Source organism: Corvus cornix, chromosome 2 (genome assembly GCF_000738735.6).
Source record: "Corvus cornix cornix isolate S_Up_H32 chromosome 2, ASM73873v5, whole genome shotgun sequence".
Taxonomy (NCBI): domain Eukaryota; kingdom Metazoa; phylum Chordata; class Aves; order Passeriformes; family Corvidae; genus Corvus; species Corvus cornix.
This window is the reverse complement of record NC_046333.1, coordinates 8,288,595-8,432,773: the sequence shown is the minus strand read 5'-3', so window position 1 is coordinate 8,432,773 and position 144,179 is coordinate 8,288,595. Positions and strand designations below refer to the sequence as shown.

The 144,179-nt window shown below is 41.2% G+C and overlaps 3 protein-coding genes across 5 annotated transcripts; 2 read left to right on the top strand and 1 right to left on the bottom strand.

Moving 5' to 3' along the window:
* The first annotated feature begins 20,649 nt into the window (after positions 1–20,649).
* On the top strand, positions 20,650–24,123 carry MNX1 (motor neuron and pancreas homeobox 1). Its single transcript, XM_039549758.1, has 3 exons — positions 20,650–21,253; positions 23,286–23,446; positions 23,540–24,123. Exons 1-3 carry the CDS (start codon positions 20,650–20,652, stop codon positions 23,873–23,875), a joined length of 1,101 nt encoding a protein of 366 aa, XP_039405692.1. The 3' UTR covers positions 23,876–24,123.
* Positions 24,124–35,281: 11,158 nt separating this feature from the next.
* On the bottom strand, positions 35,282–49,737 carry NOM1 (nucleolar protein with MIF4G domain 1). The gene is made up of 11 exons (XM_010395013.4): positions 48,785–49,737; positions 47,854–47,978; positions 46,728–46,923; positions 44,630–44,953; positions 43,994–44,104; positions 43,058–43,225; positions 42,347–42,468; positions 38,518–38,650; positions 38,020–38,151; positions 37,200–37,309; positions 35,282–36,321 (listed from the first exon to the last, which is right to left on the bottom strand). Exons 1-11 carry the CDS (start codon positions 49,724–49,726, stop codon positions 36,144–36,146), a joined length of 2,541 nt encoding a protein of 846 aa, XP_010393315.3. The 5' UTR covers positions 49,727–49,737; the 3' UTR covers positions 35,282–36,143.
* Positions 49,738–70,622: 20,885 nt separating this feature from the next.
* LMBR1 (limb development membrane protein 1) lies at positions 70,623–140,011 on the top strand. 3 transcript variants are annotated; one of them, XM_039571621.1, is made up of 17 exons: positions 70,623–70,920; positions 84,860–84,932; positions 87,163–87,202; positions 89,061–89,200; positions 94,286–94,389; positions 112,883–113,009; positions 113,225–113,293; positions 115,695–115,759; positions 116,846–116,918; positions 122,413–122,493; positions 123,322–123,398; positions 123,629–123,706; positions 124,189–124,262; positions 124,498–124,588; positions 126,060–126,126; positions 130,364–130,525; positions 132,482–140,011. In XM_039571621.1, the coding sequence occupies exons 1-17, from the start codon at positions 70,858–70,860 to the stop codon at positions 132,562–132,564; spliced, it is 1,467 nt and encodes a 488-aa protein (XP_039427555.1). In that variant the 5' UTR covers positions 70,623–70,857; the 3' UTR covers positions 132,565–140,011. The 3 variants fall into 3 exon arrangements, with proteins under 3 accessions (XP_039427555.1, XP_039427559.1, XP_039427561.1); XM_039571625.1 differs by lacking the exon at positions 89,061–89,200 and having other exon boundaries at positions 70,902–70,920; XM_039571627.1 differs by lacking the exons at positions 70,623–70,920; positions 84,860–84,932; positions 87,163–87,202; positions 89,061–89,200; positions 94,286–94,389 and adding an exon at positions 101,782–101,836.
* The last annotated feature ends 4,168 nt before the right edge of the window (positions 140,012–144,179 follow it).

Here is a 144,179-nt window from a genome sequence, read left to right as displayed (position 1 = left end):
CAAGGTACTGGGAAATCACTGCCCTGTGGGCTGGTGGGCTCACTCTGGTTTCTCTGCTCAGAAAATCCTGTCTCAGTAATCAAAACAAAGTGGCTACACAGTACTACTCAACCAGAAGAGTATACACCTGTATATAAGGAATATTTGCATCTCTTTGTGTTTGCAGGAAGGAGAGAGAAAAAGAAGAAAGTCAAAGATCCAAATTCCTTTTGACATGAGTATTCCTACAGACACAGAAATTGTATAAATGCAACATACTGCAGGGTTTTTCTGTTATTTGAATCAAATCTACTGGTAGGAAATGGATGAGCAAAAGAGAACTTTTGCGTTTAAATAACTTGTTAATGTCTAGAAACCAAAACAGTCACAGAACAGCAATAAAGAAGCTCTTCAATTGTTGCTGGAGGATGTCCATAAAGGGGATATAATGAAAAAGACTGCCCAAATGTGCAAGGATAATATAGTTAATGTATTACTTCTTTTATTATTTTATCATCTTTCATTAATTGCTGGCATCTTTCCTGCAGAAACTGGTTCCATGAAAAGGGCTTTTAGTCAAATGTCCTAAATGAAACAACCACTTAGAACCCAAGAATAAGGTTGAAACAAGGTTCACCTGACTTCTCTAAATCACACTGGAAGGGTGAGGGCAAACCTCATGGGTTTCATTTTTTGGCATCCTAATGTCAGGACTGAACCAGACCCCACAGAACGATGTCCCCAGGAGTACAGCTGTGTCTGTATCCTGAAGTAAAGACCAGGTCTGAGAGCATTAAGAGATATTTCTATGCACCTGGGCTTGGCCTTAGTAACTGTCTTTACTGAATTCTGACAGAATCAAGCCTGGGATAGATGCTGGCCAGGTGGGCTGTAACATTTTTGCTCTTCCTAGCCAAATGTCCAGGCCAAAGCTTAGGCACCAAGCAAGCTTGCCCTCTCCCCTGCAGGGAGTCCTGGGCTCTGTTTTTAACAAACAGGAATAAGGCTCGGGCAGTGCAAACATTTCCTCTCGCTGTTAGCTTTTCCAGAAACCCTATGAGAACTTCACCACGACTGGAGAAGCAGCATGGAAGCAGTGTCCCTGTTCACACACAGCTGTAACAGCAGGTGAATGAATGAATCTCCATGTGAAACAACGGGGATCAAAGGCTGGTGCTCACACGGGGAACGTCCATCCACATCACTCCTCCGCCTCTCCCACTTGCGCCCCGAAGCCAGCAGAAGGGTGCTGGGTAGGAGTGCCCATGATGAGCACAGGGCCTGGAGTGAGCCAGAGGGTCAGGTAGCATTTTGAAAGGCCCATTTCAGCTCTGTGCCAAGAAGTTTCCATGTGTGGGCACTTCAGAAACAGAGCCCAAAGAAGGGCACATCCTGCCTGCTCTGAGCTCTGGGCCAAGTCCAGTGAAATCTACAGAAACATCCCCAGTCCAACTCACTGGGCTTTGAATCGAGGCCTTTGTGTGGGAGGGTTTGGATAACTTCTCTTCAGAAGCAGCAGTGACCACTCCTCTCCATAATTTTTAAGATCCACAAATACACTTCCAAGTCCAATGGTTACCCCCATTTCCTCACTAGAGAAAGGTCATGGACTTGATTACATCAGGGATGTGGGAGTCACTGATCACCTGCAGATGTCACCATTTTTGACTGACTGATTTTTATTAAAACTCAGTGAGAGTCACATATTTCCCAGTGTTGAACATGGGTACTTCCTTAATCACAAGCTGGCCATTTTATGTTCCCATTGCAATTGTTCACCGTTCTTCTGCAGCAGATACTTTTTTTTTTCCCAGCTACCAAACATTCAGCTCACATTAAAAACATAAACCAGCAAGGATATTCTGAAATTTATGGAGAAAATGTCTAGAGAGAAACCCATTCACTGATACTGGAGTAGGCACCACAGTGACAACCAGCAAATCAGAAGCAGCCAGGAACAAAAGAAATACTTTCTTTGCCAGAAATTTTATAAAAATCCTGAGCTTTTGACCTTTAGACCATAACAACTGTTTTTAGTGGAATTGCTCCCAGGTTGCTTGACAATAGTTGGGAGGAGAATGAATCCATATGTCTTCACTTTATATTAATTTCTAACCCTGTCAGGAAGACTAAAGGGCTGCTTTACCCCAGGCAGTGTGAGCAGAACAAAAGAACAACGCCTGACTCTTGCACAGGTTATGTTGCTGCTTTTGCTCAATGACTCTGATTAAGCTATACTCAGTTAACTCTATTTAACTATCTAGCTAAAGGGATATAATATATAAGGGAATTGGTTATATTCATTGGGACTGCACCAGTCTGTAACCTTCTGGTTTGGGTCTGTGCATGCCCCAATTCTTGCTAAGGGTTTGGTGTCAGGATGTGCCAGAACAAACCGGAATTTTTCAATTAAATCCTTTCCAGCTAGCAGAGTTTTTGGCAGAAACACATCAGTTTAGAAGAAAATGTTTCCTCACTTCTGGTTGGAATTTCTGGCCTGAAAGAGGAACAAAAAAACTATTTCAGGCCTCACCTGCCACAAGTGAAAGGGTCCAGGTCTCTCACCCAAGCAAGTGCTGGCAGCTGCCGGGTTTGGTTGACAAGGTCTGTGGAGAAGACTTGGTGTTTATATCTGAGGCAACTGCTGCTCATAGATCCCTGGTAAAGCAATTGCAATGTCTCATGAGGTAGCATGAGGACAATTAGGCATATTAAATTAATGGGATTGCATCCAAACACACTGAAGCATGAAAGTTAATCCAAGTCACTTCAAATCGTGAAGTTGCTGTTGATCTGCAGATAGGGCAAGTGAGACACAGAGCAGCCATGAGATTTGCCTGCCACAGTCCCAGTCACAGGTAACATCCACTGTGCTTACAGAGGGTATTTCTGCAGAAGGGAAATAAGAATTTGTAGGTAGACTCTTGCTGAAAAAATTTAGCTTCCTGTTTTACTCTTTTGCAAGATCATTCAAAAATTACCTAGGAGCTGTCACTGCATAGTTGGGTCAGCAGTTCCAGCTCATGTTTACAAATTATAAAGTAATTTTTCATGGAGTATTTCCTCTCTCTGACATGTACCACATGGCTGATAGATAGTCAGGGTGAAAACTTTGAGCAGGAGAAGTGTAATGATTCACAGGAAAGGCCATTTTTGGTAATGAAAATGATGTTTCCCACTGGCAAAAGTTGGCCATTGTGTGGTGACTGGGAACAAGGGCAGAAAACAGGCTTCCTCCACAGATACAAGCCACACACCATCCTGTCCCTGAAGAGCAAATTAAAAGTTTGGTTGTTGAGATCGGAGATCCAGAAAAAGGTACTCTGGTTCCTTTTCCTCATTGACAGCAGCAACTTCCACTGTTAATCACAACCAACTGGAGCTTTTTCACTTCATCCTTTAGACTTGGTGAACAGTCCTGTGCAATCATCATCCTCCAGGTATTTGATTTCAAAGCTTTCACAGTTTTTTTCTTTCATGCATGCCTTTCAGTCATTGCCAACTTTTCCTTCTGTTTCTTTCCACCCTTCTCATTTCTAGGCCTGGTGGGACATCAGAGCTTCTCCAGCTCCTGCCTTTTTAAGGGTTTGGCAGAGAGCCACTGTCTTGATCCCTGTGGTCCCAGAGTAAGTTCAATGATCCTCTTCTGCCACAGCTTCTCCTCTTGAGGAGTGGTTCCTTTTCACTGCAACTTTTTGCTGACTGTGTTGCTTGCATTCTCAATAGCAGGGTTTGATGATTTTTTCCCCCTGCTTGCCAAAACCCAAAACATTTAAGTGCTTACCTTGCCTTGCACAATGGAAAGAACCAAATGTACTTAAACATGGGTTTGAGAGTTTGTAGGCAAGAGAAGATTGCCAATGTTTTAAAGTCATTCATTTCTAAAACACAGGGAAAAGCAATTCTGTCATGATCTGTATTTTATTATCGAGCTTATGATTTGTAAGCCAGGAGGACAGAAGGGACATTTTCTCTCTCTTGGATTGGCCAGAATAACTCATAGTACATTTTAAAATCAATTATATTACATAGCAGATTTTCAGCAGTTCAGCCTGGAACTGCTGTCAGATGTTGGAAAATAGGGTTGTCAAAGACCTTGAGAAGGCCTTGATTCAGACCCCAGGGTGTGATCAAAAATATCTACTTGATCTCTGATTGATCTTTTGTTAGCCTGATCTACTAAAAATTATTTTTCTGCATTAGACTTCAAGCTCCCCCTGCTTCTGGATATATCCCTTCACACTTTACAGGCTGCTCATGCAGGAGAACTGACTTTCCTTACACAGCCCCATCCATGATCAGAGTTTGAACCTGTCAATCACCTTCACTTCCAACTTTACTGCATACCGTGTGTAGAAGGTTTATTCTTAAGACTTTGGTTTCATTCAATAAAAGTATAAATCCCAGAACTACATATATCTGATGCTACGTAGTTGTGTTTCCCCTGTGGTTCAGTATTGGTACTGGAGGGTTCTGGATGTATAAAGACTAGAGCTACTCTTAAATGTTATTTAAACTTTTTTGAAACTTTTTTTTTAAATCAGAACAGGTGGTTTTGTTGAATCTGAAAGACCGTACAGGCAACAAATCATTAAACTTTTCAAAGACAAGATATCCGAACTTCTGGGTAAGCCTCCAGGTCATTTCAAAACTGCAGATGGGAAGTGGGGCTTGTTTTGTCCCATTCTGAATGTCAGCAAGCAAATCCCCTTCTCAGGGGCCAGCTAAAAAAGTTCTGACTACAGGTTTAAGAAAAGGGCTGGCCTTGGTAACTCATACCTTTCTGGACCCTTTTTTTCATATGGGTGGGATAGAAAAAGATTATATAGCAGAGACTGGAAAGGCACTGTCTGTCTGTCCCAAGTGAGGAAATTTGTTTGGAGTGATCAATGAGGCCCTAGGAAATGAGCCTAAAGCCAGATATCTGGAAAGGAGGCAGTATTTCTGTTGGAGTAGGACAAGGGATATAGAACATCTACTAACTAACAGCTCTGCTAAATAAAACTTCACCAGAAGCTTTGAATGGCCATCCTTTTTTTTTTTTTTTCCCTACTCCTTGTGCAAGGGGTGCAAAGTCCTGTGTTTGGTTAAACAGGTTAATTCAATTCCAGTGGTGAATGGCAGCAAAGGTGAAAATCTCAGCAGTGCCACTGAATGAAAAACTGTCCTGCTCTAGCAAGGTTGTTCCCTTCAGCAGCCCCATCTCTCACTGCAGAGGCAACTGCTGACAGTGATGGGGAGTTTTGCAGTAGGTGACTCTTCAGCCACACCCACCTACACAACAGAGAATTTGCCCAAAAGTAGGCTTGGTTACCAAGCCCAAAATATGCACAGATAATCACCTGTGTCTATTTGTGTATAAAATTGTCATTGCATTACAGCCAGCAGTGCTGATAAAGGTTAATTACTTAGATAAATTGAAAAATCTATGTTCATTTACAAATGGACATAAAATGAAGTCTCAATTATTATAATTTATTTACACTGTCAACTTAGATGAAAACATATTCAAAAATATTGCTGAAAGCTGGGGCCCTGGGGCATGATTCTTCAAAACCTTACCCTCTGAGTAGCACCACTGGAGCCAAAATAGTTAAGAGAGAATAAGGTTTGTGTTTTGTGGAGAAATAGAATTTAACTTACATGAGAATATAGTGCATCAAGAATTTCTTCCTTGCCCGAAAGTCATGCATATTTGATTTGGATAATCTAGAGCATTTTTGTGCTACAGTAAATTCATAGCAAATATAAAGAGACACTTCCATATATTTATTACTCCAGAGAGACTTGTAGATGGATTTCACCTCACTTACCATACCACAAGAAAATTATGTTGAAATCCTTCCAAGATCTGAAATGATATGTTTATAAATTCTCCTTATTGAACTCTTGGCCTCAAGTAACTTTATTATAATAAAACATTTAGGTGTTTATTTTATTTATTTATTTATTTTAATGCTTTCTGTTTACTGTGAGAGAGGTGGCAGCAGTCTGTAAGTTCACATCCATCGGCTGAATTTTATGCTGCAAAACAATCATAAAGCAAAATGAACCAAATAAAAAAATAACCCCCCAGCGTATCAGATATGTAATGAATTTCTGTATCTACTGTTGTTTTCATTATGCTGATTTACAGCCACTTTAGTGTACCCAGCCTTCTTAAACAACTTAGAGTTGATTGTTCTGGAACTAGACTGTGATTCAAGATAGCATAGTGGCTCTTTGCCATCTTTTAGGAAAATTCTAAATGCCTCTGAAGGCAAACAGTCTTGTATTAAAGAGTTTAGGCTATTCAACATGCAAATGATGTCCTAGCCACTAAAAGTAATTGCTCAAATGTGGTGGAAGCTAAATCAACACCCCTGGAGCTGGAGACAAGCAAGCAGTGAGGGATTAGTGTCTGCAGGTATCTACAAATCACACATCAGTCCTTACCTCCTAAGAATTCCTGGTGCACTCAAGGTAACTTCACTTGAGGATTTGCCTTTAATGACATGATGCAGTTCTGGCATTGCTGTGTGTTATTTGCATTCCCCTGCAATAGCCTGGCAGAGTCCTTTTTGACAGTGGCACTCTGGCTGGTGTGTGCAGGCAGGAAAATGCAGCGAGTGCCTCACCACAGGAGGACAGAGCTTTCCAGCAAGGTCAGCATTTCAACCAGTGCCCCCCATTTCCAGAGGCTGGAGGAAGGAGACCCTCTTTGGAATACAGTCAGTATCAACGTACCTGCTATGCTTCCAGGAAATATTTGCATCCTTCAAGCAGCAGAGAAAAAAGAAGGCAAGTTTGTATGTCCCAGAGACAAACCAATGTCACTACAAATCCAGCAGCCCTGTTAGAGGAAAGCATCATCTTGAGCTTTCATTTTCTGACTGCTGCCAGTGGTTTAGCCCAAGGATGGCTTTTAATGTTATTTTCCCAGTTTCCTCTTCACCACACCACAATGCCCTGCGATGTTGGTAAGTCCACAGTATTTCCTCTGTGGATGGGGTGTGCCAGCCCCAGCTCCTCCCTGCCTGCCCAGAGCCCAGGTTCACACAGCTGGGGCCTTTCTGACCCACCAAGGTGCCCCTGCTCAGCCCCTGAGGATGGCAGGGAGTGACACATTTCCAAGTTACAGGAATGCTTCTTCAAATGCTACTCAGCAGCTCCTCACCTAGATCAGCATGAGGCTAAGCCAATACCTGTTTGTCATCACTGTGGTTGAACCAAATCTCCTGGTTAATGGCAAGGTCTGGGATGCCAGCTAAGAAATTTAACTAGGAAACACCTCACCAAACCTTGTGAACCTCACATTGGCAACAGACCATGCCAGGAAGGAACTCTGCCTTTTCCTCCTGTATCATTGCTGTCACAGTCGCTGTCATTGAATTCCTCTCCATCTCCCTCTGCTTTGTCAAGACAGCTCTGAGCAGCAGCCACTAATGTCACGGGCAACAAAAACTCTCTGATTCATTCCCAAATCTGACTTTTCTTGCTCAGCACCCTCTACTCCGCTTTACCACCCAACATCCTGGCAGCAGCAGCCCCTGAAGCAACAAAGCCATAAATGCCAGCAGTGACTGTAGCAGGAGTTAAAGCAAGAGCTGCACTAGAGCTTGCTGCCAGAAATGTGGCTGAAATTACTACTACTCTTCCCTCTTTTAATCTTATCTCTTTTACAGGCTCTTTCACCAGCTTCTCAGTGAGCTGTAAGTATTGTAATAACATTAATTAGGTGTCCATTAGTATCGCAGATATCACTTTTCATGCAGCATTACAGAGATACAGATTTATAAAATGTCAATATTTTCTTTCCCTGCATTATGTTAATCATGCTGTGAGTTGCCACATGAATAGCCCTCGTGGAGGCTGTGATATTTATGCTGATTTAACATTTACAAGCCGCCAGTCTGCCTGGGCACTGTGCTCTGCACAAACACGTGTGAAAGGCTAATGGGCTGGACTGAAAAATGTGTCTGACTTAAGTAATTTTATAAACACTTTAAGCACATTAGGACACTTACACTGCTCTGCAGACACAGGGCCTGGTCCTATTCGCTGTCAAACTGGTGGCAAAATTCCCACTGAATTCCCTGAGACCCAGCTCACTGGGCTTCAACTAAACAAACGTGTAATAAATGTGCAATAAATGTACAGTAAATGTACAGTAAATGTGCACTAAATGTAGAAACTGCAGACTCTCTTCCACCCACAGCAGAGAGCTCCAAGATAACACAGGGAGCCTGCTGGGAGTTGGGACCATGCATGAGCTGGGCTGAGCCTGCGATGTCGATGAGGTGTTTACACAACTGCAATGTTTGGAGCAGGGTTTGTTCCTGCCCTTCCCAGGGCAGGTGCCTGCAGTACCTGTGTCAGGTGTGAGCTGCCTCGTAGATAATTGTGGGTCCTGTTATCCAGTTCCACATATTGTGATGCCCTGCTGGGCTTAGGGCTGGACTGAGTGGACCCATGACAGATCTACTCAGCTGGGCTGCAGTGTTGGATGGACAGCTGCATCAGGACACAGTCAAGAATATTTCACACTGCAAGGAGGTAAGATTATGGGACATATCAACTCATCCCCCTCAAACACATTGATTACCTTCTTAAACACACATCTAGTTAGAAAAGATGTTGGGTGACTCCACTATCAGCTTTTCCTTCCCATCAGCATCAGCTTTCCAACTCCCACTCTAGTTCTCCTTCAGATCTCCTTCCCCTCCCCTTCTTCTCCATGACCCTATGAGTCCCCAGAGCATCACCCTCCTCATCCTTCACCTCTCTCCTTTGCACACAGAAAATTCAGCCAAGCAGAGGATGCCCCCACCTTCCTCAGTTCTTTGGCCTCTCCTTGCCACATCCCCTTTACAGACATCTGCTGTCCCCCTCTGTGTCAGCTTCCTGGGCCAGGAGGGGTTGTGCAGGTCTGTGCTTGCTCAGCACCAAATGCTGCAGAGACTGATCCACCATAGGAGCTCCCAGGCCTGATGGAGCCCAGTAGCTGCTCCTGCTGCTGTCGGAGTTTGTCCTGGAGGAGCCTGCTGGTTTCTGTTCATGACAGCAATTTCTGTTGACATTGGTTGGTCTAAATGTCAGTATCACAGTATCATCCTCATTTTTCAGCACTTATTTCATGTAGTCCTGACATGAAAACTATGCCCACTTAATCTTGCATGGAAATTTCCTTTCCGTGTCCAATTGGCCTGCACTGATTTATGAAGACACTGCTTTCTTGTGTCACTGTGAACTGCTCTCCATAGATTTTCTGTGTCATTGATTTGCCATCATCTTCACAATCCAATGCAATTTTCCTCCACTTGCATTTGATATTCTTATGTTGACACCAAAGACCTGCATTACTAATATTGTATTAACATCATTTTGACATGGGAACAAATCCTCACACTAATAACATTTACTGATATTAACTCACCATAATGCAGTTACCAGTAATTTGCTTCCAGAGGATTAAGTCTTTGGACTTGACATTCACCCATCCTCTTCAAAGTGTTCCTGGTGATCATACCCTGCAATGCACTTTCCTCTCTAAATTAGTATTAATAATGCAATACAAATAATGTGATAGATCAGATTTTCAAAGACACTGCAAGTGTTTAATTCTCACAACAACCTAGGTAAGAAATACTCTTCCTGTTCCATGTAACAATAAGCTGGAGAGGTTTTTAAGTTTGCTTTATGAAAAAACAGTAGATGATCCTTGGAGTAAGCAATAGCCCAAGGGCTTTGTCAGTTATATGGAAGACCTTCACAGCCCTTCAGCTCCTCTACCTGACCTAGACAGGCTCCAGATGGCTGCCCTGACCTGCTGGCCGTTCCCTACTCAAGGATTTCATTTTTTGTTACAGTCAGAGATCCTGGCTCAGGCCCTAGCAATCTCTCTCAACAAAATTTAATCAGTACTGATATGTTCCCATGAAAAGTTTCAGTTTTAATAAATCAGCATTTTCCAAGAGAAAAACATCTGGCTGGAAAACTCCCAGCCCACTCACGTCTCTGCTATCAGCTACAGAAAGTCAATATTATTCTCCATCATCAGGACCACCTCTACACTCCAATTGTTTAAGAAAGTTAAACTAAGGTCCCAATAAAGAACACGATTTTTTTTTTTTAAAAAGGTGCCCAAGTGATGGAAGACCACAGCAATTTCATAGGACTCCTGTTCCAAAGTCACTTGTAAGCTTTTGAAAATCCCAGTTTAAATCTATCATTTTGAAGTATGTCTTGATTTTTAAAGTCTGGGGTTCAAAGACATGGCAAAAGCTAAACAAAAGCTCATTTGGGACCACACAACAAGATTGTACTGTCCACAGAGTGGTGAGAAGGGAAAATTTTGAGCACTCTCTCTCAGGTGTGGGTAGGGCAGCAAACCCAGGCTCTTTGTAAGCCATGCAGGTGGAGGCAGCTCTTTTTTCTCCTTAACAGCCATGTTTGTCACCTGGCCACAGTTCCACTCATTTACCAAAATAATTTGAACTGTCCAAAGCCAGAGCAGGACCCCTGCCAAAAGGAGATGTCAGGGCCATGACCCACAGGTGCATTTCAGAAAACCACATTGAGCTCAGCCAGCAGAAGCTGTGGATGAAACTTCTCTTTTTTGTATTATCCATTGTCAGAGTCATGGAATCACAGAATCATTGAACTGTTTTGGGTTGGAAGGGACCTTAAAGATCATCCAGTTCCAACCCCCCCTGCTGTTGGCAGAGATTCCTCCCACTAGATCAGGTTGCCCAGGGCCCCATCCAACCTGAGCTTGAGGGCACAAAGTAGCCCAGTACTAACTTCCAGTAGCAATCCTGAGGTACTCATAGCCCACTGAGAAACTTTGGGGAGAACAAAAGGATTTTCCAAGTTGCCCACAACCCCTCTTCTACTTGCCAAACCAATCTGTTCAGCAGAGAGTTTTAGGAGAGCTCAGTATTAAATTGTCATTTTGTCAATAAAATGTCATTTCGTCAATAGTACGTCCAGGTGGCCAAATGTTTCTGCATACTTAATTCAACTGATGCATTAAGGAATGTTATACACAATATTAATCAGAAAGTACTGTCAGTAAAAGGACTACATATAAACCCAGCTAAGAAAACTACAAACCTGTTTGAAAACTGAGCTTTTTTGTCCAAGATGATTCTTCAATCCAGGGAGATGTGGATTGAAAATACCATTAAGAAAATAGCATGATAGTCCATGAAAATATATTATTTAATTCCTCAACTGTTTTCTCATCAGAAGGGCATTACTGGGATCTGAACTTAAATTGTACCATCTGATACCCAGGGATCAGTAAGACCAGAGCCTTAAAGGAAGCAGCATTTATGGTTCTTGGGAAATTCTATAATTTTGACATTTGTGTTTGTTCTGAATAAAAATAAACTGCAAATGTTGTACAGCTTTCTGAGAAAACAGACCTTTGAGAATACGCTGTCAAGCCAAGTAAAAGCATTTTCTTGTAGCGTGGATTGAAATGGTTTGCCACATTAAATTTTTGCAAAGTTGATTCTGCAATGAAAATGAGGTTATTTAATCCCAGGACTGTCAGAAATTTCTCCGTGAGCAGCTGCTGAGCGCAGCAGTGGCCAATTGCACAGGGCACTGACCACCACTGACCACCACTGACCACCGCTGACCTCTCCCTCTTGCTGATATCCTCTTTGCCTGGTGCTCTGCAGGCGCTACCTCTCACTGCCCGCTACCCTTCCCCATCCTCATCCTCCCCGTCCCTCCTCACCTCCCACCAGCCTCTCTTCTCCCAGCATCTCTGTCTCTGGTGTCCTCCCACCTGCCCCCAGCACACCCAGCTCTGAACTTCCCTGCCAGCCCTGCAGGTGCGGTACCCACAGTGCTCGGAGCATCCCTCACCTGGCTCCTGCCGTCCCCGGCTCCTTCCCTCGCTGACACCTCATTCCCCTCGCACTGGCTGCTGCAGCCCATGGGAGGCAGAAGAACCAGCGGCAGGGAGGGAAATCCTGCTCAGACCCTGACCAGGAGTGAAGGCAGTCCCTGGGAAATGCAGCTAAGCAGGATGTGCAGCTCACGGAGGAGCCACTTTGGAAGGTTTTATGATTTGGCCAAAGGCTAGGTTTGTGGGATCAATGACAGGAGGTGTGCCCTGTGCCAGGAGGGCCTGATCCCGGCCAGCTGTGGCTGTAAATCAGGGCTCAGTGGGTGTGCAAACACCCTCACTGGGAAGACTTTAAGCCGGCCAAAACAAGGAGATTATTTCTTAACCTGGGTCTCAGAAATGGCTGATACATTTTTTTGTTTAAAAAAAATTCAAAAAATGTAGGCAGGTATTTCAGATATTCAGGAATTTCAGCCCACATTGATCAACTGTGTGAAAACAGAAGCAACTGCAAACAGGTCTTGGAAGGGGTATTTTAGGCATATTTATTTACAGACAAAGTCGGCAGCTCTGCTAATGGTAATAATAATCCAGGCAGGGAAAAGACAGCATCGCTCTCACTCCTTAGAGAGACGCCAGTATGAGGCTCAATGAACAATGCAACAGCATCCACAGGAGCTCTCTTGGATTTCATATTGACAATATCTCTGAATAGTTTCAGAAAATTTTCAATAATTTTATTTGCATGAGTCATTCTACCACAAAAATAGCTCCACTGTAATCAGCTGCGTGAGCAAAGCAGTTTAATTCTGCTCTTAAAATTAAGCATTTTATTTTGAAGTTAATAATATGAACTTTAAACTATTTTCTAGCCTCCTATAAACAAGATCATGCTCTAGAAATTTTCATCAGGGATGTTATTAATTCCATTACCTTCTTGTAATTATTTCCTATCCTTAACGTGAGAAAATTTATTCTAGGTTGTTATCCATCCCCAGAAAATTATAGGTGCCACAACAAGTTGCCAGGTTCTGCACAAATAAGCCACTTAAGAAAAGAAACCACTTAGATTTATCTATTTTATTTGTGTTTGATATTTTCAGTGTGTCTGCATTTTAAATGTATTTTAATGTAAAGGTTAATGGAGTTTTAATAAAGGGCAGATGGCTACTCTAATTGCAGAACACCCCAGCATACTCTTTTAAAAACCTCTTTAGCTGGCTAGACAGATATTAATAATTCTGAATGCCATTAGAAAAAGCAGAGGTTTGAATCAAATGATTCTTCAAAGTTACGTTTATTATTAAACCAAAACTGCAATCATTGCATACATTTTGCAAAGAAAAACTGTATTATCAATATATTTCCCATCAAGTAATCCTGTGAACTTTCTATTGTCTATTATCTATAATTAAATTATTTATATTAAAGCACCAAATGTTCAATGTCCTATTACATATTGTTTTTCATCCAGATGTCAGTGTTCAGCTTTTTTTTTTTAATTCTCTAAACATTTTGCTAGTCACTCGGTCTCCTCCCCACTCCACTAATTTGATTATTTTTTTGCAAGAGCCTGGTTCCTGGGCCACACACCATTATGCATGCCCATCACAATCCCTGGTATGTGTCTTAAAAAAAAGAAGAGAAAAGGAAATAAAAAGCATGAGCTATTTTGTACTAGGCCCTGTGCCAAGAAGTGCCTCCTACCTCCAGAAAATACAGTGAAAGCAAACTGCATCTATGAATATCTTCAGAGCAGCCAGTTCACTGGGAGCGGAAGGTGGCCAAATGCTGTGCAGAAAAGAAGAAACCAGTAAAAATACTGTGGGGTTTATCACCAAAATAATTTTAGCATTTAGAGTCAGGCATTTCAAAGTGCTAATTAAATCCTCAGGAGCTCTGATGTGAATCTGAAGGCACAGCAGAATGACCATGTAACACCTAAAATAATTTAAACCGGACAGCAATCTTCTGCTTTGGAAATAATTTCTCTAACCTCTTCCTGCCCCCACTGCAGACCCCTCAGCACAAGCCCATGTACACCATAACCATCCCCATCACCCTCTGAAATTAGCAGTTACATTAACAAGGTTTTGAAATATTGGCTGGAATGCGGTTTGGGGCTCTACAATGGAAGAGAAGTAAGTTTTATATCATTTTATGAACGGACATTAATCAATGCTAAATCACAGTGAGAGTCTTATGGAACCACATATTACAATCTCCTAAATCGCAGGAGGAACTTGCTGTGATTGATGTTACTACAATGACATTTGATGCAATCAATAGTGAGAGCAGTTCACATTGAGGTTTTACCACATTAGGTGCTTTTCTGAGCCCACCATGAATGGGAGGGACCTTTGGAGCCCTGGCCAGGAAACAATAGTATTTGTCACATTATTAATCTGCCCTTATGATCCATCTTTTATCCTTCCTGGCATTTATGTTGTTCCTCTGACATGCACACTGGAGGCCCAAACAGTCCCAGAGCTGAGCTGCCTGAAGGTGAAGAAAGGCTTTGTGTGTATCCTGGAGAGGTGACAGGTGTCCCAGTCTCCATCCACATGGATCTCTTATTTCTCCAAATAATTCCTCTAAAATAATTACAAGAAGATTTGCCTGGTTGGAGAGAGGGTCCCATGGAGGCAGGGCTGGAGATGGAGGCTGGAACCCTCTGAATGTGGAAACTCAAGGCAGCCTCCAAGTTCTCTGGACCCTGGCACATTCCTGCTTGAGGGACCAGGGACACGAGGTGAGCTGGGGACAGCAAGGTGCAGTTCTGCCTACTACAGGTGTGACTCTGTGCCCAGGTTTTCGTTGCCCAGGCTATCGGGGAGAGGTCTGGCATCACCCCAGATGTGGGTGGGGGAGCAACTTCTCTGTGATGGGTGTTTAAGCACAAATCACTGAAGGACCACCCAGAAAGCCCCAGGATGTCCCAGTAACTGTGCACAGACAAGGTGTCTGAGACACACAGGCCTCACTGTGGCCCCCAAGCCCTCAGGTGCTGGAGGGTAGGATGGGATGGGCTGGACCAGGGAGGAGGCATCAGCTGAGGGATGTAGCAGTAGGAGACCGGGGGTGTTCATGTCCACGTGCACTAAGGGGGATCCCCACGGGGACAGGGGAGCAGGAAACAAAGTGTGTCCTCCACAGTCCCACATTGTCACAGCCCAGCCATGCTCGCCTGCCTGCTCAGTGATTCTGGCAGCCGCCTTCCTGGAGCCATCCTGCTCCTGGGAGGCTCCTTCATCAGCTTTATGTATTTTCAGGTGCCCCCATGGGCTCGTGGGGTCCCCCCAGGTCTCAGAGCATGGGGTCCGAGCCAGCCCAGCTCATGGAGAAGGTGGGACTGCATAGAGTCTGTGGCTGCTCAGGGCGGGGGGCCTGCGCCAGGGGCAGGATGACCCCGGAGAGGAGTTAAACAAGATCACGCATGCTGCCCAACCTGGATTGTCTTTTAGGGCAGCTCTCACGGGTCCTTCCTACACAGGAGAGGGGAGCAGAGAAGGAGAAAGAGCACCAGGTCCGCCCATCTGCTTCCAACACAGTGGGGACACACATCCCCCTCCATCCCTTGGGCGGTGCTTTGGGGGACCCTGCAGATCACCCCGGCCAGGAGAGGGCTGGTTATTTAATACCTCACTACATATATTTGATATATATTTAATGGCCTCTCTAGCTTCCAACCCAGTCTCCTGCACGGGACAGGCAGCAAGGAAAAGAGGCGTCCCTGCGCAGCCCCTCAACCCTTTCCCCTGCGCTGCCAGCACTGGGGGGGCTGCCAGGGGAGGGGGGCCGGGGGGAGCCCCAAAGGCGTTTTGCAGCCCCCGGAGCTGCACTGGAAAACAAAACAAAACAAAGCAAATCCTCAGCTTTCCCCCCGAACGGCCCGGTTTGCCCGCAGCGCCGGCGGAAGGAGCAGCGCAAGCGATTTTCAGAGACTCGCGCTGGGCGCAGCCACCGCGGCTGCATGCGGAGCGCGGAGGGGCCGCGGGGCGGCCGCTCCCCAGCGCGTAAAACACGCGCGGTGTTTCCCAGTGATGCATTCAGCCAGATGTTTAAGACGTATGAGAGAAGAGTAGTTAAAACCCACATTATATAGTTCTGCCTAGTCTAAAATCGCACGCGCTGACCCATATATTTTAAACTGTAAACGGACTCCAGTCACTTAAAATATTGCAACGTCGATAGGACTAATTAATTGGAAATAAGAAACGAAAGAATACAATTAAACGAGGAGAGAATCATTTTCTAATTTAATAGCGGGACATTTATAAAGATCACAAGCTAAAAGGCATCGAATGATCCTATCGACGGAGTGTTAAATCAGCACAGCTGGAGGCGGGGTACGGCCCCGGCCCCTCTCCCTCTCCCCTCCGGGCCGCCGCTCCCATCGCCGCTCCCGCGCAGAGCCGCGCTCCGGCCCGCGGAAGCCCCGCGCGGTGCCCTCAAATGCGGTGATGTTTTATTAGCCCCCATTTCCTAACAATAATTTATTGCGATAAAACAGACACCCGAGGTCCTCTTAAATTGTCTTTTCATAATGAATAAATTTAAACTGGCTAATTAATATATAAACTAACCCAATTTGTCAGGTTGATTTGTATTTTAGTTAATTGTGAAAGTAATTACCACACGGGCAAATTAACAGCTTTCTGGAAATGACCAAGGCAGGGTTTTTATTTCCTTCCTGGGTGAAGAAAATTCATTTTTCCCAGCTCTTGATGTGATGAATAAAAGTCATAAATCTGGGTGATTGGTGCAGGCAGAGTCTAAATGGCTTCATATTTCATTTTAGGTTTAATAGAAATATTCATGCTCTGTTTTAATGAAATTAAATTGAAGGGGGGTGGACTGAGAGGCTGTCGGTCGGGCTTAAAGGGACAGCACACACTGGGTGGGCTTTTTGTTGTTTTCTTGTAGATGAGCAAAAACTGTCCAGCGTCTGTTATTCCAGACAAACCGCGACGGGAGCAGGAATTGCAGCACCATCAGGAATAAATTTAAAATATTTGTTTGACATTATCTGAAAAAAAAAGTCTAAAGCAATCCAGGCAAAACTTTGGGAGATGGCTTGTGGGGAAGAAAAAAAGAAAACAACCAAATAACATCTAGAAAAAGTATCCCGGCCTCCTAATGCAGGGCCAGCTTTTTGTCCAGATGTGGGGTCTGAGGTGAAGGCAGGGTTTTGGCAGACCGGCCCCTCTCTCCAGCTCAGACATCTTGGGGTGCATGAAAAGCCCTTTCCCCTGGAGGGATGGGAGGAGGCAGTCACCTCCGAGACCCCAGGAGGAGCAAGGTGCTTATGGAGACCCAGCCGCCTTTGGGACCTGCCCAGAGCCCTCCCAGGATCCCCAATCATTTTCCAGGCAATAGGAAAAAGTTTGATAACGCAGAGGCATTTTCTAAGTGCCTGAGGGTGTTCGTCCCAGCCCGAGCACCCGGCGGGGCTCATTTCCCCCCAGAATGGCCTGGGGCAGCCCCCCGGCCCAGGAACAGCCCCGACGCGGGAGCCGCCGGCAGCCGGGGCTGCTCCGTAATGGATCTGATCTGTGACTTGTTGATTTCCCCTGAGCAAATAAGGCTTTGATGCAGTCCCGGCGAGAGTGGTTAGCTGATGAATTGACAAAAACTAATCAGCTTTATTGGGAAACAGGTTAAGGGCAGCAGAGTGTCAATAATTCTCCGCCTGACCCCCTCATCCATTAGGAGAGGCAGCTGATTAGACCGAGAAGACCCTGTGCTTTTTGCACTGAAATTGCTTTCATAAACTCACCATTATTAGCAGTCAATGCAAGCGACTAATTTAGAGGAGACATCCCGAGGATGTCACATTTATCAGGGAGGTTTATGTATCATTATCTCATTTACAGAATGTCGCAGTGTAATATGTGTTTTTGGCAATAACGCTGGCCCCGCGCCTGCGGTTTGCAACGGCTTTGGGGTTACCGGGGGAGTTAATTGGGAAAAATGAGGGACACCCCCATCGCAGGACTCCGGGTGCTCCGCTGTTCCCACCGGGATTTACCCCAGTGTCCCACACCGCCCACTGCGTGCACCGCCCCGGCTTTTCAAAAGGCGAGATAGGCATCTGTTTGCCCACGGCCGGGGCAGCGGGGTCTCTGCTGAAAGGGACCACCCGGAGGTGTCGGGGGAGCGCGCTCCTTGCGCTATCTCCGCCGAGATAACCGCGTATTGTTGGCTCCCGGGCAATATACTGGATCAACACAGGTGCGGGAGCCGCGGGGAGTTCAGCAGGCCCGGATGCCCTGCGGCACCTGTGGGGACAAACACACGGGACGGAACGGTGCGGGGGAAGGAAAAAAAGGCTTTAAAAATGACAACAAAAAAGAAAAAGACAAGAAAAAAAAGGAAACAGAGAGCGGGGAGAAAAGAAAAGAAAAGAAAAGAAAAGAAAAGAAAAGAAAAGAAAAGAAAAGAAAAGAAAAGAAAAGAAAAGAAAAGAAGCTTTTTGAAATGGTATTCGTTAAAAAAAAAAAAAAAAAAAAAAAAAAAAAGGAGAAGAAAGGGGAAAAGTCTGAAAATCGAAATCTCCAAGCACTAAATATCCATCAGCCAAAAGATGCGACACCCGGGCTGAGGCGCGGGGTGTCCAGACGGGGCGGCCGGCCTGAGCCCGCCCCGGGGGCGGTGATGGACGGGAGTCGCCTAGTCCCCCGCCCCCGGTCCTTGTCCCCCACCGGCCGCCCGCGCCTTCTGCACCATCGCCACCTGGAGAAGCGCTCACGGCACCGGTCACCCTCCACCGCCGGCCGCTGCGAACCGCGCAACCCTCCGGCAGCGGACACGCGTCCCCACCAGTGTCCTGAGCGCAGCCCTGCGTCCATGGCTCCCTGCTGACTCGGTCCCTCCTTCCCAAAACTGCCCCGAAAAGGGGCCACACGCTGTACCCAAAGCAGTCCCCCTGTGTACGGGACAATCCGCAGCCGCCACGCGCCCGCGCAGCCCCGGCGCCGCCGGCCCGGGCATCGGGACCTGGCACCGACTTTGCCCGGGGCGCCCGGCCGGTGACAGCCGCGTCCTCGTGTCCAGCGGGCTGGACACCACACATTGCAGGGGGGTGGCCCTCATCCCTGGCGGGGCCGGGACGCAGGGAAGGAGGCGGGTGCGGGTGCACTACCCTCCTCCTCCTCCGGGATCGGTCACAGGGACAAGCCCCTGGTCCGGCCACTCGCTGCTCTGGGACTGCCCGTGCGTGGGGCAAAAAGTGCCAGTCAATGGGAAACGTGGGGCTGACTGGGATGCCCGGGGCGGCTGCCGCGATCCCGGGTTGTTTCCCTGGGGCCTCCCCAGCCCCTCGGAGCCCCGGCAAAACCGAAGCGGCTCATGAAAACGATCCTGAGACTCGGTGTCCCCCTCTTCATCCCGGGAAGCGGGGGGCTCTGGGGTCTTGTGCGGCTGCGAGGCTCGACCCCGGCCCCCGCGGCGTGTGCGGGCTGTGCCCGGTGCGTGTTGGGGTTCCCCGGGCGGGAGCGGCTCTTTGGGAGCATCCGCTCTCCGGTGCCCGTGTGCGGGTGTTGTGTGTGTGCGTGTGGCTCTGCTGTGCCACGCGTGTGCATCGTGCCAGGCCTATGCACAGATGCCTCTGTGTGCCTGCTGGAATTGTGTCTACATATCTGTCCTGCTTGTGTCTGTGTGTCTGTCGTGCGAGTGTGTCCGGAAGCTCCAGTGAGGTCAAGGGGGGGAAAAACTGCAGAAGAAAAGGAGAATTACGAGGGCACTGAGCAAAGGGTGCGTGTCCGTATGCGTGCCTGTGTGCACACCCCGCAGAGGTGTGGGCCTTCCTCCCACGGAGCAGCGGCAAGGAGACAGGGCCAAAGTTGTCAGATATTTTGTTGGCTGTGTTGGACTCCGTTTCTCTTCTCCATTTTTTCCCTTCTGCCGTTCTTTTCCCCTTTTCCTCTCCTCTTTTCGTTGCTTTTACTTTTCCCACCCCAGGGGTATGGGCCGGGAAGCACAGCGCACCCTTGTTGTGGTGGCCCCGGCCGCCCCTGGGGCACAGCTCTGCCGCCCCCCGGGTGCGGAGCGGCCCCTCCTGGGGGGCTCAGGGCGACGGAGCCGCGACTTGGGCATTTCCTGCAGCCGAGACCCTTCTGCCCGGGGGAGAACTTTTGAAAGGAGAATGTGTTTGCCTTGGCAGCGCTTCGTGCCGCAGCCTGACCTTTCGCTCACACGGCCGGGGCGAGGGTCCCCACGGCCCCTCCGGAGAAACGGGACCCTGGTAAGGAGAGACCTCTCACCCCGCTCTTTCCCTTTTCTGTCCGAAGCTGTTTGCCTTAGATAAGCAGGTGTAATAACGCTGTTGACAGACCCGGGATTTGGTGGCAGGGTGACTCCCTGACCCGCAGGTGTTTATTCTTTCCGACTCGTTAAAAAGCGGCCGGCGGCGCGTTTAAGGCAAATATTTGCCGGGTGCGGGAATGGTGGAAAACTGTCACTGGGCACACGGCGGAGCCAGCGCGGCCGGCGGAGAGCCGCACACTCGCACGGATGAGCGGGCTGCATCCGCGGGGAGCAGCCGGTCGCCCCCGGGCTGTCCCCACGGGTGTCCCGGGCTGTCCCCCGGGGCCGCCGCCCGCAGCGCGGGTGTGAGGAGGGGCGGGCGCTCGGCGGTGACGGGTGGGCGGCGCGGCCAATGGCGGGCGAGGCCGCAGCGGCGCGGGGCCAATGGGAGCCGCCTGCGGCCCTTGAAGGGGCGCGCCGCGGAGCGCGGCCGCACTGCCGCCCGCCGCCGCCGGGAGACGCGGCCGGCCCGGGGCAGCCGCACGGTCCCCCGCCCCCAGCCGCCTCCCGCCGGCGCTCCCATGGAAAAATCCAAAAATTTCCGCATCGACGCGCTGCTGGCTGTCGACCCCCCCAAGGCGGCGGCGGGGCAGAGCGCGCCGCTGGCCCTGGTCACCTCGCTGGGTGGCAGCGGTAGTAGCAGCAGCGGGAGCGGCAGCCCTCCGTCCTCATCCTCCTCTTCCTCGTCCTCTTCATCCTCCTCCGAGCACCCCGCCGGCGGCCCCGCCGACTGCCTGCGCACCGACAGCCCCTCTCCGCCGCGCCTCCTGGCCGCCCACTGCGCCCTGGTCCCCAAGCCCGGCTTCCTGCCCGGGACGGGCACCGGCGCCCACCCGCACCACCACGCCTCCGCGGCCGGCATGGCCCTGGGACTGCACCCCGCGGCGCCCGGCGGGCCGGGCATGCCGGCGCAGGCGGCCCTCTACGGGCACCCGGTGTACGGGTACTCGGCGCTGGGCGGGCAGCACCCGGCGCTCTCCTACCCCTACTCGCAGGTGCAGGGAGCACACCCCTCCCACCCCGCCGCCGACCCCATCAAGCTCAGCGCCGGCACCTTCCAGCTGGACCAGTGGCTGCGGGCCTCCACGGCGGGCATGATCCTGCCCAAGATGCCCGACTTCAACTGTGAGTATTTGCCTCTCTCCTCACGGCAGCCGCGCCCCCTCCATCCCCTGTCCCGCTGCAGGGGCCTACCGGGAGCTGCTTCCTTCCGAGAGGGTAGAAGTCCCCTCCTGCCCCTGCCTAAACAAGCTGCGGACTTAAACTGGAAGCGACGCTTTTATTTTTTGAAAAATTATGTTAGAAGAAATAAACAGCGCTCCGCGATAGGAAACGGGGATGTGCGGTCACTTCTCCATTCCCGGCCCTTGAGGAGCCTCGGACAGTCTGGCCTCTCACGGCAGGTTAAACGGGAAGGTGATAAATTGCTCCCTGCCTTTGTAAATGCCTTTTCTCGCCGTTCCTGGAGGGCAAAAGCCGGCCGGGGAGGGGCCGTGGGGGTTGGTGGGGACAGAGCAGGGGCAGGAATCTCCAAAATCCCAGTTTCAGTGTAACCCTCCGAAAGCGAGGTGGCAGGTCGCATCACTCACTCACCGATCTTAATTTTATTTCTCCTGCATCGGGAATAGGCATATAACAATGATGTCAGGTCTCCTAGGCAAAGGGATGTAGGGAGGATCTGGGATCTGCCAAAAACTTGGGGTTCTGCGTTCCCCGGGGGATAATGAGCAGGAGAGAAGTACAGTCAGAAGGGTTTAGATTTGGCCCAGGAAAGGCTGGGAGTGCTGAATGGAACCAGGCAACCCCGGAGTCCCAGCAAACCGCGGTGCCGAGCTCTAGGCCTCGCGGCGATGGGGAACTTGCGTGCATCTGGTTTAAGCAAAGATCATTTTCGGAGGTGTGAGCTCTCGGTGGGAATGGCCGGTTTAACAATACCGGAGGTGTAGTTTTACGAAAATCATGCCAGGAAAAGAATTGGGATTTTTTTTTTTTCCCCTTCTCCTGCTCTACACACACATTCGCAGACAAAAAAGTCCATTGTTTTCCCTCGAATTGGGGTTGTTTAGACTGGAACATTCAGGAAGAAAAAATAATTAGGAGAGTTGTCAGAGCCCTGCCTCTCAAACAAGGGGCAGAGGGGAATAAATAACCGAGCGAAACGAGCCTCAGAAAATCGCACCGCAGTGAGAAAATCTCCCGGGCGCTGCGGCCAGGAGCGGACACTGTCCCTTTCTTTCTGCTGCTTTAGCGAGCTGTCTCCAACCGCGGCCGGGGAGCAGGAGCCGCCCTTTCCCAGATTTTTTTTTTTTTATTATTATTTTCGAAACCAAATAAGTCAAAGTATCAAAATACTTTGAGAAATGGGCAGTAGCGCTGCTGGATCGCATGCTCAGGGATATCGAGGCCTTCGAAGGGGCTCAGTTCCCGCTTGCTCGTGGCTGAGTCTTTTTTGGTTTGTTTTGGTGGAGTTTTTTTCCCTCTCTAATAAATCCTTAGTTTTAATTATTATGTTTTGAATGAGGAAAAACACGCCTTCCCCCCCCCCCCCGTTTCCAAGACCGTTTTCTAGTCCTCGCTGCTGATTTACTCATCGAGGAGCGGCTGGTGCCCGGCGCTCGCAGGGCGCGGAGCGGGCCCCAGTCTCGGTCCCGGCCCTGGTTCCGGGCCCGCCGGAGTTTGTGCCCGCCTGCAATCCCGCTAATCAAATGGATATGGGCGGGCTGGGAGAGCGGCAGGTTTAACTAAAACATTAAATGGGGCAAATTGCCGCTCCCTGGAGAGCCCCGTGCCCCTTCGCCGCGATCCCTGGCTTCGGTTTATTGTCTCGCGTTTGTTAGGCTCTTGGGAAATCAAGAGACATATTTTCCTTTATTTAAGAGATTTAATTTAATTCTTTCTTTTTTTTTTTTTTTTTTTTGTCCCCGTGGGCGATCCCCTGACACTGTGGAAGCAGAGAAACCCCGGAGCCAGAGGGCCTGGAGGCTGGAGGAGATCCCTGCCTCGGTCCGTGCTCCGGTGGATAATGGTCCATCCTTGCTTCAGTCTCACACGCAGAGTCTTTCCTGCCTCCCCACTTCTCACCGCCCTCCCTGCGGACGCACGGCCGCGGCAGGGCGGCTCCGCGCTCACCTCCGCGCTCCCCCTTCTCCTTTCCTAGCCCAGGCGCAGTCCAACCTCCTGGGGAAGTGTCGCCGGCCCCGCACGGCCTTCACCAGCCAGCAGCTGCTGGAGCTGGAGCACCAGTTCAAGCTCAACAAGTACCTCTCCCGGCCCAAGCGCTTCGAGGTGGCCACGTCGCTCATGCTGACCGAGACACAGGTGAGTGCCCCGGCCCCGCGGCGAGGGGGGGCGGCGGTGGCTGTCCTGGCGGGCGGTGGATGAGGGGATGTGTTTGTGTCCCGTCTCCCCCAGGTGAAGATCTGGTTCCAGAACCGGCGCATGAAGTGGAAGCGCAGCAAGAAGGCGAAGGAGCAGGCGGCACAGGAGGCCGAGAAGCAGAAAGGGGGCGGCGGCGACGACAAGGGGGATGAGGACCTGCTGCTGCCCACCCCCGAGAAGAGCGGCGGGAGGAGGATGCGGGATCTGCCCGATAGCGAACCTGAGGACGAGGAAGAGGAGGAGGAGGAAGAGGAGGCGGCGGCGGCAGCCGGGAGATGCTGCCCGTACCACTCCTCCGACTGCTCCGAGGCGGACGAGGAGGACACGCAGCCCCGGGGCCGGCACGGAGCCCCGGCGCAGCCCCAGTGAGCCCCCCCGCACGCCCCGCTCCCTCCAGCTGTCCCACCGCGGGGGAGTCCCGCCGCTCCTGGTTGGCACCGGTCCCGCTCCCGCCTTGCTCTGATTTCTCCCTGCTTGGAGAGGGATGGAGAAGAGGATCCTCCGCATGCCGGGCGGGGAAGAGGATTTATCATGAATACAGTGTTATTATTGACTGAAAAACAGACAAAACTTGAGCTCCCCCACCCCCCCATCCCTGCCCTCTGGAAGCGCGTCCCTTTCGCTGAGTATTGGAAATGTTTTGTTCTTACTTATATATCGGGAAAACTGTTTATGTCATGAACGTTAAAACTGCTGGAAATCTCAATACTGTCTTTATTTTTGTATATCGTATTTATAAAAAAAAAAAATTTACCTCTACTTATGCATGCTAAATTATTCCCCAGGTCCTCCGGCCCGTGCGATGGGGTGGAAAATAAACGGCGTTTTTTACCGGAGGTGTTTGAGCGCTCTGTGAGGGGAGGATGCTCGCCGCTCCCGGGCCCGGGGCCTCCCGGTGCTCTGGGAGGTGCGGAAGCGCTCGGGAGAGAACGGGGGGAACCACTTCCGACCCGAATTTAGCCCAGTGCCGCCACTGCCGTGTACTGTCTGATATCGGCGCGGCCTCAGCACAGGGGAGAATCCGCCCCCGGCACCAGAGCCGCGTGTCCCAGACAGGTTTCGGGGAGGCAGTGGCGACTCCCGCCGTGCGAAGCTTTTGGGAGCTCGGGGACTGGCAGGGGCCATCCCCTCTCGAGGGGCTGGGGCCTAAGAAAGGAGGGAGCAGGGCCGTTTTCCAGGGGCAGCTCGCCTTCCAAAGGAGCGAGCGACTCCCCTGCCCTCCCCGGTACCGAGGACAGGACCCCCCACTCCCTCCTCCGCCGGCGGTGGAGCGCGGGGTTTCCGATAACTGCGGGATTTATCTCACCAATAAATTCGCAGATCAATTAATCCCTGTCACGGCAGCTCTTCCCCAAATCAATTATAGGGAATTTAAATATAATCACTGGCTCATCCCCACCAGCTCGGGGCCACGTCTGGCAATTCATCCCCGCGGATGAATTACGGGGCGGCTCCGCACCTCGAGTGCCACTGGCTCGTGGGGCACTGCTCCCCCTCCTAGCCCCGGAGGATGAGGATGAGGACCTCTGAAACACAGAGCTTTTCCGCTCCCGTGCACTTTAAAAATAAAAACATAATAATAATAACTTTAGTAAAGATATTTTCTACAAACTCTACTTTAACCTTTCCTATGAGGCCACAGCGTGGCCCCTCTTAACAGCTTCTGTAAAAATCCGCCCGTGAACCACAGGCTGGTGAATGCATGAGATTATGGGATGAGATTCATGAAGGAAAATGTTATGCCTCACGGAGAGCTTCAGGTGGGGCGGCCGGAGGTGGCAGCCAGGCATAACGCGCGTAATTACCAGCTCACCGCCTCCGCACACCCACTGCCCCGGGGTGACACACCAAAAATCACGATATGTCATCAATCTGAACAGATCCCATATGTCAAAAAACTTGATTGGGATAATCTCGATTTGGATTTGACCGATACCTACCCCCTTGCACGGAAACAATCGCATCGGGGGCTCTGATTTAAATTTGTAAACGATTTTTCTCTTGGGCACAGGCTGTGGAGAGTTCAAGGCGATAGAAAAATAAAGGCATGAGTATCTGTGTGACTGAGGCTGCACCTTCGTGGGTGAAAGGCCGTGCAGGAGCGCGCAAAACCCGCGTAGGGCCGCAGTGGCTCCTCTGTCTTAATCCCGGAGACACGTCCGAGTTACTCACTGTCACCAGGATTTACCTCTTTAGACCTTAAAATGTCTAAACCGTATCAGTCTGGAGGACACATTATCTTAAAAAAAATACTAATAAATGAAATATAATGCATGCTGTATACAACAACAACAACATTAATAACAATAACAATAATTTAAGAGACACCTGAAATCACACCCCCCCCCCAAAGATCCTCCTTCAGTCATTAATTTCCAATTAAATACCCACTAATTAAGATGGCAGACGTGCCCCACCGGGCCAGAAATATCCTGTATGCCCAAGAGGTGTGTGTCCAAACTCGTCTCAGCCCCATGAAAACCAGCCTAGCGGGTACAGGCAGCTATTCACGGACTCGGTATCAAAGTCCTACCGGTGTATTGTGTCTGTCTCAATAAAATTAATCTCTTTAAAGCCCAGCATCTCACAAGAATACCTTCAGTGTTCCAGACTACAAGGGCAAATATGTTTTTCAGATTCTGTTTTTATGGACGGATTAAAGTTTATTTTCCATAATAGGGCACCTAATAAAACTCATAAAGCTCTGTCAGTCTTACAGCTGGTGGCCTCATTTAACACTTTCACTTCGTAAATCATTTTACAACTTACCAGGTGTTTCCAAAACTGAAAGGAGAGGAGGGGGAAAGAGAGCAAGAGGGGGGAAGAGAAATGAAAGTCACTTAAAATATAGATACGGTCCTTTGGCGCTGGGTGCGTTTGCATGGTCGCTTGGAAGGGCTTCAAAGAAGGCGTCGGTCCCAACGGGGGAGAAAAGCCTTTTAATCAGGATTTCCCACGCTCTTTTGAAGTGCGGAGGCTCGTCCCCACGTGCAGGGCAATCAAAGGCTCAGGGTGATTAGCGGAGCCGGTAACGTGTGCGACACGCTCCGCGCTTCGCTCCGCGCCCGGCCCGGGGAGGCTCCGCGCCCGCTCCCGGAGCGCCCCGGGCGGGGGAGGTCTCTGCCGGGGGGGGCCCAGCCGGAGGTATCAAAGGGGCCCCGTTGTCACCCACGTGCCAGCTCGGCCAGCGGCTGGGGGCGGAGGGGACGCGCTCTCGGTCTGAGCCCGCACCAGGGTCCCCCCGCAGCAGTTCCGGGGTGTCCCCGCATCCAGCCTGATCCCCCTGACCCCGGCACCCCTCACCCTGCCCCAGGGGCCTCATGCTCCCAGCCTACCTCCCCCCACACCAACCTTCCTGCGAGTGTGGTGCTCCCTGCGCCCGCTCCCAGAGTGCCCCCAACACCCAGCCCCGGGGTGCCCCACTGGTGTTGATGGGGTTGCGTTGCCTCAAGACCCAGCACAGGCAGGGCTTTAATCTAACCCCCTGTTTGTAATTTCATTATTCGGCCGATTCCCTCCCCCAGACACAGTAGGTAACAAACCTCTTAAAATTTTCATTGCTGTATTCGAGAAGTGGTAAGTATGAACACGGACCTTTGGTAGACATTTTACTTTAAAAAGCAACATGGTTTAGGGATGGATGTCATTAACTGGCAATTTCACAAGCATTAAGTGCTAAAACAAAAGAACCAAAACAGGATCCATATGTTCGAGGTAAACCTGCTAAAAGTCTTTCAAATGGGAAACCATAAATATATAATCTTCCTCAAACTCTCCGTGAAACTGCTCGGAATGAAATACTCCACTAGCAGAAAGACTTTTGATTATTGCTGAAGTCCAAACTGTTACACTCATCCAAAACCAAGAGATTGATGTTCTATTTCTCAGTGATTTCTCTAGCTCTCAGTAAGACCCCATCCCACAGTTCTTCCTCCTCCTCTCACATTCCTCGTGCCTGCGGGGCTGGACATGCGTGGGAGGGCTGCACACCGTGTGCCTGCTGCTCCCGTGTGAGTGCCGGCAGCCACCTCGCTCCCATGGATCCTTCTAGACTGATTCCTGCACACTGCTGATTCCTCTGCCGAGGGGAGCTACGCTAAGGCTTCCCAGGTGATACCAGAGATGCCTCAGGACAGTGAGTCCTAGCGTAGACTCCCTTCTTGCTTTCCCGAATTTCCCCTTGTGTGCTGTGGGTGTCGGGATAACCACACCGTGCTTCAGCAGGAACATGCCATTGTTCCTGTCATGTGCAGGGAGCTTCTTGGTAGGCTGTTTGAATCCCAGGAATAACACCCAGGACAAGTACCAGAAGGGATGAAGCTCCCAAACTCCTTAGTCTCCCTTGGGTGTTGTGTAGTGACCAAATTACAATCTTTCTGCCCCCCCAAAACGGTTCAGACCAAAAAATGGTCTGGCCAGAGTGAAATACCAACTGCACATTACTCTGAGAATTACTCAGCACTGTGACACAGATTTTTTATTTTTCACCAATACTCATGCCATCAGAATCATAGCAACAGTGGATTGGGCTTGTCCTGCATTAGAAAAGGTGGTTTTGTTTTTTCTGGGACTTCTTGCTTCATTTTTCTTGCCTTGAGGGTTGTGTAATATCTCTTCCAAACAGTTCTCTACAAGGGCAGTGGACCCAGGGGATATTTACTGTCTTCTGCCTACTCTGAGGACAGAAGAACTTTACTTAATTAAGTCCTAGGTGGAAATGCAAGTTCCTGCATGGAAATGGGATCACCTGCAATATGTAGGAGGTCAGAGTATTTTTTCTCTGATCACAAGCTTCTACAAAAATTTGGTTTTCAGGTTCCTTTTGGAAAAAACACACATTTTGCTGAGTTAGTCTAACAGGGACTGGTCTCTAAAATGAGTAAAGGAGAAGAACAATGCCCTTTTCCTTTAGTAAAACCTCAGCAGAGGCAGTGGCTTGCAATGAATTTTGTATCTGCAAGGCTTAGCTCCATTTTACTGCCTGCAGGATATTTGCAAGCAGATCACAATTTCCTCTAATTAATCCACTATTTTAAATTATTATTCATAGGACTTCTGTTAATGTTCTTGGCCAATGGTACCTTTTGGCAGGTGGGACTCATGTCTGAAGAGGGAGCACGGCTGCACAATGCAGAAGCTCCTGATTCGGCTGCCTCCTCTCTTCCCGCACAGAGGAGATGGGGACGGAGAATTCCTGTCCCCATCCAGCCCTGCTTGGCTCTGGGTACCATTTCCATAAATAATAATAATACAAAAAAAGAGCAGCCAGCATGGATTTTGATGTAAGGCTGAGGCAGGGGACTGATCTCAATTTAGAACAACACCTCAAGGGATGGGGCAGATTGTCCACTGCTTGGTATCCCTGGATGGCCTTTCTGGAAAGGATGTGGGAACCAAGCAGAAGCTGCCAAGCTGCCTCTGGTGCTGATTTCTGCAGTGTAATAGTGGCTGGCAGTGTGCTGGGGGCTGCACAGACCATCTAATGATTCTTTCTGGACTTCAACATGATGAATCTATAAAGCAAGTATTGCTGTAGCAGCTAGGTGCAATTTTAGAAATGTTAATGAGTAATTACATAAAGGTTGTCCACAGTCATCGATGTTAATTACTGTTCTTTTGCCAGGGATAATTAAGATGACACTTCAGCAGCATCAGCTAGTGGTTCCTGCTGTCTGTGCTGTCTTCTCCCCTCCCAGCTCCTGCTGCAGCTCTCACTCTCCTTCAGGGATCTCTTCACTCCCTTCATTCCTCCCATGCTCTTGGCCCCCCAGCTTTTCTGAAGGGCCTAGTTCACCACAGCCTGAGGATTTTTAAGCTGTTTAATAGCAATTCACATGGTATTGTGAGGGTGAGCTGGGGGTGCTGGGAGAGGCAGATTTGGGTGATGTGAGGCAGTGATCTGCTGCCTCTATGCTCCTGCTCAAAGCATCAGGACATTCAGCTCTGCTCTGCAGATAACTTGCTTAGACAATGTGTGCAAGCTACTTCACCTTTCTTCAGCCTCCACCTCATGAGTGGCTGGTCTTAACACCTTGTTTTGCCTTTTTGTGTGTCTTGGAAACCTCTGATGAGTCAATCAATGACTGTGGAGGAGATGGAATAACAGCTATCTAAGTGTGTGGTTTGTTGTAATAAAACTTAATAAATTTTATCCACTTTTTCACTCCTCAGCCTGTGATCAGACTCCACTCAGTGTAACACAGGTTTCAAGTGATGGACAGCCCATGATGGAGGTTTTAGCAGAGGAGAGATGTCCTATCTGTGCCTCTGAAATGTGCCACTCTTGCAGTAACCCAAAACCTCATGGGTTCCTCTGGCTTTGGGGATGGGAGGAAGAAGTCTCTTTCATCAGCTACGGACAGCAAGATACCTAAACCTCCCACTCCTTTATCCCTCCAAATCTTCATCTCTAGGACTGATAATTACATCTACAGGTTAGATTTGAGGGTCGATTTTGGTAGCAGATGATAATGGGGTAATATTGAAAAGTCTCTGTGCTCTTCTGCAAAACCTGTTACTCCTGTGCCTCCGACAGCTCCACGTCATCCTTGGGTAGCCCAGGCTCCTCCCTGGAGGAGGCCATTTCAGGGAAAGTGTTTCTCAGCTTGATGTGAGGGTGTCAAAAACCTGGCCAGGAATAAAGGTTTGTTTCTCCAGTTCTTAGCAGTCTGAAGGCTCCTTAAACTCACAAACCTGTTATGAGGCTTCCCAAAAACAGGGTGGCCCAGAAGCACAGATGGGTCTAGGGTGTCTCCAGATCTGACTCTTACACAGATTTCAGACCAGAGATAACAGATTTGTACTGATTCAAAACCCAAAGCAGCTTTTGAACTGATCTATTGCCTTCTGCTCAAGCTCTGAAGTGCTGGTGAAGAGCTCCCTTGAGCGTCCCTCCACAGCTTTTATCATCACAAGAACGGTTTAGGATTCCCAGGTGCTGTCCCTGCCATTCTGCACTGCTTCCTCATCCCTCCCACACAGTACCTGCATTATCCCTAGCATAACAAATATCCCCAAGGCAGCAACACATAGTTTCAAACCATTTAGGTAAAGAAATTTGGAAAGTAAATACCATCTGGCCAATATTTTATGGGTGATTTGAACTATGGAGTGAGGAAAAATAAATCCTATCCAGAATCTAAGGCTTTGGCTGAGGAGAAAAGATAATTTTGTGAAGATGCAAGCCTAGAAAATGCAATCAAGGTGACTCATTTTTCCCCAAGGTGACACCAAGCATATCTTGGGTTATTGTCTCTATACTAGAAAAACGTATTGTTCTGTCCCCTGGCTGTAACCAATGGTTGCTCCCCAGTGGCTTCAGTGCCTCCAACAATACTCCCTGCTATTCCACGCCAGAGCTGTGTGGGCCTGTGCACCCAAGAGAGATTTCAGGGTACTCTTACCATCTGAACCATAAAAGGTCCATAATGGAGTTTCTAATGAAAAATGTGTAATGCCTGGAAATCTTTCACTTATGAAAATGAAACAATGATTTCATTGTAACTGACAAAAGACTATTAAGGAACAATTCAAAAATGGTCTCTGTTTTAATTTTGCACGGTACCTCTCATTCTAGTTACATTACTCAGTCACTTTTAGTTCACTTTGAAGTGAATTCCACTCCATTCACATGAGGTCAGCTAATTTTGGTGTGTTAACTGTTTTGTCCTAGGACACAAGTTTTAAGGAATTTTTGGTGCCAGCTGGCTCTTCCTAAGCTTATCTTTGATAGATGCTCATTCATTTCCTTAAAGTGTTATTACGGAAACCACGTGGTATCCGATTGGGAATTGTGCATGCCACCTAAATTAGGGGAAGGCTACTGTAATTAGCTTTAAAGCAAGGCTGGAGGTCACACCAGAATTTGGGGATAGCACAGCTGTTTCATATGGGCAGCTGTGCTGTCCATGCCTGCAAGCCTCATGCTAAACTGAGCTTTACTGGAGGGTGAAGGAAAGTTCCTCCAGGAGATGAAATCACAAAAAGTGTCATATGGTAAAAGAGTCATATCTCTACCTACAATCCCTGAAATCAGTCCAACCCAAAAAGTCTTGGGTAAAATGTACACTCAGCCTTTTAAAAGTGACCCTACGGATCAAATTGTCTCCTGAAAACAAAATTGCTTTATCAACTGCAGGAAAAAATCACATATTGACTCACACACATGGGATGTAGCTGGGCACTAAGCTGCAATTACGATCAATGCAACAAAAATTGGAGTGTTAGAGTTGCCACTCACATATTTATTAAGCTGAAATCACTGTCATGCACCAGCTGCTCCCGGGCTGTAACTTTTCATGTGCAAAGTTCACCCGCAGAACAATGGGAACCAAACGATCCCAGATGTGCTCTGAGCACAGTATTGGGTTGCACACCTTTGCTAGCACCAGGCAGGGCAGCCCCGCTGCGTCTGCACCTTCGGAGCACGACTGACATCAGCCCCTCATCCCCGGTGTGGAGGACAATGGAAAAATGTCAAGTTAAAAAAGCCCTGCAGATACTTGGCTCGTTCAGGTGTGGTGTTAAAACCCTGCCAAAAGGACTTTTGTATGATTTATCAGCATAACACTCTGGCCAAAGCTAAAAACCAGACTTCACTGCCCTGTTAATTTTGATACAGAAAACAGAGAAAGTTTAAAACATTGCTGTCCAGCTTGAAAGAAAAAAAAAATCGAAGCTGCCATAATAGCTAGGAGTGGATCATGCTGTTTAAAGGGGGAATTGAAATTTTCTGCTACACAGCTAAAAATCAAACATCCGGCTTTTTGTTAAATGCATCTAAAGCAAATCACACGGTGTTTTCCAGTGGCCTGGCGGGAGTAAGGATCAGTGGTGCAACCGCAGCCACTTGGCTTTCTGGCATATTGTATTTTTACCAATCCAAAGTTCTTTTCTTCTCACTAAGTAGCAACTCTCCCAAATCTGCTTTATGGAAGAATTTGGGACATTTTAAGTGGCATCTCTGTTATTAGAATGATCAGGGACCATTTCTCACAGGGGTTTGACGTAGGTTGCCAGACTAATACTCAACAGGAAGAAATCTCAACGGGCTGTATTTTGTGTATATTATTGAACACTTACTCGTGGCAGACAAAGCAAAATGTGTCCCAGCCAGGTGTAAGTTCCCCAGCAACCTCTGCTGGCAGGCAGTGCTTAGTGTGCAGTCCTGCAGGAAGGCGACTGCCAGCATTTGGTCTTGCTGCACTTACAGAGACCTTACAGCCCTGCTAGAAGGAGGAGAGACTAGCTCTGCTAGGACAAGTTTTTTCTCCAGGGTTAAAAGTGTGATACATGCAAAAATTATGCATCGTGTATAATATATGCTTAGACACAGAAGCATACCTGTAGAATACCTATAAAACACATTATGCATATAAATTTTAGTATAAATACACATATAAATAAGTACAAAATCCTCTCTGCTTTCCTTTTCACACGTGCTTTATAGCCTTGGAATGTAAAGACCACAGAAGCAACAGCTTGCAGATGCATATGTACATTGACAGCAGACTCTGCCAGGCCTTCCACCTCTCTCAAGCTGTGGCAGTCTGGCCAGTAGGACCATGGAAGAAGTTGTTAAATAGGGCAAGATCCACAACTCAGGAATTCACATTTATCTTGGAATTGTCAAATTTCTGTCAGACAGTTATTTCCTCACTAAATCACAGTGACAGGATGGGACTTGTGCAGAATCACCACAAAACCTATCCTTGACATGACTACAGCACTGTGGGCTGGCAGTGTATTTCTGCTGCTTTCCTTGAAAAGTAGGGGTTTTTTGGTTGTTTTTTAAAATTTAAATTTAAAATTTAAAATTTTAAAATACATAAATCTGCTGAATGTAAAAGCCCCTGGCAGGTAAAATCAGTTTTCTTCAGAAACGAAACAATGGCTCTGATAACACTAATTTTGAACAGAACATACAAGTTCTTTCTGAGAAATAATAATTAATGCAAGTCTCAGTGTAAAAAAAAAAAAACCTTGTAATTTTTTACTGTAAGGTTAAAACCATCCCTTCTAATTGCACAGCAACACCTGCATTGCACCACCTCAGGCAGCTGCAGCAAGTGAATACTCACACCCATCAAACACTTGGCAATCCTGCCACGGCAGCAAAGCTGGTCTGCTCCCATCACCAAGCTAAGCACTCACACCAGGCAGGGACAGGCAACCTGGCACCTTGGGCTAAGGAAGATGATTCAAAATTTATCTCCAGCAGCAAAGTTGCCCCAGCCTCCCTGCTAGAGCAATGTGTTTCCATTTATGTGTTATTAAACCACCAACACATTGACATGCTGGGTCTACCTAAGCTCCTGCAAAAAAGGTAACTAATTAAGTGGCTGCTGCAGTACAAGGAGAGCAATTTTTACTCACTGAGTCCCATGTGTTCCACAGCAGCCACTTTCTAGGGGCTTGCACAGATCTTCTCCTTCTCCAAACCTTAAATAACAAGGTTTGGCAAGGTTGGTTGTTAAGGGAGATGTTTACACACACACCCTGCAGCTGTGACTTTTGTAGCCAAAATAGCATCAATTCTGCTGCTGCCCACGCTTCTCTTAATTGGTATGAATTTTAGAAAATATAATAATTTTTTTCCAGTTTTGTACACTTAAAAGATGCCAATGGTATGAAAAAAGAATCTTGCTTTGCTCTTTTGATTGTAATCTCTTCTGTTGTTACCTTGCTAGTATAACCCAGGATTTTGAAAGTGGGTCTCTCTGCTCCCAGGACACCTTCTTCCCTAAAACTTGCCCTATCCTCTCAAAGGAAAGGTGAGAAAAAACAGCTCCCTGGCTTCTGGGAGAAGCACTTCTCCCCCTGAAAACAGTACACCTGATCAAACAGAGTATACTACATTTAACAATTTGATTAAAGAATAAACTTTCCCAACAAGGACAGATCCATTGGTACCAAATGCACCTGGGAGGCACCATAAGTAAATGGCCTATTGGACATCAGATGCAAGTGCCTTGGTTTGAGAGACAGGTGTCTGCTAAGGAAGGCAGGAGCCTCCCGTGGAATGGAAAATGTAACCCCCTTCCCTCTGAATTACTATAATTTTGAAATTAAGGGGATTTCAGGCAATTATATGAGAAATAGGAATAACAGTTCTTTTCTAGTATACATAACAAGGCAATAATACAGAAACACTGCCTTAACCTGCCAGAGTCAGGATACAACCTGACACCCTGTTGGGCAGGGTGGTGGCACCAGTCCCATCAAGGGGTGGCTGCACGCCTCTTGGGGTGACAGATGTGGTTCTGTTGAAGCAGGGATCCTGTAGAAGGGTCTGGTCTTCCTCTGAAGGTCCAGGGGTGGTTATGTAGTTCTTGTCCTCTGGGAATCCAGTAGGTAAGGGCTGCCTGTGGTGTTCCAAACCTCAGATTATAGCCAGGTAGGAATGCTCGGCTCCTCCCCCTGGGCGGGGCATCTCACAGTGGGATGATGTAATTCTGTAAGTCATGCAGTGAGGCTGGATGGCCCATTAACAGAAGATATTCCCCGGAGGGAGTTATCAGGGACGTGTCATGGAAGAGACAAAGAACACTGCCCCACCTGGTTTCAACAGATGGTGATGGAATACATACTTTTGGTTACATCTTACATTGTAACCTAAGACAGCAAGTCTGGCTACAGAAATAAGGCTGACAACTCCAACACAGGTAGATCACAGATGCACATTGCAGATGAGAAAGCACTTCCCCCCTCCACCCAGTTTAAGGTCATTCCCTTCCTGCCAGGCCAGCCAGAGTAAAGCTAACACAAACACCAAAGCATTTAGAAAAACAGCAGTTTAATGTGTAGTGGTGAGGTGACAAAAGAAACAAACCATTAAAAGAGCATCACAGAAAGAAATGTGCCTATTTTTTTTTAAGCATCCAAATGAAAAATGTGAGCAAACTCTTAAGGGAGGTATTCTCTCCTTAAAAGACTCATATTGATGATATTGTTTATGTCTAGAAAAATCTGATTAACACAAGTGATTCGGCAACTCCAATTCTAAAGCTGTGAAAAACAGGCTAAAAAAGCCATAAAACTATGCTGTGATCTCTAAACCCTATATAATTGGGCAAAGACAGATCTTCAAGTTGCTTTGCTACAGCTTTGAATCCAACTGAAGATCTTTTCCTGACCCACAGTCAGGGAAACAATTCACAGAATTAGTGAATAACTTCCAACACTTTAAGAAAAAAGTTGATTTCTTCCCAAAACTGACTCACCAGTGCTTGTGCCATCTAGTGGCCCCTTTCTTCAGGTGAGTACCATGATCCCTCATTAAAAGCCTTTAGCTAAGGCAGTTTCTTTTATTATTTTAAATGAAAGGCTAGAATATGCAATGCAAAACACCGCTGCTGACAGAGTATCATAGAAGAGAAATCCACTGTCTTCTCCAGATACCAACCATCAGCATGAAGCACTTGTACTAAAAAGGGACATGACAAAACTACATTTTCCCTTTCTTCAAAAAGGCCTTGTATCTCCTTAATTTAAACCTCTAACTAGCATGTAGAGCACAGCAACTGCTTATATTAAAAAATGGATCCTTTAGAGTAACACAGCTCTCCTCACTCTCAATTATTTAGGTCTGAAAGACCCCAGCTTGGTTTTCCCGTATGTTTTATTAGAAAAAACAGAACTATAGTTTCAGTTTGGGTTCTTTTGCCTCCAAAGCCTTGGTTGCTAGTTCCACTCTCTCTTTTAACAAGCTAGCTTCTTCAGCACTCTTTTGGGCTTGTGCATGTTTCAGTAAGAAGTGGGTAAGGAAGAGTTTCAACCCTTCCCGCAGCATTCCCAGTTTGGGGTTGTCAGATACCCTGTAAAGATACAGATCAAAAATATTATTTAGTCTGCTCCCGTTTCAGAAGTTGATTCATTTTATCATCTTCTTCAAAAAGGGCTGTAGAAAAAAGCCAACCTATAAAAGAAGTTTTATTGAAGAAGCTTTCAAATTACCAAGTCTACCTTGGTTTGGCAAACTGCCCAAACACTTGACATACAACTGGCCCTCAACAACAAAATGGAATAGTGCAGCCTCAGACTTACTTTATGTAAACAATTACATTACAGCAAAAACCAAAGCAAACACCGTGTTCAAGCTTCCTTTTGTTGCTGCATGACAGCTGAAACATCACCAACTAATTTTTTCTAACTTTATGTGACATTGCAAGTCTTATCCACTCAAGTCCTAAGCGTCTCTAAGGATGGAGATTTCCCAGACTCTCCAGACAACTCTGTTCCATATCAAAAAAAAGATTTTTCAGAGAATGTTGAAAAAAAACCCTATAAAATACCCCAAACCTTTGCCTCATTAGTATCACTTTATTTTTCCTTCTTATGATACCTCCGAGCAATGACTGCTGGCAGAGCAAATCCCACTGCACACGGGTAATACAGCGATAAGGGAAACAGGCAATTACAGAACTTGGCTCATGAAATTCCTATGACCAAAATGATACACTGAATATCTGGAAGCCTTATTTTGTGTAACACCTCTTACAGTTGCATCTCTGTCAGAGCCTGTACCAACACACAAATGACACACTTCCCCCACTCAGCCAGGAGAGCTCACATTTTAAGGGATGGAGGGCTAATGTGTGGAAAAGGCACAGTGTAATTCCAAACAAAATTGGCAAACTTCTTATGTTAATTACTACTCAACAAGGGTTCTGTGGAGGTGTCAGTGATCACTTACCTCATAAAAACATCAGTAAGTTCTTCCTCATCTGCTTTGGTTAACAGTGTGCTTAATACCTGTCGCAAGAAACGGACTTTGGGTTTGTCCAGTTCACTGAATTCAATTACCTGGCAGACAGAGAGCGAGAATTAGATTAATTCAAGTATTTCAAACAGCCGGTCTTTTCTCCTAAATGAAGAGTTTTTAGCACACCAACTGGCCTCTGCATCTACTGAGCTTTGAGTTTAGCACAGAATAATTACCTGAGAATGCTGCCTGCAAAAGCCAATCAATAAGGAAAGCAAAAAGCCTTCTAAGGAATAGAAATCTACTTGTACCAGAATACCAGACGTAATTTCTCAATTAGATAAATACTTTGTAAGTACCTGGGACAATCCATTTAATTGCCTGTTTAATATAATTCAGTTATTCTTCTAATAGAATTATATGGACTCCCCATTCTGAAATCCAAGAAATCTACTCAGCACTTTCTTGTCTAATAAAAACAACATCAGCTAAAAACCATAGCACAAAATCCACTGGCAAAGCCTGTTAATAAAGGGGCCTCAGTTCCAACTCTGGACACACTAAAGGAAATAATCTTACAACTGCTCTAGATAAAGAAATGTAGACTTTCTCTATGCCTCGGTCACCGCACATTCCCCTTTCCCAAAATGATAGCATAAACATAATCAATTGGAACAATTTCATAATTTTAAAACAAGTTTGTCTTAGCATAATCAGCTAAAGTACCGGATAGGTAACACAGAAAATACACCTTCCATAGAACTAGCAAATGCAGGAAAAACAGAAGGATTTGAAAAGAAAACACACCTACCTTGAGAACTGAAAGTGGCAGTGATTTTGTCCTTATTAAGTGAGCCAGCAGTGACACCAAGTTGGAGATGGCAGCAGCTGACAGGTTTTCTAAACCTCTGATTTTGTCCCAAATACTAAACTGAAATGTCACCTGGGGGTCAAAGGCAAAAAAATAATCCTGCAAATCAAGTGCCTGTTTAAATGAATAACAATATAGCAAACCTTTTGACCTTCTATTCTTTATAAGCCCTCTGTTAATTAACAGAAATGCTTGATCAGACTGTTCCAATTATTTTAAAATGCATAAAACAGAAGAAGGAAAACCTTCAGCAGTAGTTATTTCATTTCCTATTCAGATCTGACCATGAGTATGCCTTACTGAATGCTTAGCTATACCAGCAGAATTTTTCCTGGGATCAAGATCTTAACAGGCCTGCACCCATTCTCAGGTATTCAGTAATGTCTTCCTAACCACAATTATGACACTAAACCAATGAAGCAACAGAATTGTTTTTACCTGAAATCGTCTCTCATATCCACAAAATTTGTTAGCCAAAAATGCATAGAAGGGGTTGAATGTCTTTTCCTGTAAGCAGCAGTAAAGGATGACATGAACTATTTCTCTCTCCTGCTGATCTTTCAGTCCAAGCCTAAAATGTAGCAAGAAAATGAGAATAATTTTGTAAGGAAAAACTTAGTGACACAAAGTAAGAGCTACAGTCAACATCTGAGAGCAATACTTTAAAACCCCTCCAAACATCACATTAGATTTTACTTGTTACAAAGTACCTACGAAGTCTTTAAAACTTGTAGTGTCCAACCTTTAAGAGTGTTGGCTAAATGAGTATCCTGGTATGGCACTGTGGAAATGCTGAAGCATTATGGACGTTAAAGGAGTAGATGCAAAAGCAAGACCTAAAGAGACAGAAGTGGAATGATAAAAGTATTATTGCCCAGGGAAGGAAAGGTATCCCACTCCATGTTTGTAGCTCTCCATGAACAGAAGAGAAGGCACAGAAGTACCAGCAGTAGAACTGCACCCATGGTTACCACTACCAGGGTTAAACAGTGAAACAAAGGCTAAAAAGTGAAACAAGAACTGTAGGGTCCCATTGTGATTATCTCATGCTTGTACTTATGGTCATGGGAGGAAATCCAGCCTTTGGATCAGTGTAAGCCTATTCTGGAGAAACATTTCCAGGACCCTTCACTTGTGTGGTACTTAGTACAGATAAGAAAATATTCTAAGATGTTTTTCTTACTTGGTGATATGAATTTTTTAATCTCTGGGTCAAATCCACGCTACGTGATACTTGAAATTCATTTTTGTTTGATAGTAGCCTAAGAGGGTACAGTCAGTGATTTCACAGCATCTTAAAAAAGCCTGAAGAAAACAAGATCTACAAGTACTTATGTTGGAGGCCCCAGTATGAAGGCCAAGGACTGAGCAGCTTTCCCACTCCAACCAGTCTAGCTGACCAGTCTAAAAGAGGGCTGAGACACTCTGGCAGGGAGCAGTAACTAACAGTGTACCTGTTTGTGAGTAGTATGACTTAACTTCCTAATGCTGCCAAGTGTTTGGCAGCATTAAAACCAATTAAAATGAAAAATGCATCATATTAGAATCTGAAAAACATCAAACAAAATTCTTCTCATATTCAAGTTTCACAGGGCATTAGTACAACTCAAGAGTACTTTCTAACCAAGTCTGACTCCATTGGAACTTGCCCTACTGTCGGTAGGGTAGCTGGCCATCACCTGATGCCAATATCCCTCCTTTGTACACACCTCCAGACATCTGCATTGCATGTGACCACAGACACAACAGGTGAACAGAGAAAACACTGCTGTTCAGCCCAAACTCCCCAGAATTTAAAGTTTTACAGTAGGAAAATCTGGGATGATTTCTAGGCTGATTGCTAACGAGCAGTGAAAATTCAGAAGTCTGCACTTCCAAAGGGGTCAGTACTACAAGTGCTGTGTCTGTGTCATAATCCACCTGCTCTCCCATCAGCCAAGTTCCATCTGATTTCAGAGCAACAAAAGGTTTTTTCACAAGTACACAGGTTTTCAGCCATCAGATTTGCATTTAATAGATGACTTGGGAAGTTACACTGCAATCACTAGTTTAGCACACTCTCCTTTTACTTGTTGATCATCACGCCTATCATGACTTGCTTATTTAGGAAATACTCATGTTGCCAGAGTTGTAACCAAGTGACAACACTTGGATATAAATACATATATATACATATATTTGTTTTTTGCAGAACTAGAATTCCTAAACATCTAAAATTTAACAGTCTGGACTATCTTTCACTGCTGAGCTTCACCACAAAACTGTATAGATTTCATAAGCCTGATATTCTTTGATAAAGAATGTGCAAGCACCTCACTGATTCAATTATTCATGAGTTACAGTATTCCCATGGACTTGTGTATCTTGATCCTGCTGTAAATGGGATAACTGCCTCTGAAGTAGGTTATTTACCACCAGCAGAAGCCGGCCTCCAAGTAGGTTAGTTATCATCAGCTGAAGCCCAAGATTATCACTGCCTTTAGATCAAAAATAGCAACTGTTGAATCCCCTTTTAAAAGTCAGTACAAATTATATTAGTAGATACAATCACTTTGGTAGACACTTGTTATCCTCAGTTATACATCTCACTCCAGTAGGATAGCTGAGCCTTTTATGAGTGTCTCAGTATTTTCTGAGATGGAAAGTTTCTCAAATTCTTTATCTCTACAAGATAACTTCAAAAATTGCCTCTCCATCAAACTTAAGCAGGATTCATTCTCTCTCCTGAGTGAAACTGTGGTTTGTGAAGGTGTGGCCTTTCAGCTGATGAAGAGGATCCAGTCTCACTCCCTCCTCTTTGTCACCTTGTCTCTTCACTGACACCTCTGCAATCACTGAGCCACTTCAGGGAGCTGCTCTGGCCTCAAACTAATTACTTTCATCTGCAGTAAGGAGGAAAGGAACTAGAAGAAATATAGCAGTCTGGATTTTAAATAGTTTAAATTATCCTTTAACCACATCTCAACTCTGCCACAGAACTAGCAGCAGATGAATCAACAAGAGCAGTTAAAATATTTCTTTATATGCTCTTTCTCATGAGACTGACATCAAACACATGAATACAAATTCCTATAAACTCAGGAACACATGTTCACACTGAAGTTAATTCCTTCACTGACAATTCTGTGTACTTTCCATTATACTCTGCCAGATGTGGGCAGATTTAAGAATTCCTCTCCCTGAGTTTGCCATATAAACATCAGCACCAACACACACCAGGGAGCCTGAAGAGAGATTTTCTGCCAAGCCTGTATGTATTCAGATTTGTGTACCAGCTTAAATAGCACAGATGAGAGTCAAGTCCAATTTGCAAATTGAGCTACCAGGTCTTGGCAAGAGCTGCAGCAGCAGCTAATTTCTTTTAATTGAACAGGCCATATTAAGATATTGGAATGACTCCATCACAGTCTTAAATCCAAGCTGTGTTTTGCAGAAGTGGCATTTAATCAAATATTAGTTGACTTTATTACAAAGTCTGTTTTGGTTTGGTAAGCAAATTAAATAATTGCATGCCATCCTGGTAAGACAATACCCTTGGGCTACAAGGCTGTGACAGAAAAGTTCAGACCTCATCTCTCCCCTCCCAGTTACTACAGACTTACAATGAATATTCTGACAAACACAAGGAATACCTCAGTTTGAGCTTTTTCCTGATCACATCTTCTTCAGAAGAGCTGCTTGTCAAGGGGTAAGGAAACTGGTCTTAATGGGAAGCAAACCCAAAGCTAATAAATTACGCAAGAGAGAAGGGGAGGTACTAGAACACTACCAGGTCACACAAGTATGGGCAGAGATGGCTTAACAAGGTGGCAAGAAGTCAAAGAAGAGGCAGTAGTACAGAAATCACAGCAATCCAGCAACAAAACCACGAGATGTTCTAGAGGGGCTTCTGCTCTGCCCCTGTAAGGAAACAAGCCTGCAGCAGCCTTCCATCCACTCTGCTGGGATACACAGACCCAATGCAAAAAGACACAGGCTCCTTACATCAAAAGATGCTGCAAATCACAGTTATAGCCAGGAGCGACAGGAACAGGGGCTACTCCTTTCCTCTGACCGCCAGTCAGTTCTGCCTGCCCACATTAATCCTTATACCAGGTTTCTGGTTCCCTTCTCCAACTCTTTTACCCTATGTGGATTCCTGGCTATGTACTTCTTTTAATTGTATTATCAACTAAATGCATTTAAGCTCAGACCAGAAATGCTGCATTTAAACCCATTTAATGCTATTTTTAGTTCTGGGATGTCTTTTGTGCTAGTCTGTACTTACTTCAGAAGTTTTTCAAAGGCATCCATGAAGTCTTCACTTGTCATCAAGACACAAAAAATACTTCTCCTGATATCAGTGTTCATTCTCAGCTTACGAGCAAGTTCCATTATTTTTGAACTCACCTGAAAATAAAGTTATATGCTATTTTATTTATGTTTGCCTTACAAAAGCTATTTCTATACCTTAAATAACACCATCAATGAAGCTCTCCAGTAAACCATGAATCACCAATCCAAAGGTCCTGAGCTTTTGTCCAGAGGCACAGACATCATCGGGAGCTTTTTCAACTATGGAAATACATTTTAATCTACTTTAATTGTGCCAATTAATTTTAAGATGTGCTTTTCTATTGTAAGTAATTCACCATGACCAGCTCACCACATTACTTTTGGAATCAGCTTGGATATATGCCACAGACAGACACCACAACCTGTCAGAATTCCTACCAGCAAATCCATTGTTAAGTCTCTTCTTTCACCTTAGCAATTCCACAGGACAAGAAAAAACAAGCTATACCATATTTGTAGTAACAGCTCTTTTGAAGAAGATGAGTATAATGTTTTAAAAAAATCTAAGAGCAGAATTTACAGTCCAAAATCTTGGTCTTACAAGAGCACATGAAGGTTTTTTTGGTGGGCTCTGAAATGAACTTAATGACATGTATAAAAAATCTTCAGATCACAAACACTTAGACTTAAAATTTGGATTTACCTTTCCTACGTGCAGCTTTTGCTGAGCCTGGCTTTTTGTATCACTGATCATTGGTGCTCCACTCCAGGATGACCCTACGATCCACCAGCGACCAACCTGGTCAGCACTGAGGAGAGACTCCAGGGACACACGGAGCTGAGTGTCTTTTCCTGAACCACTGCTGTGAACCTTGAATAACAAAACAAAAGTAAAAACCAACACAAAAGCTTTTACTTGAAACTTTTTTTTCTTTTCTTACAGAAAACAACAAATACTTTAGTTACTAAAAATGATTTTTAAACAAAAACTTTAAACATACAAGTTCGTATCTCCATAAAGGTCTTCCCATGTTTCCTCCCCAACCTTTGTTTCAATCAGCAACCTGAAAAGAATTTACAATTTTCCACATGCTGTAATTTTTTAAATGCATAAAGTTGCATAAATCTACATGTAGAAGCTCTTGGGTTTTTTATTTGAAAAAAGAGATAATAATCTAAAAAGTAGGCATCTTCCAATCACGAAGTTTGATTAGAATTCAGATGATGCTGACATTGCAGCATCTTACAATCTGGTCATGATTTTCCTTTTGAACACTTGTGATTACATACAAAGACAACAAACTGCCTTATGTATTGTACAGTTCAAATAAAAATTTTAAACCCTGTGAACAAAGAACAAACTTTCAACAAAAGAGTCTAGAAGCCTACCAGGAGGACTGCAAAAATTTAAGAGAGGAAATCCTACAGAACTAGGTTACCTAGCTTATTCTGATATGCACATCCTGCACTATAAATTACTTTCACCCCTTTTATACTAGGTTGTTCTAGACAAACTGCCCTCTCTGTCAAAAAAAAAAAACAAAGAAAACAAAAAACCCCCAGGAAAGCTGACATCCAATACAAATAATTACTCCTGCATTAAGAAGAACAAGGCTACACCTGCCAAGAAAGTTCTCACCAGCGCTCTCTGCAATTTGCGGAGTCTTTCCACTGGCTCAGGATCATAACCAGGAATCTTACGCATGTCATTGTTCCTAAGTGCCAGCATAGTCTCCAGCATAAAACGAACCTATTGGGAAAAGAAAGAGTTCTGTAGATTATGTGCTGTGGGTTTATTAAGTAAAGTAGAAGAGTGTACCTTGAAATTACTATTCTGTGAGAATAAGCAGCTCAGCTGGCTATATACATCAAAATTTAAATACAACATGTTTACTTTAACCCCTATTATATTAATTTGTGTTCAAGTTTACTTAAACCCCTTTTACACTAATTTGTGTACAAGCTTCATCTGCTAAACACCATGCCTCAGTGACCATTTTTTGAAGGGCACAAAGTATCATGAAACAGAAAAATCTGTCCATTGCGTAAGATACAAACCAGTCCTGTCTCACCCATCAGAAGCATTTTGGTGTCTGTGTACTAAGAACTAACGGAGAAAGACAAACAAGAAGAATGCAAGTAACTCAATATCACACTAATGGTAATTTATAACCTAAACAGAATGTAGCAGAAAATGTTTCTGTAAATTAAACTATGTATCCAAGTACTTATTACAGTCTGTTGAGAATATAAAATCTTTAAAACAAACACATACCCTAGTCTGATCCTGGAATTTCTTCTCTGCTGTGCTTGCTTTCCTCTGAGCTTCAGTGATCAGTTCCTTCAAAGCCAGTGCATCATCTTTTCTTAAGGAAAAGCCCACATTTTTCAGAAGAAATAAAATCAGCTCAATCTCTTTTTCAGTGAAAGTGCTAACAAGCTTTTTCAGAATATCAAAGATCAGCAGGCAATGAACCACATGGAAGTTGTACAGATGAGCAATCAAAGCAAGCAGATTTTCACATTCTTTCCCTTCAGCATCACTTTTACAGAGTTCATCAAATTTCTTCACCACGGCTTCCAAAAAGTGAGCACCGACCTGGCAACAATTCCATTAAGGGGAAAAAAAAATCCAGCCATTAACTGTAAGTAGATTTTACAGATGTCTGTAAAACATTCATTTTTGGGTCACTGCCACTATTAATTTTAAAGAAATACTGTTGCTTCTCTTAACCAATATGGACGTTCGACATTTACATACACAAATATTTAAGAGGTGTGACGTTTTTGTAGAAGTCTATGTCATTTACACCTCATATATGACATCCAGTTGCCTTTTAAAGCCTGTGCAAGAAAAACAAGTATTATGAACCTACAGTACACATTTACATAATTTTCATGGACACGTATTAGCATCTTTCCAGCTGTCAGGCTAGCATGCTGTTACTGCTAGTCATTCATCCAGGAAAAGCCGCATGTCAAAAACCAAAATCATTGCTGAGTTCGGCACTCCAGAACAAAATCCTTAACAGGAGGATAAAAAAATAATATTGTGAAAAAAATCCCCAAAATACCAAGTTTTCACAGTTGTTGAGCATGAGCTTAAGCTGCTTTTGAAATGGGGATAATTCTTAGATGTTTGTCAGTGGTACAGCCGGGAAAAGAAATTTTGGAATATATTTACTTCTGAAGAGAGAACTGATGCTAAAGGCTGGGATTAGAAAGCCTACCAAAACACAGGGAGACAATGAATACACTGCTGCTAAATAAACCTCTCACCCATTATTACTGTGCTAAAATATGCTGTTCTTAAGGAAACCAGAAGTCCCAGCAGCAGTACTGACTTGCTTTACAAACCTTGACCATCTTAAGTGTTAACTATCCAGTGGCTGCACAAATTTATAAACAGAGCCCAACTCCTGCTTTGCTCAACCTAATCTTCAGTGCAGCTGTACTATCACTCGTTCATGTAATGCACATTGTATATTTATTTTACAGAAACATTATATTTGCAGTCAGAACTGCCTTTCAAGCACAAAGAGGGACAAAAAAAACATTTAATGCCAAGGCTACACGGAGAAAGCTGCTGTAATTGCATCCATCTGATATTTAATATGGTTTCAGAGCCAGCATTCAGGCCACTGTATGACAAACTGAAAAACTTGCATTAATACATCTTTTGCACTGAGATGTGGCAGGGGGAAAAAAAGAGTAATCTAATAGGAACATACTGCTGAAAAAACTGTTTCCTGAGAGACATTTCACTGAAATTAGCTAAAATCTTCCCTTTGACATCAGTAGCTTCAGCATCAGCTTAAGTGAGAGATTTTATCTCACTCATCAGGCTTAAAAACACAACACAAAATCTCCTCAAAAAATTGCCATGCTTTTTAAAGTTTTTATTATTCCATGTTAGAACTACTTAATTCCACTGATGATTTGCATGATTTGCTTAGAAAATCTGTAAAAGGATTTCTGTAATTGTAACACTTTTCTTATCTGGATACACATGATTCAAACAATACCCTCATGTATCCATGAGAACAGAAATGGATTAGTGCAACTAAAGGGAAGAGAAGCTGAAGGTTAAAAATTTTTGATTACTGGGGGCAGAAAGATTTTGATGAAAAAATGATGGTTTTATAACTGACCAGTGGTAACTCATGGAGGAAATAAAATCAGATAAAGCAACAGATTTAGACCCTTTCACCTGTGGAAGCCTTGCAAATAAGCCACAAAACACTGATGAAACTCAACTAAAGATGCTTGTTAGTGACACACAATTAAAAATCACAAGGCAATTCAAAGAAAACAAGGAAAACACTCTACAGTATCTATTATTATACAAAGTTTGTCCCAAGCACAAGAATTACCTCAATTCCTACATTATGATGAAGGATGCTAACCAGAAGGACGTGCTCCATCATCAGTCTTGCAGGCATGGCAACTGCAGTAACACAGGCATTCATGAGAATGTCTGTCAGAGTGTCATTCATGTCCTTTCTGCTGTTGGCCATGTAGAGCTCTTCCATCTGTCCACTGATGGAGGACAAATTTGGTTCACTCAGCCTATGGAGAAACAAATTCCAGTGTTCACTGTTTCTTCTCCTTACACAGTTTTGAGTTCACCTAACAAACAACTATTCTTTTTAGAGAAACTAGTTTGACTTCAGAAGAAAAGATTGAAGATTGACACGATGACTGTAAGGGACCTTTTGTATTTTTCTGTGTTTTCTAAACTAAAAAAGTACAGTACATTTAATTTGAGTGTAATTTTTTGAAAAAAAACCCACTACTTGTAAAAACACATTAGCAGCAGTATTTACAAAGCACTGTCAATCTGCTTACTGTCACACTGAACAAATTTCTCAAGAAAACAGACTGGTTTTAGCAGTTTTAACTATGGCACATCGCAGTCTTTGAAGAAATTAAGTATGAAAGTAATTCATACTTTAACCATACGGTATATCAAATTTCTAATGACTGAACAAACTCTAGTCTGTGTTTTACAGGTAATGGATGAAAATTGCCAATAGATTTCTTACTTAAAAACCACTCTAAAATTGAAATGAATGTTAATTACTTTTTCTATTCTTCAGTACTTCAATATATGAAGGGTTGCTCCTTCTCAGTTGTAGTGTTGGAAAAATTTAATTTAAAAACACCTTAGACAACCCAAAACTTGTTTTCTTGTGAGGTTTTTTATAAGCATACTCCAACTCCAACTGACACTTAGTAATTATAACTAGCACTTGCAGGCAACTGCTGTGTGGAATTCAGCCCAATCTTAAATTTATTTTCTAGATTTTTCAACACCTATAATGACTAACTTTGAAGAATTTATACCAATAAAGATAATTATTCTTAACAATAGTAGACATGATTGCCAACTTAAAATCAGCTTGTGAAGAGAAAAGTCACATCTTTGCCACCTGGGCTTGAATGATGAGCATTGTCACATTGATCTAGAAAGATTAATGACTTTCCTTATTACATTACCTATTAATGAGGCCATTGACCATTTTCTTCAGTCTTCCCAATTCTTCTCTTTTCTTGTCGTCTACTGTCTCCTGAGCTTTCCTTATTTGAGGAGGAACATACTTTGTAACACCGTGATTATCACTCTTACCAGAAAAAGAAGAAAACAAGGTATCAGATGAGACCAGTATCTTAAATACTTGAACACAAATACACATCTCTATTTAAGATTAAAATACCAAACTTTTAGTTAAGGATATATCTTACCATGTAATAACCAATGTCAAAGGAACAACATGCAGAAAAGAAGCAGGCAAAAAGGTAACCCTTTAAAACAAACTTGATAGCAGCAAAGCCCCTCTTCCCTATACATGAAATTTTCTTTAAGTTATGGTCATTAAAACCTGACATCTTAGGTCCTGGGTTTACTCAAGTTTTATCAGCGACACTTTAAGTTTAGGCCCATGAGGGCTAAATGACCTGTATGACCTCCTCTCCTCCACCCATTCAACAAGACCTAATACTGGCAGAACCTCTGAGATCGTTCAGAAAGTAACATTTCAGTGTGTAACCGCTGCTAATTTCAACACAAGCTCTCTTTACGGAAGAGTTAATCATATTCTTACACTCAAACGCCAGGGCAGTTTCTTTTATTTGCAGATTTCACACATATAGAGCTCCCACATGCCTTGTGTTGGAGGGTATTACCTGCCACCAGCATGACTCGGGAACTCTCCCCTCTATGCCTAACAAGTGTCCCTAGGACCTGGCAGACCCCTCAAGTCAACACTGTCGCTGGGCCCGGCTGTTTTGAACCAGGACAACACTCCACATGGCCCAACCGGACAGCAAACACCCGGGCTTAACCGCGGCGATGCAACTCTGCTTTATGTTCAGGTTGCGGGACGTGCTTTGGGAAGCAGGTCTGTGCTATCTGAGGAGAACATCCTACCTCTGCCTCCATCTCCTCCTCCTCGCTCGAGGGCTCGCTGGCCTCTGGCACCCCGCCGTCCTCGGGGGACGAGCTCTCGCTCTCCCAATGTCCTTCCACGTCATCCGCCTCGGAGGGGTCTGAGGTGTCTTCCTGAGCTTCCTCGTCCTCACCATCCTCCTCGTCCTCACCATCCTCCTCGTCCTCATCTTCCTCCTTCTTCCTCGGCGGGCGCTCCCGCGGCCCCGGCTGGGTCTCCTCCTGCTCCTCCTCGTCGCTGCTCTCGCACAGCTGGCTGAGCCCGGCCCGTGTGCCCAGCGCTCCCAGCACGTATCCCAGCCCGTCCCGCAGGAAGCTCTGCGGCACCCGCTCGGCCGCGGAACCTTCCTGCTTCTTGCGCCGCTTCCCGAGCCCCAGCTGCCGCTCCAGGCGCCGGATCTCCTTCTCCTCCTCCTCGTTGGCCTCCAGCAGGGCCCGTTTCCGCGCCGAGGTGGCTGCGGCGGTCGAGAGGGCCTCAAGGGCTGCCGATGTCTGTGCCGACACCGGCCTGGGCCGCTGCTTCCCAGCGGCGGGCGAAGCCGGGGCTCCGAGGCGAGCGGCGGGAGCGGGCTTGGCCGGGGCGGGCTTGGCCGGGGCGGGCTTGGCCGGGACGGGCTTGGCCGGGGCGGGCTTGGCCGGGGCGGGCTTGGCCGGGGCGCTGGGAACCTCCACCAGCTCCCCGCGTTGGAGTCGGCGGCGGCGGCTCCGCTTGAGCCTGCGCTTCTCCTTCCTGGCGTCCCGGCGGCTCCTGCGGCTCTGCCTCCCCGAGTCTTTCAGCAGGGCCAGCGACGGCTGGCCTCCGGCCGCCTGCACATAGTCCTGCACCGCCTGCCGCAGCCGATCCAGTTTCCCGCCACGGCGGGCGCGGGCGGCCGCCCCCCGCTTCATCCCGCCCGCGGCCACACCGCGCCTGGGCGCCGCCATCTTGGAGAGGGGCCGGGCGGCCGCTTCCGCCGCGCTGCCGCCATGGCGGGCACAGCGCCCCCTGCTGGGCGCAGGCGGCTCCAGCTCTGAGGGGACAGGGCTCTTGAGCGCCGCACCAAAGGCTCTCTGTCCGTAGAGATCCCGTCGTTTGTGCGTATGTATTTTAGAATCACGGAATAACTGAATGAATTAGGTTGGAAAAGACCTCTTAAATCATGGAGTCCAACCTATGACCGAACAACATCACGGCAACTAGACCGTGGCATTAAGTGCCACGTACAGTCCTTTCTTAAACACCTCCAGGGACCAGGATTCCACCACCTCCCTGGGCAGCCCATTCCAGTCACCCTTTCTGTGAAGAAATTTCTCCTAATGTCCAACCTGAACATCCTCTGGTGCAGTTTGAGGCTGCGTCCTCTCATCCTGTCACTTGCTACCTGGGAGAAAAGCTCGACCCCCACCTGGCTACACCCTCCTTTCAGGAGGTTGTAGAGGGTGGTAAGGTCTCCCCTGAGCCTCCTCCAGGCTAAACAACACCGTTTTCCTCATCTGTTGCTTATAAGACATACTACGGACTCTTCAGCACCTCCATTATCCCTTTCTGGACATGCTCCAGAAAGAAAATGCAAGGCTTGTCCGTCTTCTTATGCCAGGGACTGGAACAATTTGTCCTTCACACCCTGGCTGTGATCACAAGGCTCCCATGGGGCATGAGGCTCTTGCTGATGCCTCTTGAGGAGCCGAGGGACACCAGCCCCTGGCCTCTCCTCCACCTGCCAAGACCAGCATTTTAAGCCCCTTCCAACCCTGCCAAGCTCAGGTGTCTCTTCCTGAGTGTGCCAGCGCCAACATCCATGGCCATGTCCTTCTGTAGAGGAACTTGGGGGTGCTGATGGATGACAAGCAGTCCATGAGTCAGCAGTGTGTCCTTGTGGCCAAGAAGGCCTTGGGATCCTTGAATGCATTTGGAAGAGCATTGCCAGCAGGTCAGGGAGGCAATCCTGCCTCTCTATTCAGCCTTTGTGACGCACAGCTGGAGTGCTGTGTGCAGTTCTGGGCTCCTCAGTACAAGAGAGACATGGAGCTCCTGGGGCAAATCCAGTGGAGGGTACAAAGAGGATTGAGGGACTGGAGCATCTCTCTTATGAGGACAGGCTGAGGGAGCAGGGCCTGTTCAGCCTCTAGAAGAGATGACTGAGAGGAGACATCATTAATGTAAATAAATATCTATGGCAGGGTGCCAAGAGGATGAACCAGGCTCTTCTCAGTGGTACCAAACATTAGCACAAGAGGCAGTGGGTAGAAACTGATGCACAGAAACTCCACCTAAACATGACGAAGAACTTTGTTGTGTGGGTGACCATGCACTGGAGCAGATTGCCCAGAGAAGATGTGGAGTCTGCCTTACTGGAGGTATTCCAGAACCATCTGGATGCAATCCTGTGCCGTGTACTCTGGGATGACCCTGCTTGAGCAGGAAGATTGGACCAGATGACCCACTGAGGTCTCTTCCAACCCGACCCGTTCTGGGATTCTGTGACAGCTGCCAGCTTCTCTTGGGGCATTTCCACCCTCAGCAGCGTGCAGGGCAAGGTTGATGCCACTGCTGGGATCTGTGTACCTACCACAGGCACACATCTTCCTGGCTCTGCACAGCTGGTGACAGCTTGTCTGTCATCTATGTGATCAGGGGAAATTAAATGTCCCATGGCAGTTTGCTGCTGTCAGCAGGAAAACCAATTCGTTAGTCTTATTTTTAGTCTCTGCTGTGCTCTAGGCTTATGGAGCCTGCTGGGTGTGTGCCAGTCTTGTCTGGCAGATGCCTGGAGTTCCCCAAAACACTGAATTTTCCCAAGGTTCATTGAAAACTGGGCAGAGGAAAGAATTTCTTGGCTGAACAAAGAGCCTCAAGATGAGCTTAGGCCTTAGCAGACATGAGAAAAACACACATGAAAGCCAGGACACATGACCCAGTTTCAGAAAAAGGGTTGGTCTTGAACCTGCTGTGGGGACCAAATCCAGAGGAAGTCAGGTGTTACAGTGGGGATACTGCAACACGTGTATCAGACAAGGAGACCCGTGGAAAAGAAATATCTATGGACGGATTCTTGGTAGATGTTTCAGAGATGTTTATTTCTCCAGCCGCATGGCCGGGCTCTGCCGAGGAACTGCTCAATCACGGGACCCGAGGGTCCTTGCCGGGCAGGGGAACACAAAACAACCAGTGGGGAACGAGGCTGAGCAGGGCCAGAGAAACGCCGTGTCTGTCCCCCCAGGGCCCCTCTCCCAGGACCACATGGCGGGGGGGGAAGGGACCCCGACAGTCAGGTTTCATTTTGTTTGTCATGGTACTCCTGACCTCTTTTGGACAATGAAGTACTGCGTAGGACTTACATTTTACCTGAAAATTTAATATGGCTTTATTACCCAGAAGATTATTTTTGTCTTTCTATGCATGTTTCCATATTCTCTGATTACATCATATGTCCTAGATGACCCATGCCTCAGAAATTCAGCTTTCTCTAGGCTGATGCATAATGAATCTTTCATCCTCACTGACAAAATATGTTGCATTGATTTGTCAAGGCATTGCTTTGCTACATTTTAAACTATATATTATGTTGTAATTTATTGCCGGGCCACTCTCTATTCATGCACAGACAGCTCACATGCATTTTGCATCCTATTTATAGATTTATTGATAATAGTAATCCAGCAGCATGTCAGAATGTAAGCTAAATACAGCTGAATATAATTTGAGAAAATATTAGGTGCTTTTAGAACTCTTTAAGATTTGCATCTTCCTTGTGTCTCATCATGTAATTTGTTATTCAGGGCAAGAGAGCTTTCCAATAATGGGAAATTTCATGTATCTTCAAAGAGAGAAAATGCTGATATTTGCCTTCTTCAATTATTCATGTCACAAAACAAAATGTGAAGAGCATGTATTTTGTTGAACCCCATAATCTCAAACTGGGTGAAAATGGGCATGCTACTTTTGCAAAAAATGTATGGATAGAAATATTATTACCTGGTTTTGAAGTAAAAATACTTTCGAAGAATTAAAACAATATTTCAGACAAAACATGAATATCATAGTCAAGAAAATGTAATATTTGAAGAAATACCAATCTGCTTAATAGACTAATCTAGCATTGAAATCTGGTGATGCCATATCAAAAGAAACACATTACAAGAAATATTTCAGATCCTATCCCAGAATATTGTGGCTTATTATTTTACATTTACCGATTTGGCTTCAAGTACCTGGTAAATACAGTCTTCTTAAGATCTAAAATGTGAATAAATTAGAAACTCCTGCCAAGGTCTCTTCCAACATTCCTGTGTTGTCTAAATACCAGAAAAGGGAGGAAATCCAGTTTCCATTTCACAGATTTCACATTTAGAGCTCTGCATCATGTGAGCATTACTTATCAAACAGGAATTCGGAATTGAGGGTACATTTTGTAATTGTCCTTTGTTTTGACAGTGATCCCACATCAGAGAACAAGCCACGAGGGTAGGCTTCACATTTGCAATGAAATTGAGCATAATGGCATGATTCACTGGAAATGAAAGTTCATATAGAATTGTTCCTTCCTGCTGAGATAATCTTTGTTAACAGATTTCCTTTCCTATTACTTTATTTTCATGGATTATTATTTCCCAACCCTTAGCAGAATGAGCAGAATACAATTCCTTTAGCTGCTTCTCTGCTATTGTCTCCTGATCTCCTCCCACATGCCATGAAAATGTGCCTTTGTGACTACATAATGCACATAGGTATATTCTGCCTCTTTTGTAATTTGCAGCTATTGAGAATATTTATCAGTACAGGAAATATCAAAGCAGCACCAGAAAGACTTTTAGACTGAGCTCAAAAGGGTTGCTCTTTGTTCTCATCAATGGAGAAAACAGCCTGATTAATGTAAGAACATGGCTTTAAATACAAAGCCTTTTTTGACTCTACAGACTAAAAGCTTCTTGCCAGAATGAATTTATTCCAAGCACTGAGAGCCTCAGAACAGTGCAAGTTGCTCTGCTATGAGTACCCAGCACAGCATCCATCTATTGGAGGTACTGCTTCTCCCCATGTCATACTGTCACCACTGGGATCAGCAGAACTGAAATTTGGTCTGCTGGGAAAGATTGTCTGCAGAAGGACAATTTTCTTCTGGAAAACATTTTCCAGAGTCTCAAGGCAGTACAAAGTTGCTGGCTCTTAAGATGTGTTTCAGCCCTACCTATTGAAGAAGGTATTGGCAGGTGAAGAAAGTGGTTTCCTTGGTGTTTTAAAGATACATCCCTGATGCTCAGAATCTTTTTTGGTTGTTGGTTTGTTGGGTTTTTTGTTTTCTTGGTTTTGGGTTCTTTATTTGTTTTTGTTTTGGTTTTTTTTCCCAGGGTGTATGTGCTAAGTAATTCCTGCACTCTTGGTCTGTAGACAGCTTAGCCAGGCATGCTGAAAACTGACTACACAAAGAATCTAGAAAAATATCTGTTCTGGCACTTTCTCCCACATTTCCATCATCTTTGTACCTGACCTTGGGCTGGTCATTTATCTTGTCTCTGCTGCCTTTGTACAAAATGAGTCTCTTTCCATCATTCTGAGACTAAAGCCACACAAGTATATCCTCCTGTATCTCCAGGTTTGTCTGCTGAGGACATTCCCACCCACAGCACCTCCCCTTGAGGGGTAATTCCTGCTTCTTCTCTGTGGCTGCCCCAACAGATTTGCTGACCAAAAGCTGTTTGCTGAGTTTTTCATGTAATTGCTGTCTTTTAGTCCCTGAAATCAATGTCATTTCAGTCAGTGCTCACTGGTGATGCTCCTTAAAAGAGATCTACCATTATTTTAAGCTAATTTAAGCTGTTTGATTGAGACAAATTAGAAAGTAACCATGAGTATTTCATACGGGGATGTCTGTAGTTCTCCCCCTCCCCTCCAAAAAAGCAGCAGCTAAAAGTGGAAATCTCAGCTGGCAAAACTTGAGTAGGGAGAAGATGCGTATTCACTGATTTTGATCATCAATATCTTTTAGTTCATTGGAAGGAAGGAGTGGGTAGTAAAGGTTATTATTTAGATAAATGATCTGAAAGACAAGCATAAAAAAGACGGATATGGTGAGTGAAAGCAGAAATCCATTTCCCCAATCCATTAGCATTTTTAGTTTTAAACTACAGGGAGATTATCTAATACGTGGCACAAGGTTGACTGAAAAAATGCAATCAGATTACTTTTTGCCATTAAAAGGAATAGGTAAATTGCAACTAAAATGAGATTTTAAATTAGTGTTTTGTGCACATCATAGTTTAAAAAAACCCCAGTTGTAAATCAGAATAGCACCATTGGTCAAAGTCCCACATTATGGCACTTTGCATTTTTCATACAAAATTTATATAATCAAAGCTTCTGTGCCAAGAATTGTCTCTGTGGGAGACTTTGTGCTAAACACCAACCTTATCTAATGAACACTTATATTGTCATTTAGAAGGCAGTTTTCATCAAAAACCTGTAAATACATACCAAGGGATCCTTTTCTCTCTGTTCTTTCTCCTTTGTTGTTAATTACTTAGCTTTAACATACCAGTTGTAATTCTGTTCCCAGAAGATCAGTCTTTATCAGCTATTTCTTTAGTACTGACAAGGAAACTTTACAAAAAGAATACTTAGGAGTGATGCTCCAGAATAAATACTTGGGAAGGCTTGAATTCAACAAACAAATGCCTTAAACTTAACATTTTTTACCCGTTTGTTTATTTACTTATAAAAGTGAGGACAGTGGCAAGAGTACATGTGGCCCTGACACAGGAGCAGTTGCAGCAGTAGCAGTGTGCAGTGCTGCTGTTCATCCCCCTGCTAGCACTGTCTCTTTGGTACATGGTGTAAAGTGATCATTTCCAGGGACAATCTCCAGCTGCTTTTTCAGCTCAGTGGGGTGCTCCTAGCTGTTAACAAAATTCTTACTGCATTTTTTCTGAGGCTTTTGCTAAACATGCAAAATATGATGTGTGTCTGAGCCAAATAGAATGAAGCATTTGGAGGTCTCTCCAGGGTGTCAGCAACCTTGTACTGAAACAATGATATCAATTCATACACATTGGCTGCCATTCTATATTTTAATCCCAGTTCTTATAAAGCATGATGTTATTATGTATAATATAGTATTGATTTAAGGTACAGTTCCTGATCTGGAGCTCTGCTTACATGACCATAAGCAGAGTGCAGCAGTGCAGCAGTGGACTGTGCCTTCCCCATCTCTAGTTACAGACCCTTCTCTCAAAGTACTTTGAAATAGCCACACTGATCTAAGCCTGACAGACCATAGGGTTCTTCTCCCTCAGTTTAGACAGACATCTACAGCTGAGCCAGTCACCTTGATTTCTGTTTATAGTCAAACGGAGAGAAATAATGACTCTTAGAGAAAAAAAACTCATCGAATTCATCTTAGGCTTCTGCTTCAGGACACGATGATCAGTGCCTTAGACTCCCTTAACCCAAGGTGAAAAGGCTGCCTTCCATGACTGGCTTAGCTGCAGGCAATGGCCTTGGAGATACCTCATTAGGTGACTCACGAAAAGGTCATGGCAGCAAAACAAAACCATACTCAAATGACCTTAAGTGACCTAGTGTTTACACAGTTTGTGTCTGGCAGTATCTGACACTGGATACCACCCTAATCTAGTCCTTCACTTCATGACTTCCCTTTCAAGTGATTGCCATCTTTCAAACCGGCCGTTTTGCAGCTACTTTAGGTCAATCTGCCACGAATTTGTCCGGGTAATGCACTTCCCCATGTTAACACCAGGAGTCATGGCATAATGCACCAAATTCAAGATTTGATCACAATGAAACGAAAAAGTTTTTAAATTGGACTGGCTTAATTTTGATTCAACTACACAAAGAGGTAGCTAGCTGTGGGAAAGGGAAGAGAACGTCTTCCAGTTGCAGCGCAGAGCAAGATCACCCAAAATCAGTTATGAAACTACAGCATTAGCAGATTACAGAAATTACTGTGTCAGGATTATTTCCCATGCTGTTTTAAAGGAAAATTCATTATTCAACAGCTACAGCTGGCCCTTCTGTTGCCCAGTCTGAAAAAGGTTTTGAAACACCGGTGAAAACAGGAACAATTACAAAACCCCTTTTTGTGTAACTACATTGTTTGTCATGAAAGGGCTTGTCTTCTTCGCTCTCCTGAATAATTTTCTAAAAAGCAAAGCATGCTAACTAGTAAGTTAATGTTAAGAATAAAGCCTACACAACTGTATGTGTGTGCTTAGGGAGCTGGCTGAGTCTGTACAGCTTGAATTTTTTTTCTTCAGTGGAAATTTCCTCCTTGTTTACTGGTGGCAAAGGTAAGAAATCTATTTTTAGGACAACCCACATTTGTCTGGAGGCACTTCCAGAATGGCAGTGTTAAGCTTACTGCATCCTATTCCTCTAAGAAATCATGGGAAAACGCACACTTAAAATGAGGCACATGTTAGTATCATTTAGAATTTTATGATTACAGAAATCAGCTGAAGAGACAGTTTTATTCTTCATCTTATAATTGCAGTTGTAAATTCTTAACTACAGGTGTGATATTTTCATTAAGTGTTTAAATCCCCCCCTGATGGGGGACTCCTGCAGCACCATAATGAAGAAGAAACAACAATAACAAGAATAAATAACTGTGCCCATGCTATTAAGGCATGTCAAGATGTTGGTTTGAATTCTGAGCTCTTTAATTAGTCCTGAGTCCTGCACATGAGTGGTTCCAATTCTAAGACCTGTTACCTATGTGGTGACACTACTGCCTGGTTTTGAGCTCTGCAGATGAAAGAGGAAGCTTGAAAGGAAGAGAAGCATATCAGAAATTTGACCATATGTAATTTTTTCCCTTTTTTTTTTCTCGGGGAGAAAATAGTGTTAATGCATATTAATGCAAGGCACTAGTAGTGATGATGATATCTGTCTACAGATGAGCTGCCCATATGTAAGACTTGTTTTCTTCTCCAGCATTCACAGAAGGAGAACAACACTGGCTATGTGATCTTAATGTTCCTTTTCTTGGTAAATTGATCGTGGCTTCTTTCTCTTTCAACTTTGGTATTGAAAGAAACTTGATCTACACAGGACCAAAGGCCAGATGTAACTGAGTTTCAGTCCTGATGTAGTAACATCCTCTTCGTAGCCTTGGGCAGGTCACTTGATCTTTGAATTTTAAAGCTTCATATTTTGTTATGCAAATTAATTATAAAGATGTTGTGGTGTTAACTTGAGCCACATTAGTGGTGGCAGAACTGTTTAGATGTTCTTCATAAAGGGTGGTGAAGAGGAAGTTGTGCTAGGCAAGAAGTGTTATTAGAGATACATCTAAGTAGCAAAATTCAGATACTGAGCCTAATCTGGGTGTCCTAAAGATGAGAGAGCACCCAGATTTGGGGTTCGATATGACATTGACTATTTTTTAACTTCCAGGATCAAGCAGATGACCTGTTTTGTTAGAGTTGGAATTTCGTATTTTCCATGACTTTCACATGCCTAATTTCAATTGCTTTTTCCCATCAGCAGGAAAGGTCATTCTCATTAGGAGACAAATAACGCAAATTGGATGCATTCAATTTGCATGTGTGAATATGCGAATGAACACACTTCCCATTTTTCTTCCCAAGGACTGACCTCTCACTCGAACAGAATTTATTCTACTCTCAGCTGAAAGTGAACTTCTATACAATAAAGATGGCTGGGAGTCACAGGGCATCTGACATATTTTAGCTAATTGTGATTCCAGATATTTGATGGCAGACAGAAAACCAGTGGCTGGATTTCACAAGAATGAAAAATTAGCAGTCAGCCTAGATTCCAGTTTTTGTGTAGAAACAGAGGTGATTAAGTGAAATTATTAGACTTGTTCAAGGCCAACATCAAAAATAGTTTTAAAGACTCGTGTATAAGATTGATGTTATGAGCAGCCTCTTGATGCAGACTGGGAACATAGCCATGGAACAATCCCAACCTCCAGCAATAAGGAAGCAGATTCAAGGTCACTTGCAAGCTGAGATGCTTTATATAGCACATCTTAATACTTGCTTACATTCTGGACTGACCAGGGGTTCTTGCAGTACCAAGGATTGTCCTTTTATTAGGTAATCACTATGAGTGATTATCAGATGAGAAAAACCTTGCCATCATTATCTGTGATGGACAATACACCATTATTCTGCAATAGAATTTAAAAGTATCACCACACTTTATTCTTTAGTAGCTAGATTGAGTAAGGGTGTGATCCAGTATTACTCTCCAGTACCTTCAAAAATAATTACGCACTAAAATTTGTAATACATCAAAAATTTAATTATGCTAAAAGTGCTTACTAATGTTTTGTTATTACTCTGTTTAATCTTGGCATCTGTATGCCATCCATTAATTTATTTCAGTAAAAACTATAGGTCACATTGTGGAATTCTTATTATATTTCTATGTAGTCAAAACTCCCATTTTTTCCCAGAGCATAGCTTAAGTCAACACATTGATTTGAGCTACATGACTTTGTGCATGCAGTGATGCATCTAACAAGGGAAGATAACTAAGATAATGATTTAGTTTGTGTATATTTCAGATTATCCATAATAATTTTTTCAGTTCATAACACTTTCACTTATTAGTTCTTGTATTATATTAAGCAGCCACTTAAATATTTCATCAGTTTTAAAATAAAGAATTTATTTGGGGCACAAACTTCAATGCCCCTCTTAAGGAAATAAAATATAAACTGCAAAATAAAATGATAAGCTGAAGAAGCACTGCATAATAAAATGATAAGCTAAAGAGGCCCTCCAACAGTAATTAACCTATGTTTTTGTTTCATATATATAGTCACCCAAACTCACATGAAAGAATTATATAAGCTGCTGCTTCTTTATAAAGGCAAAAATACTGTTTTCATAAAAGTCACTACACCATGATTTTGTAAAAAAAAAAAGCTCATACCCATACTGTGCTTGAATTTAACTCAGCATACAAAATATGTAATTTGGCTCTTGTAAAGAAATTCTCTAGAGGACCCTACCCAATGCTCTCTTCTGTACAAGCTTATTTTAGTACTATGGGAGAGTAACTGTATTTTGGAGAACTTTAAATAAAAATAAGCACACACACCCCACATATAGCTTAATAAATACACAGACCCACACTATGTATAAGTATGCATGCAATATATAAATCATTCAATGATTTGAAAATGTACTCTTTAAAATCTACTGTGTGAGGGAATCTTTGAACAAACTCTTAAAAAACATGCAATAAACTTGTCCTGCTGGCACTCTGCATACGTATTTCTTCTGCTGTATGCCCAGGGCAGGAAGAACTGTCTGAAAATTGTTGGTCTGTAGTTATATCTTGACTCATAAATCCTTTACGAGGACTGTGATTACAGAGCAAAAGGACAATATAGTTTCTCACATTTTCTATCACTCTCAGTACTACAAATGGCATTAGCCAAACAGAAAAACATATTTGTGATTGCTTTGAGTGTACACTGTAGCTCACAAGCATTTCTCTCTGCAACAGTGGTGGATGGAGTAGCTCCTTCTGTTGTGTGAACGCAGAATGAACTGGCTCAGAGAATTAATCCTGATAAAATTTTTTTATTTTTGCTCAGTTATTTTCCCCAGGTCTGACCAGCCATGTGTGGCTGTGTCAGTGCTGCTCACAGGCAGTGGGAATAAACTGAACAAGAATGGAGCTGGACAGGATCAGCACTACAGCCCAAAAAGTACTTGCTCGAGTACTTTTACAAAGTGCTCAAATGAAAACCTCACTTGAGTTTTTCAGAGGTTCTATGGAGATTATTAGCCTGCAGTAATATAAAATCAATTAAAAGTAGGGAACTTGGAGTTGTACATATCTGCTGGAGGATTACTTCACAAGTGCCAAATTATGGGCTAAATTTTAGAACTTGAATAGACAAAATAGTTTTTTATTCAGGTATTCTGTACGGTGCTTTAGGCCACAGAGAAGGAATCTGAGACTTTCTGCAGAGCTGTTTGAAAGCTAATTTCCCTCAAGCCTGGCATGACTCAAGGTACAACAAGAAAATATGAAGGGTAGAAGGATGCATCAGCAGATCCCGCTGCGTGGTGATGGTGTTGAACATGGGAGTCAGTTGTGGGGCTGCAAAACAGGGGAAGGCAAGGAGTACAGCTGGAATTTAATCTCACCAGGATGCTGCTGGTGTTTTACTGTGGGGTGTGGGGTGAAGAGAACTTGGAAAGATGATGAGCTCACTGATGTGCTATCTTTGCCACTGCAACAAAAAAACCAAGTGTATGTCATAGCCTATAGTGTTATTTAGGACAAGAGCGATGTTCAATAATTAATTCCCTAACAGGTTTGCTAGCAGCCTGAATGCATTCCAGACTAAATGTCACTTTGGTAACAGAGTTGAAGGAGGGAGAAGATCTGTCTGAGAGAAGCTGGTTGTTTTCTTACTTTGTTGATGATATTCAGGTGTTAATACACAACAAGACAGCAAGTAGGTCTCAAAGTATATTGTAATTATGCTAATTTTGGGGCATGTGACTATAAATGGACCAACAGGTGCTGCAGGCTAAGATTTAAAGCTGGGGATGATGTCAGGTTAGCATATGCTCAGAGTACTGGCACTTGGATACCCCCAGTGATGACAGGACAGTGTGGGGTAGGAAGATAGGCTGTCAGGCTACAGAAGCAGCGCAGACGTGACTTCATAAATAGCAAAGCTGTCATATGCTATGCAGCATTAATGGTACTGCAATGAAAACTACATCCTCTGCAATACTTTACCACTGACTACAAACTGCAGAGTTATTTCCCATGGTTTGTTGTTACTACTATTCAGGATGAAGTGACCCTTTTGTATTCAGGTTTTCCTACGTGCCTTATAGTGACTTTTAATGCACTCTTTTAATGTATGAGTAGCTATTGGCAAATTAACAACAATGCAAAAAATATTGTTTCTGTAAAAGCAAGTAAGTTTTGAGGTATCAACACACATGATATAAAACAGTACAAATACATCCTATGAAACTTCACTAATTTTGTATTATCTCTACAATTTAAATAGGTGATTACTCACAGAGTAAGATGAAGTATGTGGACAGTAGTCTCTAGAAAAACACTGGATTTGGAGATTTTGTCGGACAGCCACATGCTTTTCTATATGTTGTATAGATTGACCTTTCCTCTTGCCCAGGCCAAGGGCTACAACTTAATAAAATGGGAAAAACATTTTTCAGTGTGATAGTGACTTTCAAAGGGGTGCCTTATGGAATAGAATGAGGCTGTGTCAGGGGAAGTTCAGACTGGACTTCAGTTAGGAAAAGGTTCTCCACTGAGAGGGTGCTTGGTCACTGGAACAGGCTTCCCAGAGAAGTGGTGATGGCACTAAGCTTGTCAGAGTTCAGAGAATATCTGGACATTGCTCTCAGTCATATAGTTTATTTCCAGGTAGTCCTGCAAGGAGCAGGGAGTTGGGCTTGACAATCCTTATGGGTCCCTTTCAACTCAAAAGATTCTGGGATTCCGTGTGACACACTGCATGTAAAATGTGGTCAAATATCACATATGCCTTGTAGCATAGACAGAGATGGGGTATCAGCATGCAGTATCTCTGCAGTTGCAATCTCTGGCAGGGTGGGTATAATTTGAGTTTAATGTATGGCTTACAGGACCTAAAATTAGAAAGATGAAAATATTTTAAAGAGTTGGATGAATCACAACCTATTCCTTGTTCTGTCCTCCCACCTTTGAGTTAGTATGAAATCCCTGGACTCCTCCATTCAAATACTTAGATATACCCAAGTGACTAGAGATGGCTTTTGCTTTCATATGAGGGCCAGAGGACTATATATCATCCCAGGGACTGAGGATCCTGCCATTTTTTTTTTTCTTACTTGCAGGTGTAATTACTGTAATGTAATGTCTACTTGAGAAAGGAAATTAAACTCTCAAGAACAAATTAGCTAATTTCCCATTAATGGCATGATTTTTGTTAAAAGGCCTCTAGAGCTGAGTCCAGTTTCTGAAAAGAAGTTTTGTCTTATATTATAAAATAACTTGCTCTCTTGGTGTCAGCATTTTCTGATAGACCACTGCCATGTCTTCTGTGGATCAATTACTGGATACCGGAGCTCTATGAGGAGTGTAGTCTTTGATGGGATAACTGCATAAAGTTCTCCTAATCAGGAGATCACACCTGACAGACCTTTTTGGTCTTCCAGCCTTTGGTGGCTTTTACAATGGCAGTAGTCTTATACAGCAATGGGCAACTGGCAGACGCTGTAAAAGTGCATTTTATATATGACTGTTGCAGGAAGGAATACCTGCTGAAATTTATTTGCTCTGTCCTTGAACAACATTGAATTCTCCAGATTAGGTGGTGCCTGTGGAGCAAACCTATTCATTTTGCTAATGAGACAGAGGAGGAAGATAAAGATATAAAAAATGCCTGGCATCATATTTTATTAGTCACCCAATATAATTATTGACAGGGATCGAGGATGTTAAGTTCCAGAAAAGGACTACTTATTATCTTAACACTCTTGAGATGCATTAAACACATTTGAATTTAATTAGAAAGGAGTATCCATGATTTAAGAATAAATCTTGTACCTATTAATTTAAGAAATTAAGATGATTAATTTCCTTTAAAATTTCTAGCATTTTGGATAAAAGTCCTTCATAAAAGGTGCATGGCTTACTTTCAAAGACTAAATTTATACAATGTGATTTTTGTCACCCAGACTGAAAAACGGTTGTAGTTAATACTGGATAGATTTTTGAAATGCCTTCCGTGTGGTATTTAACAGCACAAGAATCTTAGTCATGATGAGTCAGATGCTGAATTTAGAGAGAAAAAAGTAAAATTATTTAACTAATACCTTTTTTTTTTATTATTGTTTAAGGATTTCACAGTGCAACCTATCTTCAAAAATAGTAAAATTCCATTTCTCAAAACTATGTAACTAACAAAAAATAGCTTGAGGATAGTTCAGAGTAAGCACAGATGGCCCAGCAGATTAATGATTTAATTTTTTTTAAAGGACGATGATTACAGCCATGTTAAGTAGTCAGGAACTGATCATATGGGTGGGTATTTGCAATTTTGTCATTTATAATGCGGCTAATGCATGATCACATCTTTTAGAATCAATAGTAGATTGGCAGACTCAGATGTCTAATGCAAGATGTTGACTGGCCCACAAATTAAAGGAGAATATTCTGAAAGCACAGAGAAACATTGTAAAGTAACAAGGTAAATGATCAGCAGAGCTTGTGGGGAAAGCACGGGGTGGTGACGGGTGAGAGTGTGCAGCCCAGCCCGTGTTCTGAGTTGTGTAGATGTAATGTAGTGCCATGAACACAACAAACCGAAGTGCAGCAGGGCCTGGGGTCATTGAAAATGGGACCATGTGGGCACTTCAAGAGTAGGAACTAAACAGATGAAGAAAAAGCACAGGAGTGAAGAGAGCATCTCTTCTTGAAGAACAGAAGAATTGTTTGTGACACTTTGGTTTCAGAGACACATTTGGTGCTGTTATTCAGCCAGTGGTAAAACAACATTAAAGCTTCTAATGATTATTTGCTAACACAAATGATATTGACTTTGCTGTCGGATAACTCTTTTAATCCCATTATGGAGTTGCTATGTAACCAACACATGATATTGGCAAGCTTGTATTACATATGGGCAAACATAACACTTTCAACCAGTAAAATAATTATTTTATGTACTTAGTACATCAGGAACTTTCCAAAGATGAGAAAAAAAATATAAGAAAAAATTATTTTGATTAAATGAACCCCAGAGAGATGGTAATGACATTTTTTTAAAGGATGTACTTACTCTGGTCGACAAATCACTGCTAATGCTACTGGCAGATAACACAAAAATGCTGGCAAATACTGGAAATAGGAGTGGTAAATGACAAGGATGAGCTAATCATACAGAGCAATCTGAAATGTTTGGGAAGCAGAAAACAAAGGAGGCTTGATTTCAGTCAAAAGCCCATGAATGCACCAGGAGCAAGGGGCTTCGGTCCTTTATGCAAAACAAGGGCTGTACCTGGAGGGCAATGATTCAGAATAAAAATTACAGATTGCTGCTGGTTGGTATGAGTGAAGTTCAGAGGTAGCCACTATTTTCTATGTCAAGGAAATGATTGCTATAGCATTTGGATTAAAATGTCCCTAAAATTGGCTTTAGTCTCTGTAAGGAAGGAAGTGGACATGGCAATCAAAACCACAAGGCAGCCTTTTACCTACAGCCAGGCCTCTGATAGAAGGAGGACAGGAGTAGATACAAGTGTCTTCAATTGCACATTCCATTTACTTCTGGGAAGTAATCATGTTTTTCACCTCTGAATCTGTGTGCTGTTTTCCTCTGTAATGACTAAATGGTCTGTAATAAAGAGCATAAAATAAGAAGGTGATTTTACATCTGGTCATAGGATTGCTGAAACTGAGCCTAGAATACTGCTTTCAGTTTTTGTGTCTGCATTTTAATAAGTATGTTAGAAGTTTGGAGAGAATTCAGGGATGAAAGAAAAAAAAAGAGTTCATGGTTGAGAGAAATCTTTAAAGGGTAAATTTACTTAGAGTAAATCTTTTTAAGCAGGAAAAGGAGATTTTGAGGAGAATTGTGATTAGCAGGAATTTAATACTGAGCACACCATAAGGAGAAGTAATGTATTTTCACTGTTTTCATCCATCTGCTCTAGCTGAACCCCTCTCAGAGGCTGATTGAGTCTAACACTAATTTCTGGGCTCAAAACAGACATAGACTGGTGAAAGGGACACCATTTTTTTTTTTTTTTTGGTTGATTTAATTCTTTGGTTCTTCTGTAACAGTATTGACCCAGACAGCCATTTTACCAATAAATACCTACTTGAAGAATCAGCCCAAACGGCCATAGGTGCACAGCGTGGAACAGATGACCCTGGCCTTGTTCATATCTACATAGCAGGTGAACTTTGACTTAGAGATGCAGCTGCATATCCTTGAATATTTCCTTTCATTTTATTCTTAATAAAATTTAAGCTGCAATGTGGTGTGAGTTTTGTTTTGTTTTGAGGACTGCTTTGAATACTCCCAGTGGTGCATGAAAGACCCATTAAAGGTGAATGGAAGCAAAACGAACTTTCAGTCACTTCATGCTGCCTAGATATGCAAGAGAAACTGTTCTAGCTTCATGATGTGACTTATGCTTCCTTTACCTGACAGCACTCAACTCCTGCAGCATTTATGTCTCTGACTGTAATAAACTTTGCAGATTTTCTGACTCTAGGCTCCTATCAGTGAAGGAAACTTAAGGATTAGAAGGGGTTTTGTTTATTACCAAATCCAGTTCCTTGTTATTGAAAGCAATCTCACTAAACTTTTTACAAGTGGACCAAGCTTTAAGTTAGAAGTAGTGCAGATTTTTACTAAAATGTTAGTTTTAAAAGCTTGTTCAAGATTGTAATGCTTTGATTGTGCTTTTTTCTTCTTTTTGGAGGGAGTAGATATTCATCAATACATTTATTACTATATATATATAAAATCCAGAACATACCTATGTGGGTCTATACTGAAGTAGTTTATAGCCTTTTTCTTTTCGTGCCAACATTGTAATTTTTAATTTAAATTTCTTCCCCTTGGATGTTTAAAAGAATTAAAAATATATATTGTGCTATACTACAGCATTTAGCTGGGGAGCTATTGTTACTGGGTTGATGCAATGAAAATATAGGCTGGAAGTATTTGGAACCAAAAAAACCCCCACTTTTTTGTTCTAAAAAAAGCAAAAAAATAAAAAGTATAAGTTATGAATAGAAATGAAATGTCAGCCAGCAATGTTTTAAGTTGAATCCAGATCCAAGACCGATAGAGCTGGATTTCTAAAGTTATAATGCAATTCTTGCTGTGTTTTAGCTTACCAAATATAAGACACTGAAAAAATTGCCCAATAAATAAACTTAATGTACGTAATTGTGATAGCATAATGTTTCTTTTTTACCATTATCAAGATACTTTAACTTTTGAATCTTTCTTTTTGTCTTCTGTAATTGGCTTTTGAGTATAAAGTGCTGGGTGTCGTCTGTGGCATATGTTTACCCAAAATTCTCTTCAAAGTCAGTGGTCCTTCTTGGCACCATATTATAGTGGGCTTTGGGCTTCAATCTGGCCAATTCTTAGGTAATATCTTGAATATAAGTATGTAAGTAGTCATACTAACTGAGAGAACAGCTTCCTATTTTCTGTTTAGTCCAAGCTGCATTTGGCTGAAGAATGATTTGAAAAGCAAGTATCACCTATTCAAATGCTATGAGATAAATTTAGATTTAAAGGCATGGTGCCAATTTCGCATTTACAGTTAAAGAGTGCTTTAAAATCCATTGGCAAATTCTGAGGGAACCTTCCTAGAGAAACAGTTCCAACTTTAAAAACTTCCATCTTTGACAATTTGAATGAATTTTATTAGCTTGAATATCCCAACTTTTTTTTCTGGAAAATCTCAGAGGTAACCCTGTGCACATAAAACCCTCCTTGGGGATTCGGGGTACAGATACTTACTGGGTCATCCTGGAGCTGAAAAATGGTGTTAAAACTATGCTGAAAAGCAATAAACTGAGCAAAATCTCATAAATCTTCTCAACTTTTATGCTGAGGGGTTAGGCACCACCAAATGTAAGTTTAAAAGAAGGCCAGTTTTTATTATTGCTTTTGTGTGCGTGTAGCTGTCCATTACCAGTATGAGAAAGTTTTCTATTTACACCTAAATCGCACATAGCTTACACCTACACCAGGTCCCTTAGGGTTACTGAGGAGGTCCTAAGAACAGCTGAGGACAGTCCCTCCAGCACTGTCTTGTTTTGTCTGGGATATGGGTGCAAAACATCTAGAAGTCTTTTAACCACTCTAGTGCAAAGTATCTCAGACTTGCTTTGGTAGTTTTGCATGTAGTATACTTCAAACTATTACTTTTGTACTCCCATCAGATCAATGCATGCATCTGTCAGCCTTCTCATCAGTTTGCAAAAGCTGCCTACTTTAGACTGAGTTTCCTTTGGTATAAATAGATTTTGCTGTGGTGGCTACTCTGACCTTCCTTTGTGATGTAGATACCTCAGAACCGAGCAGTAGCTTCTGCCCACGAAAGGATCGAAGCTATTTCCACCCCTTCCCTGCCTTTTCAGCAAATATAAATGTATATCATGTTTCTGATGATTCATCTGCTAGAACTGGAAGAAAGAACTTGACAGTCCACAGTATGAGACAAATTATGTACTATATCTCCTCCTTAGGTTTCAAGTAAGGTTTCCTTACTTCAAATTCAGTAGATTAAAAGGAACACATATTGCCCAAATGGAAGTGGCAGCTTCAGGTCTTCTAAATATTAATTTTAATTTCTATAAGATACAAAAATTCAGTTAATTTTCCTTGCAATCTTCCAGTGTTTAATATGTCTGCAGATAAAGTTAGAAATGCTTGAAATGCTGTTCCTTGACAGTGCATGAGTCATTTCCCAGGTAGCTCAGGAACTAACCCTCACCTCAGGCTTGGACTGCTGGCTGAATCTCTGGTTCTTCCTGTTTTTCCTCTTTGTTTGGGCCATCTGGTCTCCCTAGTTCTTAGAGCGGGTTTGTTATGGTGACAGCATTTCTCTCTTCATCACAAATACCATAAAGGCCTAACACTGGGTTCCTAACAGCCTGGCTACAATACCATTGTCATTTATTGTGTGAGTCTTTTATATAAGATGATGAAAGTTGGGATCCTGTCTGTTCTGTACCAGTATTTCTATAGGCAGCTCTAAGAGAATTTGGTTTCCCTGGGGTCAGGTTTGCACATACCAGACAGTTGTCTGCTCTTGCCAGCTGTTTTTGTTATAATAAAAGATATTGTGTTTACCTATAACCGCACCTTCAGCTACACTGTTCAGTCTGGACCAGCTCCTGAGCAGAGAACAGCATTAGCCTTATTCTAGTCAAAATTAGAACTAGGCTTCAACTAGAAGCCTAATTCTATGTCAAATTCATCTTGGAAACTAGGGATGCTTTCACCACTTTCAGCATCTGAAGAAGAAAAGGAGATCGAAGATAAATGGGAATAGGCAAAGAAAAAAACCCCAGAGAAGTAATAATATTTTCTGTCAGACAGGATCAAGTGCTGTGCAGAAAAGAGCTGTAAAGTAGGACAGTTTTCCCCAAGAAGGCGCTCAAAGACTGTGCTCCCTGCTCCTTCAACTCTACTTTTAATGGTATTCTGTTCCTACAGCCTCAGTGAATGCCTGAAATCTCCCTCCCTGAGCTTCAAGAGGAGAGAGCATGGGGACATTTCTGGCCTGTCACATGCAGGGTGTGACTGTGCCTGCAAATACCTTACCTTTATCTTCACAAGTATCAAAAGAACAAGAGTGGAACTGTGGCCATTCTGAAGCTGCAGGATGCTCTGCATCCATTCAGGACTACAAGAAATACATCAGTCAAAGATTACTTTTTCTAACTCTAAAATTTCATAAATCCTTTACCATTTGCTTTTAACCAAGAAAATGGGCCAGATGCTGGGGAATGAATATAATCGGAATTATAATTGGCATTGACAACATGTATAACGTATCAATAGTTGTAAATAAACAGAAAATGATGATCCTTATTTTTGAAACTTCTTTCAACTAATGATACATATTTGGATTGAAATAAGGGTTTGATTTGCTAAACCACAATCTATAATTTATAGTGTGTCCTAGATTAATAGTCGTCTGTGGATATTTAGACAATTGATCTACTTGCAAACTCAGAAACAAAGAAGATTGCCCGTGTGTGTAGAGGGAACAGGGAAAAATGCCGAGATTGTGCCTTCTCTCCACAGCACTTGGGCAAAAACCAACAAAGCAGAAATCACTCAAAGGCAGAAACCTGCTCCAGGGGAGTGGAACACAAGTTGTGACTGAAGTTTTAAGTACAGTCTTTCAAACTAGAAATTCTGTTGCGTTTACATTGTTGAGTTTCAGGAGGATCAACTAGAGCCGAACATCTCCCACTCTCTCATGGCGCCCTCACGGGTTCAATGACAGTGGTGGCTGAACCCCTGTCCATACCCGTCTCTGAGGGGCTCCGTGCGCTGCTCCGGGTGACTCTTGCGGGTGACCCCCGGGGTCCAGACTGTTCTGCCGACTGCCCGCACTGGGGAGCTCCCTGCAGGGCCCTGGGCTGCAGCTCTTCTCCTGGCAACCACTGCCTCCCGCCCTGCTCCCCTCCAGGAGCGTCCTGCCCCCCGTTCAGACTGTCCCTTCTCCCACGGCCCCCGCTCCCCGTCCCCCAGGTCACAGAGGGGCTCTCTGTCCCTGCCGGTCCCCACACGGGCACAAACAGCTGACTTGTTTCCGACAGGATGGGAGGACACAGTCTTAAGGTGCACCACGGGAACTTCAGCTTGGACATTAGGAGGAAATTCTTCACTGAAAGAGTGATTCGACATTGCAATGGGCTGCCCAGGGAGGTGGTGGAGTCACCGTTCCTGGGAGTGTATAAGGAAAGACGACATGGTACTTAGTGCCGCAGTCTAGTTGACGTGGTGGTGTTCGGTCATAGGTTGGACTCGATGATCTCGGAGGTCTTTCCTGCCTAAACGATTCCGTGATTCTGTGAACCCCCCTTGCCGGTGAAACCATCCCCTCCCGTCCCCGGTCCCGAGCCCCGCCCCCGCCTCCTCCAGGCCCGCCCCGGTCCCGCCCCGCCACGGCCGCGCCCCCTCCCTCCCCCCGCCTCCCGCCTTCCTTTAGCCCCGCCCCGGGCGCGCCTTCGCCCGCCCTGCGCTGGGGCTAAGCCACGCCCCGCCCGACCCCGCCCCCACCCTTCCCCGCCCCTGCCGGGGTCGCTGCGCGGTGACGCAGCAGGAGGAGCTGAGGCGGCGCTTCCCGCCCTTCCTCCTCCTCCTCCTCCTCCTCCGCGCTCGCCGGACGGGGGACAGAGCGGCGGAGCCGGGGCCCCTCAGCCACTGCCGGGGTCCGGGGGAGCAGCCGTGCTGCATCCGGCCATGGTGCCCCGCTCGTTGCCGGCGGGGCAGGAGCAGGCGCGGCGGCGGCCGCCATTGCTCGCGGGGGCCGCGGTACTATGAAGGATGGAAGCGGACGAGGTGACGATCCGGGAGCAGAACTTCCACAGCCAAGTGCGGGAGTACACGGTAGGTGCCGCCGTGCCCCGCGGACCCTCTCTGACCTGTCACTGCTCTCCGTCCCAGCCCTGTCCCCGGGCACCGGCGGCTTGTCCCGCTCCCTCCCGCTGTCCTTGCCTGCCCCTCGCCCCAGTGCCCGGAGGAACTCGGGGGCCTGTCCCGGGTGGGCAGAGAGGTGCGTGCACCTTCTGTGAGGTGCCACGAGAGCTGAAGGATCCCAGCGCTGAATCCCCTGGAGGGTTTTCCTCTCCTTGTGCCTTCAGCGAAAGATGGAGATGCTGTGTATGCATGCAGGGCATCGGTGTACTCCATGGGAGTGATCTCGGAACAGATACCAGTGCAACAACCTCGTGAGCAGTGCTCAGCTTCCTAAGAGATTACTGAGAGCGGACATCATTAATGTGTATAGGTATCTAAAGGGGAGCTGCCAAGAGGATGGATCAGGCTCTGCTCGGTAGTGCCAGCCACCAGGAGATGAGGCAATGGGCAGAAACTGATGCACAGGAAGCTCCAGCTGAACATGAGGAAGAACTTCTTTACTGTGCAGGTGACCATGGACTGGAACAGATTGTCCAGGGAGGCTGTGGAGCCTCCCTTACTGGAGGCAGTCAAGAACTCCTGGATGCACTCCTTTGCTGTGTGCTCTGGGATGACCCACTGTGACCCATTGTGGGATTCTTTGAACACCTCAGCCCTCAGGTGCAGCCCTGTTCCATCAGGTGTGCATGGGATTTCATGGTATCTCTTGTCATACTGGAATTCTCCTGCTTTGTTGGGCTGTTTGCAGTGCTGTTTGTATGCAGTGCATGTTTTCCCTGACCCCTCATGTGCCGTGCTCTCCCAGTGGAGCACATGGCAGTGCCTGTGCTATCCTGTCTCCCTCAGCCCTCCGTTGGCAAGTGCAGCACTACACCCTGCGTGCAGACAGAGCAGTTGCAGTTTCCTCTCTGACAGCCTCGTAATTGTTTTCAGGACTATTCAAAGCTGATGGAGGTGTTTTGATGGAGCTCATGTCTCTCCTACTTCAATTCCCGGAAGGAAATACATGCTGTACATGGGAGACATGCAGTGTTGTAGACGTGCTGTCCCAGCTCAGATGGGGAATCGTGTTTTCTTTGCTATCTCTGTTATTTGGGGGGAAAAAGGATTTCTTGAATTAAAATAAGATTTCATAATTTAGCTTTAAGTATTTTTCAGCCTTTTTGGGAGACTCTAAAATACTGCTGTTAACCAGTTTATGTAGGGCTATGGCTAGGTCACTTGATAGCAGAGACTTGCTTGGAATGTATTAATTCCTCTTCTGTATTTTATGAATCTATGTTAAGACCTTTCTTGTGGTGAAGTATTCTATTTCTGGGATGTTTGTCTCTGAAGAGTGCAAAGCAAGCCTGTATGAGGAGAACAGTTACTTTAGGAGATATTTTGGAATGTCTCTTCTTTGGGCATGGATGTAATGTATGTCCTGGGAGCCATGACTAGTGGAGGGGCACAAAAAGTAAAATACTTCTTTGTAAAGAATGCTCTAAGTATCACCTTAATCACCTTTGTGGTATGAAAACATGAAAGTATGTACAAATCTTCTCTCTTTTCCCTCATGTCTGTTTTTCCATTTGTATTTCATTGTGTGCTAATTATCTCCTACTTATTTTTACCAGAGTCTTGTTCTGATAAATCAGATGCTACATCTTGTGATTTCATTCAGTAGGAAACACAGATTTTTGAGTCTGAAGGAATGGCTGTATGCAGCCTCTCTGGGTACTGTTATAAATAGTGAAGTCTATTAAATTCTTAAAGAACTAGCTCATCTGTACTGTAGGTACTCCTCTAAAGTTAGAGGGACTTCTTCAGCCCCTCTAGAGCAATTGGTAGGTCTTCCTATTGGTGTAGTCATGTGAGAAATCACATAGGACATCAGTAACTCATATTTTAGAGGTGCAGTTTTGTTTTGTTTGGACAGTGGAAGCAGAATATTCTTGCTCTTGAAACTTTACTTTGATCTTAACACTGATCACAGGCCACCTTTGTTATTGTTTAATCAGTGGGAATAATAACAATGTTGCCTTTTAAATCATACCCTGGTACAGTTATGATTTTGTCTTCAATTTGGGTTGGAGCACCACAGGGTTTTATGACTGCATAAAGTGTTGCCATCCCCAGCTGAGTGTGCAGCCTCCTGTGGGTCCTGCACAGCTGCAGAATATTGCAAGTATGAGTGCATTTGTGGTTAGTCTGAGTATGCTGGAGCACACAATATATGTTGCTTGCATGTGCAATTATGTTAACATCCTCTCCTTACTATTCCTGCTCTTGCTGCTCACGTAGTTATATGGTGAATAGAATTCCTTAAAATACGCAAATTGACAGTTGTGTGGGTAGTGGGCGTAATCATCAGCCCCTCAGCTGGAGCAGGGAGCATATTCCACTCTGACACATGAGTAAAAACTTGATTCCAGCTGCAGGTGGGCTGGGGGCCCTGGAGCGGTTAATAGAAGCATTTGATGTTACAAGAGGTAATGGCTTTAAATTGGGATAGGGTAGGTTTAGATTAGATATTAGGAAAAATAGTTTATTGTGAGGGTGGTGAGGCACTGGCACAGTCGCCTGGAGAAGATGTGGATACCCGATTCCCTGGCAGTGTTCAAGGCCAGGTTGGATGGGGCTTTGAGCTACCTGGTCTAGTGGAAGGTATCCCTTGGCTGGGGTTTGGAACCAGATGATATTTAAAGTCCCTTCCAACCCAAACCATTCCAGTCTATTGTGGAATATTACAGTAGAGGAGACCTCTCTATGCCTGTTAGGAACAAGAGAAATTTATGTTGTCTGTTAGAAGTATCTTTGAAGAGCTAGTTGTGTGGCGCAGTTTTTACTGGAAGCTAAAATGATACATTCATGAGAGAAGAGAAATCAAAGTAAGCTAATGTTGTTGAAAAGAAAATCCTTTTCACTTTTCTCTTTCAAATTTTCTTTGAATACATACAGGATTTCTATATTGTGCTTTCTGATGGAATCCTAAGGGCACACTGAGTTTAGCTTCAGTGTAATGCTTTATTTCTGTTTCATCTATTCTCTGAACTGGCAAGCTACAAAGTTTTCCATAAAGTTGTGTAACATAAAAAAAATTCAAGGCTTTTTATCCTTTTGCTGGTGGTGCCTGTCTCTTTCTGCAGGTGCCAACTTCTGCTAATTCCGCCTTCAAAAGACAAATATTTTTGACACGTTTATAGATTGAGCAAGGGTAGTAAAAGATTGTTTTTTAAAAAATACATCCTTCATCTGCTTTTGAGGTGACTCAGTGCTTTAATGCTTAATTTAACTCAGGACTGTTTACTCTTCACCTCATTTGGAGTGTGTATGGCACCTGTTTTTCCAGAGGGTGCCTGTTTGCAACAAAATTGTCTGCCTTGGATTTTGTTGCTTCATGAGGATGATCTGTGCAACTAGAACATGGTTAACTCCCTAGTTAGGCATGGCTCTTCAAACATTAATCTGCTCTATAGAGGATTTGTTGATTCGAACAGTTCTGGAAAACAACCAGATCGAGACTTGTCTGAGCTTTAAAATTCGGATGCAATGAAGTAAATGTTGACACTGTGAACTGGTGACCCAGTGTAAGAGACATGGCATAGCCATGAGTTTGCTTGAAGTCAGTGAGATCCTTGACTTCAACAAAGCCAGAGCGATCCTCAGTTCTGGCTAAAAGGGACATCTTTCTGAAAAGCAGTTTTAGTTGATTGCAAAATACAGGAAAGGGTTTGTGTTCTGTACTTCATCAGTACTTGTATGAAAGAGCTGTAAATGCAGGACAATATTCTGTTAGTTTGCCCTTCTTGGTCCTTTAGATTAATTTATAATTTGCTGAGATCTTGCACATCCATGGAAGATATTTGAGCTTTTAGGGAACTGCTTTTCCCTTGTGTCCTGTTATTAATATGTCTGTTAATAAAGTGTTCCATGTTCCTCTGGTATTGTTGGGAACAGTTTATTGCAAATGTAAATGGAGCAAGTGCAATGGTTCAGTCTGTTTGTGGTCCCCTGGGTTCACTTTTTAGAATATTGTCTTCTTCCCTTTTTTTTCTGATTTGAGTCTTCTGTTCTGCAGTATTAGCTTGTATTTTTAAAAGTTAAAGCTACATTTTCCTTATTTTTCCACTTAAAAAATGTCAGATTTTGAGTTTGTAAAAATATACATGTACACTTGGTTATGAGGGTTCCTTAGCAAAATAAATACTCTGTGCTTGCATTTGTAGTGTGGGGAAAACTGTGGAAGAGGACAGTAGAACTACTAGGTTCTATTATTATTATCTACTTCTAGGTTCTATTATTAGAACCATAGAACTATTAGATAGGAAGCTTAAGAATGAACATAGTGTATTTGGAAATAAGTTTACTATATTAAATATGTAACGAAAAAATCAGCCCTGGTAGAACAAATGCAAATACAAAAGTGGTATTAAAACTTTTAAGTGTTTCATGCAAGTTCAGACAGATACTGAAACTGGTGTATTATGGAGTTTTATGTTAAATATGATACACTTCCATTTGAAGGACTAAATGTTTTCAGGGGTGCAGCCTTCCGATGCTAAATATTCTGAGAAGCTTAGTTTCTCTATTTCTTCTCTTAATTCACCATGGCTGCTGCTGGCATTTGTCCTCTATAAGGCTGTAAAATGAGGGAGCTGGTTTGAGCATTTGACTTCTGTTGGTAGTGGGCTCTTGTTTGTGACGAGTTCTACTTCCTAAAAAAACTGATCTTCACAGACCTTTTTTCTGCCAGCAGTGATGATATTCTGACAGTGGGCCAGGAAGAAAGTGCTGATTAGAAGCGTGGGGGATTTGTGAGAACAAACTTACTACATACTGAAATGTTTTTGTTTGAATGCTTATGCAAGTTTATCTTGTATTAAAAAAATGCCTTTCAATTCTTTTCACCAACACTGGAAACTTGAGAACTGCTTTATATCTTAAGTGGCTTCTTGTATTTCAGAAAATAAATTTGCCTAGGTTTCTCAGTATTGCTTCTTTTTAGTTTTTCTTTTAAATATTTTGGGAAAGATTTGTTACTGAATAAAGGAGTATTTGTACTAGTGATGTGAGACATAAAGCTGAATGATTGGTGCACATTTAACATAATTAAATATATAAAATGTTGGCATAATTCTGTCGTCTTAAAACTGTACCTTTACTTGTAAAGATGGGTGCTGTACTGAACTTTAAGAAGTGATGAATCATCTTCTGGCTGTTGGTCCTGGGGATCAGCGCTGTGGATCCATCTGGAATCAATAGGCATCTCAAAATACTTGGCATAGACAAATGGAGAGGGATACTTATTCCCTAAACAGAAACAGCTTTTGGAGAGTTCCACTATTTCTGTTTACATAAAATAAACATGAGAGGCTGAAGTGTAAAAATTTGCAATTAATTGCAGTTCAAAATAATTTCTTCTGAGTTACTGGTGTGTTTCTTTGGAGGAGCAGTTGACCAGAAGGGCAACACACTTTATGGAGGGTACAGACATATGTTTAAGAAAAATTTGTATTAAGGTATAATTAATTTTGAGAAAATCTAATAAAAAGCAAAAGAACTGACAGCAAACAAAACCAACTTTTCATTATATGACCAAAACCAAGCATATCCCTCTTGGGTTTTGTTTGGGTGGCTGGGCATGGAGTAGAGGGACTGGATAAGATGGCAGGGTGTAACTGGGAGATGGGAGGGTTGTAATAACAACTCAGCCTTTGCTGTGAGGAGGTTGCTGAGTGTTACTGAGTTTGTTAGTTTGGAAATAGGTGTTTTCAGAGACGTTGAGGAGGGTTGAGAAATGGGTGAAGAGGTGAGCAGAGCAGCAGAGGAGATGGTGGTAAAGTCAGAGAGGGGAGAGAATCTGAAGCATGTTGCCAGTGACATTATGATAAGAAATTCAGAGTTCAGTTCTGTTGACGTAGATGGAATTTTGGGTTAAGGAAGACTAAAGAAAACATTCCATTCATTATAAGTTTCCTGCTTGTATTTGAAGATTATGCATTTTTTTTTTTTTCCTTTCTTGTAAACTGAAGTGCTTTCTCCTTTCCTGTCTTTCAGCCTTCCATATTTAAATTGATATTTATCCTCATTTAGGAGGGCAGTGATAACTCTTGTTGAGAAAGTCTTAACTTCTGCATCACTCTCTACTCCCTCGCTCTCCCCTTTGCCTTGAAAACCACTGACTCTTTCATGTAACCATGTGCTGTCAAATGACTTGGGGCACTGCCTTCTCAGGAACAATCATGTGCAAAAATTTATACCACTTACAACACAGGAAGAGGAGAGACTTTGGAAATCATGGCTGAAGTTTGTGTTTTTATGCATCTAATGACAAACAGCCTTGGTTGTTGCATCACTCTGGAGGGTGAGCATAGAGCCAGGTAGAGATGACCTGGAACAGTCTGCTGCTCTAACCCCCTGATTAGTCATTCATGTGACAGGGGAGGTTGCTTCACGCTTTCAGCAGCTTTGACCTGTGCTCTTTGGGATCCAGTTGACTCTCATAATGATGGTTTCAAAACTCATGTTGGCGTTTTGTCAACTGGGTGTTGAATATTCATGTATAATTGTGTAGCTCAGCTGCTTCTCACACAGAGGTTTCTAGTTTTTTGATTAGCTGGGTATGTTAAAAGTTGTTTCTAACTACCATCAACATGGTTCCAAGAGAGAGCCCTGTGCTTTGTACTGTTTTAATATTTGAACACTTGGACAATTTTTGAAAAATTTGATTAACTGGAAAATACAGAACTATGTTTCAGTTCCTCTGTTTCCAAATCATGTGTGCTCCTAATGTTGTGTGTGTATTGATGGCATCAAACTCTGCATATGGCTGGGTAATGTACAGAGGATAGAAGCAATGTGATGCTTTTTCCCCCTTTACCTTCTTGTGTGGTTTCCAGGATAAGCTTCACAATTGTCATCAAAACATGGTGCTTTAGTTTTACTGTTGATTTTACATGCCTCTTTAGGCCTTGGGTATCCCATTTTTTCCATTATCTAACTGTAATTTCTATTTTTGATGTATTTATAGGAAAAATTGATGCTGATGAGTTTTAGTTGAATTTGACAATAGGAACATGTCTAAAATATTTACTGAGTTTCAGACTGTGGTAGCTTATATCCAGTAGAGAGTCAGCATAATTGGTGAGAATTATGAAAACATACAGGTGTTGCAGTTTAAATATGTTTGTGTTTTGGGAGTAGGGGTGCCACTTAAAAATGCTCCAGGATAAATGTGTGAGAAGACAAGGAAGAGTATTTTTGTATTATGATGAGAAAGTTTATTAGCTCAGTCTTCTAAGATCTTCTGCATCTTGCCCCGAAAATTAGTATTAGTCAAAAAATCTGTCTTAAAACAAATAAATTGTTTACCAAGTCTCTATTAATGAGACTTTTAAGGTTATTTTTTCAGAAATGAATTTTTAATGGTATGACTCTGGAGTTTTAATATAACCGATTATTATAACCTGACTTTCCAGTGTTGAACAATGCCTTCATTCAGGGACATGGTCTGGGTTGGTGCTGCTGGTGTTAATTCTAGAGAATGTTTTTAAATCTTGCACTAATGCTGAAAAACATTCTTGACTGAAGGGCTGTAGAAGCTGGTTTTTATCTTCAGCAGAATTTCTAGAACACAGAATATATTTTTGAATGTTTCGTACTTTCTGTTGGATCCTGGATGTTTTGTCTGGATGAGCAAGTCTGGGCACCTGCCTCCAAACCACTTATAATTTCTTCATGACTTAGGAACCAACAAAAAAAAGTGGGTCAATCTCTTGCAAATGTTTTAAGCCAGGGAGGAGTCCTGAGAAGAGACCATACATGGGGGGGGAATCATAGGAATGGAGGGCAGTGTTAATGAGAAAAATTAATCTGTAGTCATAGGACATATTTGATATTTTCTCATAAGATTAAATTTAGTGTGTCATGCCAAGTGTATAACGCTGGCTGGTTTAGAGTGAGCTTAATCTAACCACAGAGTGCAGAGTTAATGTCTCATTTGAGAAAAATGAAATTTCCAGAGCAGATGATAATTCTAGAATGCCAAGGTCAAACTGAGGGCCTAGTTACAATTTTTAGTTTTCTGTGGTGTGCTTAGTTGGTTGTAGGTCACTTACTTACTGTTGACACATCCAAAGCAGGTGGAATGCCTTGTTTGCTTTTTAGATGTCTGGGATAATTGAGTTATTAGAAATAGACCAAGCAGAACTGCTTGTCTCCACCTGTATTTTTTTGGCTGTTTATTCCTGCCATCTTTTCTATGAGTAAACAGAAGCAGTTGCCAAGTGGGACAGTAGGAGGAAGCTTTTTGGTTGCCGTGTGGTATTTTGATGCACATTGAAATACTTGAGCAGCGTTAGAGCAGTAAGAGATGGATGTAAAATGCTGTGTTCGTTGTTTTATATTACAGAAATTAAATCCAGAAGTGTAACACTATTATTTTCTGTAGATAGTAATCACAGGCAAAATACTGACTGTTTCATTTTCAACACTTAAACATGTAAATAGACATATTCTACATGGTGATATTACCCAGAGGGATCTCTGCCTTCTCTTTTCTCTGTGCTGTTTTTTCTCCTTAGGGAAAAGGACAAATTCTGTAAAGTAATAGCTAGAAGTGGAGATGTTCTTTATTACATCCATAGCTGTTTTTTGTGTATAATTTGCATAGAAATCTTTGTGGATGTAATAGCAGTAACTTTTTTTTTTTTAAGTACTGGCACAGCCACTTCATTTTAAAGTTACTTCCTTTCTTCCCTTACTCTTTGGAGCTACTGTTCAGAGCTTCTTGATCTTTCATTTCACACATGGCATAGTAAAATGCTGTTTGCTGCTTGTCTGTTTTACTCCTCCAGATTTTCTCTGTTCTAAATGCTAGTATGCAGTCAAGTTGGAGGAAACAATCACTTATCTGCTTTGATGCTTTTCAAGTGGAAATGAACCTGTGTTGAACCTGTGTTTTGTGCTTGGAAGTGTGTTAGGTTAAAGAACATTACTAAGGTCTGTGATTTCTCTCTGTGGTAGTTCCTTGCTGCTGTCAGGCCATCCTGAAGCCTTGTTGTCCTCAGTCTGAACATGCTGAGGTCCTTCAGCCTGTCTGCACCAGCCTCCTGACCATCCTGGTGATCATGTTTCTGCAATTACCAACATCTTTCCTGTACTGGTGGCTCAAAACTAGACACAGCAACTGCATGTGACAGGGTGAATGCTGCTTGGAGAGAGATAGTTACTCCCCATGATTATTTGCTTTGCTTCAGGTAATACAGCCAGGGATGCTCTTTAAGGTGTGTGCTACCAGGGCACACTGACTGAGAGCTATGGAACAATTACTGGACAAGGCACCTGTGTGCTTTCTTCCTAGTGTAAACTACAGCTGTACTTCCCTCACAACCCATGCTGTATGAATAGAATCCTGTACATAAAAATGCAGCTTTTAATGTGCACACACACAAATTGCAGTTGTAAAAGATGGTTGAATCTTGTTTGTAAGAAGGGAAAAAGAATCTTACACATTTTGAACATAGTCTTTCTTAGCGTGAAAGTAACTAACACTTGCAACAGAAGATGATGCATGATGCATGAATCTGAGGCATGAATTTCAGTGCCAGAGTTTTAAAGATCATCCATAAGGACAAATTAGTGCCAGCTGATCTTTAGTAATTGTCAGTGGGATAAGTACAAGGTAATTTGACCTAGTTCAGACTGTTACTGCTTGTGTTTAATGCCAGGCCCTTCAGTGCTGGCCCCTTAGAAACATACAGTATGCAGGTAATCTCCAGCTTCGTTCTCCCAGGAGCTGGGAGCTGTGGTACAGATCCAAAAGTATGATGTGGATCATACTTGGATAACTTTGGATGAGAGATCCAAACCTGTGACACTGTGGGAGAGTTGGACACAAGGTACCTAAGAATGTAGTGCAGTGTGTCTCCGTAAGCAGCCTCTCCTGGTGTGTCTGGTGTGTAATCTAAGCAGGAACAGAAGGCACTTCCTTTCCCAAATGAAAATTAAGGGCTCCACGGGAAGACAGGTTTCTTTTGCTTGTCCTACCAGAGGTTGTATTTAGTCCATGGGAAGAGATGTAAATGAATTACATGGTTGAGGTTTGAAGGCTTCTTAACGTGTCATCTGTTAGAAAGGAGCCCCTGGATGTGGCACAGAATCCACGTGTCTTGTTTTCAGGTACTGAGTGGAAAGGACACACACACAGAGACATTAAAAATTATTAAGAATTGCTTTGGTTGACTGTTTGGATATAACCGTAGACAATTCTTGGGCTCCTCGTAATTTCCTTTTTATTTTGAACCATCCGGTCAAACATGGACTGAATGTATTTCCCCTGTAAAGTCAGTATGTACCATAGGTATGTTTAAAGTAGATTCCCAATTTAACTATGGCAACAGATCCACAACTACTTTGTCAATCAAATTTGGAAGGAATTTAAGGAAATACACTTTAAGATTGAAAAGCTTTATTTCTTCTGAAGTGGGGGACATCAGAAATCCTTATTCATCACAGTTGGGTACATTCTCTGCACAGTGTCTTGACTGTCTCCCCAAGTCAAACCTAGAAGAGCAGCATTTGAGCTGCAGTGAAAATCTCCTTGCAGAGAACTTGAGGATATGAGGAATACACCTTGTCCTAGATTTGCTGTATTTGCAGCATCCTTAATTTTTGTCAGCTGTAATTGTAGGGATGGGTGATGGCATAAACCATTGCTTTTTGGTTGGAAACAACTTGCAATATAATTTGGACTTAACATTGTATTCCAGTGTTACCTCCAATACTGACACATACAGTAGTTTTCTGAAAGAAAGATGGAATTTACGGAATATAGGCTGTTTTAAATTTTGGGTTTTTTACTGAAGGTATCAGTGTAGTTTTGTGTATGGTGTTCTTTTGTGAGTAGCACCCTATTTCAGTATTACTACCTGTGCTTTTTTAGTAAGTGATTAGAAATGGAATTGACAGATGATTGTATGTAGTGTGACTTCAAGGTGTGATTTAAAAAAAAAAAAAAAGAAAAAGACACAGTGAGGAACTTGAACCCTAAAGCCAAGTTTCTACTGAAACTTGAGAGCTACTCTGCTGTAAGCAATTGGGGAGGACAGTGCTGACGTGACCAGGGGATAATGCTGAACTGCCAGTGTGATTCTCAGGTGAGTGTGGAGAAGCATTTACAGTGCATCAAGAAGGGCTTAGTGCTGTTACATGCAGCTGTAAGATCATACCTGGAGTGCTGCATACAAGCCCAGCCACTCATTATTGAGAAACAATAACTGAAACTACAGCAAATATGCACAAGTCCTGGTGGCTTTTTTTTCCTAATACAAAAATATCCTGAAAAGAAGCAGCAGTATGAGGAATAAGAACCCAAGGTTGCAGCATGACAGGACAGTGGAACCTATTCTTCAGCTGTTAGAGGCAACACATTCCTTTTCCCCAGCTTAACTGAGTTCCACTCTAAAAATAGTTGGGATGCTGACTTGAGCTGTTTCCTTTAGAAAGCTATTCAGAATGCATGGTTAGAAACAGTTCAGAATCAGAGGTTTCACTGAGTGTAAATTGAGACTGCAGTAATATTTCTGAGTTTGGTGTTTGAGTTGTTTTGGTCAGTATGAAGGACTTTTAATTTGACTTCTTTTTTGTTAAGATCATAAAGCTTTCACTTAAAAGAATTTACTTATTTTCTTTCCAGTAATTTTAAAATTTTGTGAATTTTCAATAATAAACAACTTTATCAAACATTTACAAAGTCGTTCTCAAATCTGTCAGAAGTAGAGGGAGAATTACATCAGGATGCATAGTTACCCCTTATTGCTGGGTTGCAGAGTAGCTGTTACCTAAAACCAGAAATACAGCATTTGACAGTTTGTGTTACTGGACAGCTTTTGTCTGCCATGCCCTCAAAATACCTCAGTTATCTCAGTGGTACCTTGTAAGTACAGACCCACATTTTCATTGTAACCTTGCTGTCATGGATAGAATAAAGGCCCCATGTTCTATTTGAAGATGTAAACAAGATTGCAGTAATTTTGATCCTTGTTTTAAATAAAATTAAACCAAAAATGAGCTGAACTATATTTTTCTTTTACATGGGTTACACCGTGTCATTTGCATCTGACAGATTTTTAAAGAATTCACTTACTCTGTATATGTGATACCTGATTTTCAAAAGTGAATGCCTAAAATTAGATGTCTGTTGCTGTAGCCTTGGTCTAGTTTTCAGAGGAACTGGAAGCTTAGAGTAGGATTCTCTTTCAGCACTGACATTGCCTTTTCCGATACTGACAGGACGAGCTATGTCAGAGTACTCTGAAAGCCCAAGGCTGTTCTCAGTTTCCTTTGTTCTTCCCGTTCAAAAATATACCAAATGTTCTTTATTAAATCTTAATAACATTCTTTAGAATTATTTAAAGGACTGAATTCTTTATCAAAACCTTTTCTTCTTTGAGGCATCCTCAAGAAGGTTGGAGTGGTAAACTCAATTCAGATTAAAAGTTGGAATTCAGAGATCTAGTTATGAAACCTGATTTTCAGTGGCTGTATTTTGCATGTTGCTGCTGTGTTTTGCCTGCACAGAGAAGGAGCTGGGTTGCCACTTTCAGACTTACTGTTGTCCTTCTGGGAGGCACCTGGAAGTCACAGGCACCCAAATGCCATGCTTAGTCACTTGGGTTTTTTTAATCCAAAATATCTGACTACAGCAGAAAAATAACTCAGTTTATATTTATCAGTATTTCTTAGAAAGTCTGTCTTTCCTGATACTTTCTTCTCCCCTCTGATTTGCTGATTGCATGTGGTATTGTTTAGATGCCAATTTATCAAGGCTATCATCACTACCTTCACTTTCACTTTTCCCTTTCTCTTAAGGTAGCCTTTCTGCTCTTGATTTTTTTAAGACAGTGAGTTCTTAAAGGCAACAAATCTACAAATGACTGATTAAAGAAATAGATCAGCTGTTATCCAGTGAAGTAGTTTTGCCGCACAGAATGGCATGCTTCCTTCTTGTTGCATTTCTGTCTGACTCATGTTTTTAATAGGCATCAGCACCCAGGATTAAGGAAGCAGTGTTGAGCCACTTGATGCCTCATTCAGGAGCAAATAAAATGTGTGGGGATTTTTTTTGGTATTTTTTTTTACCCCACAAAGGCTTGGAAGGTTAAAACTTTCCTGCTGTTTAATTCCTTTCCTGTAAGATTTCCAGCATTTTTGTAGGTGTTTTGGTCTTAGAGTATTGAAATTGTAGTGCTAAATCTTACAAACAACTTCATCCAAGTCACTGTGGGCAGAAGGTACATCTGACCTAAATAAACCACCAACCTTCTGCGAAGGGAAGTTGTATCCTTGGTTTCTGACTTTAAAGGAAACATCATGTTTGATGAGCTCATGCTTGGACATCCACTGTAGGCACGAGTCTCTCTTGTGTGTGTTGTTACCTGGAATTTGTTTGATTCACGACAGGATGCAAATAGTAAACATGTTTGTTTCTTTCCACGCATGTTGACAGCTTAGATCAAAATGGATCCTCAAGAGCCCATTATATAAAATACAATTCCCCTTAAGGATGCATGTGAAGCAGATACAAAGCCTGATATCTTTTACAACTCAAGTGGATTCAAACTTCAAAGAACAGCCCACTCCGCTCAAACAAAAAATCACACTGTAGACAAGGCTTTTTTCTTAATTTTAGAGTAAAACTTGCTGGCCATATGATTGATGCAATAACTGTTTCTCTAACCTAACTGTTCTTATGTGTTTAACTTTCTGTTAATAAGATATAAAACATAAGTCTTGAAATGACTTGAATTTGCATAGAATGCACTCTTGTTGATCTGAATTAAATTTTAAATTGTTGAGACTAGATTTACTGTTTATTTATAATCCAGGCATTTCTTCATGACCTAATAAATGCCATTTTTTCCCCCAGATCTGTTTTCTCCTGTTTGCTGTTCTCTACATAGTTTCCTACTTTATAATCACAAGATACAAAAGGAAAGCAGGTAAGCATAGAAATTTTAATATGTAAAAATAATTTTTGTTTTTCAAATAAATAGATGATTCTTTTCCTCTCCATCTCCACAAGGAGAGTGGAAGAAGTAAAGCTGTTTGTTAGGCTACCGGTCTATGGCAGCCTGGATTGATCTGATTGTGTATGGCAGCCTAAGTGTTAACTGTTTTGAGAGGGAAGAAAGGGGTTAATGTCAAGTAGATGCTTCTGCCTCCCTTGCCTTTAGATCCTGTTCTCCTTTCACATCAGCCTTTCCAGAATAAGTATCTTCAGCTGTGTTTTAGCAGCAAAATCAGGTTCTGAGCTTTTGCTGGTAAAGGTTGCCAGTGCTACAGAAGAGAAGTAGCATTATTTCTTCAAAAAGTCCTGCTCTGCTCAGGTACAGTTATTTCAGTGGTCTTAACCTGTTTCTTATGAGTTCACCACTGAAGTTTAGATAATACCTTGAAATAGTACTCTTGTTTTTTTTCCCTTTGGAAACATGGTCTAGTTTCCATTCTGAAACTAGTCTTTAGGAAGCCCCGTCATTTTCTTCAGTATTTTTTCTATAGACAAATAGCATAAAAATCGGTATAAAATTGCAGAATTTTAGACTCTTGACAGCTTATTTGGGACCTTGGTGCTTGATAATAGGTTGTAGAAACATTCCTGTGTATGGTGATCTTGGTGCTTTGAACTTTATTGGAAACTGTGTATTGAGCTGTAGTGACCTGTGTTATGATAGAGATGCTTTCATAGATAGATTAATGTTTTAAAAAGTAAACTTTTCATGGAATTTAATTCCTTAAAAGAAAGGTACATATCTTTAAACATGGGAAGTAAGACAGATACTATCTTCTGATCCTGATATGTATTTTGGGCACTACAAAGCTGCTACTATTTGTAGATGGAGAAGAACAGGAAGGGGAAACTGGTTTGGCAAACACTGTTGGATGCAAAGACACTTTTATTGCCTTTTTTTGGCGGTTGATCTCCTCAGCTAGGAAGAGGGACTGCTCTGCAGCTGTCCTGACTTTATGAAAGCTTTGTGAGCATGTACTTAGGCACACTTTGTAGCCTGCTATGATCTTCCTGATGAGAAATGTTTGAAGAGTTAAGACATCTGGAACTCTTTCAGCACAAATTGTTCGCTGCTTCTCCAAGAAGCTCTTTAGCCAAAATGATTCATAAGAGACCTTGACTTAGTCTTTCAAAACACCATGAGGTTTCCATCAAAAAAACCAACAACTCCATGTCCGTTCACAGAAGAATTTCAAAATAGCATGATGTTATTGGCTGTGTGTTTATTTCAACTGTGTGCATGACTCTTAAGAACTTAAATTTATTTTAAAATCTAAGAATAAATAAAGTCAGGCATTCTATCTCCTATGGAAAATAGGAGAAACTTTAGAATGCTGAGTGTAAAATTATTTTAAATTCAGAAATTTTTATTTAAAAATGCTTCCATTATTTTAAATTTAGAAATGCTTACATTTGTGTACTGATGTGCTGTGAGAAGGGTGTTAAGCGTAAAAGGATGTGTTAGTGATTCATCTCTGAGTGAAATGTTGATATTGTTTCAAAAAGATTGTTCTAGTGAAGTATTAAGTGAGGAATAAGTGAATAAAAATGGTCTAAAATTTGAAGTATCAGAAGGAAGTAATGATATCTTAAATCCAAAACAAGTAACAAGAATAACACCACCTGTCCTTCCTCCTCTCTCCCAAATCCCTGGGAGCTGGGAAGAGGGGTAAGTAAAGGGAAGCAATTAAGTAGTCATCATTATTGTTCTGAGTATACTTTCTTGTTTTAAAAAGACATTAATACTGAAAGTGGTCTCTAGTAGTAGTTAGTATGGACTCTAAGACTTTCCTGTAGCTTGCCTGCTCTCTGTGGTTCCAGAGATGCCCAAAGGGACAGTTTCTAGCAGCAGCCATGGCTGTAGTAATCTGAAAGCATGTTTGCCATAGAGCACTCCGGAAGAGGTCTCCAAGAAGTTTTGAACTGCATACTTAAGTAAAGTGAAATAACTTTGCTGTTACATTGAAAAGAGTTTGACTAGAAAAAAAAAGGGGTGTGAGTATTCATTTTTGGAAGGAACTTCCTTAAATTATTCATGCTCATAAATTGTATCAGTATGTCTGAATTTAATTGTAAATTAAAATTATTCCGATGGATATACATTTTAGCCTGAGGAAAAACAAGTGAGTATTGAGTATAACCTGCTGTAATTTAATTTTCAGATGAGCAAGAGGATGAAGATGCCATCGTTAACAGAATATCGTATGTATAGCTCTTCTTGGCAGAACTTCTTTTCCTGAATATATTGTTATGATAGTAACCTTCTGTGCTTCCAAATAAATAAGAGTCTATTTTAAATATTCAAATGTATTTTAAATAGATTGCTAGAGGGTCAGGGAAAATGATTTGGTTAATTGGCGCCCTGTGTTATGAAAAGTGTTATGAAAGTCTGGTCTAGGGCTTTTTTCATCTGTAGTTTTCCCAGGAAGCATGAAGTTGGCCAGAATATTGCATGAGGACCTGATGCAAGCAGTGGAATTGAGTGCAAGACCTGCATTTAGGTCTCTAAAATGTAGGTGTTTAGATGCGAGGTGGTGTAAGTTCCTGCAGCAGTCGATGGAAGGCCTGTCAAGGGAGGCAGTGGATCCTGGGAAGAAAGTTAACTGCCTCTGTAGAAGACATCTTATCTGACCATTGTGAAAAAGCTGCAGAGGGGGTAACAAGTGGAAGACAAGCACTTGCCAGACCTACTGGTCTGCCAGCAACTCTCTCCTTATCCTCTTCCTTTGTAAAGCTAGATATTAATATCTCCTATTTGAATGTGCCTTGAGATGTACAGAACCTCCATGGCTGTTGCTGCCCTGTCAGTTACGTGATTGGCTGAACAATGTGGATCGACTCCTTGTGTATTACAGTGCTCTTGGCTCTTCCCTGGTGGTGCTGTCATCCCTTTGGAAGGAGAGCTCATAGAAAAGTGTTGTTGTAAATATAAAATGTTCTTTTTTCTTTCAGCCTAAGGTTTCTTGTTCTGTAAATGTGCATGGTATTTTCCTACAAGCAGTAACTCTCAAACATATGTAGATAGATTTTTCTCCACATGGCATAATTGTCAGGACTTGAGGTGTGGAGGGAGGAGAAAAAAAGGCCAAACTGCTGTAGTACTTTGCTGTAGTTTGTTAGGTTTTACAGTTCTGGCTTGGAATACTTAAACATCCTTAAATGAAAGCAAAAATCTCAGAAGCCAACAACAATAACATAAGAATATCTTAAAAGACAAAATTAGTCACTCTTTATGTTAACTTTTGTGTAAATGAAAAATGGATTTGTAGACTGTTAAGAAAGTAAGATTTCTGTAAGCAGCTTACAGATGCTCTTGTTGTAGGGATGTTCTATTTATTATTTTGTCATGCAATTTGAGAATTACTTCTGCTTTTATTACAGCATTAGATTAGTTCTGTAAGAATGTTTTGTTGATCTTATTTTTTTAAGAACACAGTTCTTTTTAATGCCACAAGATGGCATGTGGTTTAGGTTGTATTTGGGATCTAAAAAGAATAAGCTTAAATACTTTAAATATTTCTGATAATTTCTGTGTATCGACTTTACAGCTATGAGATGATAACTTGAATAACTACTTTGTGAAAAAAACAACTTTTTTTTCAGTTTGGTGTTAAAATATTTATGTATAATTGTACTCACTTCAGTTGTTAGAACGTTGCTCTGCTTTTAAAACTTTCACTAAGAATATAGAAATTGAATCTTTTTTTCTTATGTGTGTGTCTGTGTGGGAAATTAAAACTGAAAGAGGAGACTTGTGAAAAGATATTTAATAAACACCAGTAGTTTAACCTTTGTATTACATTGGAATTGAATGCATACATGTGCCAAGAGACTAATTCTGGGAGGTGGTAAAAGCTAATTATTTATACTGGGTTCTGTAAACTATTTTAAATTTGCTTTTTGGAAGTCAGATGCTTTGGAAATCCCAGTTTCTCCTGACTATTTACAATGTAAGAATGTGTTGCCTTTAGATGCTGATTAACAGGAAGTTTAATGACTTTTTTTTCCTGCTGTTCAGAGCATGTTGGTGGTAACAATAGTACATTTCTTTAAATTTCAGGCTGTTCTTGAGCACCTTCACTCTAGCAGTTTCAGCTGGTGCAGTCCTGCTTCTACCTTTCTCAATAATCAGCAATGAGATCCTGCTTTCTTTTCCACAAAACTACTATATTCAGTGGTTAAATGGCTCACTAATTCATGGTTAGTATTCAGCATAATGTAATTAAAATGGATGTCCTCGTTATATGTGCACAGATATGTTCTTATTTTCAAACTGATAACTTATTTTCATTTACTATGCTAATTGTTAATGTGCTATTGGCTGGTTGGTTTTGCTGCTGTGTGAGGTATGACCAAAGTCTGTCTTAACTGTTCTGTTCTTTTTTTAAGAATTATGCCGACTTGCTGGAATTAAACCAAAATCACTGCTTTGAATATTAATGTAAAATAAGAGCTACTACAAGCTAACCTGAAACATGCTGTTCAGACTTCTTCCTCATGTGTGAATGCAAGATTCATATGCCTTACTCTTTATGATGATACCTATAAATTTATTCTCAAAATAAAATCATGTTTTAAGAAACTTGCTAGTTGTGGGCAGCTTGGACTGGATAGTTAAATACAGCTGTTAGTGATTTATGTGTAAACAAGGAAAATTGTGGAACATAAGTATTGTGGCAAAGATGCGTGATAAAATAACTGGTGAAAACAAGATCTTCTTTGCTAGGTTTGTCTGGAGAAAGTATGTTCACTATGTGAAACAATTTATTTAATCTGGTATAAATAATTTACAAGTTAACTGTGGTGTCCTCTTTAGTCTTGGGAAGAGATAGTAATTTCGCTTTGGAGGACTTTTCTGTGAAAAGTGTATGCTTTTTGCTAAATGTGTAATAATATTCAAACATAACAAGTTCATGAATTTTCAGATCCCTAACTTGCAAAGATTGTGTTTGGGGTTTTGGTTTGTTTTGGTTTTTTTGTGAAGTGAGAGGCAAGAAGGGGTATTTGTAGGACATAAAGGAGTGATTCTTCACAGTGGGGATGGCTGAACGTTGAAAAAAGTTGTCCAGAGAAACTGGGAGATCTTGAAATTTTTCCAAAACTCAGGTGGCCAAAGCCCTGAGCAGCCTGATGGCACCTGCAGTTTGGCTGTTTTAAGGGCAGATCAGACTATGTGACTTTACAGGTTCTTTCTAGTTGAGTTATTCTATGACCTGTTTGTGACATGTCATGGGGGATTGCTAATTTGGTATGTCTCCTACAAGGGAGGAAGAACCCAAGCTGAATCTCATTTTTCATATGGATTTAGCTGCTCAGGCATTTTTCTTCTTTACTTCCCTCAAAAAGTTAATGGAGAGTAATCCTTCCGTGTCTGAATCGCCTTTGGAAAAAAGACAAAAAAATGCATCAGAGACTGGAAATTGTATAATAACCAGTTCAGAAATTTTTACTCTGTCAGTTGTTGCTTGAGAAGATTTGGTTTAGTATGAAATCTGCTGGAATAGTTGCTGTTAAATAGGGAGGCCTTTGAATTTTCCAGTGACCATCTTTTGATTTTGCTGTGCTAATGTTTGAAAATACCACTTTATGGATACACAGTATAATTTATATTCCGTAAGTCCAGCAGCAGTGGCTAGCAAGAAGGGAAATTCAGCATCTTGGTGTTTCCAGGTGTAAGTGTGTATGGCAAAGGGGTAGGCGTGACCGCGGTGAACCTTGGGTGGGTTCCGGTGATGCGAGGCGGGTTTTGGATCGGGGAGGTTTTGGATCGGGGCTGGGCCGGGCGCCGGTGCGGATCCGTTCCCTGGAGCAAGGGCTCCCCCGCGTGGCACTCACCGGGATCGCCCCGCTCGAATCCCGTCCCGCGCCCGGCGCAGTCAGAGGGGGAAACCTGTGCGGCTTTGGGAGCTCACAGCCCTGGCACCGGCACCCGAGCTCAGAAGGGCTCACATGCCCATAATACTCTGCCTACACAGCCTTCACGTATGGTTTATGAACTGCTTTGTAAATGTTATCAAATGGGAGCATTTGTGTTGCTTTAAAACACTTCCCCCCCTTAGATTTATCGATTACAGCTATCATCTGAGGTACTTGAACCTGACACTGAGGGGTTTTATTCTGTAGATTGTTGCATTACTGCTGGCAAATAAAAAAGTAGAAAATATATGCCTCAAACTTTTGAAACTAGGCAGAAAGGCCAAACCTGTATCCAGCATAAACACTCTTACCTAATTACTAATCCCAGGACTAGTTCTGACAGCGGTGTTCCCTTGTGCTGCTGTTGGGTACAACCAGCAGGTGGGGGTAAAACGTAATGAAACTGCCATGAATAAGAAAAATGGGAAAATGCTCACGATCAAATCTGTTTGCCTAAGACTGGGAAATTTTTAATTTTTATGTTTTATTAACTTGTTTTATGGGGTACAGTCTTAGGTCACTGCAAATGCAAAGGAAAAAAGTTCTAATTGACTGCTTAAAGCTTTTCTATATGTTGATGTCTGCAAGTGTCTCATGCAATTTTATGATGCAGTCAGTGTAGTAGAAAATAATTCTTTTTCTGGGTCTATTTTAATTTGATTTCTGAACTACCAGATTAGGGTAAGAAATACAGAGGACTTTTGAGGAAAGTGCACATGTCTGTCGGCAGCAGAACAGCACTATCCTTGCCTCTCGTAACTTTGTGTGCATATTGTAGCACTGTAGTTTAATATTCTGTAAATGTGGTTCCTATATGCTACTAATGTGTTAATTTCTGGATTTTAACTTTTAAAAATTCACCCTGGATGTGCACCAGTCTCCCCCTCCTTAAAATGCTCTGTGTCCTCTGCAGCTCCTAAGCACTGTTTTATGTTGTAAGATACACATGTAATAGAGCTGCTGAAATTAGGACAAGCAGATATTGAACTTTGCATTAGGTAACTGAATGCATTCTGTCTTCAGTTAGAGAAAACTGCTGAAATAAGACTCCTACCCCCATCTAGTTGTATTTCTACTCTTACTCTGGTGTCTTTTTTGGGGAAAAAAAAGGCGCAGACTGCTGAAGTTAATGTCCCCTCGTAAGGGCTGTTAATGACATTCTTGCTGATGTTGCTATGCCTGAATGTTTCTCAAATGGTAACAGGAGCTTCCTGGCAAAGCAAATTCTAAAGGAAAAATCCCCCTCTTTGTTAACTGGAGTTTAGCCACCTTTAGGCAGTCTGTTTTCTTTAGCAAATGAGTGTTATATTTCACGCATCTTTTGGAATTTTTGTGTTTTGTTTTCTGTAGCCTATTTGGCTGGGTTTGGTTGCTGGTATCCTGCTGCTGTCAATTGCTGAAGAGGTTCTTTTGGCCCCTGTCCCCCTCCTTCTCTCTTTTATTTCTCCTTCAAATTCGAATGCTGTCATTTGAGCAAAAAGGAATTATATGGCAGAAGCACTTTTTGAGATGGTACAGGCAAAGATCACTGCTAACTATTTTACATTTGGATCTAACTACAGAAATTTCTCTTGATAGTGAATACCCCAGACATCCAGTAAATATCTCTTTCCTTCCCTATTCTTTACAAAGTGGACAATTTCAAGAGAAAAAGGAGCAAGCCTGTACATGGGAAGAAGGAAACAAACAAAGCTGTTAGTTCAGATTTTCTTATCATGGGGGAATATTCTTTTTTTGATTGATATTCAGGTGATATAACATAGTCCTGCAGAATTATGGAAATGTGTGTGCCTTGGAGAAGGTGGGGAACTAAGCCTGTTTTTCTCTACAGAATTTTTTTTTTCGGATGTAGTACATGTGACAGTAGTTAGACCTGTTAGGTGCTAAATTGCAGATAAGCTTCTGCTTTTATAAAGAAGAAACACTGCATCCTGCACAACTTCTGATAGGGTGATTGATGATGGATTCATGTTTAGGCACCAGAAACTGGCTCTTCAGTAAGTGTGCAGCTTAGAAAATCTTAGTAGAGCAGATACTCTAATGGAGATTAGCTATCACTTCAGGTTGTTTTCCAAACCCTTTCTCTTCCTGCAGGTGTCACATGTGTCTTGCAGATGTCCTCCTTGTAGTCAGTTGCTGATTTTTCACACAGATCACAGAACGGTTGAGGTTGGAAAGAGCTCTGGAAATAATCTGCTCCAAGCAGGGTCAGTCATAGAAGGCTGCTCAAGGTGCTCCTCTTTTAGGTTTGAGTATGTTGAAGGATGGAGATTACAAAACCTGTGGGCAACCTGTTTCACTGCTTGCGTACAGTGGCAGTGGAAAATGTTTGAGATTTTTAGTTTTTGTTTGGGTTTTTTTCCTTCCCTTTTATGAGTAAGTAGATTTTCCAGTTTTTCAGTTCATGCTTATTGCCTCTTCTCAATTCACTAGATACCACTGTGAAGATCTGACTGTTTTCCTTTTTCTCCCTCATCTTATACATATATACTGTTTAAATCTCCCTAAGTCCACTCTTCTCTGCTCTCTGTCCTTCTGTCTAGCCTGTTGAGGTTCATCAGAGCTGCAGGAGACTGCTCCTCCCTATCCTGTCTGTTGAGCAGATTTGCTGGGGATGTGTCCTCTCCCACCACCCAGGTCACCAGTGAAGGTGTTTAACCCACCATCAGCCCTCTGGGGTGTACATACCACTGGTGGCACAACCCTGGGAGCCCAGAAGCTCAGCCAGTGTTCAGTCCACCTCAGAGTCCATTTACCTTGCCCATACCTCATTAATTAAGCGATGAGTGGGTTAATGGGAGATGATGTTGAAAGCCTTATAAAGCTGAGATAAAAATATCTACTGCTCTCCTTTTGCCTGCTAAGCCAGTCATTCCATTGTGGAAGGCTGCTGTTACCATGATATCTTCTTCTGATTTGGAGGTGACAATGGCATTTGTGTGCTGCTCATGTTAAAATCCATGGTTTGCTGAAGTTTCTCTTGAAAAAGTATGGGAGGAAGGAAATATACAGAACTGGATTTTTTGAGATGCACTGAGAGTAGTAAAATACTTCTGTCCTGAAAATTTCTACAATGGTTCTCTAAAGAGCCTTCAGTGAGTTTGTGGAAGTCGTACCCCTGAGCTTGCAGTCTGTCTCCCACGGTTTCAGACATTTACTCCTGAAAGGTAAGTTGTATCCAGTTTTTGTTTGAAGATCATTATGCAGAGAAATGGAAGTTTTTCAGCAGTGACCTGTAAATAACTATACCCATAAACCCTTGGCACTTGTACATATACTACATTGTTATATGTAAGGGAAGAAAATGTTGTATATTTAACTGTTAAAATATAGAAACTTATAGTGTAAACTTTTTCTTGTTTGTTTCAGGTTTGTGGAATCTTGCCTCTCTTTTTTCAAATCTGTGTTTGTTTGTATTGATGCCCTTTGCGTTTTTCTTCCTGGAATCAGAAGGATTTGCTGGCTTGAAAAAGGTAGGAAAACACTATTAAATACAGAGTAATTGCAGTATATATTTCATTTTCAGCCCTTGTTTCTGATGAAACTAATATTACAGACTGGGGAGGATTTGGTGCTGGGATGTGTGTGCTTATGTGAAGGTGTATATACAGCTGCACACTCTCGCACAGGCCAGACCTATGGGGGAAAAAGGACTTCTTAAAACCCACATGTACTGAGATCAAGAAAATTACTTAGCTCTCTTTTGAACAAAACAATTCAATCAAGATTTTATTTTTTGGAAGATAATTTTTTTGGGATGTTAAAAGGAGAGAAGGTTCAAAAAATGCATAAGAAATAAAATAACAAGGAGAAGAAGGACAGGTTTCTTGCTAATGGGAACGGTGATTAAATAACAGATGACCCTGAGAAAACAAGCTTGATTTGTGAATTTTAAAGATTACAAACATCCCAAAAAAGGTTTAAATGTGGCCAGTATTAACAATAATATGTTAAGAAAACTGTCTTAAATGGGTAAAGAATATCATAAAATATTCAACTTCATTGGAAATATTCAGGTTGAGAGGGCTGAGTATTTCGGTGAAGCAGGGAATTTGGCAAGGCAATTTTTGAACAATGAGATAACGATTGTATTAATATGTGAACATAAAGAAACACAGTGAAAAATTACTATAATGGGAGGCACATCAAAATTAATTTCAAATCATAAATATGAGATAGATTAAACTGCAGTGACTGACTGGGACCAATTGTAGCACGTTACCATTAATTTTTATCATCCAAATGATAACACTTTTGTTTTTGATGATACTACACTTGGGGGAATTCTGCTCCCTTTGGATGACAGTTGTCAGAAAGCAAAGGGGCTTGGAAAGTGATCTTGAAATCTGGAGGATGAAATGAATTAAAGATGGATGCAAAAGAGTATGAGTCATTGAAGCACGGCATGTAATGTAAAGTCACTAGGGGATAATTGTATTTGGAAGGTAAACATCATTCCTGGTTGCATTGACAGGAACTGGCATGAAGGCAGTGAAGTTACCATTTTGGTTCTTGGTGGGATTAGGGAAAACTAAACTGAAGTGCTGCATTCAAGTTTTTGGTTCACTTGAGAAAAAACAGAGGACAGCAAAACAAACAACTTAGAAACTACTGTGTGAAGGAAAATTTTAATTCAGAGAAAATAATGTGGAGAAACAGAGACTTTATTCCGTAGCAGAAGGTACTGGGGGATTACAGCAATGCAGCAATGTCAGAAAACACCTGCAGGGCCCAGCCCAGGTGGTGGGTAGATGTTGTCTGGTGTCACCTGCACTGAGCTGATGCTGCTGCAGCATTGCTGTGCATTGACCAAACTGCAGAAGTATCCAGGTCACTTCAGTTATGAATTTGGGTGACCAAATGAAAGCATTCAGCTTCCAAGGAGTTTGGTGATGGACTGCTGGTTTAACCCTGCTTGTCCATTTTGGCTGGAAAATACTCTTCTTTCTTCTTCCTTCACTTCAGGTATATACAGGGCTGAGAACTTTTAGCAACTCTGTTTGTCCTTCCAGTTTTCATGTGGAGGCCACTCCATTTTCCTTTTGACACTTAACTATCTAGCCACAGCTAATATTTATCTTTTCTTCTAAAAAATAAGTTAACTAATTACAGTGGGGTTTTTATCTCCTGCAATCCAACAAAACCAAGGATGCTGTCCATTAGTATACTGGGTAAGGTACTTCTGCTTGTAGAGTTCTGTTGGCTCCGAAAGATGCTCTGTGTATCCCAGCTACATGAAACTTGCACTTTACATGAAACTTTTAATAGTTAAAGTGTAATTTTCTTACGATAGTGGCTATCAGTAAATCCCATTCAAGATAAATCAGATCATCATTGCACGTTTATGCTTGAAAGCATTTGTGAGGTGAGATGGATAAGATAGAACCATAGTCTTCTGCAGATGCCAGGAAAAAGATGATTGTTGGTGCTTTAGGGTAGTTTTGCTTTTAGTATCAAAACCCAGGAGAGGGAATTCCATTTTGGAATTTTTTTTTTGAGTTCTGGATGTTTTTGGAACATCCCAGAAGCCAAGTGTGATTCCTGGTAAAAATACTCCAGGCCTTTATGCAATGTCTGTTCTACCTCACTGCTCTGTTTAAAATTATCCAAAATGGATGGAATTGTTCTGCCTGTTTTGTGTGAGCCTTAAAGCTGCTGGTCAAGACTGAGGAATTGTGATCTGTTGTAATATGAACATACCTTGTCTCTGATTGCTTTTCTTGGAAAGTAAGTGGCAGATGGCACTTCTGGACTAAGCTGATAGTTAAAATTAAATGTGCTGTTCTTTTCAGGTGCTGATGTAGATAAATGATTCTACTTGTAATAATTGCTATACATGTTTTAAAGAATTACATCACATAATTGGGTCATTAGAATCTGGGAAAATTCATAATTAATTGAAATCAGGATTACATGTAAGGTTTTCAGTTCTAGCATCTGTGAAGGAAGGGTATTTCCCATTGTTTTTTAATTTTACTAGATTTTCGTCATGTTTCTTACCTCTTTTCTGAGAAGATTTTGAGACTGCGATTACTTTGTAGAATTTTGGCATTTGAACAAATAATTTAGTGTAATTTAAAAAAAAAAAGTAATATTTTGTCATTCATCACATCAAACTAATAGACCAGAGAGATAAAAGAGTGTTCAAATGTTGTTACTGTTCACTGGGAAAACCAGATTTTAGTGGTCTCAATTTAAAAGAACATTTCATATATTTGGCAAAACTTGTAGCATTTAAGAGAAGAATGATCTACTGTAAATGTGAAGACATTCAGTAAAGAGATTTGGCATGGATCTTTAATCTTTCATTTGGGAGTTGGGAAAGCAGTTGATTCTAGATACCCAGCTCGAATCAAAATTTGGATAAAAAGACTGTTCCAGTGGAAGCTTTTATGCAGGTCATCCTGTCATTGAATTACCTTCATCATAATGACTAAATAGGTCACTTGGGATATAGGTGTGTGCAGTGAGGATGTCTATTTGAAGGTGTTCATATATGAATTACGTGTTGGGCTTTTATTAAAGTTCTGAAAATGCATAATTAAAAGAGTTTCATTCCTGAAATTGAAATTTTTTTTTTTTCATTTTTAATGGATGTCTTTGTTCAGATTAAATAGCAACAGTAATTTCAGTCATTGTCATGTATGGGTCTGACTCCTGAAGATTTTAGCCATCTGTTTGTTTATCACAGACTGTGCTATAAAAGTTGATTTTATGTATTGACTGTAATATGTAGGATTCTTTTTTTTTCCAACCCTGATATTTCAGATAGTTCATAGATTACTGTTGAGAGCTTTGTATAACTTTTCTTTCCATGTTCCTGAATGGTAGCATTGCTCCCTTAACTGTTCAGAATCAGAATGGGTTTGATTAACCATCTTCCAATTTCATATGGCTCTTTTCCCTGGCTGCTAATATACTTTCTAAATGGCACATGGCCCCTCTTAGAGACTCACTTGGATTCCCCAGGGCAGCAGTTTAAAACAACCAAGGGCTTGCCTGTTGTGCAGAGGAGAGAAACAGGGAAATGAGGCACTGGCCATGGATGGATGCAGTGCTGCACTGGAATTCAAACTGATTCTCTGCTAGTTTTTCATAAAATCCACTGTGTGAAATCAGAAAGGGCATTTTGGAACCTGAGTGGGTTGACTATGCCCTTCTAAAGAGCTTAAGTGCTGCTCTTTGCTTTTGTTCGTTTCCATTTAATGGCACTTGAAGAATTCAGATGTCAGGACAATAATAATAATCCAGCCAATACTGGAGGTGTATAAGATATATATGTATATGCATGTACATCCTTGTGTATCTGCCATGTGTGTATGGATGCACACACGTATTTTTGTGCACACATAGGAATTGGATTTTTCTAGACTTGGAATTGTGATACATTATGCCTCAGCCAGTGCTATTAACTGAGCTGTTGGAGTACCTGATATCACTTTAATCTCTTGCACCAGTATTAAAAACTGTTTTACATCTTTCTCTGTTCTTCTTGTCTTCCTTTGTAGAGTCTGTGCATAAAGTTATGTTTCTTGTTTAGATAATCTTTTAGTTCTTTGTCACTGATGTGCTCGGATTCTATAGTAGTTATGAAACAAAGTTGTCAACAGTGTTTCTTAATGTCTGAATTAGCCTCATTCTTTATCATTCTCCCAAAAAAAGAAAAATTGTGCTATTTGCAGTTGAGTAGGTCATAGTGCTGATGTTTCCATGTGTGGTAACAGACTGCACAGAAAATTGCATGTGTGCTGCTGTGTGAAGGAGGCAAACATTTTTGAGGAGATAATTGCTATACCTTTTCTTGACCTTTAAAATATGCTTTCTCTTGATGTAACTTCAATGGAAATTTGTATTTATTTGAAGTTGACAAAGAGAGACATTTTGGAGTAATTTCCTCGTAAGAAAGTACAAATAGTGCAATTTACCACAGCGAGAAACTGGAAAAACTAGGTATTGCATAATCAGAAGTGTAGAGTTTTAAAAAGGTTTTATGAAGTATATTACCTTAATACTGATCTTTGAACTTGAAGTCATAGCATAAAGTTTAACATGAGCGACAGCAACATCCTGACCAATTATCCAAATTATCCAGACATCCCAAAATGTTCACAACACAACACACAGAGTCTGTGGATTAAGAGGTTAACTCCTGGAACATCAAAAGAAGTGCATGATAATAAAAACAAATAGTACAAAAATTTGAGGTAACTTCCTTGCTTAATTAATTAGGTAGACCAGGTGGAAGCGAAGAGGCCAGAGCTGGTGCTCAGAATGTCTATAAAGCTGAGCAACATGACAGCACAATGGAGGAGGAACAAAGATTTTTTTAATATACTTCTATCCTGTGTCACAGTTTGAAATTGTCCTGGTTTATGTCCCTTTTGGCAAACTTACATAAAAGTGACCCTGTACTGTATTTTATGACCAGATGACTTTTTTCCCAGTGGCTAATTTGTATCAGACCCCCATCTTAAAGAGACACAGAAATGAGTAGGAAGTCCAAGCCGGTTTGTCTCAATGAGCTTTCATTGCATGCTTTCATTATTTTTGCTCGTTTTTGCCACTGATCATCCATAAATTGTTGGAAATGAGTGATTAAGGAAGTGCTGCTTAGTGTTAGTGGCACATGCACATTCTTGGTATGTTTTTTGTGGGTGAGAGGAAATCGCGTACTGCACAAACAAAAAGGAAAACTCCTGCTGAGAACCTTTCAAGGAAATTTAACTTGCGTAATGTTTTGATCTTGGTGTTTATTACAGAAAATAAGAGTAATATTTCACCAGCTATTGTTATGTGTCAGCTAGTCCCTCCATCTGCTTGCCTTTCCTTGATGGCTCTTCCCAAATTCTCAGTTTATTTTAATAAAAACACCACTTAAAAATGTAGCAGTTTATTCATATGCTGAAGGCAGGTGAGCTGGGCCAGTGTTCAGAACATTTATTGTGTTGTGCTTGCTACTGTATAAAGATTTGGCTGTTGTGGCTGCAGAGCCCTGCCTGTGTTAGCTGCTGCAGCTTAACCCGTGCAAGTAAAATGTGGGGTGTAGTTCCTTTCCAGATAGTAAAATGCAGGGGTTTCTGCTCTTAAAGGCAGATTTCTTCTCTTCATCTCTTTTACTGAAGCATGGCTTTTAAAAATGTTTTGTAAGTAAAATTACTTATTTGGGGAGAGGGTGAAAAGTTGAAGCTTTGCAAAAATACTATCATTAATATTTTTTGAAACTGCTTTTTTTTGCTATACTCTGTTGTTAGCTTGCTGAACAAGCACAGTGTGTATGTCTCCCATGTCCTCAGATCCACTTTATATTTATCAATAGCAATGACTTTTCCTAGTCATGTCGCTGTGAAATAGGACTGAACTAAACTTAAGTTCCTGATGTATTGTGTTGCCATGCATTGTATTTGCAAACTCCAAGTAAAAGAAACATGGTAATAAATACAGTGAAAAGTGAACCTGCTGCTTTTTTATTTCTTGGTGGGTATGGAAATTCTAATTTCTGTATTTTTCCATGTAGAAAATCTGTACTCCCAGTTTTGCTGTTTGTACCAGTAGAACTCTGATAGGTGTAAATTACTGTAAAAGACATTTCAGTGTGTGATGACAATGTAGGAAGTATGTTCAAAGTTAGTTTTGAAGTATTTACTTTTAGCAACTTTTTTGCTTATCTCAAGCAGATTTTCATGGAAAGAAATTTGTTCCTATATTGCAAAATAACTGGCACATAAGTGGCTTGGAAATTCTTTCCAATATGAAATAATCTCTAATTAAAATCAGTCAGTTTTTAAAATTTGCCATGATTTTTCTGTAAAAGGGATTTGGAGAGTTGAGCCTTGTTTGCAAACAGCATTTGCCTGTGTTTTATGCTTTTTGCTTGTGCCTCTGACTGCAATACCCACAGGCCACTCTGTGTCATGGCTCACCAAATAGTCTTGAGGTGCCCTGTTAACAGTGGATGTTTATTTGGCATTTAAGCTCATATTTATTTGTCCATAAAATCATTCTGCATGATGTCTATGAAATGTTTACTAGTATGTAACTGAATTATTGTACATTATATTACAACCCATTTACTCATTCCATTAGTAATACCAGAAACAAAAGTTGTTTAATCAGTCACATCAAAGGCAGCTGTTTGGATTTGTATTTTTGATATAAGCTAACATGTTAAGTTCAGATATGAAGTCTAGTTTTTAAACTGGAGGCCTTTAAAATGACACCACCTAAAATTTATTAGAGTTTGTTGTTGTTTGGAAGCAGATCCTGATTATTCTGGGATTTTGATTTGGCAAGTAACTTGATCATGATTTTTCCTTCTCCCTATTAGAAGCATACCTAGCTGGCAGTTGTACAAACCCGTAACTTAATTTGTAGGATGTAAGGTGCAGAGCTAAGGACTGTATTTAACTGTAAATCTTGCATTAAGGATGATGCCTATCTGGAACCTTTGTGGGCTTCCTGCTTCCACTGAAGTCTCAGAAACAGCTTGTACACAGCTAAATGTGGAGTGTATTTGCAATTAGTAATATAGAGGACAGCCCCATCTAATATTAAGTATGAGAAGAGCTTATAAATTGGATGGAAAGGGAAGATGAGAAAGTTTAGTTTAACTTGTTAGCATGTCACATTGACAAGGGTTACAACCCTGAAAACATGTTAAATTACAGCTTTACCAAGTCCTTCATTTGCACTTCTGCAGAGGAAAGAAAAATGTTCTTATCTTACAGGTATATGTATTAGCAAATTAGTGCATGAAGAGTTTGGTGATTGTTTGGGCTACTTTTGTGAATCTGTGACTGGAATCTGTAACTCTGCTGTAGATTAGTGTGAAATGAAAATACCTTTGTAAAAGTGATGTCTGTTTGCAGCGATGTCTGTTTGCTGTCCTTTCACAATGATGTAAGAGCCTGACAATTACTACAGGTAAGTCAAAAGAAGTTGGGAATCCTGGTTGTATTACTATTCTTTTGTATTTCAAAATCTTAACTTCAGCACATGTAATATTTTTTTTTTTTTGGCCTAAATGTCTGTATTTGGACATTTAGGATCAAAGGCTGTGCAGGGCAGGTAAGTAACATGTATTTGACATCTTAAGGTCACATCATGTTTCACTGAGAGCGAGATAAAAAAATTCAAGAATCAGTGGCCAGGAGAGAGAAACTTGTCATATGAGGAATAATGGCTTAATGTGAATTTGGTTTTGTAGCTATATAAAATATTTTATCAGGTTTTTATAAGACTTCTTGCTTAAGTCAGTTGGGGTCATTATATGCAAAAATCTGCCTTTTTTATATTAGCATAAGGAGATTAGTGGTTTGTTGAATATAAGTAACAGTTCTGTATCTGGGGACAGCTGAGGGGGAAATAAGGGAATGTTGGTTGTTGCACACATTGGATCAAGATGTGATGAGATGTGATCTGTGCTCCGTTTCATTGAAGTAGTTAAATGTCAGTTGGTTGCTTCCATAAATTAGATGGTACTTCGTTTAAAGAGGCCTCAGTGTAAGGTACAAAAAAATAGGCTACCAGGAGATAAGCTGGTGGTGGAGTTTATTTGGTACAGCTTTTCTGCACTGGCTGCCTCACTGCCACTTTGTTATCTGAGCAGGGGTTCAGCCTTTCTGCAGCAGTGTGTGGAGTTGAGGTTATAATTACTTTTTTTGATCAACTCTATAATGCAGATAGAAAATCAAAATGTGTCAGCTTAGTTTGTGTTCTTGCAGCATTTTAATGTGTTTGAGCTATGGAAATTTGTAGAGTAACAAGATGAACCAAGTGTTGTTAGTAATATTGGGGTAAAAATACTGCACAAAGAAAATGGTGTTATTTTGAAATGTGGTTTTTCTGACTGTGACTTCTCTAGCACACTGTGAGAATCTGCATTAGGTGACGCATTATGAGTAGGTAGAGGCATCTGTAAAACTACTCAGTTTTGGAAGCTAGCACTGGAGCATTAGTTATTCCACCTCACCCCAGCCAGGAATGGGCTGCATTGCTGAACTTTTGTGCTTTCCCCACGCCTACGTTGCCCTGAACTTGCACATTTGTGCTGTATGTAGCATGCTTATGCTTTGTAGAATTTCCACAGTTTCTGCTAAGAGCCTTAACACGTAGCTGGAAGCCTGCAAATGGAATAAGATGAGAATATTTTCCTTTGCTGCTCTCTTAGTGCATAAATGGAGTTGGTTTTTTTATTTGGTTTTAGGATAACTTACGGAGTTCTGCATGAGCAAAAATAAACATGTTAAATATTTCTACTACTTGTAAAGTGTGCAGTTGGTACATCTACCAATGCTAAGCTTGAATCTCTTAGTTTATCACTGATGTAGACTGAAGCACTGGCTTCTAAAATATTTTTTCTTCCTAAGACACTTATTTTTAGGCAGAAATAAGTAGCTTTTAAATTTTGTCTGGATGGAACGTTCCTAATGCCCTCTATAGATCCTTCTGTTTGTGGTAGATGATAACTGTGTATCTAAAAACCCTGAGATGTAATTTTTTAAAATTTTCTTTTTTATGGTCAGTTTATAATAAAATTCATGTAACAATTTAATTTAAAACGGAAATGTTTCATGGAAAAATTTGCCGTGCTTTGGGAAGGAAGTATTCACACATGCAAAATCTCTGAAATGACTGTGATTCAGACCCCGTTTTTAGTCAATGGAAACAGGCAGATGCCTCTAAGAATTTGGCATGTCTGAGTTAGAGGCTTCAAGAGGCAATGTGAGCATCTTCCATCTCAGTGTGTTTGGATTTATTTCATTAAATGGTCAGAAACATTAAATCGATTTGTTTTATAAAAATGGCTGGTTTATGCACGAGGACTATCTTACTAAGATTTGAATATTTAAATATTTTCACATCAGTGTCTTCATTTGCGTCTCCATTGACATCAAGTAGTGACCATTCAGAACAAGCAAAACTTTGTCTCTATTTTAAATCTGTTTATGCGCTTTCGTTACTTTATATTAAAATTGAAAAATACTTACAGATTTACTATAATTATAATTTTAATTCACAGAGAAGAAAATTTCCATAGAATTTTATATTGGTAGCAGAAAGGTTTAATATAATTGTCTTAATCATGGAAAGGCAATAAACATTTTTCTAAGGGGTTTTCATTTATTAAATGAAGCTTTACTAGCAGACATCACTTCTCATTCCTTCTTGGAAAGCAGTGGAATTTTGATACTTATAACCATGTGATATTTAAATCTGTATTCTACATTACTTATTTAGTATTAGTAGAATTACTTCATGTTAAGGATTGCTCTATATTAAGAATCACTTTTTCTGAACTGACATCTCGAGGAAGGAGCTTGCACATCTGTAGTGAGAATTTGTGAGGCAGACAACAACTTTATTTACAAAGGCGGGGAGGAGGGAGAACCACAGACTTTCTTCCATCCCTGCCTATTTTTTTTGGTAGGTTTCTCAAGAGTTTCCCACCTTACTAATAGGAACTTCCATCATTCTGGTATTTTGACCAGTTCCTAGAAGTGTGCTTTCTTCTTGGGCTTATTGACCCACTATCAGGACGTTAGTAGTAGACATGACTTCAGGGGATTTATTTTTGTTTTCTTTACTTACTTTAGACTTTTAAAAGTGACCTGTGTGCTTGTACATGTCATTTGCTTTTGGTAACAGTCTTCTTGTGCCAGAAACACAATCACAGATTCCAAGTCTTTCTTTATACTTTGCGTTACTTGTCTTAATGCTCTGCCAAGCTATAAGGAAGTTGGAAAACATCTATTTATCTTCCTATCAGGCCAGTCTAGCAGGAAAGATTCTTTCTGATCCAAAAGTAAATTATTAGAGGGAGACTCATAGTGTCAGAAATCCCACAGCTCCCATGTTGTTGTTGCAGGTGGCTTTAGAAAGTCTGGGAAACTTGGTAGGTGGAGGGAATGGAGCATCTGAGAGCTAATTAGTGAAGGCTGGGCTAGTGAATGGAACAACAGAGCAAACTTGTGGGGGAAAGGGGTAACACTGGGACAGTTATCATTTTACTGTGATTGTCCTTTCATTTCTCATTTTCCTCCTCCCCAGAAGGTTTGGGTTGTATGTCCATAGATCTGCATAGGGCAAGCTGCAGCAGGGTAGTCGTGTCCATCCTGACAGCTGTAGGATGTATTATTTTATTCCAGTTAGTGCGTGCTTGCATTTTGTCTGCCATTCTGTGTAGCTTTTCCTCATTTTAAGAAATTGGTATGTATTCTGATATGTATTCTGTTACAAAATTTGGAAGGAATAATATTTCTAATATACTATTTCTATATTAAATCTACAAGAATGATACCTAATGTGGAAGAGCCAGGGATATATGCTCTTTGCTTGAGTAATTTGAATCCATGTATTTGAAACAGTGCCTTAACTGCTAGGCAATAAATGAATCTCACATTATGATTCTCACTGGACTCCATCTTGCATTGGATAATTGAATAATCCTAGGGAAAAAAGTGAGAAAGGACTGGTTTTTATCCCAGTCGTGAGGACTCAAGTCTGCAAGGAGTCCATGTTGGTTCTTAGGTTATTTTGCTGAGTTATTTGCGTGCAGCGGTGTCAACAGGAACGTTTGGGTATGGATCCCAAACTATGCTATAACATTTTGGTTTGGATACTCCTCTGGGACACTGAGGAAGGAAGCATAAGTTTTCTTTGGTAGAGGAATCACTCCAGTGAGTGTACTGCATCCTGAATAGATGGCCTCCTCACCAGGCATCTTTTTCTTGAGCTCTAGTTGAGGGATTTTGGTCCTTTACTTCCAGCTCGGCAGGCATAACTCTAATGCGTATTGTTACATGTCTTTAGCCAGTACCCAAAGAAATAATTTTCTTTTTTTTTCAACAGAACTTTCATTTTGTTTTTCTCTGTCTCTGCTTCTCTTTGAATTTTCTGAATTTTGTGACTTATCCTGTGTAGCTGTTAAGTTTGATACAGGTCAGTATTTTGGCTGCCTACTCTTCCTCCATTGACAGCATAGTAAGAACTGTGAAACCATTTGAGAAAATATGTTAACAGAAAAATCAGCTGAAAGTTTCTGGGAATGTTTTATGACTGAATTTTTCATGTTTGTATTGTGTGGAAAATAAAGAAAAACTTTAAAATATACTTGTGTTGTGATTAAAAGTCCTCATTTTAATCTTAAAATCCCCAGAGGCTGGGAAGATTCTGTGAGGGAAGAGGTGGTGTGGGAGAAGACACAGTCAGTGCTGGTTGCAGTCTGAAGTATTTGGTTCTTGTATGGGCAAGGAAATTGTTGTTTGTTTTTGTTTTTTTTTTTTTAACTTGAATCTGAGGCCTGAATATATTACTTCTTGATTAAAATGTTCTTAGCTTGCTCCATGAGGGTTCTGAGTCATTAGCAGCTGCATTTTAAAAATGAACTGAGTTTTCCTAAAACTACAGCATCTGTTTTTGACTTAGTAATTTGTGTAGTCTCATAAGGTAATGACCCCTTGACTAAATATCAGTGTGCTAAATGTAGTAGGTGTTTAATGTTGCCTGATGCAGAATGCTTCTCCTTTGCTTATTACAAGACTTGTTTGTGGACTGCCTTGAATAGGTCACAGCAAAGATTGCTCCAAGTCTGGTGTCAAGCCATAGAAATGGGTGAAATGCTTGACACTCATCTCTTCACTAATGCTTGCAAATTGAAAAAGATGCTAAAAATGTAATTGGGGTTAATATATAACATCCCCAACCTCATACCCAGTGTAATTCTCCCTTTTTTAGTGGCTCCACTTTTCCTGCAGATGTTATCATGTGTGTTTGTTGCCATCAGCGCCTCACTGAACAAATCTTGAGGTTACTAAGACTCCTTTCTGTCATGTGAAAACAATGGGCGTCATGTGTACTTTAAATGTGCCATGATTGCAGAAATGTTTCCCAGGCTTTCCCCATGGGTCAGGGCATGGTGTAAAAAGTGATGTTTACCTACCTTGCAAGAGGTCAAGATGTCCAAGCAGAACTGTGTTCAAATATTCAGCACCATAGAAACTTAGTTAGCGCTCTCTGGTTTTGTGTGTAACACGTAATTTTTATTTCATTGATGATAGGCTGTTTTATTTTTTTTTCTGCAAAATTGCAACCAAATTAAAATGAGGAGTTAACAAAAGCCATTCCATGTCTCACATTGGCAATGTAGCTCTAAAAATGTCCATCTTATAGGAGCTAATAATACGTTCATCAAAATCTCTATAGCCAGGTAATGTTCCAACAAAGAAATACTTTTTCTTAAGGTAAGGATGGGGCTGTAGTTCTTCGACTTTACCAGGAATTTTGCCTCTTGCAAAAGGAGAAGATAACATATTGAAAGGTTTTCTAATCATTCATCAGCATTAAAACAAAAGAACTCTGGGTACGTATCTGTTAAAATCCATCTAGCATTAGACAGCATTAAAAACTATGCTTAAATTTCTGAAGAATAATATTTGTGTTTCTAATCATAATTGGCAGAGCATAAATTGACAAAAAATGGCCCGATTGCTTTCATTTATGTAATCATTCTTTCCCAAAAAATAACAACTTGTGCGTTTCTGGCACAGGGTTGTGCCACTGCTCGGAAGATAACATTATCTTCCACAGAGGCTTTCCTGGAAGATGGTGCATGTCTTGCCTTAGCATTGCTAGAATGGCAGTTGTCAGAGATTTCCTTTTAAACTTTCCAGAGTTTACATGTGGCGCTTAATGGAAAGAGGAGCAGACAGGCAGGTTTCTTGCCTATGCACTGCCCTTGTGAGTGAGGAGAGATCCCTGTGCCAGCTGCCTGTTATATGAGAGGCCTGAAACTTGGTGGACAACCAGTGTGCAGAGCAAGATCTTCACTTGTTACTGGTGCCAGATCAATGGCAAAGCATTTTGTATTGTTATGTTTGTATAATTCAAAGTAGTTACAGAATTTTAAACAGGAAAAAAACCCCAATATTTTTGTCTCCATTATCAAGAAATTTTCCTTACTGAAAAGCTGTAAGAACCTATCACCACACATATTATCTTCTAAAGTAAAACTAGTCTCTAGATGTTATGTGTGAATGCACATAGCAGGAAAGTCTTAATGTGTTGTAAGTGGTGTAATAGTCTCTCAACACAAAATGTACTGCAGGGAAGAGGTGGTTTCCTTGGTAATTATGCTTTCTGAGTTGCTTGTATGATGTCTGTTATCCCTTCAGCACTGTTGCCATTTGTACTTCATTGGGTTTTTCAGATGAAGAATTACCTTTTTCGGCCATGTGCTGTTTTTTAGTATCTTTTGGCTATTTGTCATCCAAGATCTGTATTAATCATAATAGAAAAGAAACATGGTAAGATTTTGATGATGCCTTCCAGAGCAGCAATTAAAAATTTGTCAGAACACTTCTAAAATAATTAAAACCTTTCCTGCTAAAATTAGGCTTTTCTTGAAACATGAACCCTTAGGCCTGGTGCTCCTGGCAGCATAAGTAGCTCAGGATTAAACTATAAAAACTTCTGAATGTCTTGACAATTGAATTTTAAAGAATTAGAAGTCTGAGAATCAGATATCTCTGAGGCTGTACAAACCACACGATTCTTAGAATGTGTTTGTAGGACAGCTTTTATTTGTAGGCAGGCCTTGAGAGCTTCAAATGCTCTTTTTTTTCCACTCTCCCCATTAGTGCACAGAGAAGATGACAGATATTACTGGGCTTCTGGCAAGTTGCAGTCTGCTGGGATTGATGTGTTAAATATCTTTCCTTTAATAAAATACTTCACTTGGTTAAGTGCTCATGTTAAAGAACTAGGTGGATTTTGAAAATGTGCTGTGAGTAAAAGTGTAGGTGAGCTGTGGACTTGTAATCTGTGAAACTTTGAAGTTAAAAAAAAAAGAAGGTGGGGGGGCTTGAGGGTATAATCTGTCAGTCCTTTTCCCCAATTTTCTTGATAAACAGTTAAATTACAGTTTCTATTGGATTATAATAATCTGCTTCCAAAAGTTTTTGTATATCATATTTTTTTTTCATCTTCCACAAGAGACTCCTTTAATGTGTCAGTCAGCCTGAAAGATGTCAGACTTCTGCTTAGGGACAGTAGGGAACCACGCAGGAAATTCACTTTCAGGGGTGGCTTTTGCTTTATGGATAATCTGAAACTCAACTGGAGGAATTTGTAAGGTGCTGGTGTGTTTTGTTTTGTTCTCCTGTTCAGCAGTTACCAAAGATGTTGTTATATGCTTGTAGGGCAATGATAGTTGATGCTTTGTTGTAGATACCTTCATGGAAAAATACTTTAAAGTGGAGTTACTGAAACCAAAGCCACTGTTGAGAAAGAGAAGTGCCACCTTCCTTCAAACTGGAGGGTGTTCGTGTTTCCTAAACAATGATCCCGAGTGCATTTCTCTCATTTATTAACAGGCAGAGAAGTTTATGTATGAATTGAAGATCAAAGATCAGACTCTTTTCAACACTTCTGCCTTCCTTTTTAGCTTGCATTAGTTCTATCCTGTTGCTCTTTGTGTTCCACTTCCAGTTCATCTCCTCCTTTTTAGTGTTTACAACCCTCCTTCTTCTCTGCATGTCCCTGGAGAGTAGGAACAACCCAAGTGTGTACAAAAGTGAGGGTGCTTTATGAGCCCCTTCTCTTTAATAAAAAAATCTGTTCATGTCATTCTTGTGTTTTTTGGTTGTTTTTGTTTGTTTGTTTGTTTTTCTGATATCTTCAGGGAGTGTCTGGAGAGGTAACCATGCTTTATATTGCTTCATCTGTTTCCATTGAAGAAAATATGTCCTGGTTACGGATTCAAATTTTCTAATTTTTGATTGGCAAATAGTCTTTCTGATTGCAGGCTTTGTTCTAGACAAGTTTTTTTTATTTTATTTTAGAGGAATATATTTTTCCAGGTCCTCCTACTTCCCTTATTTTTTTCCCACCCCTTTCTCATCACACACAGAAATGTAACTTGAAGTCATATCAATATTCTTAGTGTATAGCAGTGAGTGTATGAAAGCCCACCACCTTAACATGTATTTCAATTGGCCACTTAATTTTATAATGTCAAACTTAATCACATTTTGTGAAAATTAAGCCAGTGTATTTTTATATCTTTAATTATTTCTAAAGGCTATGGTTGTATTCATCTCTTAAATTTACAGCACAGGAATGTTATTTAAGGCAGTGTAGTAGTTAATGCTGGTCTGAAATCTGTGTTTGGTATTTTAATTGATAGTGGTGTTGAGGTTGTTCTCCTTATGCCCACCTTAAATAAACAATATAGATATTTTTAGTCTGTATCAGTCTGCATCTTGTGTTTGAATTCTTCTTTAAGTACTAGAACACAGGATAGCTACAAATCAGTCTTCTTCCTCACTGGAGGCATCCTGGTTCTTTGCTGGGCAATCCGTGCTTGGTTTAGAGGATGTGTTAAGGGTGAGATAGTGTTTGTGTAACCAAATGCAGTTATGAAAGCTGAGATACAGAACCACCTTCTGAAAAACCCAATGCAATCTTGTTGGTTGTATAGTGCTGAATAAACTTGGTCCTTGTTTAGAATGCTGATTGGAAATAGTCTTGCGTTCCTACACTTTGTGTTTTCTCATACTGGGCTAATGTTCTGTGCTCAAGGCAGATCCAGTGGTGTAGACTGAGCATGAGAAATAAATGTACTCTACAAGCTGATTTCACATCTCCAGTTTTAGATGGGATTGTTGGTGGTTTTGGAGATGTCAGGCTCTAATGCTCCTTTTCACATACAAAGGAGAAAATGAGAGGAGTAAATGGATTCAAAAAGTGCAACAAGTGTTACGTGAAATAGAAGTGGCAATATCTTCTGTGCTGGGACGTTTGGTTCATCTAAGAAATTTGAAGTAATGTAATGGGACTGTGGGAGAGAAGTGAAATGACTCAAAGAAGAAAGGTTAAGTCAAAACCAAAATGTCAGGGAAGAGGTTTTTGCTCAGGAAAAAAAGAAAAGAAATAAAGCACTGAACTTCAAGTTTTATTTGGATAGTCTTGCTTTATTGAAATAAAGTGAAATATTTCTTACATGTACCTGTATCTTTCTGAAAGTCAGGAGTACAGATTCTTGCCCAGCTCTTAAATTACTGATGTTACTAATAATAGTATTCAAGCTTTTATTTTTCAATCTGAATAAGCAAAACTACCCTCAGCAAAAAAAAGAAGTAATAAGGGTATCTAAGGTCCATTTCTTTCTACTTTTTTACTGTGAGGGTGCCTGAGTCCTGGCAGAAGTTGTCCAGGGAGGTTTTGGAGTTTCCAAACTTTGAGATACTCAAAAGATGCTTGGACATGGTCTTGGCAGCCAGTTCTTGGTGTCCCTGCTTGAGCACGGGGTGGGCCAGGTGACCTCTGGAGGTCCTTGCCAACCTCAATCATTCCATGATTCTTCAGAGCTTTTCTCTGTGTGCACGGGGGAGGAAAATTCTGTACCTTTCATTCCTTTCAAATAGCAGTTATTTGGCAGGTACTCTAATGTGTGTAAGTATGAACTAATGTGCCTGGAACATAAATGTTTTTATAGGGCACAGTCTTATAGGTGCCTAATTGAGATTAAGTATTTACCTATGTACTTTAGGTGTCTTAATTTCTTTTTTATCCTGGACCATTACCAAGTATTCATTAGTGTCTATGACAGAATATTTCTATCTAGTCACTTCACCAAAGTTCTTAAAAATATTATTAATTCACTATTTTAAAATGATCATCAGAGTGTGAATCCTAGTATGTGTGCTGTGCAATATAAAAATTGTTCTGCCCTCAGCAGAATGGAGTGAGTTGTCAGTGGTAACCTTACTGTTGTGCAGAGGACTGGTAGAGGAGAGGAACTGGTGTGCTACAAGAGATCAGTGCTCATGGTTAGGATGCCTGAGGTCCTCGTTCATGGTTGGATGCGCTGATTATGTAGAAAGCATAATTTTCAGGGTAAATGCCATATAAAGATTACCCTTAAGTAATCCTTTAGTTAAGCAGTGAGGGAAGAGGTTATAAAAATAGAAAAAACAATAAAGTAAAACACATGTTCTGCTTTTAACTATCAAGTAGTCTTTGCAGTGAAATATCCCCAAGCTGGGGTGAACCTTTGTGAGCAACAAGCTGGGTTCTCTTGTGGAGATGTGTACTGGCAAACAAAGAAAAATAAAAGTAAAATTGATATTTGAATATCAGTCTGATGGTTCCTTAATGGCCTGGATGCCTAAAGAAAGCATCCCAATCACTCTATTGCTCAAAATTAATTGAATTAGTGACGACACAGTCAAAAGTAAATCTGATTTTGTGTGTTATTTGGTATATTTATTTTTGCGAATCTAGCACTCAGCTGTTGGAGCGTTGTTCCATTTTCAGACTCGAGCAGATGCCGTGGTCTGTGGCCTCGTGGAAGTGTGATCTGTGCGTGCTCGGTGGCCGGGGCAGCGTGGGAGCTGTGCCTGAGCGGAGCCGGGAGCAGCAGTTCCGCAGCCGAGCGCTGGAGGGCTCCGCAGACTGACGGCTGCGGGAGGGATTTTAAGGAATTGCTGCATTGTACCTGCGCAGGGTTTAATGCTTGCCGGGCCATTTGGCTATTTGCCATAATTGGCTTTCCATTCCCTTGATTGGAATCATAGATAAAAATTTGCTAATCCACTTTCTTTGCTGAAAGTATTAGAAAAGTAATCCATCTTTTAAAAATGCTCGAACAAAATCATGTGGTATAAAGAGTACTTTATGGAATAATGAGATTAATGAGAACTGTAAGGCATATGCAATTTAAAACGTTTTTCTATGGGTTTAAGGGGAAAAATGCAATCTGGGCACTATAAAGACATAAGTACTTCCTTTTTTGTGCACTACCTTTTAAATGTGTATTACATGTTATGCTTTTGTCTACATGGCAAAATGTGAGTATATATTTAGGAAGAAGGATCTGGTATTTGTTTGTAATTTAAAAAATGTTTGAAAATACCTGATTCAAACTTCTTGGCTGTGTTTTATCCTCCCTCTCCCCTCTTCTGCCCACAGGGCATCAGAGCACGGATTTTAGAAACCCTTGTAATGCTCATTCTTCTTGCACTGCTTATCCTTGGAATCGTATGGGTGGCTTCAGCACTCATAGACAATGATGCTGCCAGTATGGAGTCTTTATATGGTATGGAATGCAAAAGAACCTTCACACCAGTTTCATTGTAGATACAGAAATGCGTGTTTCCAGTTAAATGTATTTCTAGTAGATGCTATGTGAGTGTTGCACAGGTTGTGAAGAAGGTGTATTAATTCAGCCAGCACCATTTCTTATGTTAAATTCTGTGACATAAGTAGCCTGTTTGTAATAAGCTAAAGCTGTGCTCGATGTTTTTTTTACAGACCTCTGGGAATTCTACCTCCCGTATTTATATTCCTGTATATCACTGATGGGATGCTTGTTGCTTTTGTGTAAGTATTTTCCTCATTATTCCAAAAGATGAAGGATTTTATGGTGGGGGTTTTTTTTTGTCTATTGTATTTAAATTTTTTTTTTTTGTGGTTAAAGGAAACTTTTTGATTATGAAAGTCGAGTGGGATTTTCTTGTTCTGGGTAAATTTAAATTTAGATGTGAATTTTTTAGGTTTGGGTTCTGAAGTTTAACTAAATGGTACTTTACTTCTTCAATTTTTGTCAAACTTTACACCTCACCCAAAACAATTCCAACTTCTAACTTGTTAAAGCAGGTAGTTGAAAAACAGTTGAATTTCTCCATTCTGCAAAGAAAAGCACAATTTTTAAATGAAATGTCTGCAGGAAGTCGGTAGTATGGTGAGACAATTATTTTGGAACATTATGTCCTATATTCAGTATACTACCATTCTTCCTTTTGTAATTGAAAATGTTTCTGTATAGGCAGGAGTTGGAAGACAGTGCAGTCAGCTTTCATAATCACACAGCTGGTCTCTGGCCAGTCTGCAGGTCAGTTACACAATTGCATTTGAAACAAATGCAGTAAAAAACCAACCTTACATTGACTGGTCCTAACCAGAGTTCAGTCATGCACGTTTAGGGGAATAAGAAACATTATGGAAGACTCCAAATCCCACTTATAATCTCAGCCCCCTCCCTGAATAATTTCTAGAACACTGCTGAGAGGGACAGAATGTCTCCCTTTCTAGACTATTACGGTTTCGTCTCTTCTCCAAGCTTGGCAGGTTCAAAGCTTACATGGGGCTGTCACTGTGGAGAAAGAGTGGGGAGTGATAATTTGTAATACCCTTTAAACAGATCTGTCTATGAAAGAGACCTCGGTGAGTCTCCTTAGGTTCTCTGTATGCGCAGATTCGCAAATCTACTTTGGAGGAAGATGGGAGAATTAAACAATGTGCTTCTCAAAGTCTTATGCAGGCTGTTCTGAGTGGGATTGACAGAGGTGCTGAACACTTTAATGGGAAGTTGGTTTACAAAACTTCGAATCTGCCCTGTAGTTTACTTCAGCAGAGCTGAAAACGCAGCCTCTGTTCTGGGGCTGTTGTAAACCAGGTCACCAAAATTATTGCGAATAAATACCAGGTTTTGGAAATGTTTAACTTAAACAAGCAAATCACTGAGGTGAAGGCCCTCCTAGCTGTTAGATCTGTGTAGCTGAAAGGGCCGTATACAGCAGTGGGGCAGCTGCTGGGGTAGTGCTTCTTTAGATCTTCAGTTGGCTTAATTGCTGAAGCAGTGTTTGAGTAAAGCCTATTGCCATGGTGATTTGGAGCATCACTTCCTTTTTCTTTTCTCCTTTTCCTGCAGGATTCTTCTGCAGTAAAGGCAGACTTAAGTTAGATTTTTGAATACTCTTGTATTTTTTCTGTAATACATAGTAGCTACAGTGAAATGCTAGTTAATAAAAATAAATGCAATCCTCACAATAAAATCTTGTCTCCTTTTTTTGGCAACATGTTTTATTATAGTGGAAACTATAAATGTACATCCTCATCCATGTAGTTATAAATTCCTTCATCTCCTACACGTTTCAGTATTTGAAGGCTGTTTTCCCTAAACTGTTGTTTTCTGCTAATAATTTTCTATTATCATGGTTGAGCCTTTCTACCAAGAAGCATACTTGCATCATTCCTGAAAACCATTACAGGCTAGAATCAGAAAGGGCCTGTTATTTCATAGAAAATAACCTAAAGTCTGGTAGCTGAGCCTACTATCAATGGAAGTTGAAGGATAACTTTCAGAGCATAGCAGCTTCAGGATCTCTTGGCCTTGCAGCTGCACCTGTGCTAAAAGATGAAACATGCCTGATAGGTTCTCCAGTGCTGTGGCCAGCCAGTGTCATTCCATCCAGGATATTGCAGTTGGCAGGTGTCTGTGCACTTTGTCTCATGATAATGGTCCCTGGGCTGCCTGAACTCCAGAACTGCAGTGAGAATCATTCAGCAGTGTTAACTGGCCCAGGGCGAATCATGCCAGGAATAGTTCTAACAATTTACTGGGGTAGGCAATCCAACCTTAAAGCCCAGGAATGTACTCTGGCACTGCTGAATTTACTAGTGAAGACATAGCCTCTGGGGCCACATGCTTTGAATAAATAATTAATTAGTTGAGCAAGTTTAAGATCTCTGATTATATGGTGTTCCTTGTTGACAAAAAAAAAAAATCACAGTTAAGCTCTTGGGGGGGAGAGATGCTTGTCTTGTTCAAAATTTGTGTGATTGCAGTGTGCTTAAAAGTTCATATTGGAGCTTTAAGCTCTTGCAGTTCTTTTCAAAACCAAAAAATGGTTATATGTGGACTAGCACACTGAGCATCCAAATAAAAAACTGGTCTTTGACTTACTAATGACAGTTTTGCATGCTCTTCCTTCCCCTGCAGTGTGCACGCCAGTGGGGCTCTCACGGATGTTTACAGTAATGGGTCAGTTGCTGGTGAAGCCGACAGTAAGTTCTACACAATTCTGTCCTCCTGTGCTACCTGTGAGAAGGTAGAATGGTATTTGGGTACTTTCTTCTAGAATGCTTACACTTCTACAGAGCTCTCCAGTTCATCAGAGTTTCTATAACCATTATTTATGTGCTTGTTTCACATTTTTCATATCACACAAAAGCCTGTTTTTTTCCGAAGTTTTTCTTGTAATAATACATACTTCCTCTGATTTTTCAATTTATGTCAGTGCTACTAGTATTATTTATTGCCAGTATTTCCTGCTGTGTTTTACCAGTGCCTGAAAAGTGTGGGCATATTCTGAGTTCAGGAGAAAAGAATACAAGAGCAAACAAAGTCTGGATAGCAAGAAGGGTACCTGGGGATACACCTAGATGGGTGAAGTGTGGTTAGTTGTCATCTTTAAGAGCTTATTATATACAGATGCTCTTTGGTTCATGTTCTGAATGCTGTGAGGGAAGGGAGAAGTTTGTACCATGTACAAGTGCTCTAGTGACTTGGGTGTCACATGTCCTAGTTTGTATTTACTGAAATTTGGATTCACTTAGATCTTGCATTCCTTTTCATTAGTCATTTCAACCCTGGAAATACAAAGAAAATATGTACTACTTATCTTATCTGTCAGCTTTAGTCTCAAAGCACCTGATAGCTGAGGTAGACAGACTTTATTCATTTGATTTTAGCTTCCGATAGCAACTTATATTTGCATGAAATACTGGCTTATATGAAAAGGTGCTTTTAATATAATTTTTCAAAATTTGTATTTATTTTTGCTTAAATTGAGTGTGAAGGTTGATAAGATTTGAATGTAGGACAGACATACTGTTCTGTCTCTTTAGATTGAAACTGAACATAAAAGCCTTAACTTGAAATAAAAACAGTAACTTTGCTTACAGTAAAGATACAGCTGTGTAACAGAATGGAATAATCTTCTGTGAAGTTCTTATTTGTGTCAGTGTTGTAAAGTTGTAGACTGTATTTAAAGTACAGCTTACTGAAGCAAAGTGAACCTGATTATGTAAGTGCAGTCAAGAAAACAAGTGTCTCTGATACTCAGTTCATGTTTCTGTTTCCAAATACAGATCCTGGAAGACCTAGATGAGCAGATGTATATCATCACTTTAGAAGAAGAAGCAATTCAGAGGAAGCTTAATGGTATGTGTGTTATACTGTAATGACAGTGCTTCAGGTTAAGTATTTAGAGTAGAGTGGTTCTGGTCAGGAGTATTGGTCTCACTGGTGTGCAGTCTTCTCTCTCAAAACAGAAAATTTCAACATCTTAGCCTGTAACAAATGCTAAAGGCGTACATTTCCTTGCTGGGTTTTCCAAGATTGGTTCTTTGTGTGTGGTTTGATTTTCTTTTTAAATTGTTCATCAGCTCTCTAATGTGGGAATGTTCTGAGCCTGAGAGAGCAATTGAAAAGTTTTCCAGACCTACCACCCTTATGCAAAATAGCTTGGATTGGTAAATGACTCTATTTCAGCCTTGTTTGAAGGACAATGAACAATTAGGAAAAGAGGCTTGACTTCCTGCAATATGAGCTTTGTTTTTAATTTGGAGGATTTTTTATGTTTCAGTTGATTGTTATTTAAAATCTCAGGTAGTAATTCATTAAAAATCAGAGCACTCCTTTATATTCTAGGAGTTACTTGGTGAATTTAATGATTTAAAAAATTCTATTAATAAGTAATGAAAATGAATAATTACAAAAATGTTTTTAGACTTATGGTATTTAATCTTACAATTCTGCATTTCTTGATAAGGTGTTTCTGTTATGAAGTATTTAAAAAACAGTATGAAGCTTTGGCAGAATAGAAAGGAGTGTTGCAACATGGCAGGCACCAATTATGGAAAATGTATTGGTTCTATAAACCTGGAAAGCATGTTGTACAAACCTTCTGTCTTGCTTTTAACTGCATGGATAAGCCATCCATCCACAATTTATACAACTACTGCAGTTCGGAAAATCAAGGAATGTTCATGTCATGACACATCCATTGTTGTGCTGTCTTACCTATTTTAATGTTTTTAATTTCCTGCTTTTTCTCTCCTACTTTTCAGTCTTCTGTCATATATCTCAATCTTTTCTTCTCTGAGGTCTCATTAAGTCTCCGTTTGAAGTTGCTTGGTCAGGGGAAGTACCTTTGATAGCGGAGATCATGGTGGTCATCCCTATTCCAGTGTTTAAAATTTGTGGAGGAGTAGTGACTAATTTGTGGAGAAGTAGTGACTTCTTTGTGCTGAAATCAGCCATAATTTCAGTTGAAAAGTAACATTCACCTTTTCAGTGTTGAAGGCTCAGGTGTTTATAGTGACACCCCTATGGATGTGCATTCACACACAGGCACACAAAAAGGTGCATGCAGCTTTGAAGCTGTGATAGGGTAATTATAATCATTCTGTGTGTTTGATGTTAGCTGGGAACTGTAAAATATTTGTAACTGAATATTTTATGTTGTCATGGTGATTCTGCTTGTGTACAACACAGAGGAATGACCCGATGGTTATTCAGGAATCTATTGGAAGCAGTGCAGACAGGGGTCTGCTACTCAGAAGGGGAATGTGGTTATTTAGGTGCTGCTCGGCTGCTCTTTTTCTTGCAGAAATCTCTCAACAGTTGCTTATGTTTCAGTTTAATATCACTTGTGGGGTGAACCTAGGCTGTTTGTAAGTCTACTAACTGGATATGGATTTAGGATGTGTGCAGGGCCCTCCTCTAACCACCAGCCAAGAGACTGGATATTCTTTCAGCTCATTGTTTGGTATGAAAAGTGGAACTGCAGCCCACCCATATTCCATGGACCACTCACCAGCCTGCTCTTGAGCAGTGAAAGACATGGGGCTTAAATGTCCTGAGACAGGAGAGGAACCGAATTCCCTCTGTTTCCAATGCTGAGGGAATGGCATTGACACCCCCATCTAAAGGAATGCTTGAGAACCCCTAGTTTGGTGTACAGAGAAAATGAATGGACTTAAGCTGACAAGTAAATGAAAATCTAAACTTGCAGGTAGCATGTAGTTGGGACAGGATGTTATATGTGCAAGAAGATACTCTGCAGGATTTTTGTGAGTAGTTACTTAAGTAAATTTAAGCATGGTTCTCAATATGACAAGCATGGAAAGCTTCATCTTCTCTTCCAGAAGTCTTTCTAATACATACAAATTATGCCAAAAAATTAGACATTGTTATTGCCAGAACTATGAGGGGACATGTTTATTGCATTTTAAAAAATGTGTATAAATGGGGGTGGTGCTAATTTCATCAGTGGACGTGCTGTGGTGTTAGAGGCCATAATCTGTGTTTTAGTGCACAGATTGTAACTCTTTGTTGCTGTGTCACAGCAGATACATTCACCTACATGCTTCCTCTGCCATGGCCATTGCAACTCTTCCACAGTGTTGGTGATGGAAATCCATGTGCTTAAGTAACCCTGCTGGGCAGGTTTGCAGGAAGGTGCTCTGAAATACATACTTCATTTATATGTATAACTAAAGAGTTGAATTTTTATTAAAATGAAGAGGACCAGAGCAGAGGCTTAAGTGATACTTGATGATTGTAAAGCTCTTCATATTTGAAAATAAATCTATCTGTGAAACTGTAGATCTTCTTTGTGGGAACTAATTTTCTTCCTCCTCAGGTGTCTGCAGTGTCTAACTGAAAATCAGAGTAGGAGGGAGGGGAAAGTTTGATTGTGTTATCTACCCTAGTATTTTTATCTATTGAAGAGATACTGGGCTTTGGGAAAATGTTTGTTTCCAGTGTATTATATTTCAGTACCCACATCACTCCTACAGTCGAAGAATAAAGCTGGGACTTTTTTTATATAGAAAGAAAAAAGTTGCCTTCAGCTATTAGTTTTCCTGAATCCAAAGAGACGGGTGGGGTAGGATCAAAAATACTTACTTGATCAAAGTTATTGGCTCTGAAGGTATCCTTACCTATGTAAGAAAGATGAAAGGTGTTGTTTTTATTGCACACTAGTAACAGTGTAATTTTGAACTAATTGGTGGTGAACTGCCAATCACCTTGGGGGAATGCAAATAGATACTCTTACAATTTCCTTTGAGGTACTGAAATCTTATGTCGGGGCTGGAAGAAAAACAGAATAATACCGTTAAATTGACCTTAAATGAGCTGCTTTGTGGCTTTCTTGGAGAATCCCTTCTAACTTTTCATTGCTAGTCCAAACAAGTCTTGTCTACCAATTTGATTTATTGGCTAGACAGCGCTGACATTGAACTTTGTGCGTGTTTGAAATAAAGCTAATGTTAGAGAGCTTTTAAGAATTTAGCTGCATCCTTTTCAAATACTCTTTTGACTGATCTGAAACTTTGCCTCTCTCATAAAATATCCTTTTGTATAGCAACCTGTTGTTTGCAACTATTTTTAAGGGGGAACTACAACAGCACTTAGATATGATTCAGAATTTCTACTGAGCTGTCTCTTAGGGACCTAGTGTGATGACGCTGATTTGTTGGATAGACTCCCAAGAAATCAGTGTTTTGAGCTCCAGATTTTTATATTGAGGGAAGAAAACAACATATATATATATATTGAATTGAGCTTTTCCTCAGAGACCCCTAAATCAGTTTCAGAGAAGAAGAAAATGTCAGATGCTGACCTGAGTTTTCCTTCTTGTTCAACTGCTTCCATGAAATCCTTTTCCCCACCTCACACTAATTAGTCATTCTGTAAAACAGATGTTTTAGGTTTTTTTGGGGGTCATGCATCATCGCAAAAGCTTATTTTTATAGTCGTAATTAGCTTGGGTTTTTTTAAAAGACTTTTTCTGAAAACCTGGGGATTACGATAAATTTTTAAAAAAATACTGAGAAACGGACATTTGTATTTCAGGCGCTTCAAGTGATAAGATGTTGTAATGGAACAGTGTCTATAGGTCTTACTGGATAGTCCTGAGATTAGAGATATTTATATATTTGAAGCCCTGTAAATATTACCCCATACTCATTATGTCACTGATATCCAAGATAAATGTTTAGACATAGCACAGAAGTTATGTGTTATATGCAAAAATGTGTGTGAAGGAAACATTCAGTTAATTCAATTAAACTTTTAAAATTTTAAATGGTTGGATGTTTCATTGATGATTTGACTGCATTGAACAAATCAGTATTTAATAGTCTGCAATAAAAACAGTCGCCTTTATTCTTGTATTAAGATTACTGGATGGATGAGCAGACAACAGAAAATAAGGAAATAATGAGACTGGACTACAAAGTAGTGTTGCTGTGCCAGCAGTCTAAGTGCTGTTTAGATTTTGTAGGCAAGTGATCAAGATATGAGCTAAAAGCCTGGACAAGAATATTAATCTCATATAAATGTATTAGAGAGTGTTTAAAAAAAGTACATGGAGCGTGGTGCTCATACGGGTTAGCCCGCAGCCAAAGGTGGGGCTGAGAGTAGGGAATGGCCAGCAGGTGAAGGGTGTAAATGTAAATTAGCAAAACAATAACAGAGAGGACTTTGGGTTTAAGACCTTGAACTGTCACTGCCACAGTGTGTTATTGCAGAGTGAAATTGGCCTGGAATAGACAGAGAAAATATGAGCCCTTATTTTCAGGTGAGATTGCCCCACTTTCATCGCTTTTATTTCTGAACAAAGGTGAGTGGAGAGTGTTTTTAACTTACCCCAGGCAGAATATTTCCAGGTTGTGATTGCAGAAAGTGAAAGCTAAAGCAGAAATAATGGGATGGGAACTGAAACAGCAGATCTCTAGTCAGCATTGCAGAGCTGTGTCAGTGCCTGAACACAGTGTAGGGTTTGTAGAGGAATGGGCATCAAGGAGGGAAACCACAGTATGCTTGCACTGGGAAAGAGGAGTGGTTGGAAGAGCATGGAAGGTTGAAGAGAAAAAGGATGGAGAGAAAAAATGGGCTGGGTTTCTTCAAGGAGGTGTAGGGATAGGAAGAAAAGTTGCTGAGCAACTTTTAGGCAGAAAATTAATAGGAAGAAAGGAATTACTATGATGATTGTCTGGGTTCAGCTGGTGTAGAGGAGAAAGCTTGAGGAGATGCACAACAGTGACATGTGTATGTTGTAAACTGGAAAGGGAAGTGGAACAGGATGGTCTCACGGGTAGTTGTGGGAATATCTGATTGTGGCATGGAGGGATGGAGCAGGCAAATTGGCATGAGCAGAGGATCCATCAGCAAGGAGGTCAGCAGTATGGAAACTGAGCTTGCTGAGGAAAGGGAGGGAGGGGCAGAAGCTGAATCTGGAGCTCTGGCCAGTTTGGAGGCAAAGGTCCACTTTGCCTTTGAGTTGCTAAATAATAATGCTCCTGAAGGGCATCTGGGGATTCTTTACATCTTGGTGCAAGAATCACACAGGGATACAAGAATGAGGCATTTGAGACATTCTGTCACACTGTGGTCATTGGACTTGTGTTAAGGCATCAGCAAAACAGGCTAGGATCACAGGAGATGACACTGAAACCTCTGTGCTGAGCTCTTCTGGTTAGATGCTTCTGTTTTGGAAAAGTGTTTGAAGAGTGTCAAAGAAACACCAGCAGTTTAAAGTCACAAGTGCTAATATGATGCTTCCTAAATCTGAATTGTCACTGTGTGCCTTACAGTACTACAGTCAGTCACATCCAAAAGAAAATCGTGTCTTCTGTTTTAAAAGGTGTATCTTCCACAGTGGAATACCAGACGGTAGAGCTGGAACGTGAGCTGGAAAAAGTGAAAAGCAAGAAAACAAATCTAGGTAATGAACTTTCTAGAGTTTCATGTAGATTGTAGTTTACTAAATGACCTTAAAGGTGCTGTGTTTAGTTTGGAGCAGTTGCTTGATTGATTTCAGTTTGTTCTTAACCAAATTTGTGCATTTGCAAGTACATTACATGGAATCATTGCACCCCTCCAACAAAACAGTTCAAGTAGGGAGTCAGATTTGTATCTTATTTTTAACATTAGAGAAATTGTAACACTTGACTTCTTTGCATGGAGCTTTAAATATATGATATGCTTATGAATATTTGGGCATTACTTTCTTTTTGTGTTTGAATTATTTCTATAAAATTCAAATTGTGGTGGTTTTTTTTGTTGTTGTTTTGTTGTTTTTTTTTTTTTTCCTAAAAGCATCATCTGCTAATGATGTCTAGTGAAGTTAGTTTTGTCTTTCTTACCTTACAAGAGGAAAATAGTATTTAAATATCTGAAATGCTATTCTGTCCCTTTAGGTCATGCTAAAATTTACATGTAAGCAATGTATTTTTAAATTCAGCAGATTTTAAACTTTGTGGAACTGCTGTGTGCTAGGGGAAGAAAAAAGTTATGGTGAAACATGCCTCTAAGAAGAATCTGCTTGTCTCTGTCTCCCCAGCCTTTCTCGAGAGAGGTTTCATGTTTTTGCTATTGCTTTGTACAGCTCTACATAGTGGATGTTCTTATCAGCTGGTTGATGTTTGTTCCAGATCAGGTTACTGTTGTTACTTATATTTATAATGAGCTTATAGATAGCTGAATGATTCTTACTTTTTTTATTCTAAGGTGATCTATGGTATTAAGCTTCTGTTTTTTCTCTTCTGAACAGAACGGAGGAAAAAAGCTTCTGCTTGGGAAAGGAATTTAGTCTATCCAGCTGTCATGATATTGCTACTGACTGAGACAGTAAGAACTTTCTTTTTTTTCCCCAACAAAAAGTATGAAGAGTTCTTTGGTCATTTGAGGGAATAGTTTTAAATTTTTTGAGGGATGTGTGTTTAAGCAACAGTCTTGATATTCTTTTCTTGACCATTTAAAAAAAAACTTGACGTTATGGAGTCTGGTGAGCATAAATGAGTAGATTTTAAAAATGTGGAATACTTTTCAATAACAAGACTGTTTCTACTTTTTTATAGTCCATTTCAGTTCTCTTAGTCGCTCTCAACATTCTTTACCTGTTGGTTGACGAGACTGCAATGCCAAAGGGATCAGGGGTAAAGTAAATTTCCCTTACAACTTTTATAACTTTAGTAAAGCTTTGGGGGCCTTACAGAAGTGCAAGTGTGAACTTTTGCTTTAGTAACACGGAAACTAATGAACCTTGACCTTGACTTTGCTTCTAGGTTTCATTGCTGTGCCCACACAAATGCTTATTACATGTCATGTTGTAGGGAGTTCTTACTAAAATAGTGCAGAAGCTTTATTTAGATACAGTGATGCAGTAAAGCAGATCGGTTATCTGGAGTTTGCAGTTCTGTCTTAGCAATACATTTCACTGCAGTTTGAAAGCTGCTGATGCCATTACATGAGGTGGGGGGACTTTGAGGGTAGGACATCAGAACGCCCCTGAAACACTGAAATTGAGAAAGGCTGTATTTCATGTAAGATGTTAAATGTTTTGTTCTTGGTAGGAGGTAACTTTGTGAACTGTTGTATGTATCTTATTTAATTATGCAAAGTATGTTTTTCCTTGTAGGGGCCTGGAATAGGAAATGCCTCCTTATCCACCTTTGGCTTTGTAGGAGCAGCACTTGAAATCATTTTGATTTTGTATCCTTTCTGTAAGAATTCTGTCTGTTAACAAGTATTCTGTCCAGTTTTCTGGGACACTGGTAATACACTAAGGCACTTGCCTGGAAAGAAGAAAGAGATGGGTCAGTCCTTCTCAAACACTTGAAGTTTTTTTGTTTCTTTTTTCTTTAGTTCTTAAGACTTTTAGGTAGCTGCTGAGAACTTGAATGAAACTTGCATTCCTTGGAGGTTCCTTTTTCCTTGATTCTCACAGCTATCTTATGGTATCTTCTGTCGTCGGCTTCTACAGTCTTCGTTTTTTTGAGAATTTCACTCCCAGGAAGGATGACACAACTATGACAAAGGTAAGGTGCAGTCTGGGATGGGGATGGCCCCCTCCTGTGTTTCTTGCCACCCAAGACAAACTGACTCTCTTAGTAATTGCCCTGAATGGCTCATTTGCAGTGATCACTGTTTGTTTGTAAGCTGCGTAAACACAAACTGGAAGATTTTCAAAATGCTGAATGAGTGGGAAAAAGGATGTGCTCTGTTTAGCTTGGATGGCATCCATTCACTTGTAAGAAGCCAGGAATGGCAGAGCTTGTTAACTGGCTATAGAAAAGCGAGTGAAAGAACTTTCTTCAAAAGAAACTTATTGCTAATGAGTAACTTTGATTGCGTTAACTGTACTTCAGGGAACTTGTATGAGATCTGAACAACGTGGTTGCTACAAGTAATACAAAGTAATTCAAATTTGAATAATGAAACTAAGACTGAGGAGGGCTATTCAGCAACATTTTGCAATCTGAAGCTAATTTGACTTTCTTCAATTTAGCAATGGCTTTAGAATCACCAATGCTGTTACCTAATTCAGAGGAACATGCCTAGGTTTTTGGCAATATATTCCCACAGCTGACAAGGGGAAGTGATCAGTAACCAAGGAACAGATGCTGAATTTAATTATTTTTTCAGTATATTTCATTGTTTCTGGTTTTTTGTTTGTTTGTTTTGTTTTTTTGGTTTTTTTTAAGTAATGGATGAAGGTATTTTCCAACAAATTGTTGGAAGTGAGAAAGTGGGTATGCACACAGAATGATTAGAGTAATAAGTAGTAGATAGTTGGAATGTTCTTAATATTTCCTATTGATTGTTTACAGTACACCAGGAATAGTGTAGAAATAAATAGTGAATGTACAAGTGTCTACCTACTTTCAAGTTTTCTATTTTTTTTTTTCTTTTGGCTTCTGATAGAACTAGACCTGAAGAAAATGATCCCTTTTGAAAGAAAGTTTCAATTACTCTTTTTAAAGGCTTTAGAAGAACAAGAGTAAAATCTAACAGCTGTGAATTTTTTCATACTATTTAAAGTAGACAACAGGCATTGAATTGAAAGGAAGCTCTTTGTTGTAATTTTTTAAATAATGCTAATCCTGCAAGCAGTTACATCCAAGGCTTAAGCTGATGTATCAGTCATCTATTCTAAGCCCATGGAATTGTTCTTTTATAAAACATTCACAGGAAGTAAGTAAACAGTTGATGCTTTGCAGCATGGTAGTTTTGAATTATTTTGAATCTGAGCATATATAACACTGATTAAAAGCACATGAATACATATTTGATTTTTTCTTGGATCATCTTTGTCTTGTTTAACACCATGTGGAGAGCAGTGACAGAAGTCAGCAAGACTAACAATATGTTACTGTAAATCGCTTTAGGTTCAGTTTTAAGAATATGCCTTTTAAGATTTCTTCTTTTTCATCTTGACCACTGATTTTCTTTGTGTTCCCTTCAACAATCCCGTTTATCATTTAAATGCTGTTTGTCGTTTTCAAACAGATAATTGGAAACTGTGTCTCCATCTTGGTGCTGAGCTCTGCTTTGCCAGTGATGTCAAGGACACTGGGTAAGTGAAATGGAAGTCATAGTAAAGGATGTTTAATTGAATTAAAAAAAAATACAAGAAAAAAGAAGAACCTGTAGCTGTATTTTCCATAGTATGTATTTAATTTGCCATCACTTTCAGTGGAAAGAGCACGTATCCATGGCCTTCATTTCTACACCAACATGAGCTGTTGAGCATACATCTATGTGCATGAACTGCAGAACTTGCTTTCTAAAAAGAAAAAGATGATAAGCGTTTTTTAGAGAATATATTATTTTAAGAAGGTCAGATTTGAAACTTCTTAAAACGGGAGACTGTGACATGAAAAGATAGGAAAACTGATTGTCCAGAGCAGTATGAAATAGTTTCCTGGTCACTGTGAAATTAATGCTTAGTTCCTGTGAAAAATTTGGGATTCGGTGTCTGAAATTTGAGGTAGCACTGAGTGCAGAAGTTAATGACTCTTCATTTACTAAGTTTTTTAATCAGCAGTGATACCAGGCTACTTTCATTTTCCCTAGAATAATATGTTTGTATTTTTTGCTACTTCATTTTTCAAGTTTAACAATTTGGAGTCTACCATAGCAGAACTGAGGAACTTCTGATTTTATTGCTAAGAACTGACAGTAGCAATTGAAGTAGTTAAGCTGTTTTAACCAGCTGGAAAGTCGTGTTGTATCATCACTTCATTTAGGTAATCTTCAGCTTGAATTCTTGAAGTTAAATTGCAAGGCTATTACATGTTTAAGTAGTGCAGAATCCTTGTAGCTAATGTGAATTTCATTGGGAACATTAAATAGAACAAAACAAAAATCTTCACCTCAGGCTGTACAAGTCTTAAGTACAAGCTTAGAAGTTTGAGCTCAGGCCCACAGACCCGCAGTGTGTGCTCAGTAGTTTTACAGCTGGTTTTCTTTTCAGTGAGAATACTCTTGAATCAAGAGTAGTTCATGTTTTGTAGTAAACTATACTGTGTATTCTCATGCTATGTATACCCACAGATGAAGTGTTTTAATAAACTATAAATCATTTCTATAGCAAATGAAAAACCCTCTGTAATGCATTTTGGAGTGTGGAATCTTAAAATACTCATTTTAGAACTTACTTTAAAAAAATCTGTAGTAAAACTTCATGAAAATGCAAAAGAGTAATTCACATATTTAAAGTAGTGCAGTTTTAAAATATAACCAGTATGATAAAGGTTTAAGAAGTAAAATGGTTCTAGCATGTGGAGCCAGATGTTACATTGGAAAATCACTGTTTTAGAACAGAATCGTAATGTAAGTTTGTGTCCACTAAGTTACTGCATTCAAGACTTGTTTAAAAGAAAATAAAATTAATTTTTAATGATCCATGAGATTAACAGCTGATAATAACCAGATTCTGTGGCAGTAAGTGTACACGCTGGGCCCATTGTTGTCTCATAGGAAACAGATTAATGGTAAAACTCACTTAAAAACCAGACTAACAAGTGAAATTCCTGAATAGTTTGCCATAGAGATAAATAAAAGAAGAAAAAAGATGGAACAATTAACACCCAGCTAACAAACGCACAGTCACAGCTGTCCAAACAGGATTAATAGAGTGTATTAGAGTACAGTGAGTCATGTGGTGCTTTGCAGAAATATCAATGTGTGTTGCACTACATGCCACTGCCCTGTGGCACTGAATAGATGAAAAGAAATAAATATGTTAAGCAGATCCATAGTCTTTTCACTTTATTAAAAAAGCGAGTTTCTAGACTATACAGAAAAGACTAGACTTTATCCTTATGGGAAAGGTGAAAAAGCAAAAGTTATCTAAGGCATCTACTGCCATTTTTCAACTTTTAAAAATGGAAATGGAGTTTCTTACATGTTTCATGGCATTCTAATTAGATATGTAGGTGGTGGATATGTCTAATCTGTCATTCTTCTAGAACTCCAGGAAAGTTTTTAACTAAAATAAATTATTTTACTGAAATAAGTTAACTCATATTTTCCCAGGACTTTTCAGCCTTTTAGTAGCCCTTCAAAAATGTTTCCCACCAGCACCATATTTCTAATCACAGAGAAACAAATTGGGAGCAAGGCACTTAATAGTCAAGAATACAAAACCAAAGAATTGCAGAGGAAATTGAACTTTCTAGCATACAGAAGTTTTCCTAGAATTCTACACTTGAGTATTATGTGCAAGTAAATGGGGATTTTAAATTTATTTGTGTGTGCTGTCTAAAACCTACTATTTGTTGTTAACCTGAAGAATTCTTTAATAGTTTATTTGGTAAAATTTTATCAGCGTTTGTGTGTATATATTTGTGCCACTAGATCAGTAATTGAACAAAAACTTAAGCTTAAGAGTTATTAAAATTCTTGGGTTTTTTTCTCCGTGGGCTGAGTAGATACTGCTTCTTGTAAGAAAGTCATCAAAACCTTTTTAACCTTTTTCTCCCATGAGTTTACAGACTGTTACTGTGTCAGGTCTTTTCTGATGAGCAGTGACTTCTTCTGTTTGTAAGAAGAAATTGAATGTAATTTATGGACAATAATTTTCCCACCTACTCTAACAGAAGTGTCAGGGTTCATTTCTGTTTGTCCTTGTAACATGACTCCATGGCTCACTGTTCTTCTGGACCTCTATGTGTCAAGGAATGTTATTCTTTTTCCAGAGAATTCCAGTGCTCTGCCTGTTTTGTTCCTTTTCCTTTAAAGTTCTGGAAGCCTGTACATTCAAACCTGACTTTCTTAATTTTCATGTGGCTCCACAGTCTGACTAAAACACTTCTGCTTTGGAAATGTTAAGGACACTGTTTGCCTTCAAATGGGAAAGCAGCTCTGTGTTTATTGTCCTTCATCTCTTTACTAGTTAATTCAGCTGGTTTCTTCTTTCTGTGCTAAGACCTTCTGTGCTTTTTTGGTATTTCTCCCTGCCTCTTTTGCTATTTTGATCAGTGATTGTTTTGTTTCATCCTTTGAAACTTCTTCTTTTCATTTCAGTATGTTTTCCTTAGATACCAAATTCAGTAATGTTTTAATTTAAATGACTGTACAAGTGTGTGTATCTTTTAACATTGTGATACCTGCCTTGCAAGTCTTGGGTATCCAGGTACAGTGAGATTCCTAAGTGTCAGGTTTACCCACGGAAGAAATGTAACTGACCCTTAATTCTGTCTCTTCATTTATTATCACTTGAGAAGTCAGTTTTTAAAAGCCCCAAAACACTTTCAAAATACGATGATAGAAAATCAGGAGCTTTTAGGAGTTTCAGATCCAGGGCTGTTTTGTGATTGCCTTCTTTGCTGCTGCCATTTTAGTTCTGGGACAGGATCAGCTTCCTTTTTTGCACTGTTGTGAGGGCACACGTCACTCTGACTTTGTCTGTGCCCTAGGTTTTTTGGGAATAAACTGCTTTTGAATCCTGGACAATGGTCATGTGGCTGTCATCTCAATGTTCTGCCATGTATTCAGTACTCCATGACACCTGACAAAGGAACCAACCTGTGGTTCTTCCTCTTCTGCCTTCTGGGATGGGCCCTACACCTTTTAGACGTTTCCATGTTTCAGAAGAATGTTGTTCCTTAATTAGTGATTGACAGGCCTTTGATCAGCACAAAGCCCGAGTGCCAGGGTTGGAGGTGCACTGTGAAGACCTGTCAGCACCATCTTTCAGCCTAACTCTTTTCCTTCTGTGCAAATGCTCCATGGCTGTAGTGGTGGGCCGATCCAGGAGAAAAACTCTAGTTGGAAAGATGTCTTTAAACTTTGGTTTCAAAAGCAGTGCTCTGGAATAAGACTTAAAAGGCTTAGTGTTTACCATAAGTTGTTGTGGCTCTCATAGAAAGGCTGTTTGCTACCTGTATTTTTTTAATAAAAAAAGCTCACAGTGCATTTCATTCTTTTCTCAAATCATTAAGGATTTCATAGAAACTGTGGTTTTAAGCAGTTTTCATACTAAAGCTGATTTTTTCCTAGTTACATTTATTGAACTTATTAAAAGAGTTCTTATTTAGAATAGACAATTCATTTCAACTCCCATTATTCAAGCGTTTTACTATGAAATTTAAAAAACATTTTGGTAAAGGTGTCTTAGAGTTTTACAGTGAGCAACAAAGTAGAACATGACTTCAAGAGCATTGTCTTGTGTGTTTAACCATGTGTCTTCTGGTATGTTGTCTGTAAGAATTTTGCATCCAAATGTAAATGTAATATAATGAAATTTTTGTGTTTCCTAAAACATTGTTATGAATATTTTGATCTAAATCTTGCATGGAATTTAACAGGAATCACCAGATTTGATCTGCTTGGAGACTTCGGAAGGTTCAACTGGCTGGGGAACTTCTATATTGTGTTATCTTACAACCTGCTCTTTGCTGTCGTGACAACATTGTGTCTGGTCAGAAAGTTCACTTCTGCTGTGCGAGAAGAGCTCCTGAAGGCAATAGGTAACACAGCCCTGAAAATTCTCTGTGTGCTTGAACATTCCCTTTCTCCACCACTGACATCTTGATGTGCTACTGGTAAAGTTCTGTCACAGCTCACAGAATACTTTTTTTTTGGTGGAAATTCCTCTAAGTTAAGGTGTGAGGATGAGTAACGTTGTGTTGTTTTTTGAAGAGTGCAGAGCTAAGGTACAATGTTGATTTTAATGATATGCGTGTGGTACTTACTGATCTGCAGTTGGATTTTCAGTCTTTGGAGAATGCAGAAACATTCTCATTGCTATGAGCAATTATTCCACATTAAAACTTCACCTTGTGTATGGGTTGGCTTTTTTCTTTTTTGTTTAAAGCAACTTATTAGTTCCCTAAAAATAGCTAGCAGAGATCTTAACTGCTTTGTTGTCATGCTTTTTTTTGAGCATCTATTCAGAAAATCTTTGTACGCAACGTACGGAACCTTAGTAACTGGTTGAGTAAAAACTCTACCTGATACAATCAAAAGTTTGATCAAATTTTGCATTGATATTTCTTGACTATAGAAGAAAGGATTGAAACACATTTGATACTTAGAGGATAAAATGTTGGGGGTTTTTTTATTGTTGTTGCTTCATCTTATCTTTACTAATTAGGAAAGCTCCTATCTCTTTAGATCCCCAGAGTAGTATTTACTTAAATTGAGAGGACTAAAGGTAACTGAGGATTCAGTTTGCATCATCTAGAAGTTACTCATGTTAGTTTTCACTGCTTTCAGAGTTGTGATGCAGAAAAATCCAGTCACTTCCCAGAGAGCACCTCTGCTGGTGGGAAATTAGGTTAAAATTACTGTAAAATAATTAGAAAGATAATGTTGAATAAAGAATCATAAATGTTGAAGGCAGATTAACAAATTTCAAAACGCAGGCACAGTAGGGTAGTGGTCACTGGGTTTGACACAAGCAGGGAGTTACAAACCCTGAAATGTGTAGGTTCCTGACACAATTGTGTTTGTTTTCAGTGCTGTACATAACAAAAGGTGTCTGTTAAAAACTGTCCCATGGAATTCAAAGAATGAGAACCAAAATTGGCCTATGACCAAAAAATTCACAGAATTACAAATAAGACACCATTAAGGCAATTTTAGTTTTTTGGTAGTGCAGTAAATTTTGGAATTCCAGTTCCAAAAATGGAAGAAATTTAACTTTGTACATCGTGGCACTTAAGTAAAACATTCAGTGTAGTCTACACTAAATGAATAAGAAACTCTTCAGTTTTGATCCTTAATTTTAGAGACTTGATAGGAGACTTCAGAGAGAAACTGTAGCAAGCAAGGAAGGACTGACATCATGCCTCTTTTGAATAAAATATGGCTAAATTTGCCGTCTTTCCTCATCTTCCTCACCCCCAAAATAACAAAAAAAGAGAGTAATTTAACTGCTTCCCTGGGGCACGATGTGAGGAATTAGCACTCAAAATAGAGAATTGTGCAATAAGAACAAATGGCTGGAAACAGAGATAAATCAGTAATAGTATAGTCCTAAAAATGTAATTAGACATATAAATAGTTTAGAGAAGTGATCTGGTCATCACCAATGACATTAAGATCAGCAATGGTTGATTTACAAGAAGATGCTGTAATTTAAAAGAAATATTTTAGGTAATTATTTAGGTCTTTGTAGGCAACAGGGTAAATTATTGCAAGTCTCTCTTGGTTCTTAACATCTGAGTCTGTGATTTAAGCAATGGGAAGTTAGGATTCTCTGGCTTCCATGCTTGTCCACTGTAATGGGCTTTTCTCACTTAACACCGAGGGGATTTCCCAGAAGCAATTCTTACAGGAGATAGAACATCAGTTGTGGTCTTCAGCAAATGTGAAGTCCACAATCCCAAAGTAGAATTTGGATTGTTTGTGTTCTTTTGAATACCTGTGTGCATGAAACAAGGGGGAGTCTTAGTTTTTTCTTATTCTGTAATGTTTTGCAGGACTAGATAAACTTAATCTATCAAACAATCCAAGAGACTCGGAGACAAAGCCTTCTGCAAATGGCCATCAGAAAACACTGTGATAACAGTCACCTGCAGTCAACAGAGCTGAAAACATCAACCTCATGGCATTCCTGTCATCTCATCAGCATTTTTATATTGCTTTTAGTTATTAGTTTGGGTCGAGCCTTGTCTCATTTTGATGCTGTGTGCTTCTGAGGAAGTTATGTGTGTCAGATTCTTCTCTTTCCAGTGAACTTTTGGTCTGCTTGTTTATTTCCCAGTAAGTTAATGCAGGAGGTGCCTTGAAGACTGGAAGCTGAAGAGAAAAATGCATTCCTTTTTATTTGTTTAAAGTCTCACATCTTTATTTTTAAACTTGCTACCATTTGAATGCACAGTACCTCCTGTGTTATACAAACACAGCTATGAAGAATAACTTTGGGACTTGGTTAAAAAAAAAAAGAAGAAAACATACACTTGAAGGCCAACATGACCCTTACTGGAAATGTAAAGTACCTGGAGTAGGTATCCTTGACAGAAGATAAACAGTTCTACTGAGAGTGAGTTAAAAATGACAGTAGAGATCACAGTTCCCTCGGTGCTGGATGCAGTAGGCTGTGTCACAGATCTGTCTCGGAAGGCAGCGTTTTCAGCTCTCTGTCCTTAGCTCCAAATGCCAGGTTGCTTTACTGATGGTCAAACAATGTGTTACGGAAGTCCAAGATGAAGATTAACTTCAGTGTTAAATCTGAGCCTAGTATGCTTTGTAAAAAGCTGTGTAGACCCCCTGTCACAGCTCTTACAGTTCTGTGAGCTGTTGTGCCGTGGAGGTCCCTTACCCTACCCAGTACCCCCTGTGAAATTCTTGATGAACTACTGTGGGTAAGCAGTACCTGGAATCAATGCAAGGAGCACAGGCTGCAGTTGCAGTTTTCTACAATCTTTAATTTGAAGTAAATTTCTCTGAATTTATACTTCAGTTACCAGGATTTCTGTTCAGTGGCACAATCCAGTTATCTGTCACTAGCCTGTTTTTTAATGTACACATGAACATGTATATAGGCCTATATGTGTAGATACCGTAAATTAAATTCTAAGGTTGTAGAGATGATGTAGGTGGTTTGGTAAGTAAAACTTGTGTGTTCAGTCTTGGTAGTTTGAATTTCTGCAGTGTTACAGTTTAACTGCTCAGAGGCCTTAGATTCAGGATGACATCAGTGGGTGGTAATGTCCTTTCTTGTAGCATTTCCTGCAGCCTTAGGAGTCCTTTCAGGAGTTTATAGTAAAGAAAAATAACCAAGTAAGTATTCAAAATCTGGTAGCACTTTTGTACTGCTTGGCCACAAGTAATCTTCAAACAGACTGGAATGGGGACACCTTCAGTGAGTGCCTGTCATGTAGGGAGCCAGAAAATGTTCCTGTTTATTTCCCATTTGTGTAAAACTGCCTGTCTGTAGTTTGAGGTCTTATATTATTTGGTGACAGCTTGCTCTCTGGTGGGGTTCCAAAATAAGGTAAACCTTGTGTCAGAAACTCTTTGGCTGTTTTCCTGAGATGACTGCTCTGGGCTGTAGACCTTATTGCTGTGTGTGTGAATGTCTGCTTGTTTTTTTTCCCCTAAAGTGCTTCAAAAATCAAGCTCCAGTACACATGAGGATTTACCTTTTTTGCAGCTGCCTTTTCTGACTTGAACTGGGGCATAATGTAAATATTTCTGTAGTAAATATGATGCTAGAGAGTTACTTTTTTTGTGTGTGTGTGATTAGTATAAATACAAGGTTTATTGAACTGACTATTGATGTGTTGTATCAAGTCTTGGAAGAAGAAGTAAAATTGCTTGATTTCACTAAGATTTACAAGCATCTTTTTTCTTGTTCAATGCTGACACTTTAGTGAGAAATCTTTATGTGAGTCAAAGTTCTGTGACCAGTAACAGGGAGCTATAATTAAAAGTTGTTCTAAAATGAGCTCATATTTAAAATATTGGGAGATATATTATTAGGGGCATCATTCAGGTATTCTCAGAGCTTGTAGCCTTATGTATTGGCATCATAGTTAAAAACTGGTGAAATGTGTCCACTTTTTCATGCAAGTCATTGTATGACCAAAATTGTGCTCATGTCTTAATGGGACTGGTGAATTGTGGTGTGTGAGGCCAGTTAGCTTTATAGAAATATTTCTATTACAATGCTAAGACAGTTAATAGAAACTGAAGAAATTAATATTAGGAATAAACCTAGGAGTGTGAACCAGCATAGGTCATGCCCTTCGTGCCTTTGGAGAGATATTTGTCCTGGCATCAGTGACCCAAGAACACAGAATAAGGTGGATTGCAATGTGTGTGTGGCTTCTGCAAGTGGGTTGGGCAATTACTTCAACTGAGCAGGGGCAGTTCCTGACAAGAAGCACCCAAGCTCCAGGCAAGGCTTTAAATCCCTTTTTCAAAACAAATGTTACAGCCTTGACTGTCCCCACCCCTTCTTCTGGATTCTGCAGGCAGGTGTATGGGTTAAGGCTGTGTTAGGGAAGACTTTACACTGGACTCTGTGGGATGGTTGAGGTGCTGTGTGGTTTCCAGGGTGGGTGAGAAATTCAGAACTACCCTTTGCAACTACTGACAGTGTTTTGTTTTAAAATCAACTGCTGATATTGTGACGCTGTCCACATTAAAATAAGCCTTTGGCCTTGAAAATGACATGCTTATGCAAAGCTTTGTAACTGCATGCAGGATACAGGTCACTGTATACTTTCCACAGAAGCATATGGTCACTTAAGTACAAGCAACTGGTAATTCATTAATGGATATTGACAATACATTCCTAGTATTTTGACTCATGTAGAGTCAGGTGGTCTATACCTTCAAGGTATATACAACTGATCTTAGTAACATTAACATCTGCCTCACTTCTTATGAGGCAAAAAGCACATCAATGCTTCCATCTTCAACTAGATACCACATAAGACCAAAAAATAGATGCAAACTGAGTGTTTTAAGTTAGCCGTTTTTTGGCTTTTTTCCATGTTGGTAGCACAATATTAAATGCAATGGTGGAACTGTAATATTTGTAGGATTTCTAAGCATAAAGCACACATGCTTATCACTTTAAGCTAAAAAATAATAGTATTGGTTACTGTACAGGTAACAGTTTTGCATTCATAGGAAGCTTTGTTTACTGTCTGTAATGTGATGTTTATCTTTGGCCCTGTTCCTCCAATACCTTTGACCCTGTTGACTGTTGTAGTGTCATAGAAATTAAAAGATTTGACGAGTTGTTTTCCTTTGTCTGGTTCCCAAATACCACCTGGAGCACCAGTGGAGAGGAGCTCCTGCAGCAAGTGCTTGGCAGGATGAACATGGGAGCAGATCCTGGGGGACACATCCTCCCCTGTGGCACCAGGAGTGCCATGTCCTCCCCTGTGGCACCAGGAGTGATGGGTGCCAAGGGGCTGCAGCCCCTGTCTATCCCACCATGTCTCTGCCACTCGCTCGTCAGTCTGTGCAGCAGCTGATGCTATTTGAGGTGCTCACATGTGCCTAGTGCTGTGTAGTGAAGACATGATGGCCCTTTTCTTAAAGAATTTATAGTCTAAATTAGAAAGGAATAAGGTAGAAACAAAGCAATTTGCCTCTTCCTGCATGTGGCTTTCCTTGAACTCGAAACACGTTCTAGGTTATTTCGCATCTCTTCTTCCTCTTCCAGGAGGGGGGTGGTGGTGTATGTACAGCAGCTGAGCCTTACCCTTAGTGGACTAGCATCTAAAATACAAGAAAACATCCTAAATCCTGTTAAACAATTCTCTGATCTTGAAAATAGCATTTTTTTAAATCAAGGTGAAATAATCTAAACAGAGACAGGACGCTAAGGCCACATGAAAAACCTCTTCAAAAAGAAATGTGCTTAGTTTTGTTTAAAAAAGTGTTGTTGTGAACTGTAAAACTTTAATTGCTTTAATGAAATGAGATTCCCTACCTCCTAGTGTTAGGATTTTTGTTGTGATTTTAGTGCTGAGTTGAGACGATATTGCCTACACTGAGTTCCCTCCCCAATCCATGAACACTGAATTTGCTCTTGGTAAGCTGGCAGGTTTTTTCAGTCACATTGTCAGGATTTGAGCTTTACAAAAATGCTGCTTTTGAATTCATCCCAGTCAGTGAGAACCAGCTAAGCCCACAGCTACCACCCACATGCTGATACAACTTCTGCCCCCTTTTCTACCTTGCCCCCTGCCCTGACCTTAGGCAAGGTAGACACAGTCTCTGTTGTATGAAGCTGTGATGTTCCTTCCTGTGATCAGGGTGAGAGATGAGCCTGTGGTGTGTCCCTCTGCCACACACAGTTCAGGTGCTGAGCTGTGGGAATTAGTGGGAATTGCAGACTCCTGGGGTTTCCAGGTGATAGCTGAGGTGTTCAGGAACTGGAGCTTGGCACTTTCAGCTGTTTTGTTAGGGCTTCAGGTGGTTCAGGATCTTCTGCCTGTACATGACTGTGCAGCTGTTCTGTGTTTAATTGGCTTTTTGCTGTCTCAAGAGCTGCATGGTTCTGAGAGGAACTGTGTCCCTCCATACCACAGCCACAGAGGGTCTCCTGCAAGCTGCACTTGAACACTTAAAGCCCAACTATATTGGTCAGAATCCTAGGAAGGAGAACGTACCTTGTGGGGAATCAACCCCAGATGGGACTTCAGAGTCCCCACTGTGCCCAATAATTGGGTAAGGGTGGTGGCTGATGGAAATGACATGGAGCTCACCTGCTTGGATTCTTTTACTATTTTTCTAGTTGGTCTTTAAAATTCCAGATTGCTGAAAATATATTGCATGGAATTCAGGGACTGATGGAGCTTTTTTTTTCTAAATCTGGCCTTGATTCTTGGAGATACCCAACCTCTTGGTTTGCTTCCCTTTTTAGTGTTTTCAGGTCATTCTTAGTGGCCTTTGTGTTAAGAACAGCTACTCTTCTTGAGATAGACAGAACATGAAATAGCAGAAGAATGTGCATAGATTTGATTTATGCACAGTAAGAAAACATACCAGAAGGCAACTTCAATGGAAGGCTTTTGGAATATTTCACAAATGAAGCACCTAAAACTCTTCTTTCAAAGAGAAAGAAGAAATGTGTATCATTAGTATGCAAATGTCAATTGTATGTTCTCTAAACCAGTAATTCATGGATGCTGAAAAGAACTTAAGTTCTTAGAACATCTTTCGTGATTCACAGTGAAACAGTATCTTGGACTTTATAGAAGCCTGTGAACTCCTGAAGGTATTTCTGTCTTGCTAACAGAAACCTGAGGATGCTTGCTAGTTTTGTGTTAATTACCATACTGTATCAGTAACTTTTTTAGTTTCACTTATTGCTCATAATTTTTTTTTAAATATAGAAAGCATTAAATGTTTTACCAAATAGAGAAGGTGACTCCAAACAGTCAAAGAGATAGTATGAGAAATATCCTGTAAATGCTGATATTCTTGACATACCGAATTCCAAGCTGTTTAAAAGCTGTATCTGTATGAAGGCCTTACATAAACATAGAAATTAGGAAATCCAAATTCTTAAAGGCTTTTAGGTATCTGAATGTTGATATGTACCTACTTGAGCACTTTGGTATGCTGTTTCTAAATGCTTGTTGATCACTAACCCCAAGTGTTGCTGTTGCTTTTCTCCCTGCCCCCCCAGTATATTAAGTTTTATAGTCGGCATCACTGGATGAAGCTCCTTTCCTGAACAGGTCTTTATTTTGCATTCCTCATCTATTCCCTGCTTCCATAGATACCAGCTATTGAAGTACTGGGACACTTGCTTTGTTTTTAATGGATTTCTTTTCCCATGTAGCCTGTACAGAGATATTCCCCAGTTAGAACTGTTCTTCCACTACAAAAATGTTCACTTTTATTAGTTCATTTTTTACCACTAGATTCCATTTAAGCAGTCCTGTCACTAGAGGGTCCTCTAACAAATTACCAAAAGCTCAAGTCATTTTGAATTAGGAGTGAGAGGGTCTAGTCATTGCATATATTTGTGCTTTTAGCTTCCAGTGGTGTGAGGGTACAGCCCCACTTCTGAGTGAGGGGAATGAGCTGGTGTGGCCACTGGGAGCCCGTGGGGTGGTTGTCACTGCAGGGTGGCTCCTGTTGTGGAACTGCTCCGCTGGTCATCTGCTGTGGGACGTACAGAGAGAGACCTCAGCTCTCGCTGCCTCCCTCAGTGGGAGGTGGACACACATCGGGGCAGCAGTGTGTAGCTCTCATGTTCTCATCAGGATCAGGCTTTGTGAGGTGCTGAGGTGAGGCTCTTCACCTGTTCTCTGGATTTTTGTATTTCATGTGTATGAGCATGCTTTGGGCCTTCTCTCCCCGTGTGATTGATCATTCAGAGAAGTGTCATGGTGGTGATACCTGTGCACTGGATTCAGTGGGTGTGTTAAAATGCTTAAGAAGAAAATTAGCTGGTGCATGATTTCCCTTTTCCCCCTAACCATGAGTTTTTGCATTCTGGACCAAAATTCCTAGAGTCACAAAATCTCTGTGAGTACTTTCTCCTCCTTGGCTTTATATAACAAAAAAAGTCACTTTTACTTTCTTAAAGGTAGGTTTCAAAGTATTTTTGCCTAATTTGGTGTGACTTCTGTTGCTTTAAAAAGAAGATACATTTGGGTCATGGGATTTGAAATCTTGAGGGGGGGATGTGTGTGTATGAAGCACATGTACACAAAAAAAGGGTGCATTTCGTTTCCTCTGGGTTTGGGACCCAACCCTGCATTACCTAAATAGAAATCACATGTTGCTCTTGTCTCCACTAAATTTTGTCTTTTAAATTCCCAGTGAGGAGACTGAGGATGTTCTCGGGGTGCTGTTGGCACCCTGGTCCCTGTCACGTGGAACTGGGTTCATGTGGGCTTGGTGGGCTTGACCATGAAAACACAATTCTGAGCTGGCGTTTCCGTGGCAGTTGCTGCTGCTGGCTGGGCTATGGTGATGGCCAGCAGGTGCCTTCACTGTGCACATCCAGGTTTTTCACTGCAGTGTTACTGGTTAATACCACAGTTTACAAAAAAAAGTTATAAATTGTGCACAATCTAAACTGTGTGAGGCTGGGAGGTGCTGAATGGAACTGGTGGTCCCCTCTTGGTCTGATTTGTGCTTTAGGCTTTCTAAACTCCACAGTCTTGAGCAACTGGGTTTGCTTTCACATGGATGTATCTGACCACGGTATAACACAGCGAAAAACTGTGCTTTGAGTGTTAATTTAATCACAACAATTTTTGGGTAGATACCTTCTCCCCACCAAACCCTTCCTGGTTCATTTTAGGTCATCCAGAATTACGATTTATAATGTTCTCTGTTGTGGATATTTTGTTGTGTTACAAAAATAAGTGAATATATCTGCTGCCTTAGATAGGCTGATTTTTTTTGTTTTGTGGAAAGCAGTGGTATTATGTTTTTCTCCTTTGTTTGAAATGTTACACTGAATGTTTTGTAGGAAAATTTTTTTTTACTGTGTTTTCAATAAAGGTAAAGTGTGATTTATAGCAGAGTTTTGTGTCTTTTTTGATTCTAAGCAATGAAAAAATAAGAATCTGTATCATTCTAAATTATCATGTCAGTAGTTGGTATGAATAGTTGTGTTCCTCTCTCTTCTTCTTCTCTTCTTCCTTCCTCCTCCCAATTTAACCTGCTTTTGAGGTTCTCAAATGGCTGCATTTCTAAAATAGCTGAGGTAGGGAATATGATGGAGATTCCTGCACATTCAGAGGCATCACAGCTCTGTGTTTTAAGACAGGTGTGCAGTTAATTTGAACCCTCTGCTTTAGGCCAGTGGGGATTGTTTATAGCAGAGTATGCTCATTATGTAATTTGTAAGTAATTTTCAATCCCTTAATAGTTTGACTGAAGGGCAATTTTTGTATCTTAAACCCCTGACCACCATGTTTCTTCCAAAGGTGTCTGTAACTTAAACAGCTTCAGACTTTAAATTCCATTTCACAGGAGAGTTTAAGCTGTTTTTAAAGTTCAAGAATCACGTGGCTGGAAGGGACCTGGAGATGTCTGATCCATCCAGCTGCACAGGATCAAACATAGCTGTGCTATTCCTGGTATTTAACCAGCCTGGCAGGGGCTATCTGTGATGTGATTGCTGTGCTGTCTTTAGGCATTATATTCCAGTGTTTAATTGTCCAAGATTTCATAAATGTCAAATGTAAAGGGCCCTTCCCATGCTTTAAACTTTAATTTTGTTCCCAAACGTCCATAGTCAAACAAGCCATTCTGCTTGCACCAGCTTTTTCCACACCTGAAAGGTTACATTTCCCTTTATTTTTGATATGAGGTGACCCCCAATTCCCTCAATGGTTATATGGAGGTCTCTCATCATCCTTTTTGCTGTCTGTGGGGATGCTCATATATTTTTGGAAATGCAGAGCTCAAGTGGATGCAGAAACCTCCAAGCCTGAGCTGTGGCACTACATCGTCTTCAGTACTTTGTTTTTGGTTTGGTTGGTTGTTTTGGGTTGGTTTTTTTTTTTTTGACAGACAGTGACAGAAGAGGCATCTCAGGTGTTGTCCTCAGAATATATTTTTATGCCTTTTTACTGCCTTAAATATGTTTCTGCATGTAGGCCTGGGCAATCTCATCTTCATATCTGAAGATGCTCCCACATGGGCTCAACAAAATAAATACCTAAAATGATTGCTTTTCTTGAATTTAATAATCTTGAATGCAATCCCAGCTCACTGTGGCCACTTCCTCCTGATGCATCCCAGTGTCTGAAAGCTCTGCAAAGACTCGCACAAGTCTTAGACTTGTCTGTGTGTCTCTGCCCATAAATGCTTGCAGCACTTCTAAGGGGTGTTTTGACAGCTGTACCATGACCAGGCAACATGAGCCTTTCTCTCTGTGCATTTCCTGTGAGTGAAAATCTGATAGGAAAAGAAGGAGCCATTTTTTCAGGGAGTGTGTCTTGGGAAGTGAGAGGTGAGGTGGCAGAAGGGTTGAGCTCAAGGTCAGACAGCCTCATGGCACCTGAACACTTTCCTATTGTTTCATTTCACTTTTGGTAGCTTTTCTCTACCAGCACACGTGCTCCCTTCCAACTGCAAAAGTGACCCTTCCTAGCATATATCAGAATATTTAAATTGAACTTTTTTAGACCCAGAGAAATCAAGAGCCCAAATCCCACAAAAATCTCACAGAGATGATGTGGAAAACTCACTAAGAATTCATATAAACTTGAATTTCCTAAATTTGCTGCTAACAAGATCTCATGTATTCTTTTTATTCTATGGTCTGATTCACTGCTGAGAACTGTTATGACTTACTTTGTTCCCAAATGATCCCTAACACAACAGGATATTGAAAGGCTGTATCCATTTGTCAGTAGAAATTGGATTAGTTTCCTTGTTAGTAAATGCTGATTTAGTAATTTAACATAACAGAAAGAAGTTCCCTGAGAGCCCTTGTATTGTGTATGTATTTAAATTCCAAAGTGATGGGAAAAGCAGCAGCCCCTCCTGTACTCTGTGAGGGAATTCTGTGTAGCAAAGAGCAGGTGGGGAACCTGGTGCTTCCCCTCATCACTGCTCAGTCAAGAAACATCCCAGTCTCTCCCACACAGGCGTTCACAGTGACCTTCAGTGGTATGTGTAAAACAAAAAACAAATAAACAAGAGTCCCACCACAGGCCTCCTCCAATATTTACTTTGTGGTCTTCAGACAATCCTGATCGGTGACACCGTGTGCTCTCTGAATGACTCATGAAGTGCTGCTTCTGTCTTTAGTATTTTAATGTGATTATGTATTTAATCAATAACAACCATAGTAAGTTGTACCTAACTGTTGTTAGCTGGGTTCTAGAACTGAATCTCTACATTGCAATTTTAACTGCCCTTACTGATTTCATATTAAAAGCTGGCTTCAGGAGGAACAAGGTGAGATGACACCCAACTCTTCCATAATTTGTGGTTTCTGTTCACCATCAAGTACCTATTGATCCATTTGAAAACACTTCTGGCCCTGAGTTATGCTTGGTCTTCATTTATAGTGGTATCAGACTTGACCAGACCTGACCTGGTTTTGTAAGCAAGTGAGCCTCCTTGAGCTGGAACTGTAAAAATAAAGAGGAAAACTCTTCTCCTGCATAAGACAGCGATCTATGAAGTTCCTTTACTGCTAAGATACTATCTGCTTTGAGCTGCTCCTGGATTTTCTGTAGTATGACCTGACCCAACTCGTATCCATCAATCAGTAAATAAAGTCTAAGGTTGGGAAGAAAAAAAAGCCTAACTGAAATTTAGCCCAGAAATTTTTCTAAATCAGTGTAAACTATGAATGTGAACAGAAAGGATATCAGCATTTTGAGTAATTTGTTATTGTTGGCACGTTCTAGGATTTAAATATGAAATCCTGCTCTGCTTTAAAGCATAATACTGAAAAACCTTTTTTAGCCTAGAACGAGTGAAACAGAGCAATTGAATTTATTTCTGAAAACACCATGCCCTGTATGTTTTATGTCTGTGACTTCCTAAAGCTTGAACAGAGTGGCATAAAGTGACTCTGTGAAATCCCCCATCGGTATGCAAAGCTGCATCAGTCATCTGTACAGCAGCACAAGACTATGATAAAATGAAACGATGAAACAAAGCACCGAGGTGAACTTTGTCCATGGGGAAGCCTTTTTAAGTGATCCAGTGTCAGCAAATTGCTTACTAATGTGTTGACTTATGGCAACCCTCAAAAGTAAAATGAAAAGCCTGGAATTTACAGCATATCAATGAATCAGTTGATAAGCTTTTACTGGTTTAATATCCTCCTAGTTTTGCTGCTTGGAGCCACTTCAGGTTAGCAACAGAATGTTTACCATCTCTGTGTGATAAAGGAAGTCAAACGACTAAACAAATTCCAGGACCATTATACTGTTTGGTGAGATTTAAATTAAAATCGTTGGGAGAAATCATGTGGAGGGGGGAGGAAGAAACTAAAGTCAACTGCATCATTTCACAATGACTTACCTCGCTTCCTAAACAATGGCAGGATTTTTAGCAGGGCTGGAGATAATGTAATGCATTAGAAAAGATTTAATTGCACCAATAAAAGGCTATACCACAATTAAATGACATATAGAGTGACATTTATAGGTGGGATCAAAGAAATTCACTACCTAACATGCTGAAGCAACACCCTGCTCTCTGTGTATAGGAGTGCTAAAAGTAGCCTACTTTGGTTTCAGTGACCTTTCTTATCTCCTTTGATCTAGATTATTAAAAATTTTAATGCCAGGTATAATAAGGGCTACTGTAGCACCCTGAAATAAGCAATATGTGTCTTTCATAGTACTAATATTTCAGAACTTTTTTTTTATTTTGTGATATTTATTTAAGCATATGGAACTTGACATTTAACCTTTGTGATCCTTCCAGAGGGGGCAGGGTTATTAAAAAATAGTTGGGGTTTTTTTTGCTATTGTGACGCCATTTGATTATGCTGATGTTTAGGGAGTGACCTTTTAAAAGCACAGTTCAATTTTGAGAAGCAAATTTTATTTTAGAAAAGCTTTTTAGTGTCTGGAAGTGGATAGCTCCTTGTGAAAACTTTCTGTACTGTTTTCATTAACCAACACTTAAAAGTGTAAGAGTGAACAGCAGGAAAACTCATCTACAGTTCCCACTTGAAAGCCACTAAGAAAAATAAGTGTATATCCTTTA

Coding starts and splice junctions, on each gene's coding strand:
- MNX1 (XM_039549758.1), top strand. CDS start 20,650: ATGGAAAAATCCAAAAATTTCCGCATCGACGCGCTGCTGGCTGTCGAC. Junction 21,254..23,285: donor CAAGATGCCCGACTTCAACT/GTGAGTATTTGC, acceptor CTCCTTTCCTAG/CCCAGGCGCAGTCCAACCTC. Junction 23,447..23,539: donor TCATGCTGACCGAGACACAG/GTGAGTGCCCCG, acceptor CGTCTCCCCCAG/GTGAAGATCTGGTTCCAGAA.
- NOM1 (XM_010395013.4), bottom strand. CDS start 49,726: ATGGCGGCGCCCAGGCGCGGTGTGGCCGCGGGCGGGATGAAGCGGGGG. Junction 46,924..47,853: donor GTCAATGGCCTCATTAATAG/GTAATGTAATAA, acceptor GTTTCTCCATAG/GCTGAGTGAACCAAATTTGT. Junction 38,152..38,517: donor GATATGAGAGACGATTTCAG/GTAAAAACAATT, acceptor TTTGACCCCCAG/GTGACATTTCAGTTTAGTAT.
- LMBR1 (XM_039571621.1), top strand. CDS start 70,858: ATGGAAGCGGACGAGGTGACGATCCGGGAGCAGAACTTCCACAGCCAA. Junction 123,399..123,628: donor TATTGCTACTGACTGAGACA/GTAAGAACTTTC, acceptor ACTTTTTTATAG/TCCATTTCAGTTCTCTTAGT. Junction 126,127..130,363: donor AGTGATGTCAAGGACACTGG/GTAAGTGAAATG, acceptor GGAATTTAACAG/GAATCACCAGATTTGATCTG.